The sequence below is a fragment of the Rhinatrema bivittatum genome, chromosome 7 (assembly GCF_901001135.1).
Source record: "Rhinatrema bivittatum chromosome 7, aRhiBiv1.1, whole genome shotgun sequence".
In the NCBI taxonomy this organism is placed as follows: domain Eukaryota; kingdom Metazoa; phylum Chordata; class Amphibia; order Gymnophiona; family Rhinatrematidae; genus Rhinatrema; species Rhinatrema bivittatum.
Window position 1 is genome coordinate 223,230,240 of NC_042621.1, and position 111,949 is coordinate 223,342,188.

Here is a 111,949-nt window from a genome sequence, read left to right on the forward strand (position 1 = left end):
CCTCCGCATACTAGCTTATGTGTGCATAGGGGAGGGCAAATAAAAGGCATGTTAATCTTATTTCTGGCCAAGAAAAAAGTTACTATAGATAGAGAGTATTTTTTTTTGTTTGATTATTGCTCTAAACTAAAGTTATTTCATGCTAGCTACAATTGCAACATAATAATCCTTTCTGGCAAACTAATGGGGTTGTAGGTGCACTGTTTACAAGAATTAATAATTTGAAAGAAAGAAGAGCCATAACTAAACATTTCTGTGTCCAGTGCAGTTAAAAATTTGTCCCCCCACACTTCTTCCTGTACCCTTCCCAGATGGCTGCACTTAGGGTATAGGTACCACCCTAGTTAGAACTTTATAAAGAAGAGCTAATCTGTTTATTCTCCTTGGGGCCAATGCAATAATCTTCGCAGAAAGCAGCCACTGACTTTTCAGCACCTGCTTTCTTAACGCATGCATGGCATCTGCAAGGGGGGCGCCATGCAATATGTAAATTAGGGGGTCGCGCTAGGAAGGAGGCGCGAACTTAGCGCCTTCTTCCTAATGCGACCCGCCGCGGCTGCCAGTTATGAAGACCGACGCCGGTTATGAAAACTCGGCCTCGGTTTTCATAACCAGCCTGTCTGCCAGTAATGAAAACGGTCGCCGAGTTTATCAGCGGCCATTTTCATTACTAGCCGACAGCCGGTTATGAAAACTGGCGCAGAGTTTACCGGCGGTCTGCAGAGTTATTTTATTTTATTTTTTTTACTTTTAAAAAAAAGTACAGAAAAGCAGTTTTTTCTGCTTTTAAATAAATATTTATTACAAAAATATTGTCAAAAATGTGTTACATATCTTAATCACCATCACAGAATTGTTTACACACACATTATCCAACATTAACAATACATTCCAATCTTAACTACTGAAAGTCCCTGGTGGTCCAGCAGGGTCCTGGGAGCGATCTCCCCCTCTCGGACAGTCAGCTGCCAGTAAACAAAATGGTGCCGTGGCCTTTTGCCAGCCTCTGTCACATGGTAGGAACAATGGACGGCGGGTGCCATCTTAAAAAGTGGCGTGGGCCATCCATTGCTTCTACCATGTGACAGGGGCCCACCAATGGCACCAATAGCCCGTCACATGGTATGGGCAAAGGGCCATCAGTGCCATTTTGATTAGTGGCAGCCGACGGCTCAAGAGGGGGAGATCGCTCCCAGGACCCCACTGGACCACCAGGGACTTTCAGTATGTGTTTTGGGGGGGGGGGGTTTAATGTGCCCTCTCACCCCCCAAAAAAACAATAAAACTGTACAAAATTTTGTGGATTTTACTATCGTTTCGTCGGCCCCCCTGAAACGCGACAAAATAGGAAATATCGTATATATTTCTTATTTCGTCGCAAACGAATGCACATCCCTAATTAGCACATACAAAAAGCATACACATCTGCTTTGCTAGCAACCTAAACCAGTAAAGATGAAGCTAATTCCCTGGAAAGGAAAAAAATAGTGCATAGTTTTACTTGCTGAGAAGAGAGAAACAAACTTAAATAATTTCATTTTGGTCTAGCCCTGTATATTGCTGGTTTTCACAAACATCAAGGAAGCATTTAGGTTATCAGCTAAGGCCAGACACCCCAATGTTTAAGTAAGGATTGGATGTGCCCCCCAGAGAGTAGAAGGAATGGGGTCAGCCACCCCCAACTTAAACCACAGGTCTGCTGGGAGTGGGAGGTAAATAATGAATGTGAAATCCAGGGTCTATAACAATTCGTAGTTGTATGTCCTTTTCTCCTACATTGATAACAAATGCCATGAAACTTCACTGTCTGAGAAGCTGGTTCATGCTTCTGATTAAGTGCAGGACTACAGGTTAAAGTCCTGTCGCGAAGGGAGCATACAGCGATTACATCCTTGCTCTCCAGTGGTTTCTCTATCATCTTTTTCATTCTCATAATTAGAGGGAGATTCGGGTTGACACTGTTCCCAAAGAATTTCTGATTTTTCATGTTTATCAAGTAACTTTATTTAAACAGGTAATTTTAGACTTTAAAGCCTCATTCTGGGTACTAGAAATTTTTAGCTTCTAAATTAAATCGGCCTCGTGCTGCTCATAACGTTGTCTATCTTCTGCCAACTGGGCAGAAGATAAATCCTCATGCATTAATTTATTATAGTTTTCTTGTTTCAATTTATCTGTCAAGATCTTAAGGTGTTGTGACCAAGTACTTGTAATATCTAACAGCAGCCATATTAAAGCTGTGCTCTGCTTATTTTTTGGGCATTGTGGCATTGATATACTCAAAAATCTTATTTTCTATATCAAAAGCATTTAAGTCTGCTGCGACATTAGGACTCCATGGATTATTCCCACAAGCCGCTGCAATCTCCAAAAGGGTACTCTCTCTTCGTTTCTGCTTTTAATTCTACCTTACTGACCTTTTGATTATTAACAAATGACACCTTCTATGACCACATGATGCTAAAGTTAAATACACACAATATTCTGTACTCAGCAGCTTTTCTCTTATACTCTATCATGTTTTCTGCAGATTACAAGACACATTCTTAACACAAACTAGACAGTACCAGAATAAACAAATCTGCCCTTCACACTAAAATATCAAGAAGTACATAGTAGGCACATAAAGCAAAATTGCTTACCTTGTAATAGGTTATCCCAGGACAACAGGATGTAGTCCTCACATATGGGTGACGTCACTGACGGTGCCCTAGTGCGGGAAAACTTTCTGTCAAAGTTTCTAGAAACTTTTGACTGGCCCTGTGAGGCCACTGAGCATGCCCAGCATGCTATGATATTCTCTGCCACAGGTGTCTCTCTTCAGTCTCGTATGTAGCAAAAGCGTTAGCAAAAATAAAATAATAAAGGTATGAGGCCCAACTCCGCGGGGTGGCGGGTGGGTTCTGTGAGGACTACATCCTGCTGTCCTGGGATAACACCTATTACAAGGTAAGCAATTTTGCTTTATCCCAGGATAAGCAGGATGCTAGTCCTCACATATGGGTGATTAGCAAGCTAGAGGCTGAGTCATTTTGTAGTGAATAACTACTGAAGTATTGTTGTTGAAATGAGTCAGCCGAAGATCACAGCAGGTTGGATGTAGAAGGAGTTGGGATTAAACTGGAAACAAGTTCTTTAAGACAGATTGTCCATAGGCTGAATCTGGTCGTCCTTCTTTGTCCAAACAGTAATGAGCTGCAAATGTGTGAAGAGAACTCCATGTTGCTGCTTTACATATGTCAAGGATTGGCACTGAACGATAGTGTGCTACTGATGTGGACATTGCTCTTACTGAATGTGCCTTTACCCGCCCTTGGAGAGGGAGGCCTGCTTTTTCATAGCAAAACTGTATGCAATCTGCCAGCCAATTGGATAGAGTATGTTTATCCACTGCTTTACCCGGTTTGTTTGGATCATAGGAAACAAAAAGCTGATTGGATTTCCTATGGACTGCAGTGCGGTTTAAGTAAAATGAAAGTGCACGTTTACAGTCCAAGGTATGTAAGGCCTGTTCTCCTTGGTGAGAATGAGGTCTTGGAAAGAATGTGGGTAAAAATGGATTGGTTTAAGTGAAATTCCGTAACTACTTTAGGAAGGAATTTTGGATGTGTACGAAGAACTACCCTATCAGGAAGGAATTTCGTGTAAGGTGCGTAAGTAACTAGTGCTTGTAATTCACTAACTCTTCTAGCTGATGTAATGGCTATTAGGAAGATAGTCTTCCATGTGAGAAATTTATGGTCACAAGAATCTATGGATTCAAATGGAGAACGCATGAGTCTGGTGAGAACTAAGTTTAGGTCCCAGTCTGGTACTGGTGGCCGAATTTGAGGTTTGAGGTGAGTTAAACCTCTCATAAATCTTGTGACGAGAGGTTGTGTAGATATAGGTGCATCTCATAACTTGTTATGGTAAGCTGAGATGGCACTTAAATGTACTCTAACAGATGAAGTCTGTAGACCAGAGTCTGAAAGATGACATAAGTACTCTAATAGGGAAGTAGTGGAGCAGGAGAAAGGATCTATATCCTTGTTCCTGCACCACAGAGTGAACCTTTTCCACTTGGAGGAATAGTTCATTCTTGTTGAAGGCTTATGTGAAGCCAGAAGTACTTGAGATACATGTGATGGAAGATTGAGTGGTTGTAGGATCAAGCTTTCAACATCCACGCTGTCAGGGACAGGGATTGAAGGTTGGGATGGTGCAGCCGACCCTGATTTTGAGTTATGAGAGTGGGAGTTACTCCCAGTCGAATAGGATCCCTGACAGAGAGGTCTAGCAGTGTGGGAAACCATACTTGTCGAGGCCAATAGGGTGCTATGAGTATCATGGACCCCTTGTCCTGCTGAAGCTTCACTAGAGTTTTGGTTATTAGTGGTATCGGAGGATACGCGTATAACAGGCCTGAGTTCCAAGGGCGAGCAAAGGCGTCCTTGGCTGGTTTGTTTATCTGTCGTTGGAGGAAACAATAATTGTCCACTTTGTGATTCAGATGTGATGCAAAGAGGTCTATTGATGGTTGACCCCATTTGTGAAAGATCCTGGTCGCTACTGAGGGATCCAGGGACCATTCGTGTGGTTGGAATTGACGACTGAGTCTGTCCGCCACTACATTGTGTATGCCTGCTAGATAAGTGGCTCTGAGAAACATTGAGTTGTTCAGGGCCCATCCCCAAATCTGTGCAGCTTCTTGGCAAAGGAGATAGGACCCTGTTCCTCCTTGTTTGTTGATGTACCACATGGCTACAGTGTTGTCTGTTTGGATCAGAACAGTCTTGTGTGAAAGGCAGTCCTTGAAAGCATTTAGCGCATAACATATAGCTCGAAGCTCCAGAAAATTGATTTGAAATGTTGTTTCGAGTTTTGTCCAAGTTCCTTGGGTTTGGAGATTGTTTATGTGAGCTCCCCAACCCAAGGTGGATGCATCTGTAGTTAACGTTATCTGAGGGACTGGTTGCTGGAAGGGTAAGCCCTTGCGCAAATTGTCCTTGTTTACCCACCAGAGTAGAGATGAACGAAGTTGGTGGGTTACTTGAATTGGAAAATGCAATGGTTGAATGGCTTGGATCCACTGTGACCACAAAGTCCATTGGGTTACCCTCATAGCCAGTCGTGTCATAGGTGTGACATGTACTGTGGATGCCATGTGGCCTAGCAAAGTTAGCAACTGATGAGTTGTGACTAGTTTCTTTAAACGTATGGAATTTGCTAGAAGACATTTGTCTGCTCAGTCCTCTGGAAGAAAAGCTCTTGATAGTGTGGTGTTCAATTCTGCTCCTATGAATTGAATCAGCTGAGACGGAGTGAGATGGGATTTCTGGTAATTGATTAGGAAACCCATCGAGTGGAGAACAGAGATTGTTTGCGTGAGTGAAGTCAGAGCTCCTTGCTGAGATGGGCTTCTGATTAGCCAATCGTCTAGGTATGGAAAAATATGGACATGTTGCTTGTGCAGATGTCCTGCTATGACGGCCAGGCATTTTGTGAATACCCTTGGAGCAGAGGTTAGGCCAAATGGCAGAACTTTGTATTGGTAATGTTGTTGGCCTACCATGAAACGCAGATACTTGCGGTGAGGCTGGAAGATTGGAATGTGAGCATATGCATCTTGAAGATCCAGAGAACAAAGCCAGTCTCCTTGTTGAAGAAGTGGAAGCATGGTGCCCAGGGAAATCATTCTGAATTTTTCTTTTCTTAGAAATGTGTTGAGATTTCTTAGATCTAGAATGGGATGTAGGCCTCCTGTTTTCTTTGGAATGAGGAAATAACGGGAATAAAAACCTCTGCCTCTCTGAGAGCGAGGTACTATTTGCACTGATCTGGCTCTCAGAAGGGTGGATAGTTCTGTTTGCAGAATAAGAAGTTGAGATTCTGTTTGTGTGCAGAATCTTGGTGGGGATTCTGGTGGGAGTGAGAGGAAGTTCAGTTTGTACCCTTGAGATATCACAGAGAGTACCCACTGATCTGTTGTTATGGCTTGCCAATGTTTGTAAAAGAAGGCAATCCTTCCTCCCACAGGAAATTCTGGATGAGGATTTGTTGACTGGTTTTGTTCTCTGGCTTGTGTTTCAAAAGCCTGTTGCCGGACCTATTTGTGGGGGAGGCTGTGTACGGGTTGTTCTAGCCTGTCTGGCTTGAGACTGTTGTTGAGGCCTTGTAGATCTTCCCCTAGAAGTCTGGGGGTAGTATCTTTTTAGTCTATAGTATGTGCGTCTGGAATCCCTTCGAGGGAATCGACGAGGAGGCTGAGGGATAGGATCCTGTGTTTGAGCTAGTTGGCGAAGAGTTTCTGAATGGTCCTTGAGTTGCTGGACTGCTTCCTGGACCTTGTTACCAAAGAGGTTGTCCCCTAGGCATGGGAGATCAACCAACTTGTCTTGTACTTCAGTTCTCAAATCCGAGGCTTTCAGCCACCCCCATCTTTGGGCAGTGATTCCTGCAGCTGCTGCTGCTCGAGAAGATGTTTCATAATTATCATATCCTGCCCTCACCTCGTGCTTGCCAGCCTCCAATCCCTTGTTGACAATTGATTGTGCCTGCTCCTGTACTTGAGAAGGGAGAGAAGGGATAAGCTCTTCCATCTCTTTCCATAAATTTCGTTGATATTGGGTAATATAGAGTTGGTATGCAGAAATTCGTGAACTTAGCATGGCACTTTGATAAATCTTTTTGCCTAAAGCATCGAGGAATTGTTGGTCTTTACCAGGTGGATTGGAGGAGTGAGGGCGGACTCTTTTAGATTTCTTTTGGGCAGATTCTATCACAACTGATTGGTGTGGTAGTTGCTGCTTCTGATGGCCTGGAGCTGTCTGCACTAGATAAGTGGAGTCTATCCTTTTATTAACTGCAGGAACTGATGATGGATGTTCCCAGATTCTGTTTTGCACTTCTAATAGTACATCAAGAATTGGGACTGCAAGGACCTGCTTAGGAGGGTCCACGAACTGTAGGACCTCAAGTGTCTGCAGTCTGGTGTCTTGTTCAGCAGAGAGTTTAAAGGGAATTGAATCCGCCATATCCTGAAGAAAAGAGGAGAATGACAGATCCTCAGGAGGAGATCTTTTTCTGGGATCAGGTGGAGAGGGATCAGACAGAAAGTCCTCTGAGGAGGAGTCTGTTTGTTGATCATTCCAGGAATCTTCAGAGTCTTCCCTGTAAGGTGACTTCGCAGCTACCTTCGATGGTTGATGAAGGCCTGAAGGGCCTGGTTGTAGGTCATCGACAGAAAAAATCCGATGAGCCTTCTGAGGTTGTGAGGTTGGTCCAGCATCGATGACAGACTGATAACTTTGCAGAAGTCGTCGATGAAAATCTCCATTTTTATTCCTCTGATTTGTAGGCATCGATGGCATCGAGACCGCAGTTGTCGGCATCGATGAAGGCATCGAGCAAGGTGCACGGGATGGCGTCGATGACGGCGATGGTGCTATCATCGAAACAGGCATCGAGGAGGTGGACGGCACTTGGGCAAAGATGGATGTCAACGCTGTTATAATCCTCGGTGCTGGAATCATCGAACTTGAAGTCGTCGGTGACATTGATGGCACCGGCATCGGTGAGCCCACCGGCATCGGTATATTTACCGGCATCGATGCTTGCAGCATCGGCATCGGTGGAAGTGCCGGAAAAACTTGGTCTTTGAAAGCCTGCATTACCACTTGTCTGATCAAGTCAGACAATTCCGGCTGTACAGCTGCTGGAAGTAAAGCAGGTGTAAGCGGTGGCGGAGGCTGCGATGGTTCTTCCTGTGAAGGAATTTGCGGCGTCGTTATTACCATCGAGGAAGGCCCAGGCGGTGATGTAACCGGTGTATCCTCGGTACGTGGCTGCTTTGCCGTCGATGGTTCCTGGGACGTCGACGGGTGTCGATGACGATGTCGATGTTTCGATTTTGACTGGTCAGCCGACTGCGAAGATGCGATGGACGAAGGAGAAGCAGGTTTATCTCCGGACCCCTTTTCCCGCGACTTTTTAAAAAGTAAGCGTTTCATCGATCCAGCCGGGGACGACTTGGACGATTTAGAAGGGGAAGGCAGTAGCTGCAAAGAACAAATGTTCCATTTTCTCCTGACGAGCTTTTCGTGATTTTGCCGACATTTCACCACATTTAGTACATGTATTAACGTCGTGTTTTTCTCCTAGACATAATACACATTCTAAATGTGGATCCGTGATCGACATCGTTCGATTGCATATGGGGCACTTTTTGAACCCAGTCGCCATTTTATGCCGACAGCCGTTGACTGAAATGGGACTTCGTGAGAGAAAATTTCAAAATGAAAAATCGAGATCGGGGTACTCACCAGCCGGTGTAATCAACCCCGAGAGAGATGATATGAGAGAGAATATCAAGAAATTTATTTATGACTATCCAGTCACAAATTCTATGTAAAAAAAACCGTAGGGGCTCCTGAACCGCGATGCTAGTGGCAGCACGGAAAAACGAAGACTGAAGAGAGACACCTGTGGCAGAGAATATCATAGCATGCTGGGCATGCTCAGTGGCCTCACAGGGCCAGTCAAAAGTTTCTAGAAACTTTGACAGAAAGTTTTCCCGCACTAGGGCTCCGTCAGTGATGTCATCCATATGTGAGGACTAGCATCCTGCTTGTCCTGGGATAAATTAAAGACTCATATAATCCTTTCATCTGGAATCCAACATCCTCATTGCCAATTTTGTTCTGAGTTCAGACCGTGTACACTGACTGGCATTCTGCCCAGGGGCTCTGACTTGGGTGGGTGGGAGAATAATCTCACTGAGGTCTACACAGGGTGCTACCTGAGGAGCTTATCATCTGTGTGCACACAGGATTTCCTCGGGGGCTTACCCAATATAAACACACACAATTACTGGGATTATACGTGGGGGCTTGAACCCAAGAGTTTTTTCCCTACAGAAACAAACAGTCACATACAAACTTTGATTCAGTACATCACGGTTCCAGGTACTTAGGAAAGTAAGTTTATTTGAGCAATAGGAGAATAGAATAAATAAAATAAAATCATATAGAAAAAGTATTGGTAGAAAAAACTTATATGTTTCCAAAGGATCAGCCTGTCACATCCAAGAGCCAGCTCTCCCCTTATACACTAAAAATGCTTGTGAAAGCAGTGATGTTCCCTTTCTCGGATTTCTAATCAAATCTCATGCGCATCTATGTGGCCTTCATTCTCTCTCAGGCTTTAGTATAAGTTAATTGTTTGCTTTCTCATTATAGACCTAGTGGAATAACTAAATAAACAGACTCTTGCCTGTTCGTAAACATTTCACAGTGCAAGACTGTAAATAGGAGTTCATTCAGAGGTTGGCCTGTGGCCTTCAAACTAGTCTGTGTTAGGTAAAAACTCCGAATCCGTATGGCCTACCCTCTATATACATTATCAGCAAAAAATTGACTCCAACACTTCAGATATTTTTGCCTCTCTTCCTCTCTCTGCAACCTCTTTTAGTTTATGAAGGCTAACCAATTTTCCCTTAACTTTTCAGCCACTTTTTTAGAAAACCACGCTGGTGACTTTTTCCTCTTACCTTTATTTACTTTCCTAATAAAAAGGTTTGTTGCCCTTACAATTTCTCCTTTCAGCTTTGCCTACTGCTCTTCTGCATCCTCTAGCTTTTTCCATCCATTTAATGCCTCCTTGACATACTCCCCCATTTTAACAAAGTTAGTTTTACTGAAGTCCAGGACCCTCACCTTTGAATGAACCACCATCGCCTTTATTCTAATACTGAACTACACTACCCAGTGATCCCTGATTATCTCCACTATGATATCAGAAGAATTCTCCCCATTTGTAAGCACCAGGTCCAGTATTGCCCCCTCAGGTGTCTGTTCTATTTCCAGTTGCTAGAGCAGTTCTTTTTGTATACAATCCAGATCCTCCTGCATCTAGACAACATTGGGATGTCCCAATCAACTTCAGCAGATTGAAATCACCTAGGAATAGCACCTTCCCTTTCATAGTAATTCTGTGAATGACTTCAATTAAATCTTTATTCATTTCTTCTGCCTGCAGAGGTCTGTATATCACACCAGTATAAAATGGATGTTCTTGTCCCTCCTTCCAGATGAACCCACATAACCTCCTCTTTACCTAGCTATGATTTTCTTGTAACAACAAGGATTAATTGCGTGAGATTTTTTGCCAAACAAAAGCTTTTTGTGGCTTTGTTTGAACTTAAAGACTTACTTTCCCGTGGCAATATACTTTTTGAAAAATTTCATAATTAATAATAAAGCAATGTGACCTCTCCTATGTTGGGTCTGATTGTTATACAGATCCAGTTGGTAGTGGTCCTACATAATTTTTCTAATAGAAAGTTTATTTATGTGGCGAGTTGAAATTTAAAAAATTGACCTGGAAACTTTGTTAGATTATTTTGTACTAAGAACAGTCCTCCAGCTGGACTTAGGCCCGTCCATTTTCTGGACGAATGGAGCATGTGGAGACATTATGGCCGGGCTGACCACAGTACATGCAAACACCGTGCTTCTTCCGAAATCTTCTCTCTTTGGAGGTCAAGTGACCGTGACCAAGTTGCATAGGTTCATCTGTATCAGCAGCAGAGACTACTGGAACCATCCAAGGTGTAGAGACAGCACTGGCCAGTTTCAACCCGGGTAACACCCTAGGCCGGAGTTCCTTCACCTTGTTCCGGAGCCGGTGATCAATCCAAGTAGCCAAGGCTATTAATTCGTCCAGTGAGTCAGGTGTCTGGCGAGCGGCCAGCGAGTCAGGTGTCTGGCGAGCGGCCAGCTCGTCCTTCAGATGGTTGTCCAAGCCTCTGCAAAAGAGAGTCTTAAGACATCTGGGGTCCCAGCAGAGTTCTGCCATCAGAGTTTTGAACTCTATGGCAAATTCAGCCAATGATCTGTTGCCTTGCTTCAAATCCACTAAAGTAGAACCGGCTACAGACATTCGAGCAGGGTCATCGAAAACAGATTTAAATAAGTCCATAAATACTTCTATGTCCTGCAAAATGGAGTCCTTGTGTTCCCACAAGGTAGATGCCCAAGACAAGTCCCTACCATCCAGGTATGAAAGGAAGTAGGTGGTCTTGGAGAGAGATGTAGGAAATAGAGACGGCTGTAAGGCAAAGTGCATGCAGCACTGGTTCAAAAAGCTCCAGGTCTTCTGGATTTCTCCGGAGAAGTGGATTGGAGCCGAGAGTGGTATGGCAGTCTTTAAAGTTACCTCCTGTGACTGACCTTCTTGGTTGGAGGCTGTGTCTTGAACCTTCTGTGTGTGTAGCTGATGAAATGTTGCAGTAAGTTTCTCCAAGGTGTCTTGTTGCTCCATAATGCGCTGGGCCAGGCCCGGTATGGCCTGCAAGGCATTCAGCTGTGCCAGATCCATGGAGTTAGCAATCTTTTGTTATTTAGGAGAGTTGTAGGTGGATCCTTGGACCGGTGACAGATGAGGAGGACCGGAAGGCTCATCTGCATACTGCTCCCAGCATCCCACAGGAGAGGAGTCCAGAGGTCACCGCAAGCGATCCAGGGATTGACTTCCACAGCCCAGCTTCCAGAGGCCCCGCAAGGTTTGCAGTAGAGGAGGACCGGAAGGCTCATCTGCATACTGCTCCAAGCATCCCCCGGGAGAGGAATCCAGAGGTCACCGCAAGCGATCCAGGGATTGACTTCCACAGCCCAGCTTCCAGAGGCCCCGCAAGGTTTGCAGTAGAGGAGGACCGGAAGGCTCATCTGCATACTGCTCCCAGCATCCCCCGGGAGAGGAGTCCAGATGTCACCGCAAGCGATCCAGGGATTGACTTCCACAGCCCAGCTTCCAGAGGCCCCGCAAAGTTTGCAGCAGAGGAGGACCGGAAGGCTCATCTGCATACTGCTCCCAGCATCCCCCGGGAGAGGAGTCCAGAGGTCACCGCAAGCGATCCAGGGATTGACTTCCACAGCCCAGCTTCCAGAGGCCCCGCAAGGTTTGCAGTAGAGGAGGACCGGAAGGCTCATCTGCATACTGCTCCCAGCATCCCCCGGGAGAGGAGTCCAGAGGTCACCGCAAGCGATCCAGGGATTGACTTCCACAGCCCAGCTTCCAGAGGCCCCGCAAGGTTTGCAGTAGAGGAGGACCGGAAGGCTCATCTGCATACTGCTCCCAGAATCTCGAATCCTTCCATTAACTGAGTGAAGATTAATTTAACTGTGGTTTAAGAGGATTGGTAAGTATAGTTTTCAGAAATTTTTGGGCTTATAAAGGTTTGGTGAAAGGTGAAATTAAGGGATATATTCTTTAGAGTTTGTGTGTGTCTGAGGTAAAAAGCAAGCCAGAGATAGTTAATTCTAATGTCTGTCTTTCCCACCCACTCAACCCTTGATTTTTAGGCACAAGACACTTTCCCACCGTTGATTTTTAGGCACAAGACACTTTCCCACCCACTCAACCCTTGATTTTTAGGCACAAGACACTTTCTCATTAAAAATCAATCAGGATCTTATCTAAAACATAATATTGTACCAGCCCTTATTGAAAGTTTAATCATCCCCTTGTAGGACACTAGCTGATTAATTACTAAATTCACCTGTAAATTTAAAGTACTCTCATTCCAACTCCCTTAGTATCCTAAACTTAACTAGGAACTCAATAAAACTAAGATGAAGGCAGCAGGCCAGCAGCAAGAGGGGGGCTTTCCAGTCTTTTGCATTGAGTGTCACATGTATGATTTTTTACCCGCCGGTGAGAGATTGTATATGTGCACTCGGTGCAAAGAGCTCCTGGCTCTCAGGGAACAAGTCCAATCTCTGGAGGCTAGAGTAGCAGACTTGGAGGAGCTGAGGGAGACAGAGAGGTACATTGATGAGACCTTCAGGGACATAGTAGCCAAGTCCCAAATCCATTCTGGCAGCCCGAGTGCTGCCTTGGATCAGAAAGGTCTCCCAATAGGAGAACATCACCCTGGTGTACCAGGAAGTGATCCTGTAGCAAGGACCTGCTCTCCAGGTGATGTATTGTCCTCTCGCACTGAGGACAAATCTCCCAGGGCTACTGCCCAGGAGGGAAGGGTTAGGCCGGTCATCATAGTTGGTGATTCAATTATTAGAAATGTAGATAGCAGGGTGGCTGGTGGACGTGAAGACCGCCTGGTAACTTGCCTGCCTGGTGCGAAGGTGGCAGACCTCACGCGTCACCTAGATAGGATTATAGACAGTGCTGGGGAGGAGCCGGTTGTCGTGGTACATGTGGGCACCAACGACATAGGAAAATGTGGGAGAGAGGCTCTGGAAGCCAAATTTAGGATTTTAGGTAGGAAGCTGAAATCCAGAACCTCCAGGGTGGCATTCTCTGAAACGCTTCCTGTTCCACGGGCAGGTCACCAGAGGCAGGCAGAGCTCCAGAGTTTCAATGCGTGGATGAGACAATGGTGCAGGGAAGAGGGATTCAGCTTTGTAAGCAACTGGGGAAACTTTTGGGGAAAGGGGAGACTTTTCCGAAAGGATGGGCTCCACCTTAACCAGAGTGGAACCAAGCTGCTGGCACTAACTTTCAAAAAGGAGATAGAGCAGCTTTTAAACTAGAACAAGGGGGAAAGCCGACAGTCACTCAGCAGTGCATGGTTCGGAGAAATGTATCCTTGAAGGATACTAATGAAACAGGAGAGTTAGGGCATCCCAACAGAGAGGTTCCATTAAATGCAAACATAGTTCATATACCTATATGTAAAAAATCACCAAAGCTAATGATTTCCGAATTATCCCAAAAAACTGAAAAGCTGGTTGTTAAAACAAGCAAAAAACACACTTTGAAATGACTGTATGCCAATGCCAGAAGTCTAAGTAGTAAGATGGGAGAGTTAGAGTGTATAGCAGCAAATGATGAGATTGACATAACTGGCATCACAGAGACTTGGTGGAAGGAGGATAACCAATGGGACAGTGCTATATCAGGGTACAAATTATATCGCAATGATCAGGAGAATCAACTTGGTGGAGGTGTGGCACTTTATGTCCGGGAGGGTATAGAGTCCAACAGGATAAAGATCATACAAGAGTCTAAATCCTCAGTAGAATCTATATGGGTAGAAATCCCACGTGTGTTGGGTAAGAGTATAGTGATAGGAGTATACTACCGTCCACCTGGACAAAATGGTCAGACAGATGATGAAATGCTAAGAGAAATCAGGGAAGCAAACCAATTTGGCAGTGCAATAATAATGGGAGATTTCAATTACCAAAAACACAAAGAGAGCAGTGCTGCACTTGAAGCAATGTCACCAAACACAGAAAGTGCAGGAAGAATGTTTTATCCTGAAGAATAACTCCAAAACGTTCAAATGTCAAAGGTTTAAATAGTTCAGTAGGGCAACTCCACTGGTTTATACAGCATACATCTTAAAGGCGTCCCCCGACACGGTCCCGTGTTTCGCCTCGGGCTGCATTGGGAGGGCTCGCCAATAGGCATTCAAAGCAAGAACTGTAAGAAACGGGTACACATCAGGATAAAGGAAAGGACTTACAGCCGAACATTACAAATAATAAACAAATATAAACCGGGTCAACATACCTGACTGAAGAGAGTACTTAGAACTGGCAGGGAGCGCACTTCCCTTAAGCATTGACAGGTATTTGAACCCAGCAGAAGGCGCCAAAAACTACAGGTGGATCAATCACGTGGGTCCGGGAACCCCATTCATTGGTTCCCGTTCCTGTAGTGCACCTAGCAGTCACACAGACAACCAAACCCACTTGCTATAGACTAGGTGAACAAGAACCACTCTATATCCCGATTCAAACCTTTAGGAAACACTGTATCAAGAGAAAATATCCAGCGTTGTTCAATGCGGCCTAATTGTTCAGCGTAATTACCACCCCGAGGAGACCGTGGGAAAACCTCTAATACACAATAAAAGAGATCTGAGATGGTATGAGATTTTTGTACCCAGTGATCGACAAGGGGTTCATTTTCCCGTGAGTGGCGGATGTTTGAACAATGTTCTATCATACGGGTTTTAACCATGCGGGAGGTTTTCCCCACGTATAACAGCGAACACGTAATAACATAGATAACACCTGACGTGGTACAGTCTGAATGTGATCTTAACAAAAAAGTTTTCTGGGTGGCAGGATGAGTGAAAGAAGTGGTAGACGCCGTGTGGGAACACATGGTACAATGCCCACATGGATGATGACCTGGTATGGGATCAAGATGCCGTGACATTGGCAAATCCGTATGAATTAACTTATCTCGTAAATTCTTACCTCTCCGAAAAGTGAAGCGGAGAGGGCCAGGAAAAAAATTATTCAAAGACAAGGAATGCCAATGTCTACGAATGATCGTAGTGATTTGACAACTGAGGGTGGAGAAAGGTAAAATGCAATTATTAACCAAGGTATCAGAGTGAGATGGTGGGAGGAATAGCAAATCGCGATTGATAAACAATGCACGTTTCATAGCATTCTTAACTACCCGCCCTGGGTACCCTCTAGATATAAATCTAGATGACATCACCCCTGCTTGTTTAATAAACTCACCCCTAGTAGAGCACAGCCTACGTAGCCTAAAAAATTGGCCGGTTGGAATGTTCTTCCTAAGGGTACTGGGATGACAACTTTGGAAAGATAAAAGAGTATTTCTAACCGTCTCCTTGCGGTAGATGATGGTCGAAAAACGGCCCTCATCTACCGAAACGAGGATATCCAAAAATGCTATCTGGGATCTATGGATGCAGAAGTTAAACTGGATATTAGGGTCACACATGTTAAGCCAGTCAATAAACATAAAGAATTGTATATCTGTACCCTGCCATAACAAAAAAAGTCATCAATGTACCTCAGCCATAACGCAATGTGCTGAAACCACTCAGAAGGGTATATAAAAGAGTCTTCAAACTCTGCCACAAAGAGACAGGACAGACTAGGGGCCATTGTGGCCCCCATTGCCGTCCCCTTTATTTGTAAATAAAATGTATCATGGAAACGGAAAAAATTCTTTGTAAGAGCCAAGCTGGCTAACGTGACCAATAAGGAAGTAGGAACACGTTGGGGACCTGTCCGAGTGTTCAAAATATTTTCAATAACCCGCAAGGCAGCGGGCTGGGGGATATTGGTGTATAGGGAAACTATATCAAGAGTAACAAAGAAAAAAGGCTCATGAGGCACCGGGGTCGTGTCTAAGATGGTGATGAAATGCGCAGAATCCCTAATGTAGGATCGAATGAGAGGTACAAAAGGTTTTAAAAAAAGGTCTACGAATTGGGACAAAGGTTCTAAAAGCGAACTGATGCCCGCAACAATGGGCCGACCAGGGGGATTCTGTAAACATTTATGAACCTTAGGCAAAGTGTAGAAGACAGGGGTGGTAGGGCATTCTGATATTAAAAACTTGGCCTCACGAGGTGTTAAACTACGGCGCTCCACTGCCTGTTCAACAATGCTTTTAATCTGCTGGTACAGCTGTGGGGTCGGATCTTCCGTCAAGGGTAGGTAAAAGGAGGCATCACGAAGTTGGCGTAATGCTTCTGCCATATAACAATCCCTATCCTGAATTACAATCCCACCCCCCTTATCCGCCGGTTTAATTATGATAGAAAGATCATTCTGAAGGGACAAAACTGCCTGGTATTCAATCTTAGATAAATTAAACTGAGTGTAATGGCGATTAGAGGCTAGCCCTTTAATGTCTTGATCCACCAGCCTCTCGAAAGCTAAAAGTAACAGATCCCCAGGGCCCAGCGGGACCCATCTCGACTTCATCCGAACTAAAGACGGATCTGGGCTGAGAGGCGTATCTGCAAAAAATAATTTAATCTTTAACAGTCGAAAAAAACGGTGAACCTTTAGATCAAACAAATTACATTTAGCCGTGGGCACAAAAGACAATCCCTTGCCAAGCACCCCCAGTTCAACAGGTGATAAAGCTCGTGATGACAAATTTCAATTACCCCAATATTGACTGGGTAAATGTAACATCAGGACTTGCTAGAGACATAAAGTTCCTGGATGTAATAAATGATTGCTTCATGGAGCAATTGGTTCAGGAACCAACAAGAGAGAGAGCTATTTTAGATTTAATTCTTAGTGGAACACAAGATTTGGTGAGAGAAGTAACGGTGGTGGGGCCACTTGGCAACAGTGATCATAACATGATCAAATTTAAACTAATAACTGGAAGGGGGACAATAATTAAATCTGCAGCTCTAACACTAACTTTTAAAAAGGGAAACTTTGATAAAATGAGCAAAATAGTTAGAAAAAAACTGAAAGGTGCAGCTGCAAAGGTTAAAAGTGTTCAACAGGCATGGACACTGTTTAAAAATACAATCCTAGAGGCGCAGTCCATATGTATTCTGTGCATTAAGAAAGGTGGAAGGAAGGCAAAACGATTACCGTCATGGTTAAAAGGTAAGGTGAAAGAGGCTATTTTAGCCAAAAAAACATCCTTCAAAAATTGGAAGAAGGATCCATCTGAAGAAAATAGGATAAAACATAAGCATTGTCAAGCTAAGTGTAAAACATTGATAAGACAGGCGAAGAGAGAATTTGAAATGAAATTGACCATAGAGGCAAAAACTCATACTAAAAACTTTTAAAATATATCCAAAGCAAGAAACCTGTGAGGGAGTCGGTTGGACCATTAGATGACAGAGGGGTTAAAGGGGTTCTTAGGGAAGATAAGGCCATTGCAGAAAGACTAAATTAATTCTTTGCCTCCGTGTTTACTAATGAGGATGTTGGGGAGATACCAGTTCCGGAGATGGTTTTCAGGGGTGATGAGTCAGACGAACTGAACAAAATCACTGTGAACCTGGAAGATGTAGTAGGCCAGATTGACAAACTAAAGAGTAACAAATCACCTGGACCGGATGGTATGCATCCTAGGGTCCTGAAGATACTAAAAAATGAAATTTCTGATCTATTAGTTAAAATTTGTAACCTATCATTAAAATCATCCATTGTACCTGAAGACTGGAGGGTGGCCAATGTAACCCCAATATTTAAAAAAGGCTCCAGGGTCGATCCGGGTAATTATAGCCCAATGATCCTGACTTCAGTGCCGGGAAAAATAGTGGAAACTATTCTCAAGAACAAAATTGTAAAGCATATAGAAAGACATGATTTAATGTAACATAGTCAACATGGACTTACCCAAGGGAAGTCTTGCCTAACAAATCTGCTTCATTTTTTTGAAGGGGTTAATAAACATGTGGATAAAGGTGAACCGGTAGATGTAGTGTATTTGGATTTTCAGAAGGTGTTTGACACCTGCACAGTCAATCACTGGAAGAGTGGCCACCTCCGCCAGACAACTCCGACCGACACGGCGTCCCCGGGACGGCGTGGGCACTGCCGACCACCATCTTACTTCTGGAATCAACTAGGCGCGCGCGTAGGGCCTCCTTTTGTTTACATCATGGCAGGAACCTCGGGGGCATCCCCTCCCGATGATGTCAACCTACTGGTATACTTAAGCTGACTGGCCCACTGCTAAGACGAGTTAGCAAGGAGTTCTCTCATTGTTAAATCCGCTCCACATTGGGATCTTCTGTTCCAGTCTACTCATGGCATTGGGATGCTCTGGGTACCCGCTACACGGGGGCCCTTCCGTGTCTCGGCTATCCGCTCCTCGGAGGGCCTTTCTGCCTTGGACTTCACCTAACCCAAACGTCAGGTTCAGCTCCTGGAACTTCCTTCTATGAGTACCTTCTTCAGTTTCCTACGCTGTCTACATTGCTGAGATTCAACGGTGTACCCCGTACCTCGGGCCACTACCGTTCATCAGCATACCTCTTCTACCTATCCTGAGCTACAGGGTATCGTACCACTACTCAAGATCCTCTACCTGGTTCCTGTATCTTCAGACCTGTGCTACTTCATCTACTGACCAGCTATCCTCGGTTTACCCCACGCTGCGGGCCACTACCAGATCTGCTCTCAGAGGTATCTCCACCAGCGTACAGGAATCTCCTGGTGTACCCAGCACTGCGGGCCACTACCGGACCTTCACATCTACAGTACTACCCTGAGAATTTCCTGCTCAAATATTGCATTTCCCGCTCCTCAGGTTATGCATTATCTTTTCGCCCTAATAAAAGCTCTTTACAGTTGTGTCCTACGTCGCTGAGACCACACCCACCGACGGTGAGGCCCACAGGGCTCCTCCCTGTGGGCGGAGACATCGCTCATCTTGGCCCAGGGTTCACTATTTCCAACAAAGTCCTAACACCCATTTATACACCTTGATCTGAAGAAGCCTAAAATGCATGTTTCCACAAAATAAATACAATTAATTATTTAGTATTAGGACTTCTGTTTATGGTGTTTATAAAATGTACATATTTTTCAGCTAATCTGATTTTTTTCAGTTGCTTATAATTAGTGTTTTTGCATTGCTATCACATTTCTGTATTTTCTAGCATCCCCAATATTCCTTCTACTTCTACAGCCCCAGCATTTTCCCTCCCATCCCAAATGAGCATAGCCCCCCCACATCTATTATTAACATTAACACATTAGCTACAAAAGTAAAAAGTGTGCAGAAGGCATGGTCACTGTTAAAAAATACCATCCTAGTAGCACAGTCCAGATGTATTCCACACATTAAGAAAGGTGGAAAGAAGGCAAAATGATTACCGGCATGGTTAAAAGGAGAGGTGAAAGAAGCTATTTTAGCCAAAAGATCTTCATTCAAAAATTGGAAGAAGGATCCAACAGAAGAAAATAGGATAATGCATAAATGTTGGCAAGTTAAATGTAAGACACTGATAAGATAGGCTAAGAGAGAATTTGAAAAGAATTTGGCCGTAGAAGCAAAAACTCACAGTAAAAACTTTTTAAAATTTATCCGAAGCAGAAAGCCTGTGAGGGAGTCAGTTGGACCGTTAGATGATCGAGGGGTTAAAGGGGTACTTAGAGAAGCTAAGGCCATCGCGGGAAGATTAAATGATTTCTTTGCTTCGGTGTTTACTAAAGAGGATGTTGGGGAGGTACCCGTACTGGAGAAGGTTTTCATGGGTAATGATTCAGATGGACTAAACCAAATCATGGTGAACCTAAATATGGTAGACCTGATTGACAAACTGAAGAGTAGTAAATCACCTGCACCAGATGGTATACACCCCAGAGTTCTGAAGGAACTAAAAAATGAAATTTCAGACCTATTAGTAAAAATTTATAACCTATCATTAAAATCATCCATTGTACCTGAAGACTGCAGGATAGCTAATGTAACTCCAATATTTAAAAAGGGCTCCAAGGGCGATCTGGGAAACTACAGACCGGTTAGCCTGACTTCAGTGCCAGGAAAAATAGTGGAAAGTGTTCTAAACATCAAAATCACAGAACATATAGAAAGACATGGTTTAATGGAACAAAGTCAGCATGGCTTTACCCAGGGCAAGTCTTGCCTCACAAATCTTCACTTTTTTGAAGGAGTTAATAAACATGTGGATAAAGGTGAACCGGTAGATGTAGTGTATTTGGATTTTCAGAAGGTGTTTGACAAAGTTCCTCATGAGAGGCTTCTAAAAAAAGTAAAAGGTCATGGGATAGGTGGTGATGTCCTTTCGTGGATTACAAACTGGCTAAAACACAGGAAACAGAGAGTAGGATTAAATGGACAATTTTCTCAGTGGAAGGGAGTGGGCAGTGGAGTGCCTCAGGGATCTGTATTGGGACCCTTACTTTTCAATATATTTATAAATGATCTGGAAAGAAATACGACAAGTGAGGTAATCAAATTTGCAGAAGATACAAAATTGCTCAGAATAGTTAAATCACAAGCAGATTGTGATAAATTGCAGGAAGACCTTGTGAGACTGGAAAATTGGGCATCAAAATGTCAGATGAAATATAATGTGGATAAGTGCAAGGTGATACATACAGGGAAAAATAACCCGTGCCATAGTTACACAATGTTAGGTTCCATATTAGGTGCTACTACCCAAGAAAGAGATCTAGGCGTTATAGTGGATAACACATTGAAGTTGTCGGTTCAGTGTGCTGTGGCAGTCAAAAAAGCAAACAGAATGTTGGGAATTATTAGAAAGGGAATGGTGAATAAAACGAAAAATGTCATAATGCCTCTGTATCGCTCCATGGTGAGACCGCACCTTGAATACTGTGTACAATTCTGGTCGCTGCATCTCAAAAAAGATATAATTGCGATGGAGAAGCTACAGAGAAGGGCTACCAAAATGATAAGGGGAATGTATCAGCTCCCCTATGAGGAAAGACTAAAGAGGTTAGGACTTTTCAGCTTGGAGAAGAGACGGCTGAGGGGGGATAAGATAGAGGTGTTTAAAATCAGAGAGGTCTAGAACAGGTAGATGTGAATCAGTTATTTACGCTTTCGGATAATAGAAGAACTAGGGGGCACTCCATGAAGTTAGCATGTGGCACATTTAAAACTAATCGGAGAAAGTTCTTTTTCCCTCAACGCACAATTAAACTCTGGAATTTGTTGCCAGAGGATGTGGTTAGTGCAGTTAGTATAGCTGTGTTTAAAAAAGGATTGGATAAGTTCTTGGAGAAGTCCATTACCTGCTATTAATTAAGTTGATTTAGAAATTAGCCACTGCTATTACTAGCAACGGTTGTTGCGGTCTCTACTGCTTCCCCCCGCTCAGGGCTCAAACCCGCCTACCTCCGTTTCAGGAATCGCCGCGTTCCGCCTGCTCTGGACCCCGGGGGCTTCTCTCACTCCACGTGGCGGCCGCCATTACATGCCTGCTTTTCGTCAGTCTTGCGCCCGCGCGAGGACGCCCATCTTGAGCGCTCAACCCCCAGAAGCCTGGCCCCGCCCGTGCTGCTGACGTCATGCCCGGGCCCCGATATAACTCTCTCTCATCGCCTTGCAACGAGGTTCACAACTCCATAGTTGTTCTTAGTTGCGTTCCTGGTGATCTCCACGTTTCCTGCTTCTGACCACGGTTTGCCTCTGACTCCGCTTCAGCCTGCTCCCTGCCTCTGACTCCGGTTTGCCTCTGACTCCGCTTCTGCCTGCTGCCTGCTTCTGACCACGGTTTGCCTCTGACTCCGCTTCAGCCTGCTGCCTGCCTCTGACTCCGGTTTGCCTCTGACTCCGCTTCTGCCTGCTGCCTGCTTCTGACCACGGTTTGCCTCTGACTCCACTTCAGCCTGCTGCCTGCCTCTGACTCCGGTTTGCCTCTGACTCCGCTTCAGTCTGCAGCCAGCCTCCGACCCCGGCCTGCTTCCGCTTCAGCCTACAGCCTGCTTCAGCCTCCGGTTTGTTACCGACTCGCTTCAGCCTACAGCCTGCTTCAGCCTCCGGTTTGTTACCGACTCCGCTTCAGCCTACAGCCTGCTTCAGCCTCCGGTTCACCACCGACGCCGCTTCAGCCTACAGCCTGCTTCAGCCCCGGTTTGCTACAGACTCCGCTGCCGCCCGCTGCCCTGCCTTCAGCCGGCCCTCGGACCTGTACAGCCGGTCTCCTGCTTCCCGGGTACCTTGGACTTACTATCCTTCCTGTTTGCTCTGGTCCCGGTCTAGCCTATCTCTAGCCCCTGGACTTTCTGACTCTGTTCCTAGTCCCGAGGTCCCAGTGCCCTACGGGCTCCTCCCGGGGGGTTCCTGGTTCCCGGGTGCACACCTCCTGCCTGTAGCTCCACCTCCTGGCCTACCCTGTCACCCTAGGTAGGTCAGCCCAAGGGTCCACTATCTCGCCAGCAGTCTCCAACTGCAACAGTTTGCAAGGCCATGGACTCGGCGGACGCCCCAAGCCTGCAGGCCATTCCCGGGATGGCCCAACGCCTCCAGCAGCAACAGCACTGTCTTGATTCACTTGCTGCTACCGTGGAACAGCTGGTCTCTCGCATGGAGGCTCCCCCTCCAGCACCGCCTCCAGCCCTTCCTCCAGCACCAGCACCAGCACCCAGCTCAGCTTCAGTGACTCAGTTACCTATGCCGACCCGGTATGCCGGGGATATCAAGACTTGCCGTGGTTTTCTAAATCAGTGCTATGTGCGTTTTGCTCTCCTGCCAGCACAGTTTCCCTCAGACGCAGTTAAAGTGGCGTATATCTTCTCGCTACTGGATGGTAAGGCCCTTGACTGGGCTTCACCCATGTGGGAGTGTCAGGACCCCTTGCTACAGAATCTGCAGGAATTTGTCCTCAATTTCCGCCTCGCTTTTGATGATCCTACACGCCAGACCACCATGGCCTCGGAGCTCTTGCACCTCAGGCAAGGGACACGCTCGGTGGCCGATTATACCATTGACTTTCGCACGCTGGCCATGGAAGTCGGCTGGCGAGATGACTGCCTTAGGGGAATCTTCCTGGAGGGGCTTGCTAGTCGCGTCAAGGATGAGTTAGCAGGCCGGGACCTCCCGGAGGACTTAAATGACTTAATTGACATCGCTGGCAGGGTGGATCGTCGCCTTCAGCAGCGGGACAAGGAGACCCGCTCCTACCGTAAGGCCTCGCCTCAGTCATCCACTGCCTCCGGAACCCCGGCTCCTAAGGTTCTCCCGGCCTCAGTCAGCAGTGGAGAACCCATGCAATTGGGTAGATCTCCGCTGACTCCCGAAGAAAGGAGGCGCCGCTCGCTGGGCCTCTGTCTCTACTGCGGAGGCAAGGGGCACTTCCTCGCCAATTGCCCGGAACGTCCGGGAAACAACCGTGCCTAGGTTATACCGAGGAGCTACACCTAGGCTCTACAGGATCAGCTCCTCTATGCACTTTGCCAGTGACTTTGAAATATCCCGGTGGGGCGCTCCAGATCCGCGCCTTCATCGACTCTGGTGCTGAGGGGAACTTTATCGTGGCTGACCTGATGAATCAGCTGTCTCTCCCCACGCTACAGAAAGTCCCTCCACTGCGGATTTCCTCTATCTGGGGCACCCTGCTCCCTGTTCTCATCACTTGCTCCACAGCTCCCTTGACTCTCCAGACAGGCTTGTTTCATTCGGAGGAGATCTCCCTGCTAGTCATGAAGCGAGCTGTGCACCCCCTGGTTTTGGGACTACCCTGGTTGCAACAGCATTCGCCTGTTATTCAGTGGGATAACTTCCAGCTAACCTGATGGAGTCCCTTCTGTTTTGAACATTGTCTACGTCTCCCATGTCCTCTGAAAACCTTGCACCTCTGCTCCTCACTTCTGCTGCCAGAGCCACATTGAGGCTTCGCGGACGTCTTCTCCAAAGAAATGGCTGAAATACTTCCCCCAACACCGGCCTTTTGATTGCCCAATTGACTTGTTGCCGGGCACCACACCTCCCCGTGGCCGGGTGTACCCTTTGTCTTTGCCTGAGACTACTGCTATGTCTCAGTATGTGACTGAGAACCTTGCCAAGGGCTTCATTCGTCCTTCTTGCTTGCCCGCCGGAGCCGGCTTCTTCTTTGTGGCCAAAAAGGATGGCTCCCTCCGTCCATGTATAGACTATCGTGGCTTGAATGCCATCACCATGCGGGACCGGTATCCGCTTCCTTTGATCCCTGAGCTTTTGGACCGCCTTCAGGAAGCACGCATCTTCACCAAGCTAGACCTCCGAGGGGCCTATAACCTTGTCTGTATTCACCCCGGGGATGAGTGGAAGACAGCCTTCAATACCAGGGATGGGCATTACGAGTACCTGGTAATGCCCTTTGGACTCTGCAACGCCCCAGCTGTCTTCCAGAACCTCATGAACGAGGTCCTACGCGACATGCTCCACTCCCATATCATTGTCTATCTCGATGACGTGCTCATCTTCTCCAAGGATCTGAAGACTCACCGTCGCCACGTCGCTCAAGTCCTACAGGCCCTCCGAGACAACCATCTGTACGCCAAGCTTGAAAAATGCGTTTTCGAAGCTGAGGCCTTGCCCTTCCTCGGGTATATCATCTCCTCCACAGGATTCCGTATGGACCCCGAGAAAGTAGCTGCCATAACTAGGTGGCCTCAACCCAAGGGTCTCAAGGCCCTTCAGAGATTCTTGGGCTTCGCTAACTTTTATAGACATTTTATTCCACAGTACTCGCATCGGGTCGCTCCCCTTACTGCCCTGACCTGCAAGGGAGCCGACGCCAAGAATTGGCCTGACGCTGCGGTTGCAGCTTTCACCGATTTAAAAGAGGCGTTCCTCACGGACACCTGTCTCCGTCATCCTGATCCTGCCAGACCTTTCATCGTCGAGGTCGACGCCTCCAGCATTGCCGTCGGAGCAGTCCTCAGTCAACACTCCGATTCCGGACAGCTCCTGCCATGTTGTTACTTCTCCAGGAAGTTCTCCCTCGCCGAGATCAATTACTCCATCGGCGACAAGGAGCTGTTGGCGATTAAACTCGCCTTTGAAGAATGGAGGCAATGGCTCGAGGGGGCCCAACACACGACCACCGTATATACGGATCACAAAAACTTGGAGTTTTTGTCCCAGGCTCAACGACTAAACCCCCGCCAGGCCCGCTGGGCCCTGTTCTTCAGCCGCTTTGATTTCATTTTACAATACCGACCGGCGGCCAAGAATCTCCGAGCGGATGCTCTCTCTCGGACCTCCTTTTCCGAAGAAGACCAAGAACCTCCACAGTATATCCTCGACCCGAGTAAGGTTCGCCTATCCGCCCTGACAGTCCTCTCTCAGGACAGGACCGTGGTTCCCCGACGAGACCATTTAAAGACGCTACGCTGGGCTCATGACTCCCTCACTGGAGGGCACGCAGGACGCGAAAGAACCCTGGAACTCCTTAACCGCTTCTATTGGTGGCCCAACATCCGACAAGATGTGCGCACTTACGTTGGTTCCTGTCCCACCTGTGCCCGTCAGAAGCCCAGTCCTGGACCCCCGTGCGGTCTCCTGCAGCCTCTGCCTGTCCCCACAGAGCCCTGGACCCACCTAGCTACAGACTTCATGGTGGACTTGCCCCCGTCTCACGGTCAGACGGTTATCTGGGTTACCGTCGACTGCTTCTCTAAGATGATGCACCTTGTTCCATTGACTGCTTCAGCCTCCGGTTCACCACCGACGCCGCTTCAGCCTACAGCCTGCTTCAGCCCCGGTTTGTTACAGACTCCGCTGCCGCCCGCTGCCCTGCCTTCAGCCGGCCCTCGGCCCTGTACAGCCGGTCTCCTGCTTCCTGGGTACCTTGGACTTACTATCCTTCCTGTTTGCTCTGGTCCTGGTCTAGCCTATCTCTAGCCCCTGGACTTTCTGACTCTGTTCCTAGTCCCGAGGTCCCAGTGCCCTACGGGCTCCTCCCGGGGGGTTCCTGGTTCCCAGGTGCACACCTCCTGCCTGTAGCTCCGCCTCCTGGCCTACCCTGTCACCCTAGGTAGGTCAGCCCAAGGGTCCACTATCTCGCCAGCAGTCTCCAACTGCAACAACGGTAACATGGAATAGACTTAGTTTTTGGGTACTTGCCAGGTTCTTATGGCCTGGATTGGCCACTGTTGGAAACAATCAGGTTTGATTGTTAGACCTGATGGACCCTTGGTCTGACCCAGTATGGCTTGATGGACTTGATGGATCCATGGTCTGACACAGTATGGCATATTCTTATGTTCTTATGATTATATTCTCTTGTGGGCTGGTAGGACCAATGTTCTTAAAATGAATATCTTGGCCCCAGTTAATGTACTTCTTTCAGCATATTCTCTGTTATTTGCCTGGAGACTTTTTCTCTGTTCTTTCTGGGATTATGTCAAGATTCATTTCATATCAGAGATCAGTGCGCATTAAATTGCATACGCTCTGGAGACCCAAGGAGGCTGGTGGTATGGCCCTCCCAGATCTGCAGAGACATCATTGGGCCTGCGGATTAGTGGAGACTATGGTGTGGCTTCATAGAGACCATGCTGTAACCTGGTATGCACTTGAATGTAAACTAGCAGGGGATGTTGCACCTACAGCCGGATTTGCTCAAGGGTGCCAAAAAAGCTGGAGGTGCTAGTCCTTACATTACTTACACTCTAAAAATTTAAAAACATTGGAATGGCCTTAACGTAGCCTGTCTGCGTTCACTCCCTTGCATGGGAATCTCAGGTTGGCAACGAATATGATGCATAGAGATGCTGCCTGTTGGTGGAAGCTTGGTTTAAAATTTCTGGGGCAATTATGGGAGGATGACAGTACATAACTCCAATTCGTTCAGGATCTCAAGGAAGAATTTAGGGTTGAGGATGACTCGGGAGTCTTCTACTGACATTTAGTGGCCTTGTTGACCTGTCTTAGAGATAAAGGGTGGCAACCTTTGGTTCCCAACACTGTAGTGCATATCCTTATTCAGGATACTTTACCTCATAGGGGTATATCTCTTTTCTATGGCTTAATACAGCACTGGAATAGAGATTTTATTTTATTTTTATTTGAGTTTTTTTCTATACCGGCATTCGCGATGGAATCGCATCATGCCGGTTTACAATTAACAAGGTGTGCAGAAAGGGAAAATAATAATAACATTAACAGGTGCAACAGGAAAAGTAGCAGTTACACTATAACAGGGACGTAATACAACTTGGAATGGTGAAGAGGTGATAGTAATTTAACATAAAATGAAAACTGCCCAAACCTGGCAAAGTTCTTGATTACCCTGTTGGGTGGTCAGAGTTGATTAGGTGAATTAAGGTTCAGTTGGTGTCTGGAAAGGCTTTCATAAATAGCCAGGTTTTAAGTCTTTTCCTGAATGTTGGGAGACAGGGTTCCTGTCTCAGTTCTGGTGGGATGGAGTTCCACAGAGTAGGTCCTGCTGTGGAGAATGCTCTGTCTCTGAGAGTTATGTGCTGAAAGGTTTTGTGAGGAGGAACCTGTAGTGAGTCTCTGTAGGAATCTCTGATTGGTCTGGCGGAGGTATATTTTTTAAATGGGATTTGAAGGTTGAGCGGAGAGAGTTGATGGATAGCTTTGTAGATGGAGGTAATGGATTTGTATAAGATTCTGTGGTGAACTGGCAACCAGTGCAAGTCTTTGAGGATAGGAGATATGTGGTCTCTTTTTCTTGTGTTTGTCAGAATTCTGGCCGCAGTGTTCTGAACCATCTGGAGGGGTTTCGTGTGAGAAGACGTGAGACCTAATAGAATGGAATTGCAATAATCTAACTTAGAGAAGATTATTGATTGCAAGACAGTTCTGTAGTCATGGAAGTGAAAAAGTGGTTTAATTCTTTTTAAGACGTGAAGTTTATGAAAGCAGTCCTTGGTAGTTTGATTAATAAAAGATTTTAGATTAAGCCGATTATCAATGATAACCCCTAGGTCTCTTACTTGTGATGTTTGAAAGCCAGTTGGTGGATTTGAGGTGAAGTTGCTGTTTTCAGGGGAAATTAGAAGAAGTTCAGTTTTTGAAGAATTTAGGATTAGATTTAGGCTTGAGAGGAGGTTGTCTATTTGTAGCAGGCAATTTCCCCAGAATTTAATAGTTTTTGTGAGGGATTCTTTGATGGGGATGGCGATCTGGACGTCATCCGTGTATAGAAAGTATTTGAGATTCAGTTTAGTTAATAGTTGACATAGGGGGAGGAGGTAAATATTAAAGAGCGTGGGCGAAAGGGAGGAGCCCTGCGGAACTCCTAGCGAGGAAGGATAAAACTGAGATTCTTTGTTGTGTATTTTGACCTTGTATCCTCTGTTTCCTAGGAATGATTTGAACCAGGCAAGAGCAGAGCCTGTTATTCCAATGTTCGCTAGTTGATTTAGGAGGAGGGAGTGATTAACAGTATCAAAGGCAGCCGATAGGTCGAGGAGTATCAGTAGGTAGGCATGACCTTTATCGAGGCCCACGATGAGGTAATCTATTAAGGATATGAGAAGTGATTCGGTACTTAGGGATTTTCGAAAACCATATTGAGTGGGGAATAATAAATTGTGGTCTTCGAGGTTGTCTGATAATCTGGCGTTAACTAATTTTTCCATTACCTTAGCAATGAAAGGGAGGTTGGAGATTGGGCGAAAGTTGGAAGGGTCTTTGGGATTTAAATTAGGTTTTTTTAAGAGTGGTTTGATGGAGGCAATTTTCAGGTCGTCTGGATAGATTCCCTGTGCCAAGGAACAATTGATAATGTCAGTCAGGGCTTTAGAGATGGTATATGGTATTAGTAGCAGTAGTTTGGAAGGAATAGGTCGAATGGGTGGGAGGAGGGTTTCATTCTCTTCAATACTGATTGGGTCTCTGAAGTTGTTATCGGTTCAAAGGCTTGTATGGAAATGCCTTTGCAGGGGTGGAGGTATGCGCTGGAGGGCGCTAAGGTATTAGGTTTCAGCTGTGATTGCAGGTTGGTTATTTTGTTACTGAAGAAGATGGCTAATTCCTCTGCTTTTTCGTGCGCTTGGATGAGGGGTTGATTGGTTGAGATCTTGGTTGAGATCTTCAGTTGGAAATGACAAGCCAACATTGGAAAAGAATTTGGGAGAAAGCACACAAGATCTCTTTATGTGCTTTCCGTGTGGAAATGATGGTAAAACGTCTCCACTAAGCATACAGATACCCTTTATTCTATGCCAAGTTCTCTTCTGACTCCATGGGATTGTGTTGGCGTGGTTGTGGCTATCCAGGGCTCCTATATTCACAACTGGTGGTCCTTTGACTTTATGATGGCTTTTTGGCGGTCAGTTATGGCAGTTTGTCGCCTTATCTTGGGAAAGGAGATAGCCATTAAACCAGAGCTCTGTCTGCTGGGGATACGGGGGAAACATAACCTCACTACCCTGCAAAGGAGACTGACAGACCATTTAATACATGTTGGGAGATTTACGATAGCTCTAACATGGAAATCGGCTCCTACCTTGAGTTGCTGGCAGAGTCAGGTTCATGAAATTGCTCTTGTGGAGAAGCTTACCTATATGCTTAAACAAAACATGCTGTTATATGATAAAAGCTGGTCTCCCTATTGAGTGTATTGGAGTAGCCAGGCTGCATGAGGGCAGTAATATGGACATTGTGTGTAGGCATGATATGTTTATTCATAACCTCTTTGTAATTTTTTCAGTACAATCCATACTGCTTAACATTTTGATTTTGCTCCCTTCGGGGGGGGGGGGGGAGGGGGGGTGTTCCTGTTGTTCTGATGAAGGAATGTTGCCTTTCATTTCTTATGAAGCTATCAAAAAATTAAACTAGAGTTTGTAGAAACATATTCAGCCAGTTGAGAAATAACGTGCAAAAGCCAAAGCCAGCAAGACTTCAAAGAATAACAATGATTTCTAAAGAAAGAAAAAGTTACACATCTGTCAAATATCTCAGGTGACCAAGAGGTACTACAGGATATGGAAACATGGCAAATATTCCAAGGTAATGGAAAGAGACCAACTGCAGTAACCTCTGCAAGTTTCTGTGGTCTCTTGAAGGAATTCAGCATGGAATCTCTGCAGTAAAGAGCACGGGGCACGTAGCTTTCTGCAGCCAGAAACCCACAGAACAGCAAAACCTCTCAATGAAGTACTGAGTGTTCTATAAGCAGGGCTGCCTTGCATGAACACCATGAAAGAAAGCTGAATTCTTGGGAACGTTTATTATTCAGTAAATAAATAAGAAAACAACAGTTTCAAAATACAGCTTACTGAGTGAACTAAACATCTGAAAATGAAAAAAAATATTTTCAACTTAACTACGAGCACTCATACTGACTGATAGGTAGATATGGCTACTTTCAGTTTTTGTTACGGTGTATGTTTCTTGCTTGGCAGACTGCAATGCAGCATACCACTTGCGAATGACTGCACCAGCTGTACTGGCTACTACACAGAGAGCCCCACCCATTGACCACCAAGTTGGAGTACGACTAAGGAAAAGAAACTGAAATATAAATGCAAAAACCACATCCATGGTTCTCATTATTGCCACAGGCCCAGCCTTTTCTATCTGTAAAGCTTTGGTCAGAAAAATCTGACCTCCTAAACCAAACACTGCTATAAACATTAGAAGCCATCTATCTAGTCCACAAGAAGGTAAACGCCATTCACCTAACACAAAAAGTACAATGACACATGTAGTCAGCCCAATAACTGCATAATACCAAATAGACAACATATAGTGTACCGACTTTCCCATCTTTCTTAGCAGAACCAGGGTTGATGCTGCAGCAATGGCACTTGTCACAGCAACTATTGTTCCTTTGAGGTGATTTGAATAGTCTCCTTCGATGCCTTCAAGGTGCGATCCAAAGAGAAATGGTGGTCTTGCAATAAGCACCACTCCCGTAATCGTACAAATCATAAAAATAATATCCCAGATGGTGCAGAACTCCTTCAGAAATATGCAAGCAAAGATGGATGTAAACACCGGGCTGCTGAAGGTTATCACAGTAGCATCTGCCAGTGGTATCAACTGGACAGCGTAATAGAGCAGAATCATTGCACTGGAACCAAGTAATCCCCTGAAGAGAAGGAAAACTCGCTGACCTTTTGGTCCCAAAAATCCAGTTCTGAAAATAAAGATAAGAAGTTGCATTCATTCTTCTCAATACAAAATCAACATATGGTTATATAACCTACCAAAATGAAGATGTTTGTTTATTAAGACTTATTCATTAGGCAAATGAAGCCTATTGTTATGTTTGACTGCCAGTGGGACGTCCACACAGGCCGATTCCCCAGCATGACCCCATGAATCACTGCGCCTCCCCTCTGTGGCGGGACCGTGCCGGAGCTCTTGGGCACGGCAGGATGCCACCGGGACCACTGCCTTTACCTTTCTCCTTAAGTGTGCATGTGCCCGACGTCTGCTGATTTAAAGGGCCCATGGCGGGAAAAGGCTGCAGTGCCCTTAGATAGCATCACCAGCTATTGCCCTAAAAAAGGGCCCTTTGGACATCCCTACATTGCCTCACAACGGCCTCCTGCGTGGTTGTGTGTAGTGTGTGTTGCTGCTTCCTGAGTTCTTGCTTCCTGCCTCGCTCTCCAGCCCAGCCTTGCCTCTTCCCTCCCGCCTTCCCTGCTTTCGTCTTATCTAGTTCCTTCTGTCTACTTGCCTGCCCTGCTCCTCATCTCCCAACCTCCCTTTGGACTGACTTCTGGCCCTAACCTTTGCCTGGACATTAACCATTCTTGTCTGTCGCCTGCCTCTGACCCTAGCCTGGCTGTGGATAAACACCTATGCCATTTCCATAGAGACTCTCGCCTAAGATCTGCTAGCCCCCAGAACCCAAGGGCTCAACCAAAGGGGAAAGGGTTTGGAACAGGTGAAGCTCCAGTCCAGTCTCTTTCCTGCGTAGCTCCGCCAGCTGTCAGTGAGGCCTATGGAACCTACCCTGTAAGCTGAGCCAACCTCACCACAGCAGCGAGGGCCACACATCTTACACCTATATTGGCTGATATTAGGCTTAGACAACAAGTGACACATTAACATGTAAAGGAATTTTACTTCTTCTCTGCAGTAAGTTAATCTGGAATGAGTAATGAGTTTCTAAAAACAAAAGGCTGAATGTATAACAAACACTGAAATGTTAGATGTTATGATTAAAAGCAATAAAAATTGATGTTAAAAAGAATCAACATGGCCTCATTTCAATAATCGCTTGATGTGTTAGGTTTATTAAATTTGATTTCATCCTCTGCAAGATGCAAATTCTAGACATAAAGATTCTTTTAGTACGTTAAGCAAAATTGCTTACCTTGTAATAGGTGTTATCCCAGGACAGCAGGATGTAGTCCTCACATATGGGTGACATCGGTAATGGAGCCCTATGACGGAAAACTTTCTGTCAAAGTTTCTAAAAGCTTTGACTGACACTGGCACACTGAGTGCACTGAGCATGCTCAGCATGCTATGATCCCTGCGTCCACAGGGGTCTCCCTTCAGTTTCGTTTGTAGCATTATGCGTAAGCGAAAATATAAAAGAAAATAATAAAACGTATCGGACCCAACTCCGCGGGGTGGCGGGTGGGTTCTGTGAGGACTACATCCTGCTGTCCTGGGATAACACCTATTACAAGGTAAGCAATTTTGCTTTATCCCAGGACAAGCAGGATGCTAGTCCTCACATATGGGTGATTAGCAAGCTAGAGGCTGAGTCATTTGGTAGTGAAGCAACAGTGAAGAATTGTTGGTGAAAATGAAGCAGCCGAAGATCACAGCAGGTTGGATGTAGAAGGAGTTGGGAATATATTGGAAACAAGTTCTGTAAGACAGATTGTCGAAAGGCCGAATCTTGTCCTTTTTCTTTGCCCTAGCAATAAAGAGCTGCAAAGGTGTAAAGGGAACTCCACGTTGCAGCTTTATATATGGTAATAATGGGCACTGAACAATAGTGTACTACTGATGTAGACATAGCCATTACTACGTGTGTTGTTACTCGCCCTTGGAGAGGAACGTTTGCTTTTTCATAACAGAATTCGATACAGACTGTTAGTCAGTCGGAGAGAGTCCGCCTTACTACCGCGACTCTTGGTTCATTTTATGTGAAAAGAAAGAGAGAGAGTTTGGTTGGATGTCCTATGGACTGCCGTGCGGTTCAGGTAAAAAGCTAGTGCACATTTTCAGTCTAAGGTGTATAAGACTCTCTCTCCCTGGCTAGAGAGAGAGGTCTTGAAAAGAAAGTAGGCAAGACTATTGACTGATTAAGTGAAAATTTGTTACTACTTTTGGTAGGAATTTGGAGTGAGTGCAAAGGACTACTGGGTCATGCAGGAACCTTATATAGGGTGAGTATGTGACGAGAGGTTGCAACTCACTGACCCTCATAGCCGATGGAATGGCTACTAGAAAATACTTGTTAGATAAGAAATTTCTAGTCGCAGGAATGTATCACACTAGGTCCCATTTAATGACCAGTGGTCGAATGGGGGGCTTAAGGTGAAGTAAGCCTCTCATAAACCGACATACTAGGGGTCACGCTGTTATTGGCGTATCCCCTATTTCCTTGTGATATGCCGCTATGGCATTTAGGTGTACTCTTACAGAGGATGTCTGGAGACCATAATCCGAAGGTGATATAAGTAATCTAGTACAGAAGGAGTGGGGCAAGAAAAAAGGTGAAAACCTGTTTGTGTGTACCACTTGGTAAATCTAGTCCATTAAAAGTGGTAAGGTTTACGTGTGGAAGGCTTTCATGAAGCTACGAGACCTTTAGAAACTTGTGTTGAAAGATTAAGTGGTTGCAGAATTTCAACATTCAAGCTGTCAGGGCAAGAGTTGTTAGGTTGGGATGACGCAACTTGTCCTGATTCCAAGTTACGAGAGTGGGCGATGTGCCCAGGCGAATTGGTCTCTGATCGAGAGGTCGAGGAATATGGGAAACCATACTTGTCGAAGCCCATATAGGGCTAAGAGGACTATTGTTCCTCTGACCTGTTGTAGGTTCATGAGAGTTTTGGCTATGAAGTATGGGAAGCATAATGGTCTCGGGCAGGACGAGGGCCTGAGGAACAGTGAACTCTGTCCCGGTTCAGCATGATAAGAGTGTTGTTTATGAGAGGTAGCGGAAGAGACACATTTAGGAGGCCCTTGATGGAAGAAAGGCGTAAATGTGAATGCAGTGGAACCATGTGTAGGTAGTAGAATCTAAGCACCGTATGGTTCGATTCGGAAGCAGAGGGCAAGTTTGGTTGACCTCCGCTCTAGAAGAGTTCTCTCGCTACACATGTCCAAGACCATTCAAGAGGATGGACCTATCTGGAGAAGGTCTGTTAGTGCGTTCAGTAAGTGTCTGAGAACAGTGGCCCGAGGATGCATAAAGTGAGCAAGGGCTAAGGATAAAGCTGTGCAGCTTCATTGCAGAGCAGCTAGGATGTTGTGTATGCTTGTATGTTGGAAAGCACATTGTCCCTATGCTATCTGTCTGTATGCACAAAGAATTGTTGCAGAGGCAGTATTAGAAGGCATAAGGGTATAACTCATGGTACAAGATCCAGGAAGTTTATGCGTAACTGCTTGGAGCGGAATAGACGCATATTGGGTTGAGAAGATTTGTGGTCAAACTTTCAACTTAAAGTAAATGCGAGCATGAGCAGGAATAGACTAGGTTATGCAGCTGTCCATGCAAGGAAAGCGTGAATGATGTTGGACTCCATAGAGAAACAGCAGTCACCGATATTGAGTCAATGAAATACCTCAGTTGCAAAGCTGGTGCCACCGGCAGAGCTTGGAATTGTAAGATTGTTGACTCACCATGAGGCACATAGAAAGAATAGAGATAATGTACTTACTGTGTTTTGGAAACATGGTAACGAGAGATACCATTTTACCTGTGCCTTCTGAAGAAAGTTGGTATTTCTGAGGTCCAGGATGGGCAGAGAGTAACTACTTTCTGTTGAAAGAAGAATAATGTAATTAAAACTCCCCAACCCCCCTCTTCCCCCCTCTGCGCTTTGAAGCGTGTAGGGGAGTGTACCGGGAACCTGCTCTGATATCCGGCTAGTTGGAAAACCGGGAGGTGTCCAACTGGAGGGGTTGATGTAATGTGGATATCAGGTATCCTCCCACGGGAGTGAGAGCAGTAAAGTCTAACCCACATTTCTGAGTGCTGTACAAGGAGACATCGAGACCCATATCAGGCTTCGAGGTGGACTTGTAGATGAGGCAGCATGTACTGGATCTCGTGTTTAGCAGAACAGTAAATGCACCTGGAACTTTGGTACTGAAACAGGAACCAAAAGTTAGAGCCTTAATCAGTGCAGAGCCACATTGCTGAAAAAGGGAGGAAGCACTGATGCAAACCCAAAGAAAAGAAAGAGAGGTTCTCCTGGTATTGTGGCTGACATAGCTGGCATAGCGATATGTGACACTAATACAGTTCTTGGAAAGTACATGACCTAGAACTTTTCTAAGCATGTGGCCAGAATTAGAGAACACATTTCAATGGGAATGCCGCAGAAGCGAGTACTTATCCAACGTGAACCGCCAAAGGATGATCCGGTGAAGATTGCTGGCTCCGTGGATTTCCGGAGTCCTCTAGCCTGTGGACGTTACCGTCCGTCTGAACTCTGATACCTGGTATGGTGGCGCAGGTATAGAGGAGACAAGGCTGGGCGTAGCTGGCGCTTAGACCGTAATGAGCGGAGGGCCAGAACCCTGCACCGATGTCGGTGGGGTACGCCTGGGAACAGGGGAGCCGATTGACGAACTCATGAACCCAACCATTGTCGCAGCGGCTCGATGTCTCTTGACGCCAGTGCAGAATTCTGCGGACCTCGATCCGGTGTTTCTGGAGCAGGAAGGACTGGCAAAACTGTGCGGAGCAGTGCCGTTGGCAGTGGTGATGTTGCTGGGCCCGAACATCGGCCAGCATCGAGAAGAATAGCCGCAATGCGTTGAATGGCGTCGGTGGCAGACGGTCATCTTGTCGGTGACGATGAATGCCACGGTGCTCGACCTGGTCATTCCCCAGCGCCAAGATGGAAGCCCTCACTGTCCTGGATGGCGATCGATGATGGCTGTCAGCATGCCTGCTCTGCTCCTGATATGGGGCTTTAATAAGGACCCAAAGCATAGGAAAATTAGACCTTACCTGATAATTTTCGTTCCTGTAGTACCAAGGATCAGTCCAGACTGCTGGGTTATGCCTCCCGTCCAGCAGATGGAGTCAGAGAGAAACTGAAAAGGCACCACCTATATACCCTGGTTCGCCCCCCTGCAATCCTTCAGTATAATCGATAACAAAGCAGAATGATAGAAGAAATCCGAGGCAAGAACCTGTGACTAGAACAAGTGAAACAATGAACCCTTTGAAAAACGAGGTAAAAACCCCGGCTGAAAATGCCGCTGAATGAAACGATATAAAGGTTGTGCAAACATTCCATACAGGAATTCTGAAATACAAGAATAGAGTGTCGGGACTGTTACTGACCTGGGCAGGCGTCTGGACTGATCCTTGGTACTACAGGAACGAAAATTATCAGGTAAGGCCTAATTTTCCTTTCCCTGTACGTACCAGGATCAGTCCAGACTGCTGGGAAGTACCCAAGCTGCCCTAAAAGGGGTGGGACCTTGACAGTCCCGCTCGAAGCACACCGCTGCCAAACGAAGATACCGTCGGATCCTGTACATCCAAACGGTAATGTCTAGCAAAAGTGTGCAAGGATTTCCAAGTCTCCGCCCGGCAAATTTCCTGAGGGGAAACAAAGGCACTCTCCACCCAAGACGCCGCCTGGAAACGCAGAGAATGAGCCTTAAGATCTTCCGGAACGGCACGTCCCCTACAAATGTAAGTTGAAGCAATAGCATCCTTCAGCCAGCGGGCTATAGTCGTCTTAGAAGCTTTGGACCCCTTCTTAGGGCCACTCCATAAAATGAAAAGATGATCAGACAAGCGAAAAGGATTGGTAACTTCTAAGTATCTCAACAATGCCCGTCGAACATCCAACCTCCTAAGGTCCGAAGCCTCACTGTCTTTCGCCGAAAAGGCTGGGAGTTCTACCGTCTGATTCACATGAAAAGACGTAACCACCTTAGGCAAGAAGGAAAGGACCGTTCGAAGTGAAACACCCGAATCCGAAATGCGAAGGAAAGGCTCTCTGCATGACAGCGCTTGGAGCTCTGAAATGCGCCTCGCCGAACAAATAGCCACCAAGAAAACTGTCTTGAAAGTGAGATCTTTGAGTGTGGCCCGCTTCAGAGGCTCAAAAGGAGAAGAACTAAGGCCACGAAGAACTAAATTTAGACTCCAAGCGGGACAGATAGGTCATACCGGCGGGCGCAAATGCTTGACCCCCTTCAAAAATCTGGCTACATCGGGGTGCATGGCTATGGAAACGCCGTCAATTTTACCGCGAAAACAGCCTAAGGCCGCCACCTGCACTCTAAGGGAATTATAGGATAAGCCCTTCTTTAGGCCCTCCTGCAGGAACTGGAGGACCTGCGACACCATAGCTTGTCTTGGGGACATGGAGGAACCACGACACCAAGAGTCGAACACCTTCCAAACCCGCACGTAGGTAACCGAAGTAGACGGCTTACGAGCTTGAAGAAGAGTAGTAATGACCGAATCAGAATATCCCTTCTTCCTCAATTGACGCCTCTCAAAAGCCAAGCCGCTAGACAAAAGCGATCGGCCTGGTCGAAAAACACTGGACCCTGCCGCAATAGGCAGGGAAGGTGACGGAGAGCACGGGACCGTCCACCGCCAGATTGATCAGATCGGCAAACCACGGCCTCCTGGCCCAGTCCGGCGCTACGAGAACAACCGGACCCACATGGGATTCTATCCGACGCAACACTTTGCCTATCAGTGGCCACGGAGGGAACACGTACAGGAGAACATGTTCGGGCCATGGAAGAACCAATGCGTCCACACCTTCCGAGCCGTGCTCTCGTCTGCGGCTGAAGAAACACGCCGCCTTTGCATTTAGGCGCGTCGCCATGAGGTCTACGTGGGGCATTCCCCATCTTTGAACGATGAGTTTGAGTGCCTCTTGTGACAGTTCCCACTCCCCCGGATCCAACTGCTGCCGGCTGAGATAGTCCGCCTGGATGTTATCGACGCCGGCAATGTGTGATGCCGCTAAGCGAGACAGATGCGTCTCTGCCCAATCCATTAACTTGCTCGCCTTGGACGCAACCAGGTAACTCCTGGTTCCTCCTTGGCGATTTATATATGCCACAGTCGTTGCATTGTCTGACAGGACTCGGACTGCTTGATGTCGGATCAGAGAAAGAAACCACCGCAGCGCCAAGCGGACTGCCCTTGTCTCCAGACGGTTGATGGACCACTTGGACTGCATAGCCGTCCAACGCTCCTGTGCGGATTGAGATTGACAGACCGCCCCCCAACCCGACAGGCTGGCGTCCGTTGTGACACTGATCCATTTCGGAGGTTCCAAATCAACTCCCTGGAGCAAATGGGTCGGCTGCAACCACCATTGCAGACTGGCCCTTGCCGGGTCCAGAAGTGGTAACGGCACCCGGAATTCTTCCGACTTGGGGTCCCATCGAGATAATAGCGCTCTCTGTAATGGTCGCATATGCGCAAAGGCCCAAGGCACCAACTCTAGGGTGGACGCCATATATCCAAGAACATGTAAATAATCCCATACCACCGGCAGCGACAGAGCTAGAAGACGACGAACGTGCGCCATCAGCCGCTCCATTCGCGCCTGTGGCAGGGAAACCTTGCCCCACTCCGTATTGAACAAGGCCCCTAGAAACTCTAGGGTCTGGCAGGGTATCAGCTGGCTCTTGGAGTAGTTGACGACCCAACCTAGGGAGCTCAGACGGGAAATGACTGTGCGTACTGCCTTCTCGCAAAGCCGTCTTGATTTTGCCCGAATGAGCCAGTCGTCCAAGTAAGGATGGACGAGCACTCCTTCTCTTCGGAGACTTGCGGCGACGACTACCATTACTTTGGTGAAGACCCTCGGGGCTGTTGCGAGACCAAAGGGGAGAGCACAAAACTGGTAATGGGCTCCCAGTACCATGAACCTTAAGAACCTCTGATGACATTCCTATATTCCGATGTGCAGGTAAGCCTCCGTGAGATCCAAAGAAGCCAAAAATTCGCCTTTGTGGACCGCCGCAATGATGGAACGGAGAGTCTCCATTCGGAAATGCGGGATTCTTAGAGCTCTGTTGACCTGTTTTAGATCGAGGATGGGACGGAATGTTACTTCCTTCTTTGGGACGATGAAATAGATGGAGTAGCGACCCGTGCCTTGCTCGGCCACAGGTACGGGAACTATAGCCCCCAGAGCCTGTAACCGCGCTAGCGTTTGCGAAATAGCCTCTTGCTTTTCTCGCGACCCACAGGGGGAGTCTAGGAAGAAATCACGCAGGGGTCGTGCAAAATCCAAAGCGTAGCCGCGGTTTATAATGTCGAGGACCCACTGATCTGAGGTTATTCTGGCCCATTCCTCCCGAAAGTGAAATAAACGACCCCCCACTTCCGGAATGGAGGGATGGACTGGCGTCCCCTCATTGTGGCGTCTTATTATTGGTGAAGGCATGGCTCGCCCCCGCGTGCGATTGCCGCTGGCCACGAAAGGAAGGAGACCATCCTTGAGAGCGTGCTGGTGGTTGCCGCGGTGCAAATGAGGAGGAACCTCTCCCGGAGCGATACCGGCGCTGTCCGCGAAAACGACCACGAAAAGATCCCGAGGAACGAAATGATTTCGGCCTGTCTTCCGGTAAATTGAAGACCTTGTTCTCTCCCAAGGACTTAATTAGCTGCTCCAACTCATCCCCAAATAACAACTTACCCCGGAAAGGGAAGGAACCAAGTTGCACTTTGGAGGATGAGTCCGCCGCCCAATGGCGCAGCCAGAGGAGTCGGCGCGCGGAGACTGCTGACACCATGGAGCGGGCTGAAGTACGGAGAAGATCATATAGGGCGTCCGCCGCATAGGCCACCGCAGATTCCATTCGGTTCGCCTGCTCTGTTTCCCCTGGAGGCAAATCTTGAGACGTTAACATTTGCTGCACCCAGTGGAGGGTAGCCCTTTGTACCATGCAACTACAAACCGCTGCTCGCACCCCTAGGACTGACACTTCAAAGATTCACTTCAGCAACACTTCCAATTTTCTATCTTGGGGATCCTTAAGGGCTGTGCCACCTGTAACTGGGATTATGGTATGTTTAGCGATGGCCGTGACCGCCGAATCCACCTTAGGCACATTAAGCAATTCCAAAGCCTCAAGAGGAAGCGGGTACAGCTTATCCATAGCCCAGCCAACTCTCAAGGTAGCCTCCGGAGCATCCCATTCTCGGGACATGATCTGGGAAAGTTTGTTATGATAAGGAAATGCATGGGATGGCGCGCGAAGCCCCATCAACTCCAAGTTGCCTGGTAAAGAATTTGAATCAATCTGTGGGACTGGGATCCCCAGTTCTTGAAGAACATGCAAAATCAAGGGGTCCAACTCCTCCTTATGGAACAATCTGAGGACGAGCGGATCATCGCCCTCTACGAGATCCATGCTCCCCATGTCTGCCTCTGAATCAGGAGTAGGGGGATCTTGAGGGGCAGGATCCACCGGATTATGCTGCGGTGGCTTAGGAGCTGGGGAAGGAGCAGAATTTCCTAAACCTAGTCCCTCAGGACTTATAGAAATTTTCCCCCGCTTATTTGGAGCCGAAGCCCCCTGCTCCCAATCTGCTTCTGCCTCCAGGTAAGCTTTGTGCAGCAAAAGCACAAATTGAGACGAGAAGGGGTGTGGCCTCTTCCGAGTATCCCCCTTAGTATGCCCAGATGAATCGCGTCCCCTGGGAGGACTTAAGTCCGGCGGGGAGAGGGGATCATCATCCTCATCCTCCTCTGACAGCTCCATTTCACGACCGGGTCAATTTAAAATGGCCGCCGCGCGATCCAAAATGGCCGCCGCCTCCGCACTCGGGAACGCTCCCGCGATGCCACCCGAGGAGATCAGCCGCGAAGGGAGTGACTTCTCGGTCGGGGCTGCTCTCCGTAAAGGCCCCTCATCCCCGGGAATGCACCGGGAAGAGAGGCCTTCGCGCGAGAGCCGGAGCCCCGACTCCCCGCACGCGACACATACGAGTCCCCTGGGCATTGCCCTGAAGCGAAATGAGCGCGAAACGGCGCGAAACAGAGACGGGTGGCAGGCCACCCCCTCTGGAGACCCAGAGAGTACAGCAGGCAGGGAATTAGTAAAAACACCTCGTTTTTTGTTTTTTAAATCAACAGCGCTTTCCGCGGCAGCTAGCAATGCAGCACTTCTTTTTTTTTTTTTTTTTTTTTTACAAACTTTGAAAACGCTTGGAGCCTGCAAAAAGGAGAAAACTCCTTCTGCCAACTTTCTCCGAGGGATGGGCTTCTCTGGAGGCGGATGGGGAAAGTGACCGGCCCACCGATGAATACTCCCCCTCCTCTCCCTGGGCTAGGCAAAATGTACTCTGGAAAAAGGCTTCAGGGCAGAGCCCTGCCTTGCCTGCTATGGCTCCTCACTTCAACTTTTCTCGAGTTCTAGTCACAGTTGCCTCTTAGATGACTTAAATCAAACCTGAAATAGTGAAGCACCTCACTCCTCTCAATAAACTTTCTGTGCTTTCTTTTTTTTTTTTTTTTTCAGTAGATCAGGACCACAGGTTATGCTCTCTCATCTGCTGGAGTCAGAGATATACTGAAGGATCGCAGGGGGGCGCACCAGGGTATATAGGTGGTGCCTTTTCAGTTTCTCTCTGACTCCATCTGCAGGACGGGAGGCATAACCCAGCAGTCTGGACTGATCCTGGTACGTACAGGGAAGGAGCACTGTGTTCAGGGGAGGGCATTGTGTGGCGGTGTTATGTCGACATTGACGGTAATCGAAAACATCAATGGTTTCGGAAAAAATGATATGGGCATTGACGGAGTCAATGACCGCATCCATAAAAACGTAGAAGATGCCGATGGGAATGACGTGGGTGTCGAGATCATTGATGTATGGAGGCGGGCGCCGACAAAATCTGCGGTATGGCCACGGGCATCGACGGTATTGATTGGATCGACTCGGGCAACAATGACGCCCATGGCATTTATGCCACAGACATGAACACTGATGGAATCAATGTTGACATGGATGCTATGCATGGAAATGGCATTGGCATCGATGCCATGCATGGAAAACAGCCTGGCATCGATGCCATGCATGGAAAACAGCCTGGCATCGATGGAAAACAGCCTGGCATCGATGCCATGCATGGAAAACAGCCTGGCATCGATGGAAAACAGCCTGGCATCGATGCCAGGCTGTTTCCATGCATGGCATCGATGGGAAACAGCCTGGCATCAATGCCATGCATGGAAAATAGCCTGGCATCGATGGAAAACAGCCTGGTATCGATGGCTATCGATGGAAAAGCAGCCTGGTATTAATGGCATCCATAATAGAAGGATGGCATCGATAGAAATGACCCCCAACAGCAATGGAAGTGCCCCGGGTAGCGGTGGCATCGACCCGATTATGGATGGCAGCGATGAGACAAAGTGTTCGTCGATGGCATCCATTCTGGCAACGCTAGCACTGATAAAAGCTAAGGAAATAAATCAGTGCCATGTATAAACATAGATGGCATTGACAGAATGATGTAGGGAGGATGGCATCAGGGTACCACAGGGGGAGGGGTACCTGTGGCATCTGAAACCACAGGATGGCCTGAAGGGGGTACAGACCGTAGCGATGGGGTATTACTGCGCGAAGGTACTGAGGAAAGTAAAGGACCTGAATCTACAGGGGCCCTGGCGGCACCGGTAACCGTGGAAGTCCCTGTCCCACTAGCGCTAATAGCCAAGCAGAGTATCACAGAGGGACACTGCAGGCTATGTGTGACTAACTGAAAAATAAGGAGAGGGAAGGCCGCAGTCGGTTGGCAGCCAGAAAGGTGACAGGAACCGACCGAAAAAATATGGCATAGTACTCACCGAACGTCGAATTAAACCAACGCGGAGGGAGACCCGTGCAGGGAAAGGTGTTTGTGAAGTAAAAATGTAAATCTTTTATGAGGAAAAAAGTGTTAGAATTTCTCACAGAGCTCCAACTGCTATGCTTACAGCAGAATGGAAAAAAGAAGATTGAAGGGAGACCCCTGTGGACGCAGGGATCATAGCATGCTGAGCATGCTCAGTGCACTCAGTGTGCCAGTGTCAGTCAAAGCTTTTAGAAACTTTGACAGAAAGTTTTCCGTCATAGGGCTCCATTACCGATGTCACCCAAATGTGAGGACTAGCATCCTGCTTGTCCTGGGATAACAAATGTTTCCATGCATCTGCCTTTAAAGCAACAGCCTTCATTAGTAGAAAAGTAGATAGAGAGCTCCCACTGCACCTTGTGCCCACACTTCCCTGGTTCTGGGTATTTACAACATCCTTCCCCACACCCCCTCCCGGCCTATATTTAACACTTTAACTTAAAAAGCTGAGTACTTACTTTGCATATTACTTACTTGCAGTATATTAATGCAGGAAGCACAAATAGCAATTGGAAGATGCAGCGGATTGCACTGATTTCTACTGAATGGATATCTTCTATTTTTTTGACTAATAACGAAGACACTGAGAAAAAGCCACTAGACAGCAGGGTGTAAATGAGCCCAAGTCCCGGGCAGGTACATTTCTTCACTGCTTCTGAAATGAAAATTACATTTCAATTAGGTAAGCAAATTGCTTCAATCAAGTTATCTTCCCTTCATTTGGCACTGACATCATGTAATAGTAACCTGGGCAGTAGCACGTGTGCCTCCGCCACTCTGCAGCTACTGCAGCTGCCGTGCTGTTTTACCCCTCCCCCACTTCCTGTTGATTCCCATGCTGCAAGCACAGGGCAGGACACCTAGCTGCTTTGGTCTGCCCTTTAGCTCCCTGCCTGAGGATGCATGCAGATACAGGACAGGAGAGACAGTCAATGGCAGGAGAGGAGGGCCTGCTGGGAGGGTGTAGACATCAGGGAATTTCATGAGGACAGACATAGATCTGTGAGTATAATCATTAAGGTTGTTGTATTGTTAGTTTATTGTGTATTTAGAGACAGTTAGGAACTGTTAATTTTAGTTAGAGGAAGGAAAGCCTGAAGCTCTGCAGAAAGGTGGTGGAGACTCTTTAGAGAAGAGGTCCCTGCATCTAGATAGGGACACCCATGCTGGGGGGAGGTCAGGTGTGGAACACACTAGTGAAGAGAGTGGAAGGCCCAGCTAGTAATAGGACCAGGAATGGCAGATATACCCAGGTAGGGCTGGTGGTATCCGATCATGCCTGCCAGTTCCCAATCCTTAGACTAAGCACTGCTAGAGGTCAGCCAGTGTGCCGTTGTCTCAACTGAGCAGGCATCCCCAGGGCTACAGCGGTGTAGCAAACTGAACTAAAACACCTCTGGGGAATAGGGAGACCAAGAAACCATGAATAAGCAGACTTTGCTTGCCACACTACCGTTGTTACACAAAATAAAGTGTGTTGGACCCTTCCTGCGTGAACCCTCCTTTTTTTACATGATACCACTATGCCCACAGTCTTAGGAGTAGGAAATAAAGAAGAACCCAAATGTATAACAATTGGTGATCAGAAGTTGGTGGGAGGCCCTTGGAGCGGCCTGGGACTGAGGTAGGCCAGAGAACAGACCACGTTGGACTCTGGCTGCTTTTCACTGGTTTATTTACAGATTTATATAACAAAACAGAAGAAAATGGCTGCTTACCTCAGCAGACTAACAGGCAAAAGAAAAACTTCCAGAACAGACACAGCACTTAATTACAGCTTCCTTCTTCTTCCTGGGGCCTCCTTCTCTCTCTCTCAGGGCTTCACCTCTTATCCCCTACCTCAGGGATACACCGCCACCGGAGGATCCCCTTCCTGTCTGTCTTAAGGTGGACCAGGCCAGATAGCTGGAGCCTGTCCCTTAAGGCAGTCTGAGGCTGTCATGTATTCTATCACAGTTGGATTACTAGGAAAGAAACACCTGCTAATAATTCAAAATGGCTGATGAAAGACCGTACAACCTAGTTCATGGCAAGGCTCAGGATGGAGCTCCCAAGTTGTCAGCTGCAATCGCAGCAGAATGGAAGGACTGGAAATCTGCCACATAGTCATTACTTAAAGACTGAGCAGACTCTGATGCCCCAAGGACAGGTACACTCATGGTGGACACTAAATATGAGGTCCCCAACCTCTACCACATGAAAGAGGGCTGACCAAGGGATTGTGGGTACTACAAACTCTGAGTTGGAAAGTCTAGCATGAAGTCCTAGCCTCTGTAATCCCCATGGGAATAATATACACCAAAGGGGGCCAATCCCCACGACCTACCCATGGTCTCCCTACTTGCAATCTTACCCTCCCATGGATCTCACCAGAGCAAGCTACCCAGTGCCCTGTTATCTTGCACCCACACCGTACCATGCACCATACTACTCATCAACAGCTACACTATCAGCTATCCAGCTTTCTCTGGAGCACCCAAGACACCAAGTCAGCCAGTAAAGTATACACACCAGAAAACAAGTATAGCAAACTGAACTTGGGTAAGCACCCACCAAACCCATCAGTTTGAGGGTCTGTTGCTGGGCCTGGGCTTCCTCCAAGCTGTAGAAGCTACCATACAGGCTTGCAAAAGGGTGTTCCTTGGGGAAAAAAAATATTAATTTGAAGAATGTTGCCCAAAGGCCTTGGGGCTGAAGCTGATTTTTTTTGAACCTCTCATTCTCAAAGAAGCTAATTTGAAGAGTGAGGTTTTTGCTTGTGCTTATTTTTTGTGCTGTACGCAGTTGTTCATTTTAAGAATAGTACATCATGAAGTTTTTCTAACACTGCTTTTTTGTTGTTTTAGAGGCAATTAGATGGAAAGTGCATATATTTTCAAAACTTAACATTTTCTCTATTTTTCTTGCTAAATTTGATTTCCTTGACACAGGCTATACCAGCAGAATGCTGACAGCATTGGAACAGAAATGGGAATAAATGATTGGGAGCACACTTATTTTTCAAATTACATTTTCAAGCTAAGTTGATTTTTATCTTCACATTTTGTTGGGACATTTAGACTCCATTTTACAGACACTCATTCACATATAAAGTAAGATATATAAAAGCAAAATGTTTTTAAAATGTGTCACACATTAAAAAAGGAGGGTTTTTTGACTGATGATGGTGCATTTTAAATCTATCTTGAAAGCTTTTCTGGCTTGAAATTTGGCATCTAAAGTCTTTTCCTTCTTTAAATCTATATATTTATGTGAATCATGTTGGTGTGCTTTTCAGCTTTATACACTGAGTACATTCATATACATTAAATTTATATACCACCAATCTGCAATCCTAAGTGGTTTACAAAAAACATGTATAATTATTAATACAAAGATCCATAAAACAGATAAAATGCAATTAATAAAAGTCATGTAAACTACAAAACATAAAATACAATATAAAATTACAAGATAAAAAAAATAACAGTGATATTAAAACTATGCTAAAAACAGTAAAATAAAATAAAATAAAAGCTAACATATACTAAAAAGAGAACCTCATTGCCCTTCTGCATTATTTAACAAGTGCATAGCCTTATTATAGACTGCTTTTAGCAAAGTACTATAAAGAAATATTGCCTTAAGTAAAACCTCCTGGAAAATATCATTTTAACCATTTTTCTAAACTTCAGCAGAGAACTCTCAATTTAATTTCTCTCAGCAACAAATTCCATAAAATTGGGCCTTGTGCATAAAAGAGGCATTCACATGATTCACCTAGCCTAATTTGTCTAAAAGATGGTACATATTTATTTATTTATAAATTTTTATATACCGATTTTCGTGGCAACATCATATCGGTTTACATTATAACAGAAAGGAGGAAAATACATTGAACAGGGGAGGGGGATACATAGGATAAATAGGAACAAAAAAAACTTAGTACAGGAAGAAAGTGAACCAAGCAATAAAATCAACACTAAGAGATAACAGAGGCAATAGATGTTCAATAGAAATTGTGGTTGAAATTAAAATTGCAGCCACCATCACAATAGAAGAAGTTGTGACTGAGATTGCAACTACAATAACAAACCAGTTATAACCGAGGTTGAGACTCAAATTGATAAACAATTGATAAACATTATCAGGCAATATAAAAGGCAGATTCAAAACATAAGCAATCTCCATATATTGGGATGAAACTTCAAGTGTGGAAGGAAACTTAAATCTGCGTTGGCTCATTGGAATTAAAAGTACAGTGGACCCTCGAGTTACAACCGGCTTCACTTACAAACAACTTGGGTTACAACCAAAATTTTAGTTTTGAGTTCAACCAAAGTCTTGAGTTACAACCTGAATGCCGGCCAAGGCCATGTGTATGCGCTCGTGCATGCGGTTGCTTCTAATTGAGCGTTTTTTCCTGTCAATCATCTTTTTTTGGGCTTGGTGGGTGGGACTTCTGCTCTGCTGTTGCAGTGATTGGCTGCTGCTGCTGCCGATGAGGCCTGTCCATCTTAGGCGCACCCAGAGCTGCAAATGTTCACAGGAGCACATAGGCAGACCCGGCACGGCATTGCAGCAAGCAACAGCATCACTGGTGACCAAGGAAGCTTCTGTGCAGCAGCCGAAAGGGAGTGTAGCACTCAGCTGGCTACAGCAAGGCATCAGGAGAGGAGGAATGAGTATGCTGGGAGGGGGAAATGAGTGATTGGGGGCCAGAGATGTGCTCTGAGGGGGTGGGGAGGGGGGAATCCTCCCCCTCCTCCATTCCTGCAAGCCAATGATGTCAACTTGAATGGTGAGTACAGTATGAAATTGTTTCTGGTAGGCTTGGCACATTTTATAACTTTTTGGTGAGTACACTAGGAAAATTATAGGTGTTTCTGGTAATTACGCACATTATACAACCCTTTTTTATTATGAAAATGTTAGGTAAGGGGTGCTTTGTGAGGTTCGGAACACATTAAGGGGTAGATTTTATAAATCTGCACAAGCGCGAACAAGAGTACGCAGGATTTTAATAGATACGCGCGTAGCTGCGCGTATCCATTAAAATCCGGGGTCGGGCCGCGCAAGGCTGCCCAAAATCGGCAGCCTGTGTGCGCCGAGCCACACAGCCTGCCTCCATTCCCCCCGAGGCCGCTCCGAAATCGAAGTGGCCTCGGAGGGAACTTTCCTTCCACCCCCCGCACCTTCCCTTCCCCTACCTAACCCACCCCCCCGGCCCTATCTAAATCCCCCCCTACCTTTGTCGGCAAAGTTACGCCTGCTTCAGCAGGCGTAACTTTGCGCGCACCGGGCCGGCTGCCGCGCTCCATGTTCCGGTCCGGGGGCTGGTCCGGAGGCTGTGGCCATGCCCCCAGAACGCCCCCGGGCCGAAACCACGCCAGCGGCGCCGCCCCCGAAACGCCGCGTCACTTCCAGCACGCCCCCGACACGCCCCTCCATGCAAGCCCCGGGACTTACGCGCGTCCCGGGGCTTGCGTGTACCCCTTTGAAAATCTACCCCTATGGGTATTTCCATTATTTCTTATGCAAAAAATAGTCTTGACTTACAACCAACTTGAGTTACAACCAGACCTCTGGAACGAATTGAGTTCGTAAGTCAAGGGTCCACTGTAATCTTAGCAAAAGCTTCAGTTATGATCTCTGGTGACACTAGATAAGTAGGGATCTGACTGTGCACAAGGCTACTGATATGATTATCTATCTCTCTAACAGGCCGATTCAGTATGGTGCGCTCGGCTGAGCGCACCTTTAGTCCCGGTTTGGCCATGCGTTTTCGATGCACTATTTTTACCCCTTCGTGCAGCCCCTGAGGAAAGCCTGCACGAGCCCATCTCGCCCGACTCAGTAAATTCCTCGGGGAAGTAATCCCCCTCATCCGACTGTTACCCTGCAACCTTTCTCCTTAAGACTGATCCCGGCGTCTACATGCCACTTCACGACCACTTACTGCAACATCCAACAAACCTGCTGCTGCCAATAGCACTCAGCTTAATCTCGGCCTACGACTCAGACGACTTCAGCACCCACTCAAACAACTCCAACATCTAAAGTTGGAGTGGGATAGCAGTCTTCCCCACCCAATCCCTTGCTGCGATATTCCCTGCGCTCACAGACAATCACTTCTCCCTCTCTTCACTCACCCTACTGCTATTGCTAAACATGATCTATTGCGCCATTCCTATCATCCACAATAGAAGGAGCAAATTAATAAAAGACCTTTCCCCTCCTGCTCTCATTCAAAAAAGATTAATTCCAATTATGATCTCGCCTCTGAACCAACTACTAGGCCTCACTCTATTCTCCTTAACGCTTTTAAATGCCCAATCGCTTTCAAAAAAAACCCACCTCCTGCATGATTACCTCCTGGAGGCCCAACCGGACTTATGTGCCATCACGGAGACCTGGTTAAAACCAGAAGATATAGCCCTAATCAACCAACTTCCGCTCAACACATACGAATTCTTCTCGATCCCCAGACCTAAAAAAAGAGGTGGAGGTCTGCTTCTTGCTGCAAACAAAAAACTTACTTAGAACTTGCAATTTTCATATCCAACTTCCTTCAAATCGGCCTCACTTATGCCCCTCCTGGATACCTGGAATCAGACCCATCACCTTTAATAGAACTCATAGCTAAACACATTAACTCCGAAAAACCAGCCATCCTCTTGGGAGATTTTAACCTCCCATGAAGCCCATGAAGTTCAACTCATTGAACTTCATGGGCTTCAAACAAATCATCAATGAACCTACTCACAAAGCAGGACACACCTTGGATCTGTTATTCTTAAATGAGAGCCTCTCCCCATCTTCTCCCACAGTCTGTTCTTCAATCCCTTGGTCGGATCACAAATTGATCACCACTACTCTGAAAAACCTTCAGCCTACCCCTACGCATACTCAAAAGACAACAATTCAATACAGGAAGCTTTGTAACCCTGACACCCTCAGCAATCACCTTTCTTCCGAGTTAGAACAGCTCGACCTCACGGACGCAGACTCGGCCACGGTGTCCTGGTCCAAAATCACTAAAAAAGTGGCTGACAGCATCTGCCCTCTATCCACAAAAATCATACAATCAAATATAGACAACAGAAAACCTTGGTACACACCTGAACTAAAAACCATCAAAAGAGAACTCAGAAGTAGAGAACATCTTTGGCGCAAAAACCCTTCTTCAATCAACCTGACGGCTTACAAATCGATGATGCACCAATACAGGATCGCCATCCTCCGCACAAAAAGAAACTTCTATTCTCAAAAAATCCATCACTTCATCTTTGACCCGAAAGCTTTATTCTCACTGGTGTCTTCTCTAACCAAACCATCTCCTGCAGCTGTTCCGGATGAACAAGCTGCAAGCAAAGCAAATGAAATTGCAACCTACTTCAAAAAGAAAATCTCAAACCTTATTGATCCGCTCACGAATAACAATTCAATTCTCCCCCAGCCCCCCATTTTCGCACCTGCACTTCCAAATACAAAACTTGAATTATTCGAACCTAGCTCATCATTGGAGATAGAAATCATTCTCAAAAAGCTCAAACCAGCCTCTCACCCTTTGGACACGATCCCATCCAATCTACTCATCGCTATACCTAGTACCATCTCTAAACATATTGCTGAGATCATTAATTGTTCCCTATCTCAGGGCCACGTCCCGGACCCACTTAAACTTGCTATCCTAAAACCGTTGCTGAAAAAACCTAATCTTTCACCGGACGACCCAGCCAATTTCCGCCCTATTGCAAACCTTCCTTTCCTAGCCAAAATATTGGAAAGAATAGTAAATCAACAACTCACAGAATTCTTGAACAACAACAAAATCCTCCACACTAACCAGTACGGATTCAGGAAATCCCGTAACACTGAATCCCTCTTAATCACACTAACAGACACCATTCTCATGAATCTAGACAAAAAACAACCTTGTCTTCTCATTCTCCTCGACCTTTCTGCAGCTTTCGACACGGTGAACCATACTTTTCTCTTAGATCGGTTATCGGACATTGGTATCAAAGGCACCGCCCTTAGCTGGTTCAGGTCGTTCCTTCAAAACAGGACATACAAGGTCAAAATTAACAACAAAGAGTCCCAACCCGTCTGCTCTACTTTGGGTGTACCTCAAGGCTCCTCCTTATCCCCAACCCTCTTCAACATATACCTGCTCCCTCTCTGCCAACTCCTCTCCAATCTAAATCTTATCTTTTACCTATATGCAGACAATGTACAAATCCTTCTACCGATCACAGAATCAGTAAACAAAACTCTTGCTTTCTGGGATACCTGCCTTGAGTCTATAAACAGCCTTCTATCAAGCCTCAACTTGATCCTGAACACTAACAAAACTGAACTCCTACTCATCTCGCACGACGGAAATATCTCACGGCCCAACCTACATTCCACAACCCTCCCCACCTTCTCCCTCCAAGTCAGAAACTTAGGAGTCATCTTCGATAAACAACTGAGCTTCAAAAGTTTCATAAACAACACGACTAAGGACTGTTTTTTCAAACTTCAAGTACTGAAACGATTGAGACCTCTCCTTCACTTCCACGACTTCCGTTCTGTTTTCCAGGCAATCATCTTCTCAAAAGTAGATTACTGTAACTCTCTTTTGATCGGCCTACCTGCAGTATCCATCAAACCACTACAGATGCTGCAAAATGCAGCAGCCAGAATTCTCACCAGGACTAAAAAAAAGTGACCACATTACTCCCATCCTGAAGAACCTCCACTGGCTCCCGATCAAATACAGAATCTGGTACAAAGTTCTCACCATTACTCACAAAGCTCTACACAATATCACCCCACTAGAACTCATGATCCCTCTCCGACCTCACTTACCATCCAGGCCGGTAAGAGCAGCATATAAGGACACCCTCATGGTCCCCCCTTTAAAAACTTCATTAATTAAGAGAGCCATCTAAGCCTCTGGACCAATACATTGGAATTCTCTTCCACCAGACCTCAGGCTGGAACATTGCCCGGTCACATTTAAGAAAAGACTCAAAACCTGGCTGTTCAAGCAGGCCTTTGCTGAATCATACGCCTGATGATCTTAAATCAACTCTATCACCAGTAACTCATTGACTCTTGCCTGCTTTCTCTCGATTCAGTCAACTGCTATATGTCCTACTTTAGCCCCAATTCCCAAGGCCCTTTGCCAATACCATGGTCTTAACCTAACCATTCTCTACCAGCCATGTATCATAGTTCGATATATATATACCCTGGTTTGTTTCAACAGTTTCATGATCCTAGTTCTGTATTCCTCTGTTTTATGTAATTGCACTATTTGAGGCACTGTTATTGTTATTATGTAAACCGTTTTGATTTGTAACCTGTTACAAGAAATTCAGTATATAAAACTGTTAAATAAATAAATAAATAAATAAATAAATAAATAAATAAATAAGAGATAACTGTTTCTTACAGTAAACATGATGTTTTTGACAGAGTTCCTCTGCCAAGTAATGTGTGTCTTATTACTTTCCCCAAGAATTCTATAGAGAATATCCCTGTAGTATCTGGAACCAGATCCTTTCCCCTCTGAGTCAGAGATCCTGGATATGTTTCAGGGACATGCTATCAACTTTAGTGAAGAGAGAGATTACACTAGTCTACAGCCAAAATCTTTCTGAAATGAATGTAGTCAAACTTTACTAAATCTGGGTCCCTAAGAGCAAAAATGATGCTTACAATTGTTGATTGGCTTCAGATACCTGAAAGGTTTTAATAACGTATGAACTTCAAACCTTTTCCATTGGAAAGGAAACAATAGAACTAGGGGTCACAAAATGAAACTCCGGGGGGGGGGGGGGGGGGATGACTCAGAACCATCATCATGGAGCTGAACCTACTCGTCTCTGGTCGTGCCCGGGAGAATCGCCACAGCATTCATCTGGCCACCTACAGTCAGGTCACCTTACTCTCTGGGGCCTACAAATCGTGTTGAGCTGCAAAGAAGATCGGAGCTGTTCCTGCCCATCTCTGGGCCTGCCCGGGAGAATCGCCGCAGGCATCATCTGGCCACCTACAGTCTTGTCACCTGACTCTCTGAGGCCTATAAATCGCGGCGAGTTGCGGCGCACTGCTGCTGGTGCACCTAACGTGCATGCCAAAGAAGCACGCCCCTTATGCTTTTTTTTTCCCCCCTGATACAGATAGAGAAGGAAAAAAAAGTTCAAATTGTTACATCTTCCAGCTCAACTCCCATTAAAGGACCTATGGACCAATATGCCGTTTGTACCAGCTCAGGTCTTCAGCATTCACTGAGTACTGATCTGGAAAATGTTTCCTTGACTCTGGAGGTAAGATCTCCTCCCCGAACTCCTTTGGGCACTTTGGCCAGAAAGGAACCTCTTGAGGAGAATTCCAAGTTTGTTCTAGGTACTGATATTCAGGAACCCTCATTAAATGTGGCAAATGTATCTTTAAGAAACTGTCGGGCCGATACAGTAAGATGCGGGGGAGAGCCGGCGAGCACCCACTCTCCCGACGTGCGCCCAGGCCACTCTCCTGGGCGCACAATTCAGTAAAGAAAGATATGCAAATTAGGGCCTGCAGTAAAAGGAGGTTCTAGGGACACTAGGGCATTCCTAGCGCCTCCTTTTTGACAGAAGCGGCAGCTGTCAGCGGGTTTTACAGCCGGCGCTCAATTTTACCGGCATCAGTTCTCGAACCCGCTGATAGCCAAAGAGTTCGGAAAATGGACGCTGGCAAAATTGAGCATCCGTCTTCCAACCCGTGGGCTGTGGGGCAGATTTTTAATTATTTTGTTTAATTTTTAATTATTTTTTTATTTTTGGGGCCTCCGACTTAATATCGCTATGATAATAAGTCGGACGGTATACAGAAAAGCAGTTTTTTCTGCTTTTCTGTACACTTTCCTGGTGCTGGCTGAAATTAATGCCTGCCTGTAGCAGGCATTAATTTCTAAAAGTAAAATGTGCGGCTTCGCTGCACATTTTACTTTCTGTATCGCGCGGGAATAACTAATAGGCCCATCAACATGCATTTGCATGTTGCGGGCGCTATTAGTTTCGGGGGGGGGGGTTGGCCGTGCGTTTTCCACGCGCTATTACTCCTTACTGTATAAGGGGTAAAAATAGCGCATCGAAAACGCATGGCTCAGCCTGAGCGCACTTTACTGCATCGGCCCGTGTGATGGAAGTATCTGGTGTGGCTTCAGCTTGGTGTGCTATTCTAGAGCCTATGCATCTAACAGCAGCTCGGGAAGGGAATGCTTCCGCTAAGGCTAGTTAATCATCTGATATCTCTTTAAAAGTCATTTGGAATTCTTACGCATTGAGAAATCTCTTTCCAGCTCTGTCTCTCAATTGTTTCAGTTTTCATCTGCTGTATCCTCGAAGTTAATTGAGGTAGACAAAAGGTTGGGAACAATCAAAGATACCTTAGGAGTGCAGGCTGGAGAAATTACCAATATTCAAGCATCATCAGTTTTATCAATTAAAGATAATATGAGTCTTAATTACAAATGTGAAATGTTGGAAAACAAACTTAGCTCTATGAATCTACATTTTCTTAATTTCCCAAAAACTCGTTTGCTTTCAGGTATCGAGTTCTTTAAAAAATATATTAATGAAGTTTTGCAGTTTTCCTCAGAGAAATCTTTTCCTTTATCTAACTTTTATTATATGTCAGAGAAAAAAAGAGAGTGACAGGTCCTACTGTTGGTGTCATGGATGTTTTGGCATCAGCTGATAGAGGGATACATCAGAACTTTCTTCAAATGACATTTCCACTAAGTCAACTTTTGTGGTGTCCTTTGTTTCACTTCTTGATAAAGAGCTGTTTCTTCAGCAATTCTTTAAACACAAGATGTAATTCCCTATTATTCAACTTACCTCTTAATACAATCCGCCCACTACAGATCCTGCAAAATGCAACTGCAAGAATACTCACTGGATCTAAAAAACATGATCACATCACTCCCACACTTATATCTCTACACTGGCTCCCAATAAAATTTAGGATCGAATACAAAATTCTATCCATACTACATAAAATAATATATGAAAAACAAACTGGTTTAGTTCATCAATAAAATTGCATGCTCCAAACAGAAACCTCAGATCAGCAAATAAAGGACTTTTAAAGATTCCTCCTTCTCGATCCAAACAACTCACCTCAACTCAAAAGAGAGCAATTTCACTTGGAAGCCCCAAACACTGGAACACCCTCCCAATAGAACTCAGAATACAAGAAAACTTAAAAAGTTTCAAAAAAGAGCTAAAAATATGGATGTTTACCAAAGCCTACCAACTCACCCACTGACTCAAAACTCCGCTCCCATCCTATAACACTAGGAAAACAGATGGACCCAAGAAACTTGTGATTATTACTCAGTTCTGTAATATGTTTTGATTAATCTTAAATTTGCCTGTAAATGCTTGGTAGAATTTCAGGGTAATAAATATTTTTTTCTTGATCCTTGTTACCTAGAAACATTTTAGATAAATCTTCTTGATGGATGTGTTAGATGTTTTCTTTGTTGAAATTGTATCAAGAGGTGACATTCCCATGATGTGGACATTTCAGTGTAAAGATATGTAACTTAAAAATATTTGTTTTTGCTTCTTGGATTTGTGTTTGAATTTCCTTGTTTATATCATATATTTTGATTAAAAAACTTAATAAAATGTTTAAAAAAAAAGAAGTGGAAGCCTGGAATGCCCTTCCAGAAGGGGAAGTGTGGATGAAAACAGTAAACAAATTCAAAAGAGCATGGGATAAACCCTGTGGATCCCTAAAGCCTAGAGGTCGGAAATGAAGAAACCAGTGCATGGGGGTAACCTACACGGAGTGGCAGTATTATTCTTAACAGAAGGCATGGGGATTACTATCCTTAATTAATTAGCTTTGATGCTTCTGATGCAACTGCAACATTGCTCTCTGCTTTGGCGGGTGGAAAAAGGGAAACTGGATTCAGACGACAACCAATGCTGGGCCCCAACTTTTATTGTTCAGGATACTGATTTAAAAAAAAAAAAAAAAAAAAAAGCACAGGACTGCTTCTATGGCCAAGACCAAAAGTAAAGCATGTTCAAGCAACACTGTCTGAATTATCAAGAAGGCTGCTCATCCCCTAAAAACGGTGTTAGCAGTAATTACGTTATGGGTTTGACAGTTGTTTGGTTTTGATTGTAAATATTACTACCCTTAACATTTATTGAAATGTGCTGCAAAGGATGTATTACCTATTAAACCTAACTAGCAAATACAACTCTGCAAGTTGAACTCACGAGTAACACAAGGTAATAATTGCCACTCTGTGCAGGTTATTGCACAGAGTGGCAATTGCTACTTTAATAAACTTGCTGGGCAGACTGGATGGACCATATGGTCTTTTTCTGCTGTCATTACTATGTTAGTATGTAAGACGTAAAAACAAGTATCATGGAAACAGTAGTCAATCAGCTGGTTTAATTGCCATATTTGAATTCAGCACATCAACATTAATAAATGGCACATTTTATCGCTGAAGCTAACTTCTAAAAATTTGTATACCAGTATTATTTGTTGGACTTTAAAGACTTCCACACTATTGAACTGTTCATGGATCAGGACATCATACAGATTATCACTTCGACATATGCCCTTCCCATTCTTGACATTCTTTTGCTCATACACTATATTATTCTGTTTTTCATGAATAGAAAGATTAGGGCCATGATTTCTTTTGGGTGGAACCATCTTGCTTCCACCCCACTGCATTTCCAAGATTTATTCGAACGCCAAGATAATTGAGTTATAAATTACATGATGCCTTAAACAACAATCTTAATTTTAGGTTACCTAAAAGATGTGAGATAATATAACTTTCCTCGCTCAAACACATTTTAATTTTTCACATAATTATGTTAAGAGAAATATATTTACTCACATTTATTATTCATGCATGATTAGTTTGATTATAAGAATTTTTAGTATATTCATAAATAGTTAACATTTGACTTATGATGTTATATTGAAGCTTAATTAATAGAAAGAGATATTGATTCTTATTTTCACTGTTCAGTTTTTGCTTTGATTAATTACCATTGATATCATTGCATATATCATTATTACCTTGTGTTACTCGTGAGTTCAACTTGCAGAGTTGTATTTGCTAGTTAGGTTTAAAAGGTAATACATCCTTTGCAGCACATTTCAAGGATGTGCATAATTGAATCTGGGCCTATAGCCATGCACACAGACTGAACCAAAGTGCAGGCCTAAGCAACACAAACATGGAGCCTTCAACCACGTGATCACACAAAGGAGAAGAAATTGTGATTGTTCTTCCCTAGCAGACATTTGTCTACATTTCACAATTTAGTAGTACATCCCCGACACATTAACTGCGAGCATATCCTTGGTGAAAACTTTGTATCTAGCTATGAAATCAGCTATGAAACGGGTATTGTTCAGCAAATGTCTGCTGATGAACCTAATTTCCAGGAGTGAGAATATTCACATACATCTGGACTCAATGTCATCAGCATCTGAGAGACAGCATTTTCTGTCTCTCAGAAAAATAAAGTGTCACGCTTTCATGCGTAAAATGTATTCTTAGTTTCTTAAAAAATGTCAAGTCCATCAAAGGCTAATCTGGAGAACAAAAAAGAAAAAGATAAAAAAATTGCAGCCATCACTGACTCTGAGGAATACAAAAGGTTAGAGATGTTTTCCATCAAGTCAATAGCATTAGATCACTCAGGATCTTCCATCGACTCACTCGAGTACCCACCAACCAGAGAGATTCACTTGAACTACCATCAGAACCATCACTAGAGCTCCAAAAGAATATCTCCCCTCCAGATGACAATACATACCAAACATTCAGCAAATGACTAGTAAAATAGAATTCCTTCTCCTTGGAAGAAGAGGACACATCCTCAACTCATCAAGGCATTGTCTAAGCACAAAAGGTTAACAAAGCAATTCCAATACTAGATACTTTCCTAAAGGTGCAGGATAACTGCTGGAATAACCCTCACACCAATACCTAAAATCTTACCTATGAAGTACATAGTTAAAGAATGCAGACATCATACAAAGATTCAAATGCCTCATGATTCTTTGATCATGGAATCAGCAATGAAAAAAGCATGGAAATCTAAATTGTATTCCAGTACTTCGCTGAGTAAGGATGCAAAGGTATTAGAAGCAACAGACACAAAACATTTCCAAGCTGCCACCCTACAATCCAAAATCGAAGCAAAACCTGAACGAATATGAAGTCTACATACCAGATGACAAGAAGCATAACTCCAAACAACTATTCAAGAAGGCAGATGACTGCACAAAGCACATGACCAGGGCCGTATATGATGCTTTTGATATTGCATCCAGAACATGGGCTATAGTGACAGCAGCCAGAAGGCTGTCCTGGCTAAAAGTGTCAAATGTCCTAGAGGACATACATGAGAAATTAGCTGATATCCCTTGCAAGGGAGACAACCACTTTGGGAAAAAAAGTAGGAGAGACTGTAGAAGCTATCGCAATGACAGAGAGGAGCAGTCGGGAGGAGGTGTGGCGCTTTATGTCCAGGATGGCATAGAGTCCAACAGGATAAACATCCTGCATGAGACTAAATACAAAATTGAATCTTTATGGGTAGAAATCCCTTGTGTGTCAGGGAAGACTACAGTGATAGGGGTATACTACCGTCCACCTGGTCAAGATGGTGAGATGGACAGTGAAATGCTAAGAGAAATTAGGGAAGCTAACCAAATTGGTAGTGCAGTAGTAATAATGGGAGACTTCAATTACCCCAATATAGACTGGGTAAATGTATCATCGGGTCACGCTAGAGAGATAACGTTCCTGGATGGAATAAATGATAGCTTTATGGAGCAATTGGTTCAGGAACCGACGAGAGAGGGAGCAATTTTAGATCTAATTCTCAGTGGAGCACAGGACTTGGTGAGAGAGGTAATGGTGGTGGGGCCGCTTGGCAATAGTGATCATAATATGATCAAATTTGATTTAATGACTGGAAAAGGAACAGTGTGCAAATCCAAGGCTCTCGTGCTAAACTTTCAAAAGGGAAACTTTGATAAAATGAGAAAAATTGTTAGAAAAAAACTGAAAGGAGCAGCTACAAAAGTAAAAAATGTCCAAGAGGTGTGGTCATTTTTAAAAAATACCATTCTAGAAGCACAGTCCAGATGTATTCCACACATTAAGAAAGGTGGAAAGAAGGCAAAACGATTACCGGCATGGTTAAAAGGGGAGGTGAAAGAAGCTATTTTAGCCAAAAGATCTTCATTCAAAAATTGGAAGAAGGATCCAACAGAAGAAAATAGGATAAAGCATAAACATTGGCAAGTTAAATGTAAGACATTGATAAGATAGGCTAAGAGAGAATTTGAAAAGAAGTTGGCTGTAGAGGCAAAAACTCACAGTAAAACCTTTTTTAAATATATCCGAAGCAGAAAGCCTGTGAGGGAGTCAGTTGGACCGTTAGATGATCGAGGGGTTAAAGGGGCACTTAGAGAAGATAAGGCCATCGCGGAAAGATTAAATGATTTCTTTGCTTCGGTGTTTACTGAAGAGGATGTTGGGGAGGTACCCGTAATGGAGAAGGTTTTCATGGGTAATGATTCAGATGGACTGAATCAAATCACGGTGAACCTAGAAGATGTGGTAGGCCTGATTGACAAACTGAAGAGTAGTAAATCACCTGGACCGGATGGTATACACCCCAGAGTTCTGAAGGAACTAAAAAATGAAATTTCAGACCTATTAGTAAAAATTTGTAACTTATCATTAAAATCATCCATTGTACCTGAAGACTGGAGGATAGCAAATGTAACCCCAATATTCAAAAAGGGCTCCAGGGGCGATCCGGGAAACTACAGACCGGTTAGCCTGACTTCAGTGCCAGGAAAAATAGTGGAAAGTGTTCTAAACATCAAAATTACAGAACATATAGAAAGACATGGTTTAATAGAACAAAGTCAGCATGGCTTTACCCAGGGCAAGTCTTGCCTCACAAATCTGCTTCACTTTTTTGAAGGAGTTAATAAACATGTGGATAAAGGTGAACCGGTAGATATAGTATACTTGGATTTTCAGAAGGCGTTTGACAAAGTTCCTCATGAGAGGCTTCTAGGAAAAGTAAAAAGTCATGGGATAGGTGGCGATGTCCTTTCGTGGATTGCAAACTGGCTAAAAGACAGGAAACAGAGAGTAGGATTAAATGGGCAATTTTCTCAGTGGAAGGGAGTGGACAGTGGAGTGCCTCAGGGATCTGTATTGGGACCCTTACTGTTCAATATATTTATAAATGATCTGGAAAGAAATACGACGAGTGAGATAATCAAATTTGCAGATGACACAAAATTGTTCAGAGTAGTTAAATCACAAGCAGATTGTGATAAATTGCAGGAAGACCTTGTGAGACTGGAAAATTGGGCATCCAAATGGCAGATGAAATTTAATGTGGATAAGTGCAAGGTGATGCATATAGGGAAAAATAACCCATGCTATAATTACACGACGTTGGGTTCCATATTAGGTGCTACAACCCAAGAAAGAGATCTAGGTGTCATAGTGGATAACACATTGAAATTGTCGGTTCAGTGTGCTGCGGCAGTCAAAAAACCAAACAGAATGTTGGGAATTATTAGAAAAGGAATGATGAATAAAACGGAAAATGTCATAATGCCTCTGTATCGCTCCATGGTGAGACCGCACCTTGAATACTGTGTACAATTCTGGTCGCCGCATCTCAAAAAAGATATAATTGCGATGGAGAAGGTACAGAGAAGGGCTACCAAAATGATAAGGGGAATGGAACAACTCCCCTATGAGGAAAGACTAAAGAGGTTAGGACTTTTCAGCTTGGAGAAGAGACGACTGAGGGGGGATATGATAGAGGTGTTTAAAATCATGAGAGGTCTAGAACGGGTAGATGTGAATCGGTTATTTACTCTTTCGTATAGTAGAAAGACTAGGGGACACTCCATGAAGTTAGCATGGGGCACATTTAAAACTAATCGGAGAAAGTTCTTTTTTACTCAACGCACAATTAAACTCTGGAATTTGTTGCCAGAGAATGTGGTTCATGCAGTTAGTATAGCTGTGTTTAAAAAAGGATTGGATAAGTTCTTGGAGGAGAAGTCCATTACCTGCTATTAAGTTCACTTAGAGAATAGCCACTGCCATTAGCAATGGTTACATGGAATAGACTTAGTTTTTGGGCACTTGCCAGGTTCTTATGGCCTGGATTGGCCACTGTTGGAAACAGGATGCTGGGCTTGATGGACCCTTGGTCTGACCCAGTATGGCATTTTCTTATGTTCTTATGTTCTATCAAAAACAGAATACAGCATTACAATCAGTACCCACATTTACCCCTATAGATCAGTACCAAGGCAGATGCTAATACAGTTATACACACAAAAAACCCTACTACACTACTGGGTTCAAGAATAGATATCAACCTTACAACTACTATAGACAAAGGCAACAGTTGTACCAGTCACAGCTACAATAAAGCCAATGGCAACAAGACCTCAAAGGAATAGGATTCCAAATCGTGGCCAATCCAAACAAAAATTAGACAGGGCAACAGAGGTCGCAATCTAGTTTTTGACCATTAATACCAGGAAAACATGTTCCCACATATTCCAACAGGAGCAAGAATTCAGAAATTTTACAAACAATGGACTGCCATAACAACACACAAATGGGTCTTGGAAATAATGAAATATGGATACTTTTTAAATTTAAAAGCACCACCAAAAATCTATTTCCAGGAAACAAACCAATCAAAGTTCGATAGTCAACAAAGACTAAACAATCAAATCAAAAGCAATCCAAAAAGTCACGAAAACCCAACAAACGTGGAGGTTTTACTCTAAATACTTCTTGATACCAAAGAAAACAGGAAAACCCAGGCCAATTCTCAACCTACGGGGGTTAAACAAAAACCTTCACATAGAAAAATGTTGCATACATCATACCGCCTCTTCAAAAGCACAATTGGTTAACAACAATTGACCTAAAGGATGCTTAAACTCACATTCTTATAAGGAAAAAATCACAGAAAGTCTCTCAGATTTTCTTTTCAAAAATCCATTATCAATACAAACTCCTATCTTTTGGCCTAGCATCAGCCCTCAGAGTCTTTACCAAAGTCCTAGTGGTAGTTGCAGCACATATTAGGAAGATAGATATCATAATCTTTCCATACTTAGGTGACTGGCTCATAGCCACATCATCAAAAGAAGATACAAGAAAGCATACCGCCACAATCATTCATATTCTATAGATGTTAGGTTTTGTTATCAGTTTCGAGAAAGCTTGCTTATATCCAAAACAAAGGATGGAATATATAGCAGCCATTCTAGACATGACAAACATACAGTATATGCTTACCTTCCACCTCAAAGGGCGCAAACCCAAAAGAGTTAATATGAAGCATTGATAGAAGGTACAAGCCCACAAGGACCCTGGAGAAGGACCGTCTCTAGTTAACAAGAAACTGGAGGGGAATGGAGTAGATGTAACTCCATTTACATTAGAGAATGTATGGGAAGAGCTGGGGAAACTGAAAGTATACAAAGCCATGGGGCCTGATGAGGTTCATCCCAGGATACTGAGGGAGCTCAGAGATGTGCTGGCGGGTCCGCTGTGTGACCTGTTCAATAGATCCTTAGAAACGGGTGTGGTGCCGAGTGATTGGAGAAGAGCGGTGGTGGTCCCGCTTCACAAGAGTGGGAACAGAGAAGAGGCTGGTAACTACAGACCGGTCAGCCTCACCTCGGTGGTGGGAAAAGTAATGGAATCACTGCTGAAAGAAAAAATAGTGAACTATCTACAGTCGCGAGAATTGCTGGACCAGAGGCAGCATGGATTCACCAGGGGAAGATCCTGTCAGACAAATCTGATTGACTTTTTTGACTGGGTAACCAAGGAATTGGATCAAAGAAGAGCGCTCTATGTCATCTACTTGGATTTCAGCAAGGCTTTTGATACGGTCCCGCACAGGAGACTGGTGAATAAAATGAGAAGCTTAGGAGTGAGTGCCGAGGTGGTGGCCTGGACTACAAATTCGTTGACGGACAGAAAACAATGTGTGATGGTAAATGGAACTTACTCTGAAGAGAGAGCGGTGTTAAGCGGTGTGCCGCAGGGATCGGTGTTGGGACCGGTCCTGTTCAATATCTTTGTGAGCGACATTGCGGACGGGATAGAAGGTAAGGTTTGTCTTTTTGCGGATGACACTAAGATCTGCAACAGAGTGGACACGACGGAAGGAGTGGAGAGAATGAGACGGGATTTAAGGAAGCTGGAAGAGTGGTCGAAGATATGGCATCTGAGATTCAATGCCAAGAAGTGCAGAGTCATGCATATGGGGTGTGGAAATCCGAAAGAACTGTATTCGATGGGAGGAGAAAAGCTGATATGTACGGAGCAGGAGAGAGACCTTGGGGTGATAGTCTCTAATGATCTGAAGTCGGCGAAACAATGTGACAAGGCGATAGCTAAAGCCAGAAGAATGCTGGGCTGCAAGAAAACAGAAGTGATAATCTCCTTATACAGGTCCTTGATGAGACCTCACCTGGAGTACTGTGTCCAGAGTGGAGACCGTATCTCCGAAGGGACAGAGACAGGATGGAGGCGGTCCAGAGAAGGGCGAAGAAAAAAGTGGAGGGTCTTCATTGAATGACTTATGAGGAGAAATTGAAGAATCTAAATATGTACACCCTGGAGGAAAGGAGGAGCAGGGGTGATATGATTCAAACTTTCAGATACTTGAAAGGTTTTAATGATCCAAAGACAACGACAAACCTTTTCCAGCAGAACCAGGGGTCACGATTTAAAACTTCAGGGAGGAAGACTCAGAACCAATATCAGGAAGTATTTCTTCACAGAGAGGGTGGTGGATGCCTGGAATGCCCTTCCGGAGAAAGTGGTGAAGACCAAAACTGTGAAGGATCTCAAAGGGGCGTGGGATAAACACTGTGGATCCATAAAGTCTACAGGATATGAATGAAGAGAAGAGGCACGGGGGTGGCTTGTTGAGGGAATGACGGCTACTACCTGGAGATTAATATCCTTATTCAATAAACATACACACAGTTAATGCGACTCCAACATTGCTCTATGCTTCAATGGCAAGAGGAAATGTGGAAAAAAGGATTTGCATCCACAAAAAAGCAGGGGAATAGCTTGCTTGTTATGGCGGTTACTACCCCAAATCAATTAGCTAGATACTTCACTTAGGTGCAGCTCCAGCACTGCTGTCTGCATCGATGGTGGGGGTGGAAGGGAATTGGAACCAAAAAGTTACCAATAAGGGCCCTGACCTCAGCGGTCAGAGTAACAGATAAGTATGAAAACAAATAGGTGTGAAAGCTTGCTGGGCAGACTGGATGGGCCGTTTGGTCTTCTTCTGCCGTCACTTCTATGTTTCTATGTTACGAAGACTCACTAGCCACATGGCCTCAGTGGTACATGTTGTTCCAAATGTGAGGTTGAAGATGAGATGGCTGCAATGGCACCTAAGAACTTTTTGAAACTAGGCCCAACTGTTATCAACAAGAGTGCCAATATCTTATCACCTTCCAAAATCGTTAAGATAGTGGTCTCACATACTCAGTTTGCCATCTGGCAAGAGAATACATCCATTGGAGGACCAATTAACAATAACAACAGATGCATCAATGATGGGATGGGGAGCACATCTTAGCAATAAGAACACCCAAGGCCACTGAAGAAGCAAAATAACACATAAATTTCTTGGAAATTCTTGCAGTTTTCAAAGTTGTCAATGTCAGTCTTACATTTGCAACAAAATTCTACAGACAATCAAGTAACGATGTTTTTTTTTTACTTTATTTTTAAAGATATTTCAGTTAACAAAGCATGAAAAACTTTTTATCAGTAAGCAGGGGATATAAAAAAACACAATAAAGGGAAAAAATTATAAATATACATATAAATGTATAAAAATATACAATATATGTAAGCCCTGAAAAAGGAAACAAAAAAAAGAGAAATGGGGGGGGGGGGGGGGGGGGGAGAGGAAAATATAGGAGAAAACAGGAAAATTTAAGGCGAATGCACTAACGAGCCAATTCTGTTATACCAAAAACAATAGATCATTGGTTCCCTATAGGAACATGAGAAGATGTTAACCTCTTATGAGCCTCAATAAAAGATTTCAACTGTTTTGGAGAAAAAAAAAAGAAAACTTTCAAAACGATATTTTATAAAACATTTACAGGGATAACGCAAAACGAATGAGGCTCTAAAAAGACAAAGTATCTTTCCTGAGAGCCAGAAAGGCCTTTCTTCTTTGCTGTATCAATTGAGAAAGATCAGGAAAAATTCTCAATTTTTGACCTAGAAAATCTGCATTTAAATTCTGAAAATAAGCTTTCATTACTTTACTAATGTCAGCTTCAGAAAAAAAAGAAACTAACAAAGTAGCCCTTTCAATGATTTCTGGGGAAGCCAATTCTAAGAAGACTGTTAGATTCAAAGAAGGAACTGTGGGAGACTCTTGACCAGGAACAACATTAGATTGAGATGGAGATGGCAAAAAAACCCCAACTTATTCACAGAAGGAAACGTCTCTGGAGCAAAATGCAAATTTTCTGCTAAATATTTCTTAAAAGTAATCCAGGGTAGTTCACCCATAATCTTGGGAAAATTCAATACACGAAGATTAAATTTTTTAGCAGAATTATCCAGAGCTTCGATTTGACGAGACATTGCTCCTTGCTCTTGCAAAAAAGCAGTTTGAACTTCTTGAATAGTTCCCAGGTCATTTTTACACTGTGAGAGCTGTTCTGCATGCTCCTGAACCTGTAGTTCAAGCCTAGATAACTGAGGCTCAAATTTTAAAGTAAGAGAATCCATTTTACTCACAGAGGCACAAAGAATCTGGCCAAACATGGCAATCATGTCCCAAAGGGAATCCAATGTTACTTCTGCCAGCTTGTGAAAGAGCTGGGAGAGCTCACCAACAGGAAAAGACTGCCCAGAAGACAAAGGCACCAAAGGAGTAACGCCATCCAGCAATATCTGCAGCGCTGCAATATCACTCTCCGAAAAGCGATGGCCAAATCGGGAAAAGACACTCCCAACTCCTGCAGGGATTGTACAGGCAGCAACATCTCCTTGGCCTCCTCCCACACTGGCTGTAGAGAGACGTCATACTCCTGCGACAGTGCAGCACTCAGAGAGGAAGCACGGCCGGCTGACTCTTGAGGATGGGGGCTGAGGGAAACGTCTTCTCCTGGCTGGTCTGAAGCTCCTCCTTTAAATCCAGCAGCGGTGAACTGGCCACCGGACAGAACAGAAACAGAGGACACAAAAGATGTCATTGTTTGCTGTCCCGGGAGGTGAGTAGGTTCAGAAGGGAAAACTCATATCTTCCCTTTTCTTGTCGGAGCCATTGAGAAGGAAACAGAATGTTAACAGCAGACAGCAAGAAATAGCATCCTCAGCTCGTGGCCATCTTGTCCTCCCCCAAGTAACAATGTTTTACATCAACAAACAGGGAGGAATAGGATCCTATGCCCTCTTCAAACAAGCAACGCAGATTTGGGACTAAGTACTACATCGCAACATTCACTTATCAGCAATATACATACCAGGGAAGGAAAATCATATTGCAGATTGATTGACCCGCCAATTGCATCCACACAAATGGTCCATAGATCATCAAACATTAGACAATCTTCCAAAAGTGGGGGAAGCAGGAAATAGTTCTCTTTGCAGCTCCATTCAATCACAAAATGCAGAAATATTGTTCCAAAAGGTACTTGTAGAAATCCATAGCACGGGATGCCTTCATGATTCATGGGACCAAGCACTGGGATATGCATACCTACCAATTCCTCTAACATTGAAAACACTTCTAAAATTAAGGAAAGGTACGGGAAGACAGATTTTAATAGCACTGTACTGGCCAAGACAACCTTGGTTTCCTTGGCTAAAATGCATGGCTATTCAGCTGCCAATTTGACTGCCTCTCATGCCCAACATAATAACTCAATTCAACGGAACCCTATTACATCCAAATCTGAAGATATTAGCTTTAACAGCATGGCTCTTGAGTTGCGACCCTATCAACACATTAACCTGCCATGGGATATTACTGACATCTTACAAGCAGCAAGAAAACCTTTCACAAGGAAGATGTATGCATGCAAATGGAAAAGATTTTCAATATGGTGTACAAGTAAAAACATAACTCCACATGACTAAGCAAATCACCTCCCTAAACTTTTTAATTAAGGTTTAACAAATAATAAATACAAGTTCATTTAAGTGCTATAGCAGCGTATCATAATAGTTTGCTGAATAAACCAATTTCACAAGAACCTATCATCCAAAAATTCATGAAGGGTTGGAAGAACCCTCCCCTAAGACTGTGTATGCCTCATTTGGATTTGACTCTAGTACTTCAACAATTGACTACACCATTTGAACCAATGGTCAATGTGCCATTAGAGTTCCTCATCTGAAAGGTCTATTGTCTTATAGCAGTGACATCAGCAAGAAGAGTAAGTGAATTACAGGCTCTAATGGTCACTAAACCATACAATATATTCTATGACAATAAAGTAATCTTAAGAACTCATCCAAAATGTATAAGAACATAAGAAATTGCCATATTGGGTCAGATCGAGGGTCTATCAAGCCCAGCATCCCGTTTCCAACGGTGGCCAATCCAGGTTACAAGTACCTGGCAAGTACCCCAAACATTAAATACATCCCATGCTACTAATGCCAGTAATAGCAGTGGCTATTCCCTAAGTCAAATTAATGGAGAGATTACTTACCTGATAATCTCGTTTTCCTTAGTGTAGGCAGATGGACTCATTACAAATGGGTATAGTGTGCTCGTGCTAGCAGTTGGAGACGGATCTGACGTCAGCACGTGGTACATATACCCCTGCAGGAAGTGCAGCAGCTCAGTAATCTTCCTTGCAAAAGCTTCATGGATATATGTGTGACTGACCGATTGATTAACCAAACATGATTAACCTGACCGATTGATAGTAGCTGGAGACCGCCAGTGTTCTCAGCCGGAAAGCGTCGACACCCGGCAGGGTGGATGCCCTATGTAAGAAAACATGGCTTACCTTGGATCGGTGAAACCCCATGTATATCGGCAGCCGGGCGGGATGCTGAGTCCATCTGCCTACACTAAGGAAAACGAGATTATCAGGTAAGTAATCTCTCCATTTCCTAGCGTGTAGCAGATGGACTCATTACAAATGGGATGTACAAAAGCTACTCCCGGGCTGGGTGGGAGGCTGCCCGAGGTCCGTTTAGGATTGCCCTCGCAAATGCTGTATCCTCCCTGGCCTGGACGTCCAGACGGTAGAATCTGGAGAAGGTATGGAGGGAGGACCACGTTGCCGCTTTACAAATCTCTGCAGGCGACAGCATCCTAGTTTCTGCCCAGGAGGCCGCTTGGGCTCTGGTAGAGTGAGCCTTGACCCGTAGAGGTGGTGGTTTTCCCGCTTCTACGTAGGCCGCCTTGATAACTTCCTTGATCCAGCGAGCAATAGTCGCCCGTGAGGCCGCTTCTCCTTGCTTCTTCCCACTGTGAAGGACGAACAGGTGGTCCGTCTTTCGTACTGCTTCCGACATTTCCAGGTATCTGGACAGCAGCCAGCCGATGTCGAGATGGCGCAGTATTCGACCTTCTTCCGACTTCTTCAAACCTTCCATGGTTGCCAAGGATATGGTTTGGTTGAGGTGGAAGTGTGAGACTACCTTAGGTAAGAAGGAAGGAACCGTGCGAAGATGGATAGCCCCTGGGGTGATCCTGAGAAACGGATCGCGACAGGACAGCGCTTGTAGCTCTGAGATGCGGCATGCTGAGAATACGGCCAGCAAGAACACTATCTTCAAGGTTAACAGACGGAGGGACAGGCCTCGGAGAGGTCTGAAGGCGGGTCCCGCTAGGAATTCCAAGACTAGGTTGAGGTTCCACAGGGGCACTGGACACTTCAGTGGCGGGCGAATGTGTTTGACTCCTTTCAGGAAACGGGAAACGTCTGGGTGTGTGGCAATGCTGTTGCTGTCACTCCTGGGGCCGTAGCAGGATAGCGCTGCCACCTGAACCTTGATGGAACTGAGGGACAGACCCTTCTGAAGCCCATCTTGCAGGAAGTCCAAAATGATGGGGATTTTAGCGGCATGTGGATTGGTGCTGCGAGTTTCGCACCAGGCTTCAAATACTCTCCAGATCCTTATATAAGTTAGTGATGTGGAGAACTTGCGTGCTCGGAGGAGTGTATCTATTACCGGCCCCGAGTATCCCCTTTTCTTCAGACTAGCCCTCTGAATGGCCAGACCGTAAGAGAGAATTGAGCTGGATCCTCGTGGAGGATGGGACCTTGCCGCAGCAGGTCCCTGTGAGGAGGCAGGGGTAGAGGATCCCCCGCCAGTAGTCTTCTCATGTCTGCCTACCAGGGTCTTCTTGGCCAGTCCGGGGCCACCAGAAGAACTAGGCCTCTGTGCTGCTGAATCTTGTGTATAATGGCGCCCAGCAGGGGCCATGGGGGAAAGGCATATAGCAGGATCCCCTGAGGCCATGGCTGCGCCAGGGCGTCGATCCCCTGGGATAGAGGATCTCGCCTGCGACTGAAATATCTGGGTACTTGAGCGTTGGACCTGTCCGCTAGTAGGTCCATGCCCGGCGTCCCCCACTGATCCGTGATCATCTGGAAGGCCGTGGAAGACAGCTGCCATTCCCCCGGGTTTAGGCTTTCTCTGCTGAGGAAGTCTGCCGTGGCGTTGTCCTTCCTGGCAATGTGGACGGCGGAGATGTCCTGGAGATTTGCTTCCGCCCAAGCCATCAGGGGGGCTATTTCTAAGGATACCTGTCGGCTTCTGGTTCCGCCCTGTCGGTTGATGTATGCCACCGTGGTGGCATTGTCCGACATCACTCTGACTGCTCTGTTGCGAAGTCTGTGGGCAAATCGCAGGCATGCTAACCTGACTGCCCGTGCCTCTAGTCGGTTGATGTTCCACCCCGACTCTTCTCTGTTCCACCGCCCTTGGGCGGTTAGCTCTTCGCAGTGCGCTCCCCAGCCGTTCAGGCTGGCATCGGTAGTGAGCAGGGTCCAGGTTGGGGAGGACATTTTTGACCCCTGGCTCGTGTGGCCGGGCTGCAGCCACCACCGTAACTGATTCCGTACTCTGGCCGGTAGAGGTAGATGCACGGTGTAGTTCTGTAATCGTGGGCTCCACCGAGATAGGAGGGCGCGCTGTAACGGTCTCATATGCGCCCGTGCCCATGGTATCATGGAGGCCATGAGGCCGAGGACCTGTAGGTAATCCCAAGCTGTGGGCCGGGTGGTGCTCAGCAGATTCTGCAAACGATTCCGGAGTTTTGATCTCCTCTTGGAGGTCAGGCTGACCTTGTCTTCCTGGGTGTCGAATCGGACTCCTAGGTATTCCAGCGACTGTGAAGGCTGTAGGGAGTTCTTGTTCGTGTTGACTACCCATCCTAGGCTTTCCAGAAGAGATATAACTCTGTTGGTTGCCCGGTGGCTCTCCTCCGGTGATTTTGCCCTGATCAGCCAATCGTCTAGGTAGGGATGGACAAGAATTCCTTCCTTCCTGAGTGACGCCGCCACCACTACTATTACCTTGGTAAAGGTCCGCGGCGCGGTGGCTAACCCGAAGGGTAGAGCCCGGAACTGAAAGTGCTGATCCAGGACTTTGAAGCGTAAGTAGCGCTGATCTGGATGGATTGGGATATGCAAATAAGCCTCTGACAGATCCAGGGATGTGAGATACTCCCCTGGCTGTATTGCACTTCGGACTGACTGCAGAGTTTCCATGCGAAATCCTGGGACCTTTAAGTGCTGGTTGACTGACTTGAGGTCCAGGACGGGTCTGAAGGTGCCCCCCTTCTTGGGGACGATGAAATAAATGGAGTAATGCCCAGAATTTATCTCCCATGCAGGCACTGGGATTATGGCTTTTAGGGACAGGAGCCTCCCCAAGGTAGCTTCCAGCGCCGCCCTCTTGAGGGGCGGACAAGGAGATTCCACAAACTTGTCCGGAGGGAGATGAAGGAAGTCCAGGTAATACCCTTCCCGGACAATGGCAAGGACCCACTGGTCCGAAGTAATCTCGACTCACATGTGGTAGAATAGGGTTAGACTGCCCCCTATGGCTTCTTCCCCCAGATGGGTCGGCTGATTCTCATTGTGGGATGCGGCGGGGACCCGAACCCGAGCCGGTTCCCCTCTTGTTGTGCCTGGTCCGAAAGGACTGGTTCCTGATCTGAGAACGAGGTGCTTGGTAGCGAGCCCTGTAGGGGTTGAAGCGTTGCGAGCTTCTACCTCTGGATGGCCTAGGAAAAGGGCGCTGGTTCCTCCTTGACTTGTCTTCCGGTAGACAGGGTAATGAAGATGCGCCCCATTTAATAGCCAGTTTCTCGAGGTCGCTGTCGAACAGGAGGGATCCCTTAAAGGGCATTCTTGTAAGGCGTGTCTTGGAGGAGGAGTCGGCCGACCAATTTCGTAGCCAGAGCTGTCTCCTGGCTGCCACTGAGGATGACACCCCCTTGGCAGCTGTACGGACTAAGTCGGAGGCAGCGTCAGTGAGGAACGAAAGGGCTGATTCCATTTCTTCTCCCGGGGTGTTGTTCCTGGCTTGTGATAAACAGGAACGCGTCACCACGGTGCAGCAGGTCGCAATTCGTAGGGACATGGCTGCCACCTCAAAGGCTTGTTTCAGAATGGCGTCCATGCGCCGGTCATGTGCATCCTTGAGCGCCGCCCCTCCCTCCACTGGAATGGTGGTGCGCTTCACAATTGCGCTAACTATGGCGTCTACCGTCGGGCACGCCAGCAGCTCCTTGGTTGCCGGGTCTAGGGGGTACATGCTAGACAAAGCCCAACCCCCTTTGAATGAGGCCTCTGGTGCATTCCACTCCAGATCGATTAGCTGCTGTGCTGCTTGTAGGAGGGGAAAATGGTGAGCCGTTTGATGCAGGCCCTCTAGCAGGTTCCCCTGGGATGCCTGGGCCCGGGATGGCCAGCTCCGACAGGCATTGAGAGACCAGGTCTGGAAGATCCTCCTTAAGAAAGAAGCGTCTCATGGTTCAATACGGCTCTATCCCCGAGGGAAGTTCTCCCTCCTCGGGGAGCTCGCCTTCTTCTTCAGAGTAATCTGAGTCCTCATAAGTGGGGCTTCCGGGTGGCGGGTGGCCGTGCCTAGGTCTTGAGGGTCCAGGGGCAGGGTCATCCGGTACGTATGGGTCCGTTCGGGGATCAGACTGCATCTTGACAAAGGCGTGAATCCCCTTGAATAATTCCACCCAGGAGAGCGAAGCAGGGTCTAGCCGTAGGGGCACCAGGTCTGTAGGGTTCCCTGGCTGCTCACCGCGGCCTGCTAGGTTCGGGGTGTTCCCTGAGGAACTGGCCGTCAATCTGGGCTGGGACCGGCCCTGGCCTGGAACTCCCAGGGCCTCCTCACATTGGGCACATAGGGAGTCTGCTTCCTCACTCTGTGTGGCTCTGAGGTGGCATGCTGAGCAGAGGCCTAGAGCTCTTATGCCTGATTCTGGAGGTGCTGGTTCTGCGGACTCAAGGGCTCTCATACACTCCATCGTGCCTGTATCGCTCTGGTGTGCCCTCAGCCGAAAGTATGCGCCTTTCAATGTGCGCCTATCAATGGGAGCCTATGAACATGCGCCTATCAACGTGCGCCTAAGAACCTGCGCCTATCAACGTGCGCCTATGAACGTGCGCCTACCAACGTGCGCTTAGCAACGTGCGCCTATCAACGTGGCCTATGAACATGCGCCTATCAACGTGCGCCTATCAAGCAACAATCAATGTGCGCCCAATTATTTTCGGGCGCCTAACATACGCGCCCGTCGCCTGTGCGCTGAGTCCGGTCTGAGCGCTAGGGCGAGGCGGCGAACCAGGGCAGATGGCGAGCAGGCAGGCAAAAATGGCGACCTCCTAGGCGGGCTGCCACGCAGGCAAACCCCGCTAAGCTTTGCTTCCTCGGAGACCAGCAAAGTAAAGATGTACACCTTACCTGATCTTCGGCGCTTCCCGACTGTGACCCGGGCGGTCTCCGGCTGCGGGGGGAGAGGGTGATTACCGTCACCACCGCGCTCGAGGAAGTGCACCCGCTGCCTCTAGGCCACGCCCGAACTCGTCTTGCTCGGGGGCCAAGTCCTCACCGTGAACGGATCGGGACCGAGGCTGCCTCTATGCCACGCCCGAGCCCTTCTCACTCGGGGGCTAGGTCCCTGCCGCGAGTCGGCCACCGGACCGAGGCTCTTACCTCCGAGGGACCACGGAAATTACCTTGGGAAACTCAACTGGGGGAGGGACCCCGATGGTATCACCGCAGGAGTGCGGGGCTCGTATTTAGGTAGGATTCTTCTATGAATTTAGTCGTTAGAATTTGGAAGAACGCTCAGCGAGCGTGAGGTAGCTCCAAACTGCTTTGGAGAAGGAAATTACTGAGCTGCTGCACTTCCTGCAGGGGTATATGTGCCACGTTCTGACGTCAGATCCGTCTCCAACTGCTAGCACGAGCACACTATACCCATTTGTAATGAGTCCATCTGCTACACGCTAGGAAATAGCAGTTTATGGACTTCTCTTCCAGGAACTTATCCAAACCTTTTTTAAAACCAGCTACACTAACTGCCCTAACCACATCCTCTGGCAATATATTCCAGTGCTTAATCGTGCGCTGAGTGAAAAAGAAGTTTCTCCAATTTGTTTTAAATGTGTAACTTGCTAACAATGTGCAGGCTGATGCAATATTGGCACGGGGAAAATAGGCATTCATGATTGAGCGCCTGCTCTCCTAACGCGCGCAGATCGACCTCTCCGGGATGCCTGATTTAATATTTAAAATCAGCTGCTGTGGTCAAAAGGAGGCGCTAGGGAAAATTATGCACCCCTAGCACCTTCTTGGCAACGGGTGCCCAGGAGAGGTCGGCTGTTAGGGGGTTAGGTAAACGGACACTCGTTAATTTTCCTAACCTGACTGCTGGCACATTTTTAAAAAAAATCTTTTTTTAACCATTCTCCTTTTTGTTCCACTGACTTAATATCGCCAAGATATTAAGTTGGAGGAAATACAGAAAAGAAGTATTTTCTGCTTTTCTGTATACTTTTGGGCTGCTCAAAAATATATGCCTGCTCTGGGCAGGCATTAATTTATGAAGATAAAATTGTGTGTCAGGAGCACATTTTTTTTGCATCAGAGGAGAATATCTAATAGACTCATCAACATGAATTTACATGTGATGAGTGCTATTAGCTTTGCAGGGGGTTGGACATACTAATCCCCTTATAGCATAAAGGGTTGTGGACACGCGTCTAAAATGTGCATCCAACCAAGGGTTAACCAGTGTGTTCGGCTGAGCGCACTGTATTGCATTGGCCTGATGGAGTGCACCCTAGTCCTATTATCTGAAAGAGTAAATAACCGATTCACATTTACCCGTTCCTAGTTCCCTCATGATTTTATAGACCTCCATCATATGTCCCCTCAACTGTCTCTTCTCCAAGGTGAAAAGCCCTAACCTCTTTAGCCTTTTCTCATAGGGGAAACGTTCCAACCCCTTTATCATTTTGGTCGCTCTTCTCTGTATTTTCTCCAATGCAATTATATCTTTTCTGAGACATGTCGATCAAAGTTGCACACATTATTCTAGGTACGATCTCATCATAAGAACATAAGAACATGCCATACTGGGTCAGACCAAGGGTCCATCAAACCCAGCATCCTGTTTCCAACAGTGGCCAATCCAGTCTATTCCATGTTACCGTTGCTAGTAATAGCAGTGGCTATTTTCTAAGTCAACTTAATTAATAGCAGGTAATGGACTTCTCCTCCAATAACTTATCCAATCCTTTTTTAAACACAGCTGTACTAACTGCACTAACCACATCCTCTGGCAACAAATTCCAGAGTTTAATTGTGCGTTCAGTAAAAAAGAACTTTCTCCGATTAGTTTTAAATGTGTCACATGCTAACTTCATGGAGTGCCCCCTAGTCTTTCTATTATCTGAAAGAGTAAATAACCGATTCACATCTACCCATTCTAGACCTCTCATGATTTTAAACACCTCTATCATATCCCCTCTCAGCCGTCTCTTCTCCAAGCTGAAAAGTCATAACAACCTCTTTAGTCTTTCCTCATAGGGGAGCTGTTCCATTCCCCTTATCATTTTAGTAGCCCTTCTCTGTACCTTCTCCATTGCAATTATATCTTTTTTGAAATGCGGCGACCAGAATTGTACACAGCATTCAAGGTGCGGTCTCATCATGGAGCGATACAGAGGCATTATGACATTTTCTGTTTTATTCACCATTCCCTTTCTAATAATTCCCAACATTCTGTTTGCTTTTTTGACTGCCGCAGCACACTGAACCGACGATTTCAATGTGTTATCCACTATGACGCCTAGATCTCTTTCTTGGGTAGTAGCACCTAATATGGAACCTAACATTGTGTAACTATGGCATGGGTTATTTTTCCCTATATGCATCACCTTGCACTTATCCACATTAAATTTCATCTGCCATTTTGATGCCCAATTTTCCAGTCTCACAAGGTCTTCCTGCAATTTATCACAATCTGCTTGTGATTTAACTACTCTGAACAATTTTGTATCATCTGCCAAATTTGATTATCTCACTCGTCGTATTTCTTTCCAGATCATTTATAAATATATTGAAAAGTAAGGGTCCCAATACAGATCCCTGAGGCACTCCACTGCCCACTCCCTTCCACTGAGAAAATTGTCCATTTAGTCCTACTCTCTGTTTCCTGTCTTTTAGCCAGTTTGCAATCCACAAAAGGACATCGCCACCTATCCCATGACCTTTTACTTTTTGTTAGAAGCCTCTCATGAGGAACTTTGTCAAACACCTTCTGAAAATCCAAGTATACTACATCTACCAGTTCACCTTTATCCACATGTTTATTAACTCCTTCAAAAAAGTGAAGCAGATTTGTGAGGCAAGACTTGCCTTGGGTAAAGCAATGCTGACTTTGTTCCATTAAACCATGTCTTTCTATATGTTCTCTGATTTTGATGTTCTTTCTATATGTTCTCTTACCCTCAGTGGGTCCACCGCCGACCACGTGGCCCACAGCGCCGTCTTGCCGCCCAGGAGTCCCGGCTCCGAGCCAGCCCCCAGGGACCAGCCAATTGGAGCTGCCGCTACCGACAACCAATCAACCGGCGCCCCAGAGGCTCTTTAAATTCAGACACCCGACCGGCAGATCGTCCTCTTCGCGGGGACCGGCACGAGGGAAGGCCTGCGCGATCGGCGCCACAGACCCACCGGGGTAAGGCCCTTAAATTCACCTCTTACCCTCAGTGGGTCCACCGCCAACCGCGTGGCCTACAGCGCCGTCCTGCCACCCGGGAGTCCCGCCTCCGAGCCAGCCCCCAGGAACCAGCCAATTGGAGCTGCCGCTACTGACAGCCAATCAACCGGGGCCCCAGAGGCTCTTTAAATTCAGACACCTGACCGGCGCCGCGCGCTGAAGGAGCGCACAAAGGGGCCCGTCCCTTTTCCCCCCCCCCCTTCGTGCAGCTCTGCCGGGCGGCCCCTAACCATTTCTCTTGTATCCCGGAATTCATGCCCTGCGATACCCTCTTCAAAGCAAAAGAGCCCTAATCTCCTGCGCCCCTCTAGCAAGGTCCTGCCTTTCTCTTGTTACAGAGCCCTTAGCAGCTCGGCTCCTTCTCAACAGGCCCTCACCTCGCATCCTCATAGATGGGAACCCTCACCATACCTGTGATCAAATATCACCCGAGAACCTGCAAAAACAACACCAGTACCACCTCTTCTCACTTCATTCGCCATCAGAGACTAATACCAATAATGATCTCCCCATTCACTCAGATGCTTGGTCTCTCGCTCTTCACTCTCTCACTCTTCAATGCCCAATCACTCACCAAAAAAACAGACATCCTTAACGACTACCTCTCAGAAGCCAGCCCAGACATCTGTGCCATCACGGAAACATGGCTGAAACCCACGGACACGGTGATCACTAATCAACTTCCCACACATCTCTATGATCTTTACTCCATACCCAGACCTAAGAAAAGAGGAGGAGGTCTCCTTTTAGCAGCAAAAAAAGGCTTTGACCTCTCCCTTCAATCTACCAACTCCTATTACAACATAGGAGCTGCCTTCTTCAAGTCAAACCACCTTCAAATCTGTTTAATCTACGCCCCTCCTGGAACCCTGGAATCCAACCCCTCTCCCATCATAGAACTCATAGCGAAACACATCAACGCAGCCAAACCAGCTATTATATTAGGCGACTTTAAATTGCACGTTGACGCCTCCCCTCGATCACATACCTGCGAAACTCTCCTCTCCTCGCTCAGCTACTTAGGTTTCTCTCAAATCGTTAAGAGCCCTACTCACATAGCCGGACACACCTTAGACCTCATTTTCATCAAGGAGGGTATCTCTCTCACTGCCAAGCCCAAAAGCTCACCGGTCCCATGGTCGGACCACCGGATCATCTCCACCAGGCTTGAGATCAAGGATCATCCTTCCCTATCCTTCCCTAAAACCACAATACAATTTAGAAAACCCTGCTCCTCTGACCTCCTCAACTCCCACCTTTCTAAGGAACTACCGTGTTTCCCCGAAAATAAGACCTCCCCCGAAAGTAAGACCTAGCACATAGTACATGTAAACGATCGAATTAGCTACGTTATTCCCTCCCATACAGTAACGCGCGCCCCTGCTGTTTTGCCGCGCGTTTAACCTGCTAACTTACCGCCTACCCTTACCCCTGCTTAGAGGCAGGGGTAAGGGTAGGCGGCAAACTTTCCCCCAGCCCCCGCTCATCTGCCCTGGCCGCGTCCATGGGTGCTGGTCTCCGGGGCAGCCCCAGTCCTCTCCCCCCCTCCCGAAGCAACGAAAGTGGAAAAAAAGCAAAAAAGCGAAAAAAAAAAAAGCGAAAAAAAAAAGTTGCAAGAGAGAGAGGGGAGAGAGGACGGGCAATCCTACGCTCGGGATTGCCAGTCCTCTCCCCTCCTCCCGAAGCAAGGCGCGAAAAGCAGCCTTGCTCCGGGAGGAGGGGAGAGGACTGGCAGTGTAAAGCAACGAAGTGACTTACTTTTTTCACAGCCCTCCTCCGGAGACGGACATCGACGGACACAGATCGCGGCTCCCCTGCCTCCCGGAGGCGAAGATGAATGCCTGCACGGGCAAAAGCGGCCCCTGTACGTGCGATTGGGCCGCTCAATGCGTGACGTTACATGCCGTGACGCCAAACGTCGTGACGTCACGCATTGAGCGGCCCAATCGCACGCACAGGGGCCGCTTTCGCCAGTGCAGGCATCCATCTTCGCCTCCGGGAGGCAGGGGAGCCGCGATCTGTGTCCGTCGATGTCCGTCTCCGGAGGAGGGCTGTGAAAAAAGTAAGTCACTTTGTTGCTTTACCGTACACTGCCAGTCCTCTCCCCTCCTCCCGGAGCAAGGCTGCTTTTTGCGCCTTGCTTCGGGAGGAGGAGAGAGGACTGGCAATCCCAAGCGTACCGTAGGATTGCCTGTCCTCTCTCCCCTCCAACTTTTATTTTTTTCCGCTTTCGTTGCTTGCTTCGGGAGGAGAGGAGAGAGGACTGGCAATCCCAAGCGTAGGAGAACCGTCCACTTCCTGGTACCTGTCATTTCAAATGTCATTTGAAATGACATTTGAAATGACAGATACCGGTACCAGCGTGTCCGTGAAGCGTTAGGCCAGCGCACCCAGGATACTGTATAGCGCTCTATACAGTAAAATGGGTTGCGCTTCACGGACGCTTCTTACCGTAGACGCAGCTTGCATTTTTTAAAATTACTGTACCGGTATAAAGTTTCCAGCCAAAGTACGGTATTACGGTAGGGGGCGCCGCGAGCAGTGGTATCCCGAGGGGAGCCAATGCCCCCGGGCGCAGGGAGGCTCATGCGGCCGTCAGTGACACGCATGTAGCAGGCAGATCGGCAGGGCCGTGGTGGAGCTCACGTCACCACGGCCCGAAGAAAATGATCGCGTTCAAATGCGCTGATGCTCCTCCTCCTTCCTGCCTCCGTGACCCCGGAAGTAAGCGTTGCCGGAGCCGCGTGGGCAGGAAGGAGAAGGAGCATCAGCACGTGCAGAAGAGGAGAAGCGCTTACGGGCCGCCGCGAATCATTGCAGCGACCCGAGAAGAGGAAGAGGCCCCGGCAGCAGGGCCGCTGTGGCCCAAGAAGAGGAAGAGGCCCCGGCAGCAGGGCCGATGTGGGCCGCTGTGGCCCGAGAATAGGAAGAGGCCCCGGCAGCAGGGCCGCTGTGACCCGAGAATAGGAAGAGGCCCCAGCAGCAGGGCCGCTGTGACCCGAGAAGAGGAGTGTTGAGGTCCTCCTGGTGGCCGGAAGCCGCAATACCATCCCTGCTGTACAAGTGGTCCAGGAACTGCTGTGGGAAATCGTTCCAGTCTGTGGGAGCCAGGTACTTTTCAGCCCTTTTTTGTGGCCCTGTGTGTGAGTCAGGCAACCAGTGTGTCACTTTGATTCTTTAGGGGATGTCTGGCAACCAGTGTGTCACTTTGATTCTTTAGGGGGTGTCTGGCAATCAGTGTGTCATTTTGATTCTTTAGGGGGTGTCTGCTTCTCTGCTGAAAGGTCTAAAGTACAAGAAATAAACAGTACTGGTATATTTTTACCCCTAGACATGAGCGCAAAAAGAAAGAGCTATTCCGTCGAGTACAAGAAAGGAATCGTGGAAGACTCTCAGGGCAAAAATCTTACTGCTTTCTGCAAAGAGAATATGTTGAGTATCCGATTGGTCCGAAAATGGCAAGCAGATTACGGTAACCTCAGTCAACAAGTGGACAACGGAAATGCTAAAAAGCGCACGTGTGGATCAGGTCGGCAACCATTATTTGCCGAGCTGGAAGACCTGATCTGTGAATGGGTTGTTGACAGGAGAGCAAAGGCTTTGGTTGTGAATAGGGCTCAGATTCAAGAAGTTGCCCTTGCAATGGCACCACAGTTCGATATAGCCCCCAAAGAATTCAAAGCATCACAACACTGGCTGGATAGTTTCCTTCAGCAAAGTGAACTGTCTTTAAGAAGATCCACAACACTGTTTAAGCTGGAAGATGCTGAAATTATTAAACGTGCATTTGCATTCAAGTCCTTTATTGATGACGCTGACTTATCTAAATACAATCTTTCCAACATGATTGCTATGGATGAAACTGCAGTTTTTATGGGCCAAGCATCTCAAACAACAATTGAACAGCGTGGTGCCGCCTCAGTGTACATTCCCTCCACTACTTACGAAAGTGCACGTGTTACCTGTATTTGGCAATTCGTCTGGATGGCACTAAAGTCCCACCTTTAATCATTTCTAAGGGCACGAAGGATAAGATTGAATGTGTTTCAGGCATTTTTATTCTTGAAACTGAAAAGGCCTGGGCCACACAAGCAGTTATAAGGATGTGGGTCGATTTAATGCTTCCGCTTGTTATGCGAGGGAGCCAAAGAGGTCTGCTAGTCTGGGACGCAGCCAGCACATACCGCGCTAAAGACATGAAGACATTTCTTCACGCAAGAAAAATAGATTCAATAATGATTCCCGCAGGAATGACGGCCTATCTCCAGACTCTTGATATTGCAATAAACAAGCCATTCAAGGACAATTTGCGCATGCAAATTAATGACTACATTGAAAATAGAATGGAGAGAAATCAGCGTGGAAACTTTGTGAAGCCTAAACTGCAAGAGGTTGTGTCTTGGGTGAAGAATTCATGGGAGAAAATCACTGACAGTTGCATGGCAAATGCACTACGAGCAGGCTACCTTGACAAAAAGTATTCATTTAAGGACAGTGCTATTGCTAGACATGAGAGATTTGGGCCAATAATTCTGAAAGAAATGCAGTTACAAGAAATTCACCAGGAAATTCAGGGTTTAGATTGTTATGATGATGTGCCAGAAGATGATGACATGACTGTCATAGAATAAATCTTGGTTTGTGTTTAAAAATATGGGGATCTGTAAATGTACCGTAAATGATTGTTGTACATAGAACTAATGTTAGTAACAAGAAATTCTTGATAGGATTCACAGTTAGTTGTCATCACAAACCAGCATAACCAGAATATAATAAATGTTCATTTTTTTGTTCAACAATATACCGGTATTTGAATTCTTCTTCATGGGAAAAATAAGACATCCCCAGAAAATAAGGCCTAGTGCATCTTTGGTAGCAAAAATTAATATAATACACTGTCTTATTTTCGGGGAAACAGGGTATATCTCATCTCGACCTCTCAGACGTAGATGCAGCCATCACTTCATGGATTAATGTCACCACAAAAGTTGCAGAGCAAACGTGTCCTACTTCCACCAAAGTCCTACGCCACTCGTCACATAACAGGAAACCATGGTTCACCCCTGAACTAAAGGCCCTCAAACAAGACTTTAGAAAGAAAGAACATAGCTGGAGGAAAAAAACGTCCACTGCTTCATTAGCTGCCTACAAATCTCTTCTTAATGCTTACAGGACCATCATCCTCAGAATGAAGAAAGACTTCTTCGCTAAGAAAATCCACCATTTCATCTTTGACTCAAAAGCCTTATTCGCTTATGTCTCGGCACTCACCAAACCATCCCCCCCCCCCCCCCCCCCCCCCCCCCCCCATCATCCCAAATGACTTAGCACTCGACAAATCCACAGAACTGTCAAAATACTTAAGAACATAAGAACATAAGAAAATGCCATACTGGGTCAGACCAAGGGTCCATCAAGCCCAGCATCCTGTTTCCAACAGTGGCCAATCCAGGCCATAAGAACCTGGCAAGTACCCAAAAACTAAGTCTATTCCATGTTACCATTGCTAATGGCAGTGGCTATTCTCTAAGTGAACTTAATAGCAGGTAATGGACTTCTCCTCCAAGAACTTATCCAATCCTTTTTTAAACACAGCTATACTAACTGCACTAACCACATCCCCTTTGAGAAAAAAATCTCCGACCTAACCGTCGCACTCAACACTCCCCCTGCTTCTCCCTCCCCTCTCATCCTCCCCACCCCTCCTCAACAAAACTCAATGCTTGAAGCTTTCGAACCAACATCTTCGCTGGAAATTGAAAATATCATCAAAAAACTGAAACCAGCATTGCACCCTTCTGACCCAATACCGACCAACCTACTTTTTAACATCCCAAACACCATTTCAAAGCCAATCTCTCAAATTATCAACCTCTCCTTAACCCAAGGCCTAGTGCCAGACCAACTAAAGCTCGCCATTCTTAAACCCATTTAAAAAAAGCCTAACTTGTCCCCAACGGACCCAGCTAAATTCCACCCAATAACTAGCCTTCCCATGATTGCTAAAATCATGGAAAAAATAGTTAACAAACAGTTATCGGAATACCTTGAGCAACATCACATTCTTTCCCCCTCTCAACATGGATTTCGGAAGACTTTAACCACAGAAACCCTTCTTATATCCCTTGCGGACAACATCCTAATAAACATGGAAAAAGGTCAAACTTACCTACTCGTGCTACTCGATCTTTCTACCGCTTTTGATAGGGTGAACCATGCAATTCTCTTAGATCGATTAACAGACATAGGCATCAAGGGATCTACACTCAGCTGGTTCAGATCCTTCTTGTCCAACAGGTGCTTTAAAGTCAGGATTAACAATAAAGAATTCCCCTCTGTCCGCTCCAAACTGGGCGTTCCCCAAGGATCCTCCCTCTCACCCACTCTATTCAACATCTACCTTCTTCCGCTCTGCCACCTTCTTACAAAGCTAAATCTATCCCATTATCTGTATGCAGATGACGTCCAAATACTCATTCCAATACAGAATCCCTACAAAAACCCTAAACCACTGGAACACCTGCCTTCAAGCAATTAACCACCTGCTTTCCACTCTCAACCTGGTCTTGAACACCAACAAGATGGAGATTCTTATCATCTCTCAAGACAACCTCGCCACCCATCCTACATTACCGCCCTCCTCACAATCAGCCAATTTAACTATTAAACACTCTCCTTTTGTCAGAGACTTAGGCGTCACTCTGGATAACCAGCTTAACCTTAAGAAGTTCGTGAACAAAACCACTAAGGAGTGCTTCTTCAAACTCCAAGTCCTCAGAAACCTAAAACCACTAGTTCACTTCCAAGATTTCAGACTGGTACTGCAATTCATCATCATGTCGAAACTGGACTATTGCAATTCCCTTCTACTCTGTCTCCCAGCCAACTCCTTAAAACCCCTTCAGATGGTTCAGAACTCCACAGCCAGATTTCTCACCAATACCAAAAAAAGGGAACACATCACCCCCAACCTTCAGAACCTCCATTGGCTACCCATCAAATACAGGATCCTCTTCAAGGTACTCACGATCATTCATAAAGCTATACACAACCTCTCTGCCCTCCACACATCCACTCAACTAAAACCACATACCTCTTCTAGACAAATCAGGAGTGCCTACAAAGACACCTTATATGCCCCCCAAGCCAAAACATCCCTAAGAAAATGCGCCATATCGACAGCAGGACCTCATCAATGGAATGCGTTACCCCCTGACCTTAGACAAGAATCTTGCCCATCTGTATTAAAAAAAAAACTGAAAACATGGCTATTTAGCCAAGCCTTCCAGGACACTTAATCTCCCTTCGCCTGTAACCACACTCTCCCAAGCGAACATTCCAGTCGGACACTTTAGTCCACTTCTCAGTTCTGCTGTTTGCACTAGTTATCATCTCTTCTGTTTCTGAGATGATATGAGAGGATTTTATTTTATGATATGTTAGATGAGTTTTGACTTGTTTTTTACTGTTAATTGTCACCACTGTTCCTTGTACCGCCCCTGAGCGAATGTTGAAGTTACACTGTAAACCGATATGATTTGTATATTTTACAGGAATGTCGGTATAGAAAAAATAAAAATAAATAAATAAAAATAAATAGAACACTTTCCACTATTTTTACTGGCACTGAAATCAGGCTAACCGGTCTGTAGTTTCCCGGATCACCCCTGGAGCCCTTTTTAAATAGTGGGGTTACATTAGCTATCCTCCAGTCTTCAGGTACAATGGATGATTTTAATGACATGTTACAAATTTTTACTAACAGGTCTGGATTTCATTTTTTAGTTCCTTCAGAACCATGGAGCAAAAAAGAGGAATTATGACACTCTGTTTTATTCACCATTCCCTTCTTAATAATTCTTAAAATTCTGTTTGTTTTTTTTGATCGCCACAGCACACTAAGCCAACAATTTTAACATATTATTCACTATATCCCCTAGATCTTTTTCCTGGGTGTTAACTCCTAATATGGAACCTAACATCGTATAACTACAGCATGGATTATTTTCCCCTATAGGCATCATCTTGCACTTGTCCACATTAAATTTCATCTGCCATTTGGAAGCCCAATCTTCCAGTCTGACAGGGTCCTCCTGCAATTTATCCAATCTACATGTGATTTAACTACTCTGAATAATTTTGTCTCATTTGCAAATTTGATCACCTCAATTTAAAGGGCCTGCGATGGGAAAAATCCTGCAGCCCTTGTTGCTGACATCATTGCCCTGGGGCTATTTAAGGCTGGTCCTTGCCTGCAGCCTTTGCCTTGGCAATAGGTCTTCCCCATCTGGAGCAGTGGTTTGCTGAGTTCCTGGTCTTCTTCTTTCTTCCGTTTGGACTGATCTTGGCTTAATCCCGGACTGGACTTCGACCCTACACTTCTCACCGCCTGCCTCAACCTTTGCCTGGACTTGACCATCAGCTTTGATGCCTGCCCCTGACCTCGGCCTGTATCACCACCGCTCTCTTCTCTGAACCCCTGGCTGTTCCTCAACTGTCCCTTTGGCGTGCTGCCTGCAATGTTCCAACTTCCTGGACGTCCACCTCTGCAAAGTCCACACCTAAGATCAGCCAGCCCCGCACCTGAAAGCTCAACCTAAGGGGAACATGGGCTGATATTAGTGAAGCTCCAGCTGGGCCTCTGCTTCCACGAGCCTTACCTACTGATGGTGGGGACCTGTGGGGCTCCTTCCTACAGGTAGCATCAACTCCCCCTCAGTTCAAGGGTCCACCAGCATAACAGGCTCACTGATCTATACCAAAAGTGGTATCAGACTTCCATCTGAACCAAACCTTACAGTTACTGTTGTTCTACCCAAAGCGTCACAAAACAAAACAAGAACAGATTTATCATTCACTGGATTGTAGATGAGCCCTACTGTATTATCTTTCAAGAACAGAGACTTATCAGAAGACAAATCAGTTCTTTAAATCCTATGCAGACAATAAGGTTCAAAATGTCAACAAATAAACTATACCTTAAAAGAACTTGCACCACCAATGCCGATAAAACCGCATCATATACGAGCAATGGTTACTTCAACAGCATAGCAGAATACCCATATCTGAGATATTGCAAGTTGCAACATGGACTACCAAGGACACATTTATAAAACACTATTATCTGGGAAATGTCTCAATTCTGATGCAGCCTTTGTAAAAGTGGTCTTCCAAGCAGCACATAAGGACTCAAAAAATAAAGAGAGAAAAGTAGCTTGCTGCAAATATTTCAGGGTTACAAAAATAATATTAATAATAATAATAAAATTAAAAAATATATATAGTGTAGCAACACAAGCTCAGGAAGCCCACTTGAGCAGCTGTGTTGCATGCTTGTCCATGAAGAAATGGAGAAATTACTTGTTACGAGCGCGCGCGGGCGTGGTCGTCTCGAGCTGGTGGTGAGCCCTTGGGCCACGGCGAAAGCTAGGGAGGAGCCCCAGCCACACCGTGGGAGGTGAGCTGGGAAGGCATGGTGAGCCAGGCGGGTACAGAAGCAGGCACAGAGTCTGACCCTCAGCCGGACCTGCACGCCCATGGCAACCAACACTGGAAGTTGATTGATGAACGGTCCTCCGACTGTTCCTGGCCCTTTCGGACCTGCCGCTGGGAACGGCAATGGGCAGCAGGCCGGACAGAGGCGAGGGCAGACAGAGTCCTTTACACTGAGACGTCAGACGGGGGCTGAAGCAGACATCTAAGACAGGCTGAAGCAAGACGTTGAAGAGGAGGGCTGGAAGGAAACATGGCACTGTCCATCAGGGCGCCCTACTCAGCCCACCCGTGGGACTGAGTCGCGGACCACCCCGTCCCAGACGCGCCCTACACAGCCCAGGAAGGCTGTTCGCGGACCACGCTGAGGAAAGGAGGGTGCAGGGAAGGCAACACGGAAGATCCAGGCGAACAGGAACTCCGATGCTGGGATACTGACATCCGAAGCCTCTTCGGCTGGCAAGCAGGGAAGCTCAAGAGCCCGTGGGACGAATCCCTCCTGTTGGCCACTCTAGGGCCCAACAGGACAGAAGGCTCAGGAACCAGACAGGACGTAGGGCAGAAGCGAGCGGAACTGGATCAGGACATCAGGAACACATCAAGGCAGACATCAGGAACAAATCAGGTAGTGGACATCCGGACAGAGACAGGACAAGGCGCCATCAAATACATGGAGGACCTGGATCGGCAAGGTTACAGGCGACAGTAATGCACAATCTGCAGGCCAGTTGCAAGTGACAAAGAAAGTCCTTAAATACTGGAGGTTGTAGGCAACTCCCTAGGAGGAGCTTGCCAGGACCGCCCCTCGCTGGTCCTATAAATAAGGTGGAGAGCTGCGGGCCAGCCCCTAGGGAAGGGCGTCGCCCAACAGGAAGTCCAAACGCAGAGGCATGCAAGCCACAGGCAGGCCACAGGAACAGCTAGGCCTCCCAGGCCCTGGAGCAAGTCTCGGATGGAACACAGGCGAGGCCCTGGCTTCGGAGCGGCCTCCGGTGGAAGGTGAGAGACCACCTGTAGCGCAGCAACAGGGGGGATCGTAACATTACTTACCTGATAATTTTGTTTTCCTTAGTGTAGACAGATGAACTCAGGACCAATGGGTATAGTGTACTCCTGATAGCAGTTGGAGACAGATCAGATTTAAATCTGAAGTCAGCCCCTAGTACATATACCCCTGCAGGAAGTGCAGCACTTCAGTATTCTCCTCGAAAGGCATTGTGGATATATGTGTGACTGACTAATTTGATTAACTTGAATAACTTCATAACTTGGATAAACTTTATAACTTGATTAACTTGATCTGGTTGAATTGGCTATAGCTGGAGACCGCCAGGGCCCTCAACCAGAAAGCGTCAACACCCGGCAGGATGGGTGTCCTAAGTGAAGGAAAGCATGGCTTACCCTTGAATCATTCGAAAGTTCCATGAGTAACGGCAGCCAAGGGTGGGATGCTGAGTCCATCTGTCTACAGTAAGGAAAACAAAATTATCAGTAATTTCTCCATTTCCTAGCATGTAGCAGATGGACTCAGGACCAATGGGATGTATAAAAGCTACTCCTGAGCCGGGTGGGAGGCTGCCCGTGACTCACTTAGTACTGTCCTTGCAAATGCCGTGTCCTCCCAAGCCTGAACATCCAGGCGGTAGAACCTGGAGAAGGTATGGATGGAGGACCATGTCGCCGCCCTGCAAATCTCGGCGGGTGACAACATTCTGGTTTCTGCCCATGACACTGCCTGGGCTCTAGGCCTTGACTTGTAGAGGCGGCGGCTTGCCTGCTTCTACGTAGGCCGCCTTGATGACTTCTTTGATCCAGCAGACTACAGTTGCCCGCGAGGCCGCTTCCCCCTGTCTCTTCCCGCTGTGAAGGACGAACAGGTGGTCTGTTTTTCGTACAGGTTCCAACACTTCCAGGTATCTGGATAGAAGTCTGCCGATGTTGAGGTGACGTAGACTTCGAGCTTCTTCCGAATTCTTAAACTCATCCGGCGATGGTAGCGAGATGGTTTGGTTGAGGTGAAAGTGTGACACCACTTTGGGAAGGAACGAAGGGACCGTGCGTAGCTGGATGGTTCTCGGGGTGAGCCTGAGGAATGGCTCACGGCAGGACAGTGCTTGTAGTTCCGAAATGCGGCTGGCTGAACAAACTGCCAGCAGGAATGCTGTCTTCAAAGTCAATAGTCAAAGAGTCAGTCCACGGAGGGGCCTGAATGAGGCTCCTGCTAGAAAATCCAGGACCAGGTTGAGGTTCCAGAGAGGGTACCAGCCACTTTAGGGGTGGGTGGATGTGTTTGACTCCTTTCAGGAAGCGTGAAATGTCTGGGTGAGAGGCTATGCTGTCGCCCTCGCTCTTGGTGCCGTAGCATGACAATGCAGCCACCTGTACCTTGATGGCGTTGAGGGACAATCCCTTCTGAAGTCCATTCTGTAGGAATTCCAAGATCGCGGGAATTTTGACTGAGTGTGGTAGGATGTCGTGGTCTTCGCACCAGGCTTCGAATACTCTCCAAATCCTTATATACATCAAAGATGTGGAGAACTTGCATGCTCGGAGTAGGGTGTCGATTACAGCCCCCGAATATCCGCTCTTTCTCAGGCGAGCCCTCTCAATGGATCCTCGTGTAGGATCGGTCCTTGTTGAAGCAGGTCTCTGTGTGAAGGCAGTGGCAGGGGGGTCCCTGCCAATAGTCGCCTCATGTCTGCGTACCACGGTCTTCTTGGCCAGTCCGAGGCCACCAGAAGTACTAGTCCCTTGTGTAGCTGTATCTTGTGAATGATTGCGCCCAATAGGGGCCACGGTGGGAAGGCGTATAATAGGGTCCCCTGTGGCCAAGTCTGTACCAGGGTATCGATCCCCTGGGACTGAGGTTCCCGCCTGCGGCTGAAGTACCTGGGTACTTGGGCGTTGGACCGGTTTACCAGAAGGTCCATGTCTGGTGTCCCCCACCGGTTCACTATCATTTGGAATGCTGCTGACGACAGCTTCCATTCTCCTGGGTCTAGACTTTCTCTGCTGAGGTAGTCCGCCGTGATGTTGTCTTTCCCGGCGATGTGGATGGCTGAGATCCCCTTGAGGTTTACTTCTGTCCACGACATTAGTGGGTCTATTTCCAGAGACACCTGTTGCTTCTGGTTCCACCCTGACGGTTGATGAAGGCCACTGTTGTGGCGTTGTCCGACATTACTCTGACCGCTTTGTCTCGGAGTCTGTGAACGCATCGTAGGCAGGCTAGTCTGACCGCCCGCGCTTCTAGGCGGTTGATGTTCCATCCCGACTCTTCTGCGTTCCACTGCCCTTGGGCGGTTAACTCCTCGCAGTGTGCTCCCCATCCTCGTAGGCTGGCGTCTGTGGTGAGCAGGGTCCAGATTGGTGAAGACAGCCTTGTTTCCTGGCTCAGGTGGCTGACCTGCAGCCACCACCGTAGCTGGGTCTCGACTCTGCCCGGGAGTGATAGGCATACAGCATAGTTCTGAGACAGTGGATTCTATCGCGATAGAAGTGAGCGCTGTAGGGGTCTCATGTGAGCTCGCGTCCATGGCACTACTTCCAGTGTGGATGCCATCAGACCGAGGACTTGTAGGTAATCCCATGCTGTGCGACGAGGGTCGCTCAGCAGGATTTGTAAGTGGTTCCTCAGTTTTGATCTCCTTGTGGGAGTCAGGCTGACCTTGTCTTCTTTGGTGTCGAATAGGATTCTTAGGTATTCTAGAGACTGTGAGGGCTGCAGACAACTTTTGTTTGTGTTGACCACCCATCTGAGGCTCTCCAGTAGAGTTTTGACTCCGTTGGTTGCTTGGTGGCTTTCCTCGGGGATTTCGCCCTGATCAGCCAATCGTCTAAGGGTGTACGAGGATTCCTTCCTTCCTCAGTGTTGCCGCCACCACTACTATGATCTTGGTGAACGTCTGGGGCGCTGTAGCTAACCCGAAGGGTAGTGCCTGGAACTGGTACTGACGGTCCAGGATTTTGAAGTGTAGGAAGCGCTGATGTCCCCAATGAATTGGGATGTGTAGGTAGGCCTCCGAAAGATCCAGGGATATGAGAAACTCTCCCGGTTGCATCGCCCTTATTACGAAGCGTAGGGTTTCCATGCGGAAGCGGGGAATCCTCAGGTTGCAGTTGACCGACTTGAGGTCCAGGATGGGCCTGAACGTTCCCTCTTTCTTGGGGACGATAAAATACATGGAATAATGCCAGTATTTATTTCTTGTGGAGGCACTGGGGTTATGGCCTCGAGGGCCAGTAGTCCGGTCAGTGTACTGCCGCCCTCTTGGAGAAGTCATGGCAGGGGGATTCCACGAACTTGTCCGGAGGGGTTCGTAGAAAATCCAGGTAGTACCCCTCCCGAATGATGGCTAGGACCCACTTGTCCGAAGTTATCTCGACCCATCTGTGGTAGAATAGGGCTAGTCTACTCCCTATGGCTTCTTCCCTCGGACGGGTCGGCTGAATCTCATTGTGGGGCGTGGCTGGGGCCTGGACCCAAGCTAGTTCCCCTCTTGTTATGCTTGTTCCGAAAGGACTGGTTCCTGCCCATAGGGCGGGGCGCTTGATAGTTGCTTCTGTATGGATTGAAGTGCTGTGAACCTTTGCCCCTGGCGGACCGGGGGAAGGGTCGCTGGTTTCTCTTATTCCTGTCCTCCGGTAGGCACAGCAATGAGGACTCGCCCCATTTGTTGGCCAGTTTCTCTAGTTCGCTGCCGAATAGGAGGGATCCTTTGAAGGGCATCCTTGTGAGACGCGTTTTGGAAGATGCGTCAGCCGACCAGCTTCGGAGCCAGAGTTGTCTCCTGGCAGCCACAGCTGAAGACACTCCTCTGGCCGCTGTGCACACCATATCGGAAGCAGTGTCCGCAAGGAATGATACCGCTGGTTCCATGGCCTCCCCAGGGGTGTTGCTCCTGGTCTGAGAGAGGCAGGCACGTGTCACTATGGTGCAGCAGGCTGCTATTTGTAGGGACATAGCGGCGACGTCAAAGGACTGTTTAAGGATGGATTCCAGACGCCGGTCATGAGCATCTTTGAGCGCTGCTCCTCCCTCCACTGGGATAGTATTACGCTTCGAGACCGTGCAGACCATGGCATCCACTTTTGGGCATGGCAGAAGGTCTTTGGCCACCGGGTCCAGGGGGTACATGGCTGCCATAGTTCGTCCCCCTTTGAATGTGGACTCTGGTGCACTCCATTCCAGGTCAATTAGCTGCTGGACGGCTTGTAACAGAGGGAAATGGCGGGAGGTCTGGTGGAGGCCCTCTAGCAGGGGATTCATCTTAGGCTCCCTGAAGCACTTGCGCCCGGGATAGCGAGCTCCTTCAGGCTGTGGGTGACCAGGTCTGGGAGCTCGTCCTTGGTGAAGAAGCGTCTCATGGTTCGGTGAGACTCTGTCCCCGGGGGGGGAGTTCCCCCCTCTTCTAGGGGCTCTGCTTCCTCTTCAGAGTTGTCCGTGTTCCCATAGGTGGGGCTTCTGGGCGGTGGAAACATTTGTCTAGGCCTAGAGGGGCCTGGGGCATAAGGGTCTTCTGGCGGAGGCTGTGGTTGTTTAGCCGGAGGCTCCGTCTGCATGTGGACGAAGGTGTGAAGCTCTTTGAAGAATTCCACCCATGAGATAGATGCTGGGTCCAAGCTAACGGGTGTTGAGTCCCTGGGGGTCCCCGTCTGAGGGGGTGTCCCACTCGAATTTCCTAGGTCCGGGGTACTCACTGAGGAGCTAGTACTCGGCCCTGGGTGGGACTGGCCCTGGACTGGATCTATCAGGGCATCCTCGCACTGAGCGCACAGGGCGTTGGCCTCTTCGTTTGTGCGGCTCTGATATGGCATGCTGGGCAGAGGCCTTGAGCCTTGATCTCCGTTTCCAGGGGTGCCATGGCTATAGGCGCGTAAACCCTTGTGCGCTCCGGCGCGCCTAAGATGTGCATGTGGGTTGTGCGCGTAGGTGTGCGCCCAAGTGGTAGATATGCGCTCAGCCTGGTAGGCGCGCGATGCACGTATAACTTATGTGCACGGCCCTTCTGCATGTAACTTTATGCGCACATGTATTTTGTGCGCCTAGCGAACCTTGTGCGCCCGGGTTGAGACGGCGGACAGAGCAGGAAATAGGGCTAAGATGGCGACAGCTACCATGCGGGCAAAATGGCGACCACCTCGGAGGGTATCCACGAGGGAAGACCCTTGGAACTAACCGGGGCCTGGCCCTGCTAGGGTGGATCAACCCGGCGGCACTGGTCCTGGCCGGCGACCTGTGCGACTCCTCGAACCTCGGAGACCGGAGTCTATGCTGAAGATTTCTACCTTACCTTGTCTTCGGCGCTTCCCGGTTTCGTTCCGGGCGGTCTCTGGCTGCGGGGGGAGAGAGTAAATACCTTCACCGCCTCACTCGAAGGTGCACCCGCTGCCTCTCAGCAGCGCCCGAGATCGGGGGCTAGGTCCTCGCTGCCATTCGGCCGCCAGACCGAGGCTTACCTCCGAGGGACCACGGAAATCACCTCGGGAATTCTCAACTGGGGGAGGGCCCGAGGGTATCACTGCAGTAGAGCGGGGCTCATCTTCAGAGGTAAGTTTTCTTCCGAATTTTGGGTTTTCTCCGTTGAATTTGTGCTAATGCTGTGAGAGCGTGCAGATAGTCCCTAATTGCTATGGAGATGGAAAATACTGAAGAGCTGCACTTCCTGCAGGGGTATATGTAGTAGGGGCTGACGTCAGATTGAAATCTGATCCGTCTCCAACTGCTATCAGGAGTACTCTATACCCATTGGTCCTGAGTTCATCTGCTATATGCTATGAAAGCAGAATTGCTTATCTGATAGGGTGTTCTCCGTGGACAGCACTGCAAACAGCCACACAATCGCTCCCGCCTCCTAGGAAAGCTAACTAAATCATCTACTGGACAAACTTGAGGGACTCTAGAACACAGACCATTGGGTGGAAAGAACCATGCGTGCTCAGAGCAAAGATCTAGAAGATTCTGACCACAGATAAAGAGCCTGTCTGAACTCCACCCGGTAGGATAACTTGTGTGGCTGTTTGGGTTGCTGTCCACGAAGAACACTTGTTTCAGATAAGGCACTCTTCCTATGCTGCTGATTCGTCCAGGGCCCTGCACCCTCCTAAGTGATGGCTGCTTGTTCATCATTGTAAATCAACGCACATTATGTAGCAGTGTTCCCATCTATGGTGTCTTCTGTTCTTTCCAATCTATATAAATAAAAATGTTAATCTCAGAAACCACTGCACCGATTGCTTTCAAATTTGGACACAACCTTCCTTTCGCATACGGGAAGGTTCTTCTGTACTTACATTACATATATGTCACACCTGTGACAGGTAAAAAAGGTTTAAAAATTGGTTCCTCAAAACAGCGACATCTGGTGGACGTCGGACGTCAGCGCGACCTCTTACACCTTTCACAAACACACACTCCACACACATGACAAATGTATTTAATTCACACACCCTCCGAACACACAGAAATCCACACTCCTCACACTCCCACACACACACATCCCAACTGGACTTACTTCACACACCCTCCCAAAACACACCAAAACGCACCAAATTCCAGTCTGCTACACCGGGGGGCCACGCACATGTCACATGTTGGCAATTCCCACACCCTCCAAACTCACACAAAAACACCCTCCTCACACCCCCCACGCACATGCCTGTTCTACTTACTGCTCACACCCTCCGAACATACACAAAAGCGGAAACAGGTCCGTGCTGCTCCAGAGGGGGGCCAAGAACAGTCCGGGACACATCGCGTACACTACGGCCGTCGGCTGCCAGCAATCAAAATGGCGCCTACGGCCCTTTCCCTTACTATGCCACTCGGAGACAACAATGGCGGCAGTAGCCCATGTGACATAGTAAGGGCGAGGGCCCGTCGACGCCATTTTCAGGACTGGCAGCCAGCGGAACTTTGCCCTTGCTATGTCAGGGAACCTAGCGCTCCCATTACTCCTCCACAGTGACATAGTCAGGTCAAAGGGCCATCGGAGCCATTTTCATTGCTAGCAGCCGACGGCCCGAACCCAAGATTTCGATCCCGAACCGAAAACCTGCTCCACCGACTGACTGTTTGCACAGGTATCCGGGGGGGGCTGCACGGTGGGGGGCCGTAGTTATTTTCTTGCGCACATGTTCAGGGGGGGGGAGGGGATGTTTCGGTCACTCTGCAACTCTCGTGGGGGGAGGGGTGTGGGGTGCGTATTTAAACACTGCGTTTATGGTGGGGTTCTTTTGGGGTGGAAAGACTGAGGGCACACACAAACACAAAACGTCCCTGATCTTGGAAAGGCACCAAATTAGCCCTCTACAAAACAATTAACTAAATAGAGAGTGCTAACTTGGTTAGGCACTCCCCTATTTTGATACAGAACACGCACAACCTCCCACTGACGGACCACGTTTACTACCACCAATTTCTATTTCGGTGTTTTTTTCTCAATTGGCATCCTAGCTGCTTCTTACAGTCTGGGTCCTCTTACCTAAGAAAACATACATTTCAGGGGAGGGAGAATGAGGGGAGAGGTGAGTGTGAGGGGAGAGAGTTGGAGTGGGGACAGGGGAGGGAAGGGGACAGGGGACAGGGGAGGGTAGGGGGGGGTGAGTGACCAAGGGGGAGGAGGATGAGTGACTGAGGTAAATGAGCAAGGGGAAGGGGGAGGGAGGGTAAAGAACCTGACTCTGCCACTGCAACGCGTGGCCAGGTACCGCTATTCAGTTGATAAGAATCTTTTGAAAGGATTTCTTTATTTATTTCTTTATTTTAATTTTTTTCTATACCGGCATTCGTGAAAATATCACATCAAGCCGGTTTACAATAAACAATGGGTGATAACCGGAACAGTCTTTCTTAAAGACTTCTGTCGACTACAAAATAAAATAATTTATTTTATTTTATTTATTTAACATTTTTCTATACCGACCTTCAGGTCGGTTTACATCGAACAGGGGTAAATAACTAAGGTAAAGGAAAACAAAGTTACATTAAACGAGGACCGTGAACTTGGAAGCTTAGGTAGCTGGAAGAAAAAGATTAAGTTAAGTTAGAGGGAGACATAACAAATTCCAGACTAGAGTTAGTCCAGACTAGAGTTAGTCCACATGTTAGAGTCGGTATCCATGCCGTCCAGGTAATCAGAGGAGGGGAGGTTCCATAGTTTGTGAGTAGATACCGCCTAATGTGTGTCCCAGGGTTCTGGGAAGGCTTGGCGGAACAGCCACGTTTTGAGTTTTTTCTTAAAAGTTAGCAGGCAAGGTTCCAGCCTGAGTTCTGCAGGGAGGTTGTTCCAGATAGCTGGGCCTGCTGTTGAAAATGCTCGGTCCCTAGATGCGATGAGTCGCGTGGCTTTGGTTGGCAGGGCTTGTAGCGTTCCTTTGGATATTTCTCTCATTGGTCTGTTAGATGTATGGAGTTTTAACGGAATTTCAAGGTCGAGATAAAGGAGATTGTGGATGGATTTGTGTATTAATGTTAAAGATTTGTGTAGGACTCTGTGGTTGACTGGTAACCAGTGTAGGTTTCGGAGGATGGGTGTAATATGATCTCTCCGGTTGGTGCTGGTCAGGATCACCTCTCTGACCAGTTTCTCTCAATCACACGCATGCTCTCTCTCACACACTTTACATAGATGATCTCAATCAAATGTTTTCACTCACAGTTACACATGCACACTCTCAATGACACATACATTCTCTCACTTACAGACAAGCTGGCTGTCTCTCTCTCATTTCCTGCCCCTCCCCCCCGAGCACAAACGGTAGCTGCAGCAGCCTCCTCCTCTAGTCCCGGCATGCCAAGAAAGAAGATTCCTATCGGCCACAGGAGGCTAATTCTGCTGTTTCATGTGGCATGGCTTTTTTCTTCCCGCGCCCCCCCCCCTGCACGTCACTTCCTGTTTTGGGCCAGGGGGGCAGGTGTGGGAAGAAGAAAAGGCCCAGCCGCAGTTGCCAGCCTCCACCTACACTGCTGTCGTTCCCATGAAACCGGGGCTGGTGCCGCGGCGAAAATACAAAAGCAGCACTTAGGCGGATGGCTGCTGCTGGTGGCCACGAGCAACACCTGTCACGTGATTGGGGTGACCGGCATGCCCGAAGCCCCGATAGGCCAATCCGCCCCTGTCCCCCACCCAGCAAATACACCATGTGCTTCTTAATGGGTCCACCTGAAAGTCAGTACTGCAGTTGCCTCCCTCTCATATTTAGTCAATAATAATGATAACTGTGGACTTTTTAAAGATAACTAATCCCCCCTCTCTAAAGATCGCTTTCAATATAGCTCAGTCTTGACATACACGTACGCGCACATAGAGATACACATTTATATATGAACATTTCTTTTAGTGTTTCATTTCTTTTTCTATGGCCTCTCTGAATTCACTGCTTCGTGGCTCCAGCAAATCAAAGAAAACCCTACTGTTGATAACCTTACAGTTGATAAGAATCTTTTGAAAGGATTTCTTTCTTAAAGACTTCTGTCGATTACAAAATAAAATAACAGCAATTGTTTTCACATGGCGTGGCTATCTCTAATTAAGCACTGCTTACTTGCCTTGTTGGGCTATTTAATATTGATATCAATTAATGGTGAAGAGGTAATCCAGAAGTCAGGGCTGCACCTACCAGGTCACACCCAGGTGAACAATGACCACCTGGCACGCACAGGAGTGGCAGTTATCAGTATCACTTCCTAGGCAAATTTTTTTTTGTCAAGTCATCCTGTACAAGTTACAAGCAAGATTTCAATTGTTTTTCACTATGGGGAAGGAGAACAAAGCAGGAAAATGGGGAACACCACCGTACTAAAACTCTGTGGATTTTTTTTTTTCGTAGTTAAGTTGCTTCTGGATTTTCTCGGCGAGTGAGCAGTCGGCCACTCCGCCCGGGGAGATACCTGGATTTGACCTTTACCGCCCCCCTCTTTCCCGGCCGTTTCCCCGCCTGACTCCCTCGCCTAAGTGCGTGATTACATCACGCTGCACTCCCTCGCTCCCCACCCCTTCCCGGGCCGTGGAACTCCTGCATCGCTGCCAGCGTGAACCCATGCCGGGAGGGGAGATAGTATCCGCCCGGGGGACGCTGCTGCTCCGCCCCCTCGCGCTTTCTCACCGGTTCCTTGCGGTGTCTCTTCGGGACCCATGGGGATTAGAGAGCTGCGCTTCGCGCGGCCCTGCGAGTCCCCCGCTGTTAGCTCTCCCGCCAGCATCCCGTTACCTGCCGCCTCTTCCTCCTCCTCGTCGCTGTTTGCTGTGGTAACTGCCACCGTTGCCTCGTTGGAGCCCATGAAGGCCGCTGCTCCCCCGGCAACACGTGTAATCCTCTCCGGACGCAGCCGGCAAAGACGTCTTTGTCGTGGCTCTAAGTCGCTTCTGGCAGGGGTAATCCTGTGGCCAGCCTCGTGTCCCCGGCCGACCGAGGAGGGGGGAGGGATACTTCAGGTGACGGGACCATCGCGTTTCCTGCTGATCTCAGTGACAGGACGGGCAGCCGGGAGCCAAGGACACGACGGTGGCAGCAGCCCAAATCCCGCCCCTTCCCAACCCCTCCAGGGGCAAGCAGCGTTCCCGTCGCCGGCCAGTGTTACTTGCCACCTGTTTCCCCTGAGGGAAGAATGGAGCGCGCTACCGGCTCGCTTCACATCCGATTCCCCTCCCCACCGCTGCCGGGTTTGTACCTGAGACATTACAAGGTGACGTGTCTTGTCCAAGTTCACAAGGAGCATCAGTAGGAGCTGTAGATTTGAAAACTGGATTTCCTCCCTGGTTCTCAGCGGTTGCTCTAAGCACTTGGAGGTTACTCCTCTACTTACTCTTGGACCGATGCAGTAAAGTGCCCACATGCCGAGCGCGCTGTTAGCCCCCGGTTGGACGCGTGTTTTTGACAGGCTATTTTTACCCATTATACTCAGGCCGATACAGTACAGTACGGAACGCACTGTTAATCTGCATTTGGATGCGCGTTTCTGACGCGCTAGCTTTACCCCTTATTCAGTAAGAGGCGGATTTTAAAAAGCATTTACTCGAGCAAAACTGGTTTTTGCTCGAGTAAATACTCTTTACTCAAGTAAGTGGGCTTTTCAAAATTGCTACAATATATGCCATTGAATTGTCCATGGGATTTACTCAAGTAAGTGCACTTTACTCGAGTAAATAGCTTTTGAAAATTGCTACGATAGTATGTCATATTTACATGCGTAACTCCTTTGAAAATGACCCCCTAAGGCGTAATAGCGCGTCGAAAACGCGCGGCCGACCGGGGGCTAACAGTGCGCTCGGCCTGTGTGCATTTTACTGCATCGGTCCGAAACTAATAGCGCCCACAACATGCAAATGCATGTTGATGGCCCTGTTAGTTATTCCCATGCGATTCAGTAAGTAAAATGTGCAGCCAAGCCGCACATTTTACTTTCAGAAATTAGCGTTAATTTCTGCCGGCACCGGGAAAGTGTACAGAAAAGCAGTAAAAACTGCTTTTCTGTACACCCTCCGACTTAATATCATGGCGATATTAAGTCGGAGGTCCCAAAAGTAAAAAATAATTAAAAATTTTAAAAAAAAAATTTTAAATCAGCCCGCGGCTCACGGGTTGAAAACTGGATGCTCAATTTTGCCGGCGTCCTGTTTCCGAACCCGTGGCTCTCGGCGGGTTTGAGAACCAATGCCGGCAAAATTGAATGTCGGCTCTCAAACTCGCTGACAGCCACGGCGTCTGTCAAAAAGAGGCAGGCCCTCATTTGAATACTGAATCGCGCACACAGGAGAGTGGCCTATGCGCTCGCCCACTCTCCTGCAACGTTTACTGTATCAGTCTGACAGTAAGGGGTAATAGTACACCCTCCGACTTAATATCGCCATGATGTTAAGTCGGAGGGTGTACAGAAAAGCAGTTTTTACTGCTTTTCTGTACACTTTCCCGGTGCCGGCAGCCAAGCCGCACATTTTACTTTAAGAAATTAATGCCTATTTCATTGAGAAAATATTTCTTGGAGGTTTTGAAATTTCAGGAGGGAGAAATCCCTTCAGTTAATAAGCTTTTTTATTTACCAGTTTCTGCTAAAAACCGAGAAATTTCTCAAAATATTGCTGCCAAAGGAAACCTTACACAATTTTTAGAAGACTCAACTTCTGAATTTTATGAATGTGCTACATTAATGGTATCATTTATTGCTGAGCGGGATGTCAGTGAAATTATGAAAAGATACTTTAAGAATATGGTAGTGCCCTTTAGGGGTACACAGATTCGTATATATCCAGATTTTGCTCCAGTAACACAGGAGAAGAGACGAGAATTTTTAGTGCTAAGAGCCCAAGTAGTCTCTTTGGGGTTTTCATTTGTGTTAAAATATCCCTGTAAGTGGATAATTAAGTCTTCAACAGAATGCTTTATTTTCTTCTAGCCGGAACAACTAAAATCTTTCCTCAATGCTAAGAGGGTAGTTATAACTCCCTCTAATAATTAGCACTAGAGTGGATCATGTAGTAATAAGCTCCTGTGACAAGTTAAAGCCCTATGTTAAGGATGTTTCCGCTTTATTAGTCTCCAATTATTTTTCTGCCCTCTGGTCAAAGTTTCTTTAAGGGGAAATGCAATTGTTCTGTAATCAGATGAAAGTGAAATTGTTCTCTTCTTTTTTTTTTTTTCTTATGTACTGAACTTGCATATCCATTTTCTTCTAGTAAGATGATGTCTTGCTGTAATGTTAAATTAGAAAAAAAAAAAAAGAAATTAATGCCTGCCAAAGACAGGTGTTAAAGTGTACAGAAAAGCAGAAAAAACTATATTAAGTTGGAGGCCCCAAAAATAAAAAAAAATTAAATCTGCCCGTGGCTGCGGGTTGGAAGACTGACGCTAAATTTTGCCGGCATCTGTTTTCCGAACCCGTGGCTGTCAGCGGGTTCGAGAACCGACACCGGTAAAATTGAGCGTCGCCTGTCAAACCCACTGACAGCTGCCGCTTCTGTCAAAAAGGTGCTAGGGACATGCTAGTGTCCCTGGTGCCTACTTTTACAGCGGGCCCTCATATGCAAATTTTTTCTTTCTGAATCGCGCGCCCAGGAGAGTGGCCTGGGCACTCGCCGGCTCTCCCGCTGGTTTTTCTGTATCGGTCCATCTGTGTCTAGGGGAAAACTGCTTCATGGGCTGCCTAAGTGTAAGGCTTCTGTTTACTTTATTGTTAAGGGACAATAATAGTATCCTTTCTTTTTTTCCACTTATTTAGAAGCTTATATTCTGGTTAAGCACCAGAAATGTACACCCAGGTTCCTGGTTGCATCATGTTTCTAAAATATTAAATTATTAAAAACACGGGAACCTATTTTGATAGGGGGAAAAAAAGCAATACAAGCAGGAGCTGTACTGGTGTTTTTGTTGTCTTGTGTGAACCATTATTGTTCTTCCCATCTCTGCCATTCCTCACCCTGTCCTGTTTGTAAATTGGTTATTTACATTTTCTGATAATAGAAGGACTAGGGGGCACTCCATGAAGTTAGCAAGTAGCACATTTAAAACTTATCAGAGAAAATTATTTTTCACTCAATGCATAATTAACCTCTGGAATTTGTTGCCATAGGATTTAGTTAGTGCAGTTAGTATAGCTGGGTTTAAAAAGGGTTTGGATAAGTTCTTGGAGGAGAATTAATTAATCAAGTTGACTTAGGGAATGGCCTCTGCTACTACTGGCATAAGTAGCATGGGATCTTTTAGTGTTTGGGTACTTGCCAGGTTTGGCCACTGTTGGAAATAGGATGCTGGGCTTGGTGGACCCTTGGTCTGACCTAGTATGGCAACTTCTTATGCTCTTTTTTTTTTTTAACAGATAATTTTTGTTTTTTCAATGGCTCACACTCTGTAGCAGGCCACCCTTCCCCACCTGAAAAAAAAAAGCCATGTTCCCTCTTTAGATCTAAACTTTCAAAATTGACACATCCTCTGAACCTATTTTACCTCATCTACAGGTACAAAACACCTAAATTGGGCATGCATAATTACTGGATAGTGCTGTAGCTGGCACTATTTTGCTGTAGCGAAATAGATGCTCTACTGTCGTGTCAACAGAAAACCCTGCAAACTCCAGAATGCTGAAGGAATTACCAGGTCTCTGGGCTAAACTCCCCAAACTCTGTTTGTTCCTCCTCGTACCTGCCCCTGCGGCCCTGGAAGAAAATATTTTCCAGAGCTGCATGGGTAGGAAGGAGGAGAAGCGTTGGCTCCCGTGCAGAAGAATAGCATTGAGTATCTGTAGCAGGACCACCGTGGATTCCATCTTACAGTGGCCTGGGATGATCAGGGTCTCTCTGCTGCAGAATTTACCTCTAACCCGAAAAAGGGCTAGCTGAAATAAATCTTGCAATTCTCCCTCTGTGCTTGGCTATAGATCATATTAATGGTAGGGTCTTTGTCTCCCTCTGTGCTTGGCTATAGATCATATCAATGGTAGGGTCTTTGTCTCCCTCTGTGCTTGGCTATAGATCATATCAATGGTAGGGTCTTTGTCTTGCAGTTAACTGCTTACATTGAAAATAAACCTCACAATAAAAGGCTTCAACCAAAATTGCTGCAAATGGTTGTACAATGTCTGCATCTGTTAATAGGATTGCTATTTCTAGGACTAGCTGGTCCTCATGTTTGCATTTCAGTGTGCAGACTTGTAACAAAGAAGTGCTTAACTTTGACAGTCATGCAATTAATAAATGTAATATTGTGTAGGGAGATATGGTGAGGGCTTTTCCTGGAAATATATATTGCCCAACGTAGGACTTGAAAGAAACAGAGAAGGGTAAAGTAAGGGTGAGCAAATTAACAGCACAGAGAGAAGGAAACAGTATTAGAAAAATGGTAAAGGGGTTAACATGCCCCACCCCAGAATGAATACTTGGTCCAGAAATTACTGAAGATGATTGTACCTTGAGTTTGAACACTCACTGACTCATCCCAAATGATCCTGTCCACTCTGTGAAAGTGACTTTTTGACAGCCCTGTTGATGACTTAATTCTCACACCAGCTTGATGACATTGACAAATCACAGTTCAGCCAGTGGCTTAAGTGTCTTGCAGTGATTACATCCTACACACAATCTTATTGGTGGGAGTCCATCACTTACTGATGTTTTCTAGGATTTCCTATGGTTACTGACTATAAATTCCACTTAGACTGACCCAAGGAGGAGACTCTCATTTAAACTCTAGCTTTATGGCTTTTACAAATAATCAGTTGTTATGATCCCACATAAATATATTGGTAAAATTAGAATGTGTGTTTAATTGAATAAAAAAAATATTCTCTTTTACAGCATATCTTAACTGCATCATTAAGGTTGAAGAGGATGCCTGGTTGTGTGTGTGTGATAGCATGTGAGAATGAGAACCTATGGGTGTGTGCGAGAGCATGTGAGAGTGAAAGCCTATGTGCGAGAGAGAGACTGAATCTGAGAGAGCCTGTGCGTGTGTGTGAACATGAGTGAGCCTGCGTGAGACAGTATGTGAGAGAATGATAGCATGTGAAAGAGAGAGCCATGGATATGTGTGAGAGAAAGCATTTGAGAGTGGGGGCTTGTGTGTGAGAGAGAGCATGTGAAAATGAAAGCCTGAGTGTGTGTTTGAGGGAGGTAGGAAAGAAGACAGGAGAGAAAGAAGAAAAAAAATAGACCTTGTAAAAGGAATTGGGAAAAGACCAAGAAAGATAATGTTAAAAAAAAAAAAAAGTTGGAGTAAACAATTAAAAAAAATAAGATGAGACAACAACGGTACAAAAATATATTTTCAATTTTTAGTGACTGGAATATGCTGTCTTTGGGAATGTGCATTATGGACTGGATTTTCAAAAGGCCCGGTGACGCGCGTAAAGTCCCGGGACGCGTGTAAGTCCCGGGGCTTTATTAAAGGAGCGGGGCCAGAGGCCTCCGACACAGTGGCTATTACCGCTGTGTTGGAGGATTGCGTGCTGGCAGGCTGCCGGCGCGCTCAAAAGGTAAGATAAAAGTTGGGGGGGGGGGGGGGGGTTAGAGGAAGGGGTGGTTAGGTCAGGCTAGGGGTAAGAGAACGGGGAAGGTAGCACTGCTCAGCATGCACAACTGTGTACCCCCTTGGCGTACACCGATTTTATAACATGCAAGCGCCTGTGTGCGCATGTTACAAAATTGTGCGTCTTAAAATCTACCCCTATATATTTGAATTTTGTTCTTCAGAGTGGTTTCTCGGGCTTTCCACTATTTTTGTCTGCATGTTTCTGTTTCTAATTTGTAGTCCTTTATTCTGTATTAGGTTAGGGTCTGTCTGTGTTCTGCATGTGTAATAGAGATGCAGTATTCTGTTAGTATGTCGTTTTTCTGTAGAGCTTTCTAGCATTACGGCTTGTTCTGTTAACCCTAGTAGATGGTGTATTAGTGTTCTAGGGCATGATATAATATTTGCATTGCTGCCATATCATAGGTGAGTCTGCTGCTGTTTGAGTCCTGAGATAGTGCTCGTATGGTATGGCAAAGTTCTAGGTGTCTTTTTTTTTTTTTTTCTTTGCAGAGGTTTGTGTTACTTCTCAGACAGGCTGATCCAGTAAATCAGGATGGAAAATGGGTGCTCAGTGTTGAGCGCCTGCTTTCAGAAAATGCACCCAGCCACCTCTCCTGGGTGCGTGATTGAATATTTAAATGAAGGGTCATGCTACCAAGGAGGCGTTAAGGACAAATGTGCACCCCTAGCACCTCCTTGGCAGCGGGCGCCCAGGAGAGGTGGTTGTCAGTGGGTTAGGAAAATGGACGCTCAATTTTACGAGAGCCTGTTTTCCTAACCTGACCGCCAGCACACTTTTTTTTTGGTAAATTTTTTTTTTTTTTTTACATTCTTGGCCATTTTGTTCCTCCAACTTAATTTTGCCACAATATTAAGTCAGAGGAAGTACAGAAAAGCAGTATTTTCTGCTTTTCTGTACACTTTTTGGGCTGCTCATAAATTAACACCTGCTCTGGACAGGCGTTAATTTCTGATGGAAAAAATGTGCATGTCAGGCACACTTTTTTTTTTGAATCAGGGGAGAATAGCTAATAGCCTCATCAACATGCATTTGCACGTGATGAGCGCTATTAGTTTTGTGGGAGGTTGGACATGTGTTTTGGATGCGCTAATTCCCTTAGGGTTAGATTTTAAAAGCCCTGCGCAGGTAAATCCTCCCAGATTTACGCTTGCAGGGCACTCGCTTGCCGGCACACCTATTTTGCATAGGCCCCTGGCGCACGCAAAGCCCCGAAGCTTCGTAAAAGGGGCGGGAGGGGGCGTGTCCGGGGGCGTGGTGACGGTTTGGCGGCAGGCCGGGAGGGCGGTCCCGAGTCCCCTGGCACTGCAGCCTGTGGAAAGAAGGCAAAACGATTACCGGCATGGTTAAAAGGGGAGGTGAAAGAAGCTATTTAAGCCAAAAGATCTTCATTCAAAAATTGGAAGAAGGATCCAACAGAAGAAAATAGGATAAAGCATAAACATTGGCAAGTTAAATGTAAGACATTGATAAGACAGGCTAAGAGAGAATTTGAAAAGAAGTTGGCTGTAGAGGCAAAAACTCACAGTAAAAACATTTTTAAATATATCCGAAGCAGAAAGCCTGTGAGGGAGTCAGTTGGACCGTTAGATGATCGAGGGGTTAAAGGGGCACTTAGAGAAGATAAGGCCATCGCGGAAAGATTAAATGATTTCTTTGCTTCGGTGTTTACTGAAGAGGATGTTGGGGAGGTACCTGTAATGGAGAAGGTTTTCATGGGTAATGATTCAGATGGACTGAATCAAATCACGGTGAACCTAGAAGATGTGGTAGGCCTGATTGACAAACTGAAGAGTAGTAAATCACCTGGACTGGATGGTATACACCCCAGAATTTTGAAGGAACTAAAAAATGAAATTTCAGACCTATTAGTAAAAATTTGTAACTTATCATTAAAATCATCCATTGTACCTGAAGACTGGAGGATAGCAAATGTAACCCCAATATTTAAAAAGGGCTCCAGGGGCGATCCGGGAAACTACAGACTGGTTAGCCTGACTTCACTGCCAGGAAAAATTGTGGAAAGTGTTCTAAACATCAAAATCACAGAACATATAGAAAGACATGGTTTAATGCAACAAAGTCAGCATGGCTTTACCCAGGGCAAGTCTTGCCTCACAAATCTGCTTCACTTTTTTGAAGGAGTTAATAAACATGTGGATAAAGGTGAACCGGTAGATATAGTATACTTGGATTTTCAGAAGGCGTTTGACAAAGTTCCTCATGAGAGGCTTCTAGGAAAAGTAAAAAGTCATGGGATAGGTGGCGATGTCCTTTCGTGGATTGCAAACTGGCTAAAAGACAGAAAACAGAGAATAGGATTAAATGGGCAATTTTCTCAGTGGAAGGGAGTGGACAGAGGAGTGCCTCAGGGATCTGTATTGGGACCCTTACTGTTCAATATATTTATAAATGATCTGGAAAGAAATACGACGAGTGAGATAATCAAATTTGCAGATGACACAAAATGTTCAGAGTAGTTAAATCACAAGCAGATTGTGATAAATTGCAGGAAGACCTTGTGAGACTGGAAAATTGGGCATCCAAATGGCAGATGAAATTTAATGTGGATAAGTGCAAGGTGATGCATATAGGGAAAAATAACCCATGCTATAATTACACAATGTTGGGTTCCATATTAGGTGCTACAACCCAAGAAAGAGATCTAGGTGTCATAGTGGATAACACATTGAAATCGTCGGTGCAGTGTGCTGCGGCAGTCAAAAAAGCAAACAGAACATAAGAACATAAGAAAATGCCATACTGGGTCAGACCAAGGGTCCATCAAGCCCAGCATCCTGTTTCCAACAGTGGCCAATCCAGGCCATAAGAACCTGGCAAGTACCCAAAAACTAAATCTATTCCATGTAACCATTGCTAATGGCAGTGGCTATTCTCTAAGTGAACTTAATAGCAGGTAATGGACTTCTCCTCCAAGAACTTATCCAATCCTTTTTTAAACACAGCTATACTAACTGCACGAACCACATTCTCTGGCAACAAATTCCAGAGTTTAATTGTGCGTTGAGTAAAAAAGAACTTTCTCCGATTAGTTTTAAATGTGCCCCATGCTAACTTCATGGAGTGTCCCCTAGTCTTTCTACTAACCGAAAGAGTAAATAACCGATTCACATCTACCCGTTCTAGACCTCTCATGATTTTAAACACCTCTATCATATCCCCCCTCAGTCGTCTCTTCTCCAAGCTGAAAAGTCCTAACCTCTTTAGTCTTTCCTCATAGGGGAGTTGTTCCATTCCCCTTATCATGTTGGTAGCCCTTCTCTGTACCTTCTCCATCGCAATTATATCTTTTTTGAGATGCGGCGACCAGAATTGTACACAGTATTCAAGGTGCGGTCTCACCATGGAGCGATACAGAGGCATTATGACATTTTCCGTTTTATTCATCATTCCTTTTCTAATAATTCCCAACATTCTGTTTGCTTTTTTGACTGCCACAGCACACTGAACCGACGATTTCAATGTGTTATCCACTATGACACCTAGATCTCTTTCTTGGGTTGTAGCACCTAATGTGGAACCCAACATCGTGTAATTATAGCATGGGTTATTTTTCCCTATATGCATCACCTTGCACTTATCCACATTAAATTTCATCTGCCATTTGGATGCCCAATTTTCCAGTCTCACAAGGTCTTCCTGCAATTTATCACAATCTGCTTGTGATTTAACTACTCTGAACAATTTTGTGTCATCTGCAAATTTGATTATCTCACTCGTCGTATTTCTTTCCAGATCATTTATAAATATATTGAACAGTAAGGGTCCCAATACAGATCCCTGAGGCACTCCACTGTCCACTCCCTTCCACTGAGAAAATTGCCCATTTAATCCTACTCTCTGTTTCCTGTCTTTTAGCCAGTTTGCAATCCACGAAAGGACATCGCCACCTATCCCATGACTTTTTACTTTTCCTAGAAGCCTCTCATGAGGAACTTTGTCAAACGCCTTCTGAAAATCCAAGTATACTATATCTACCTGTTCACCTTTATCCACATGTTTATTAACTCCTTCAAAAAAGTGAAGCAGATTTGTGAGGCAAGACTTGCCCTGGGTAAAGCCATGCTGACTTTGTTGCATTAAACCATGTCTTTCTATATGTTCTGTGATTTTGATGTTTAGAACACTTTCCACTATTTTTCCTGGCACTGAAGTCAGGCTAACCGGTCTGTAGTTTCCCGGATCGCCCCTGGAGCCCTTTTTAAATATTGGGGTTACATTTGCTATCCTCCAGTCTTCAGGTACAATGGATGATTTTAATGATAAGTTACAAATTTGTACTAATAGGTCTGAAATTTCATTTTTTAGTTCCTTCAGAACTCTGGGGTGTATACCATCCGGTCCAGGTGATTTACTACTCTTCAGTTTGTCAATCAGGCCTACCACATCTTCTAGGTTCACCGTGATTTGATTCAGTCCATCTGAATCATTACCCATGAAAACCTTCTCCATTACAGGTACCTCCCCAACATCCTCTTCAGTAAACACCAAAGCAAAGAAATCATTTAATCTTTCCGCGATGGCCTTATCTTCTCTAAGTGCCCCTTTAACCCCTCGATCATCTAACGGTCCAACTGACTCCCTCACAGGCTTTCTGCTTCGGATATATTTTAAAAAGTTTTTACTGTGAGTTTTTGCCTCTACAGCCAACTTCTTTTCAAATTCTCTCTTAGCCTGTCTTATCAATGTCTTACATTTAACTTGCCAATGTTTATGCTTTATCCTATTTTCTTCTGTTGGATCCTTCTTCCAATTTTTGAATGAAGATCTTTTGGCTAAAATAGCTTCTTTCACCTCCCCTTTTAACCATGCCGGTAATCGTTTTGCCTTCTTTCCACCTTTCTTAATATGTGGAATACATCTGGACTGTGCTTCTAGAATGGTATTTTTTAACAATGACCACGCCTCTTGGACATTTTTTACTTTTGTAGCTGCTCCTTTCAGTTTTTTTCTAACAATTTTTCTCATTTTATCAAAGTTTCCCTTTTGAAAGTTTAGCACAAGAGCCTTGTGTTAGCTTCGTGGACCCTTGGGCCGATCGGAACCAGGAGAAGGAATACCTTAGAGAGGTAGGGGCACCGGTTCCAAACGGGAGGCGGCGAAAGCAGGCTCGCGGACTACCGGGAGAAAGACACGAAGGGCCCTATGCGACCAAGGACCAGGAGATGAAGCTGACCCGGTGGGAGAGGTGCTTCGCCCTGGAAGCCGGTACTCCCCCGAGAGGAGCTCGTAGGAGTCCGGCCGCTGGGACTTAGGCGGTTCACCCTGGAAGCCGGTGTCCCCCCGGGAGGAGCCCGTAGGAACCCGGCCGCTGGGACTTAGGAGATCCCTATCGATGGAGAAGTAGCTCACCAAGCCCGGGTCAGGTGTCGGAGAATCGCTGTCAGCCGGTCCGCGTCTAGAGCCAGAGAAGTCGTAGTCAGCCAGTCCAAGTCGAGATCCAGAGAAGTATCGTAAGCCAAGCCGAGTCGAGAGCCAGAAGACACCGAAGCCGAACCAGGGTCAGAAGCCAAGAAGAACCACAAGCCAATCCGAAGTCGAAAACCAGAAGATCAAGGTGACGAGCAGGAACACAGCAACTGGGAGCAGGACGAACCTGGGAACCTCGTTGCAAGGCAATGGCTTGGCTGTACTGCAGGGTTTTTATACCCTGCAGCGTCTGACGTCACCCGGGAGCTTCCCCTGCCAATTTCCTGTGCTGGCCCTTTAAGGCCAGCTGAGAGACGCGCGCGTGCGTCTAGGGGGCGGGGCCAGCCGCCGAGGAACGCCGACGGCTCGGGAGAGGCCGGGACGCGATGCCAGAGGGCCCTGCAGGCCCGAGTGAGGTCGGGACAGGCCGGGGGCGCAGCGCCCGCGGTCCCTGCAGGCCTGGGAGGCCGGAGCCAGCGACGCTACCGCCGCGGGGTGAGTGTCGGTCCCGGGGGCGCCCCGGGATCGCAACACCTTGGATTTGCACACTGTTCCTTTTTCAGTCATTAAATCAAATTTGATCATATTATGATCACTATTGCCAAGCGGCCCCACCACCGTTACCTCTCTCACCAAGTCCTGTGCTCCACTGAGAATTAGATCTAAAATTGCTCCCTCTCTCGTCGGTTCCTGAACCAATTGCTCCATAAAGCTATCATTTATTCCATCCAGGAACGTTATCTCTCTAGCGTGACCCGATGATACATTTACCCAGTCTATATTGGGGTAATTGAAGTCTCCCATTATTACTACTGCACTACCAATTTGGTTAGCTTCCCTAATTTCTCTTAGCATTTCACTGTCCATCTCACCATCTTGACCAGGTGGACGGTAGTATACCCCTATCACTGTAGTCTTCCCTGATACACAAGGGATTTCTACCCATAAAGATTCAATTTTGTATTTAGTCTCATGCAGGATGTTTATCCCGTTGGACTCTATGCCATCCCGGACATAAAGCGCCACACCTCCTCCCGACTGCTCCTCTCTGTCATTGCGATATAATTTGTACCCCGGTATAGCACTGTCCCATTGGTTATCCTCTTTCCACCATGTCTCTGAGATGCCAATTAAGTCTATGTCATCATTTACTGCTATACATTCTAATTCTCCCATCTTACTTCTTAGACTTCTGGCATTAGCATACAAACATTTCAAAGTTTGTTTTTTGTTTGTATTTTTATTCTGCTTTTTAATTGATAGGGATAAGTTAGAATTTTTTAGCTCAGGTGAGTTTTTAGTTACAGGCACTTGGACTACTTTTCTAATTATTGGAACCTCACTGTCGGGATGCCCTAATTCTAATGCATCATTAGTATCCTTTAAAGATACCTCTCTCCGAACCATGCGCTGCTGAGCGACTGTCGGCTTTCCCCTTTGTTCTAGTTTAAAAGCTGCTCTATCTCCTTTTTAAAGGTTAGCGCCAGCAGTCTGGTTCCACCCTGGTTAAGGTGGAGCCCATCCCTTCGGAAGAGACTCCCCCTTCCCCAAAAGGTTCCCCAGTTCCTAACAAAACTGAATCCCTCTTCCTTGCACCATCGTCTCATCCACGCATTGAGACTCCGGAGCTCTGCCTGCCTCTGGTGACCTGCGCGTGGAACAGGGAGCATTTCAGAGAATACTACCCTGGAGGTTCTGGATTTAATCTTTCTACCTAAGAACCTAAATTTGGCTTCCAGAACCTCCCTCCCACATTTTCCTATGTCGTTGGTGCCCACGTGTACCACGACAGCCGGCTCCTCCCCAGCACTGTCTAAAATCCTATCTAGGTGACGCGTGAGGTCCGCCACCTTCGCACCAGGTAGGCATGTTACCAGGCGATCCTCACGCCCACCCGCCACCCAGCTATCTACATTCCTAATAATCGAATCACCAACTATGACGGCCGACCTAACCCTTCCCTCCTGGGCAGTAGGCCTTGGGGAGATATCCTCAGTGCGAAAGGACAATGCTGGGAATTATTAGAAAAGGAATGGTGAATAAAACGGAAAATGTCATAATGCCTCTGTATCGCTCCATGGTGAGACCGCACCTTGAATACTGTGTACAATTCTGGTCGCCGCATCTCAAAAAAGATATAATTGCGATGGAGAAGGTACAGAGAAGGGCTACCAAAATGATAAGGGGAATGGAACAACTCCCCTATGAGGAAAGACTAAAGAGGTTAGGACTTTTCAGCTTGGAGAAGAGACGACTGAGGGGGGGATATGATAGAGGTGTTTAAAATCATGAGAGGTCTAGAACGGGTAGATGTGAATCGGTTATTTACTCTTTCGGATAGTAGAAAGACTAGGGGGCACTCCATGAAGTTAGCATGGGGCAAATTTAAAACTAATCGGAGAAAGTTCTTTTTTACTCAACGCACAATTAAACTCTGGAATTTGTTGCCAGAGAATGTGGTTAGTGCAGTTAGTATAGCTGTGTTTAAAAAAGGATTGGATAAGTTCTTGGAGGAGAAGTCCATTACCTGCTATTAAGTTCACTTAGAGAATAGCCACTGCCATTAGTAATGGTTACATGAAATAGACTTAGTTTTTGGGTACTTGCCAGGTTCTTATGGCCTGGATTGGCCACTGTTGGAAACAGGATGCTGGGCTTGATGGACCCTTGGTCTGACCCAGTATGGCATTTTCTTATGTTCATTTATTTATTTATTTATTTATATTCTTTTTTTATACCGAAGTATAGCTGAGTGCCTTCACCCCGGTTTACAGTGTAACAACTTCATACAATGAACAGGTTATAAATTATAACACAATATAATGATAAAGTTATAACATCTCGGCAATAGCAGAGTATAACATGTTAGAATGAGACAATTTAAGGCTTAATTTAGAAGAAGAATCTTATTAAAGAAGTATTAGAGTTCAAGATGAAGGTTGATATTGATATATATATTGATCAAATTAGTCTGTGAATGATTGTCTAAACAACCAAGTCTTTAGTTCTTTTTTGAATGATTTGGAATCTTTGATGGAACTTAGGTACCCTGGGATAGAGTTCCATTCTGTTGGTCCATCTATAGAGAAGGCTCTATGTCTGGTAGAGGATAGTTTCGCAGATGAGAGAGGAGGAATAATTAGCTGTAACTTGTCAGAAGACCTCGAAGGGCGGGGAGATTTGTGAATTGCAATCATGTTGTCCAGAGATGAATTGTTGTCTTTGTAAATTTCGTTATGTAGAATGGTTAAGGATTTGTATTTAATTCTCTGTGAAATTGGTAGCCAGTGAAGGTTTTTTAGGGTTGGGGAGATGTGATCAAACTTCCTTTTGCCGGTGAGCACTCGTGCAGCAGCATTTTGAAGTAATTGTAGAGGTTTTAGGGAGGATTTAGGTAGTCCTAAGAAAATTGCGTTGCAATAATCT

At 46.2% G+C, this 111,949-nt stretch overlaps 1 protein-coding gene across 3 annotated transcripts; it reads right to left on the minus strand.

Moving 5' to 3' along the window:
* Positions 1-30,369: 30,369 nt before the first annotated feature.
* On the minus strand, positions 30,370-97,660 carry LOC115095763 (solute carrier family 35 member G1-like). 3 transcript variants are annotated; one of them, XM_029609881.1, is made up of 3 exons: positions 97,285-97,660; positions 43,685-43,862; positions 30,370-31,300 (listed from the first exon to the last, which is right to left on the minus strand). In XM_029609881.1, the coding sequence occupies exons 1-3, from the start codon at positions 97,352-97,354 to the stop codon at positions 30,481-30,483; spliced, it is 1,068 nt and encodes a 355-aa protein (XP_029465741.1). In that variant the 5' UTR covers positions 97,355-97,660; the 3' UTR covers positions 30,370-30,480. The 3 variants fall into 3 exon arrangements, with proteins under 3 accessions (XP_029465741.1, XP_029465740.1, XP_029465739.1); XM_029609880.1 differs by having other exon boundaries at positions 43,685-43,865; positions 97,285-97,659; XM_029609879.1 differs by having other exon boundaries at positions 43,685-43,865; positions 97,180-97,285.
* Positions 97,661-111,949: the final 14,289 nt, after the last annotated feature.

Excerpts from the sequence above, each read along its gene's own strand:
- LOC115095763 (XM_029609879.1), bottom strand. The coding sequence starts at position 97,276 with ATGCTGGCGGGAGAGCTAACAGCGGGGGACTCGCAGGGCCGCGCGAAG. Across the intron at positions 43,866-97,179 it reads AGAGACACCGCAAGGAACCG|AAGCAGTGAAGAAATGTACC; the intron begins GTGAGAAAGCGC and ends TTTTCATTTCAG. Across the intron at positions 31,301-43,684 it reads CCTGCATTAATATACTGCAA|AACTGGATTTTTGGGACCAA; the intron begins GTAAGTAATATG and ends CTTTATTTTCAG.